Source organism: Scophthalmus maximus, chromosome 6 (genome assembly GCF_022379125.1).
Source record: "Scophthalmus maximus strain ysfricsl-2021 chromosome 6, ASM2237912v1, whole genome shotgun sequence".
Taxonomy (NCBI): domain Eukaryota; kingdom Metazoa; phylum Chordata; class Actinopteri; order Pleuronectiformes; family Scophthalmidae; genus Scophthalmus; species Scophthalmus maximus.
Window position 1 is genome coordinate 6,942,898 of NC_061520.1, and position 118,594 is coordinate 7,061,491.

General features: G+C 44.4%; 1 protein-coding gene across 1 annotated transcript; it reads right to left on the reverse strand.

Annotated features, from left to right (window-relative positions):
- Positions 1–24,716: 24,716 nt before the first annotated feature.
- On the reverse strand, positions 24,717–112,028 carry tafa3a (TAFA chemokine like family member 3a). The gene is made up of 5 exons (XM_035632897.2): positions 111,502–112,028; positions 61,154–61,266; positions 35,566–35,715; positions 34,652–34,776; positions 24,717–25,529 (listed from the first exon to the last, which is right to left on the reverse strand). The coding sequence occupies exons 2-5, from the start codon at positions 61,263–61,265 to the stop codon at positions 25,518–25,520; spliced, it is 399 nt and encodes a 132-aa protein (XP_035488790.1). The 5' UTR covers position 61,266; positions 111,502–112,028; the 3' UTR covers positions 24,717–25,517.
- Positions 112,029–118,594: the final 6,566 nt, after the last annotated feature.

Consider the following 118,594-nt stretch of genomic DNA (forward strand, 5'->3'; position numbering starts at 1 on the left):
CATTATGTCACTGTATCATTATATATGGGGTATGGGATATTCTTTTCACTATAAAAAAAAATATCTGTTGTAATGAATGAACATGTACAGCTCTGAATTATAACAGAGCCCCCAATTTCTTAAACCTAAGCTTGAGAAAAAAACATTGTCTTATTTTAGGGATAGAACAGAATCCCTTTTTCTCCAGAGCGGTAGAAAATTCTCTAGAATTTTCTAGAATTCTTCAGAAAAGCCCTGCAGAAATGAGGCAGAGAGACGCTATAATGTACTGTGGTGGTCGTTTTCGAGGAACATGGCACATCCTTAGATGCAACTTATAGTGAAGCAATCTACCTTTGGGGTGTTTTGTTAATTATGCTACATTGAGATTAATGAGAAAGGACACATGCACCGCATGCACATGCTGCCTTGCCTTGGCAATGACACTAAACACAAACACAAACCACCAGAGCACCTGCACACACACACACGCACACACACATACACACACACACACACACACAAATACTCTCTCTGATGTCCTTGCTCCGAGCCATGTGTTTGCCTGTGCTGTGGGTCGCAGAGGTGGGAGCAACAAGCCATGACGTGGGGATTTCCATCTCAACAGTTCCTCTGGCCCCTGACATTCTCCCTCCGGTCCAGACAATAAACCACGGGGCACTTGGACCAACGTATAAGTCTTGCAACAAAAAATCGGCCAAATTAAATTCCTGAACTGAGTCACACCGAGCGATGCCAAGATACAGACCAACCGCTGTGTTACTTGGAGAGGGTTTGTGTGCACATCAGGGACATTAATGTGAAAAGAATAAGCAATAAAAAGATGATATCGACCCCAGCTCTCCTCTGCAATACAGCAGGAGATCTGAAGGGATGTTGGTTAACGTTTGGCCTGACTTCATATTCCCCCTCAGTACTTTTCTCCGGCCCCTGCTTGAAAAATTTCATACAAAATTTGATTGCAGCTACAGTTTAGTTCTGTTGCCGGACATAAAAATGCTTCTGATATTTCCCAAAGACCAGTTTTTCTTCCCTTTTAATGAAATGAAATCAAAAACAATATGGTATGGTTTGCAATAGTGCTGGATGTTATGTTATGTTTTTCAGTTAGCCATCGCATTTGACAATGACAGTGATGCAACGTGACATGATTGAAATGTGACAGACTGATGTGTCTGTGATAAGAGACGAAACCCAGCTGACAGTTGTGTGCGGGGGGGAAATGACTCATGTTCCTTATATCTGCTCCCGCGGAAACCTGCGCAGAATAAGGTGGAGTGTCATGTCCACAGTGTCAGTAATCGGTTACTTTCCAGTCGTTCTTCTGCTCTAATTTGAATATGATCATCCCCCCCTTCCAAGCTCGTCCTTGACAGATCGCGTGGATATTGGCTGCCTGCTTAAGAAATAACACCTCCCAACGAGTTTATAAAGGAGCTCTGAGGACTCAGCTTTCCTCCCTCTCTCTCTCTCTCTCTTTCTCTCTCTCTCTCTCTCTCTCTGGGATGTTTACATCCAATCCTCCCGGTCGTCATCTCAGCGATGATCATGTATTCAGTGGGGATTTCGGGGGGGGTTGGAGGGGGACGGGGATGTAAGTGCTCCTACGGGAAATAAGGGTCACCTCTTTAATCTCCAGTGCGGGGGATCTCTACAGCCTGTGTACGGAGTGTGTTGCTATTCCGCAGGTTGTAAAGCCCCCCCGCCAGCCGCTCTTTGTATACATTACACATGTGTTGCCTGTAATCTCACAGTTGGTATTGGCTCTCTTGTTGATGGAATAATAAGGAAGGTCACAATCTGTCGGTGTGCATTGCGGGCGCCTGTTTCGGAAAAGAGGGTTTAACAAACTCTCGAACCCAACCCTGAACTTTGAGTGGACAAACCCTTCGAAAGGGGAAACACAGCTTTCAATTCCAGAATGGATGATCCGGATGAGTTATAGTTCAATCAACTGTCAACTAAAGTTAAACACGTGTGGTTAATCAGAAAGATTAATGTGCAAAAATGCAAAATTTATAATTACAATTCATCAACAAGTTTAAGAAAAACAGTCGTTAAGAAGCTCCGTTGCATTTTAATCAGTGTAGTCCGATAAAAATTACCACAATATTTAGCATACCGTCATTTTCTTGCAAACGTACGGAAATCTGTTGGTCTGTTTGACCATTTCAAAAAAATACACATTACATTGATTTTGCAGAAGCTTTTGTCCAAAGCGACTTACAATTAGTGCATTCAACCATGAAGATATTACCCCAAAAAGTGCAAGAATCAAGAGAGAACATATACAATTATCAAAAAGGCAAAAACAACTTTAAATGCTCCATTCTAGATTGATTTTTCATTGGCATTGAAGGGTTTTCTGCTCTCCTGATATCAATGGGGAGCTCGTTCCACCATCGAGGGAACCAGGATGGAAAACAGATGGGATTTAGTTGAGCGGTGGCTGCCCGCCCCTCGCAGTGAGGGAATTATAGTGTTTTACAGTGTTGCATTATGGGTAATTTGTAGCCTTGTCCGTCTACGGTGAGTCTTTCGGAGTCAATCAGACTTAAAAGTGCTTCGCTGGTCCAGTTTAATCAGACTCATTAGAGTAATTCAGTCAGAGGACTTGTGGCCACTGTGAGATTTATGTATACATCCACCTGAACAAAGATTTTCCTAAAGCAGTCAACCGCTGTTATATTGTCAGATGGCTATGGAAGGATGAGAAAATAACAGTCCATTTCCTCTAAAGTCTTGATTTACTCATGTTATTTCAAAGGTGCACAGTGTTTTGAGAAACATTCTTCTTAAGTTAATGGTCCAAGATATATATTAACAATGAACAATGGCAAAATGCCCCAAACAGACATCATCACCAACAACAACCACAACAACAAATGAACCCTGATTTACCTCTTACCTGTCCCGAGGCGATTTGAGACAGTTTGTGACGGCAAACACAAAGCACAAGAAGACAATATGAACTGCATTCATCTGAAGAATGGTGGCATTTCTCGAGATGTATAATTCATGGCACACACCTGTTTTCTCGACAGCACCCCCCCCCCCCCCACCCCCCACTCCCTCCATGCTTTGTATTCCACCATGTTCGTTCCCCATACTATAATTATTCATTACAAGGGGCCTTCAATCCGCTGTGACAGAGCAGCATAATGATCAAGTGGGCTTTGTTGAACCCGCGCAGCTGGACAATCCGAATGCGGAGTGAACTGTGCAGCAATTCTGCACCTTTTTCTTTTCTCGTGAATGTGGAGTGATGACCGGGATCAACCGTCGCTCTCCACTTCACTGTCGTATAATTTCCAATCAGACGATACTGTGCAGCACAAGGTGGAGCACATGCGCAGTACTATTACTTAATGAAAGGACAGATTGTCTTTGTCACAGTCTGTGTTTTAGATGCTTTGAAATCAGGTGAGAATGAATTTTAACCCAACGCGTCAAACACAACCCGTGTCTGTAACTATATTTTTGGCAAGACTGCGACCGTGTGGGAGAAAAACTAAATGTGACGCAGAACAGTAAAGTAAAGGTTTATCCTGCAGGGGTGTTTTGAGATTCTTTTTTTTTTTTTTTTTGCAGACCAACTTGATACATTTGTGGTAAATTCCAACTGACATGAATTCAAAGCTTAAAATAGTCAACTTTGATAATTACAGAAAAAAAGGAAAATGTTACAAAGTAGATTTCAGCAAATATTACTCAGCTAAGAAACCAAAAATTTGTTAAACCAGGTCTGTCTGGGTTAGGGCTCGTTAGGGTTAGTTTTCGCAAATCACGTTACGCTTCATCCACAATCTTTTATACAGGAATGAGGAATAAGGTGTGTAAGGAAAGAGACCTTTAATGACTTATGCTTGACATTATACGTAAAATACAAAAAAACCCAATATTACAATGAATTTGACTTTTCGGGGGGGGGGCGGGGGCTCCATTTGGAGGGGCGGGGCGGGGCGGGCGCCCCCCCAATTCAATGGTAGGGGGAACACTTGTTATAGTACATTTGGTGAGGAGCACATGCAGTAGTGACTTGTTTTGGACATGAATACCAAAGTTCGGGACTTCTCTTTGGACTACAGTGGAAAAACTTGCGACTTAACTTTGTAATTCCCAGAGCAATGATTTTGTTCCACCTGTTTTTATGGCGTAACTGATTACTACGTATCCATAAAACACATTTCGCAGCCCCGAGACAAAGGCAAAGTACAAAAGCACCGAACACGGGTCCTGAGAGCAAATAAACTGCTTTCATCATTATTTATTGGTATTCATTAATAGTTAACTTTGTGGAGGTATTGGATTTCAGTAGGGTGCTGCCAGACATTTCTTTTTTCGAGGTTGATGCACTGCGTCTCCTGAAAGTTAAAAATAAAACATCAGTTTGATTGACTATGGAATGAGTCATCCTGTGGGCAATTACAGCAGCTGAGAGCTGTTTTATTAACCCTTACGCTGAAAGGCTACGACGGAGAAATTCTCCAGCCGCAAACAGCCCAATGAGCTGATGACAAGGGAACGACACAAACCCACACTGTTGCAAAACTGCATCCAATGTTGTGCATCGGCAACATTGCACATTCTCCTCCCGAGTCACCAGATGTGTCAAACGGGGGGTTGGTTCGGCATCAACGCCGCCCCCTGGTAAGTGAACGTGAGAGGTAATGAGCGCCGAGGGCAGGGTTCAGGACATGTAGGAGGTTGCTCTGTATTCTCCACAGGCCGCCCGGCCCCTGGACCCTTCTCTTGGGGTCACACGGATCAGAGGCGGCCCGCTGCTGCAGCTGCCGCTTTGCAGTCCGAGGCCGTGGCACGTCCATTAGGGGAGAATAGCAGCGGAGGGTGCAGAGGCGGGCTAATGTTGTGAAGGCTTCATATAAAAAAAAAGGTTTATTAACAGTTCGCCTGTTCATCGGTACCTAGAATTTCTCATCTGGGTAATTTGCTATTGGAGGAAATAGCAGGGGAGGGCAAAGGAGGCTGAGATCGCACCAGCTGGGTAAGCATAATGTTTCACTAAATGGGTCAAACGAGACATCGCTGATTACTGGAAGGAACTGAATCGAGTGTGGGTGGTTTGCCCCTAAAGCCACGGTGGGGCAACCTGAGAGTGTATTTATGAAAGCCTCTGCCTACACCCCGGTCTGAGGAGTCTGAATACTTCACCTAAAAGGGCCGTGGAGAATTCTCGCCCGGCTCATGCGTACTACACAAGATACTTAGCCACGTACTTTAGATGCATCAGATTATCATCGCACACAACAGAATACATTGAATGCATAGCTATGATATGCCATCCGCGTCGATTTTTTATGAGGCTGTTTTTAGCGTAAGTCACCTCACAGACCTGCTCTCCGTCCTGTCATGAAAACAGCCAGGATTTATGTTGTTCTGCCCCGTGACTCCCGACTAACTCACTCACTCTCTGTCTGTTTTCATGCTGTTTGTACTTTCATTTCCCTCCCGCTCCCCCTGCACCATGCCCAGCCCAGCCCAGCCCTGTCCCTGTCCGCGTCTCTGTTTTCTTTCTCCGTCAGCAAAAGACTCTCCGCTCCTTTCGACTTTGACCTCACGAGCCGATGAACCGCACCGGGTGCCACATTCAGTTACTTTAGGAAAACATAATCTGCTCAGGGGGAGACTATTTAATCAACGCGAACATGTTCTGCGGGACCTTTTATTCATCCAATAATTGATGCTTCACACACATGTACCCTTGATTAAAAAAAATATTAAAAGAATGCATCTGCATTCAAACTGCTGTGAGATAAAAGAAAATTGATTAAAAGGGGATAGCTGAAATTAAACGGAGAGGGAGGGACCCTCGGGGACATGGTTAGCATATAAATGGTATAGGAAGAAAGGGGAAACTTCAGCAAAAGTTATTGGTGCAATTATTTAACTCCCTTCCCCGGGGTTCAGTGGTTTCTATTTATTGAAGCAATCACACCTTTTATCACTGACACCAACAAGTCTGTCACGTCTTAAACAAGACGGCTCCAGTCATTAAGAGCTTGGAAACATATTCCTTTTATGTTCTTCAATGAAATAAGGATTCGCCTGCAAATAGGACGAGAGGGGGAAACTCTGAAGAGCTGGATCCACCGGCACATCCTGCTCAAATCCCCACAGCTAACACGGGACATTATGGCACTCTTAAAGGTCCACTGCCTACTTAAGTTAACTTCCCTCGAGGTTGTGCAGAATGTATATCCCGTTGAGAGATCACATCCTTAGCTCTTTATTTATTTCTTTATTCACTCGGTCCTTATAAATAAACACCATGCAACCACCCCAGAAGTCCTATTGTAAATTTACGACTCTTTCTACCATGTGTTTTATTCAGAACTTTTTATTTTTATTTTAATGCGGCGGAACACTTTCATCTGTGCTGTCATCTTTCTCGTCTCACGGCACAAAAGCAGCGCCCTTTCCGAGCTCACTCTTGACACAGTGCATCACGGCACTTCACGGTTTTTCTCACCTTACCCAGAGCACACTGTGAAGCCCGCGCACCACACTGGGGTGTGATGATGGCCCACTCAGGCACACGAGGGGCATCTCAGACGCCACTGGTTAAGCATACACAAAGAACATGCACTCTGCGTCACTGCACCCAAAAAAAAGAGACAATATGGTACTTAGAAAATACTGCCTCATGAACACCCTCCAGAAAACACAAAAAACAATATTCATCTTTGGGCACTAGTCAGAATTAATTGGTTTTTGGTGTTCAATACCTACTGTGAGCTGCTCAGGTGACCTGACTGAGCTGCGTTTAGTAATCCAAGCTGTCTAGGTGAAACGTTAATCTTTTCACGATTCAAGGCACATTTCAGGAACAATGAATGAGTCCGTCACTGTCGGCTCAAAGACAGAAAAGCACAATTTACCAGAGTAAGTTTGCCAGTAAGTTTGCAGCTCTGCCAGCACCTACAACGAAAACTTGTCCGTTACCTTACATTCATTATTGCCAATTGTACGTGTAGTTTATGTGCTGTTAAGTGTTATTCTGGTCTGTTATCTCCTACATGGAAGGCAATGAATCAGTAGATTTATAACATTAATAATTGGAATAATAAAAATGTGATCAAGGTCATAATGCTATTAAAGCTTTTCCATGGTGTGCAGTAACTGATGTCCTTGATACTTGATGTGATTCCTTTGACAGTTACCAGATATCACTTATCAAACAGTATTTAATAAGACTGAATACAGGTCCATGATGGAGATCTATGCACTCTCAAACTCAAATCTACAAATATCTGCCATAATTACCATTACTGATACTGATTTTGAAGTGTACAAGTTAAAATTTAACATGGCCCCATTTGTGTAAGTGAATGATGATTATTAGGTTTTCATCTCGACTGTGTTGACCCTGTTGATTTTCAGAGTTACCTGCAATGGATGGCTCATGTTGCCAACACTACAGTAGACACACAGTCAGCCATTCTAGTTGGAAGTAGTAATTCTTGACTCTTCCGTCACTGGCTCTGTCAATATTACAGTATTAAATTCTCTCTCCTCTTCTAAAAACTGGATCACGTTCAAACCAATGGCAGCAAAGCAAAAACGTATATTTAGCCCAATACCAAGGAGATGAGCAAGGCGAAATCTGTGTAAAGCTGCAGTGATTGTCAGTGAGTTCAGCACTGCGACTCTATGACGTTGACATTATACAAACCAATGCAGATTCAAATGGGTGAAGAAGTAAAAAATCAAGTGTGTCCAACCCAACCAGTTGTAATGTTGGAGGCAAACTGACAATCAAATAGTGACCAAAGTGCCCTCCCATACAATTACAGAGCAGCTTCTTCACCAGGTTTAATCAGGATTTGAGACTAAAGGGCAAACTGATGTTGTTCATTAACCCCTCTCTAAAGTTATAGAACTCACTTGTCCACTGGTTTTGTGCATTTCGATTGCTCCCTTTTCATCCCTCCACAAAAAGGCCGCTATCTTGAGTTCACAGCCCTTTTCAGACAGGATTGTGCGTGGTCCACCGTCCAGCCTTGGCTGCAGCTGTTTCTTCTTGCTTTTTGATGGGTGTGCAGCAGGACCGATGCTTTTATTGTTGTGTGTGACCGAATGGTCCTTGGGATCATCGAGATGTTGCAGACTCTTTGTGCTGCAATGTGAGCAACACGCAGTGGAATCGACTCCCCAAAGGGTGCCACACAAGGCTTTTGAATCAGACTTGATCTTTTATTCGTTTTTATTTCTGCATTTATTTTTCTGTTTGTTCCCTCATTTTTTGACAAGTATGTATTTTTTATTTGATCTAGATTGCATCAGATGTGAGAAACATGTCCCCGCAAGTGACAAAGGAGCATCAACATCAAATGATCAGCATCTATATGTACACATTTACATGATGTGCAGTCACATATACTGTATATCTGATTGCTTTACACTGAATATCATTTCTTCTCACTTTCACCTTGATGTCAGGTTGGAGGAGACTCGCTGCTCCACCCTTCACCAATCACTTTAAAGCTGCCATGTGTTATTGGGGACACACAAAGGACAAACATCCAAGTTGCGCCGTCCCAACTTGTCAGCCGTGGCTGCAGTGCACCAGGTACGTACTGTATCATTAAAGGCAAAAGGGCATAGTAGCAGGTACAGGAACATTAGGGCGTATACATGTTACTGCGAACACATATACAGTAAAAGTCGCTTCACCTCCAACTGACTGTGAGTATTTATTCTGGGTGGTCCTCATAGACCATTCAAGGATAAATGGGGATACGGTATAAAGAACAGCCAAAATTTGAATATAAGAAATAAGAATATTTAAGATGTCAGCAGGGCATTTGCTCCATATTCCATCTGTTACCTGTTCCGCTTATCCTTTGAGAGCCGCAGGGCGTGGTACAACCTAGGAAAGGGGCAATTTAGAGTTGCCAGTTTAACTTACCAACAGGTCTTTGGACCGTGGGAGGAAACACTAAAATAAGTTGATTGTCCATGCGGAGTAGAATGACACGTACTGTAGATCCTGAGCAGGACGATATTTGTCGGTGTCTTCTGAGACCATTGAAAATCACTTCAGCGACAACACCACGGCTAAGATTTGGTGTAGTTTTGGCGAATAAAGAGAAAAGTTACAACTATAATACATTTCTTTTTTTTAAATCAGTAAGTATATTCATTATGAATTTCCCCAATGTTTACAAATTGCTTGTTTTGTTGCGGCCGACAGTTGAAAACTAAAAGATACTCAGTTTACTATCATGTATGAAAAAAACAACATAATCGATAATCAAAATGAATCAAAGATGAACCAACCAACCTTTACTGTCACATATGCCAGTGTACGGAGAAACTGGAAATATCAATATCTCTTTAAAGACCAATGAAAAAAAGTATTCCCCCAATATTATTTCACCCTTTGATTCCGTCTCTCTGCTTAACTGTAATTCAGCTCCCCTATTTACAGTGACCGGGGCAGTGTCGAGCCAAACAACAACACCAACATCGACAACAACAACCACCGGCTGATGAACGACTGCCGAGATGGAGAAGGGGATCGAAGGGATTGATCCGCGCCCTGCTATCTCATCCCTGATTTTACCCTCTGTCAAACAGGTGCCGAGGGGAGATGGATTTTGTCTGCCGAAGGAGTGGATTAATGGCAGTGTGAGAGGAGGAGGAGGTGGTGGTGGGTGGTGGTGGTGGTGGTGGTGGGGGGGGGGGTCTGGCTGGGCCCCGGACCCAACTGAGTGGTGCTCTCCTCTGGGCAGAATGGAGGTGGCAGAGGTGTTATTGACGAGGCTCCAGGAGGGGAGGAGGTGCCAACGCCTCAGGTAGAGTGCAGAGAGGATTGAGAGAGGAGAAACTCTTGTCACCCTCACTCACATGCCAACGAATGCACACGCACACACGCACACACACACACACACACACACACACACACACGCGCACACACACGCACAGAGCACTGCAAGCGCCCTCCCTGCCGTACCTCTAGCAGGCATAATGATGGATGGTTGGAGGGGTTCAGCCTCTCACTCACCTTTGTTCAGACTTCCTGCTCTTGTGAATTGAGTGGCCTCGGTGATGAATATGCATGCGTGCGTTGATGTTCACACGCTCGACACAGAGCATATAAATTACCAATTGTAGTGAGTTAATGACACAAACATAACCTTTTGTTCAATTTCCATTGACTCATTGTGTGCTAAATTAATTGTCTGGCTTCCAATTACAATGGGTATTTTTTTGTATGTGTGTGTGTGCATGGAGATGTATAAACAGATTACACTACTCTAATTATGGGGGAAAAGAAAATATGTCTAAATGGTTGCCCGGATCACATCAGCGCTAAACGGCAACAAAAAAAAACGAGTGGAGTGAGCTCGTTCATCTTTGTCAACATAAACTCAGTTAACCGAAAAACAATATATCCAGCGTTGAAGTGGCCGCACTTGATTGGTGCTTGCCGCAAACTCCGGAGCTCACGGTCCAGAACTCTGGTCTGGCGTGCGGAGGAGTGTTACAGATTCACCTTCTGGCTCGGAGGCCTCGAGTGTTGTGAAGAGGGAGAGCGGAGACGCTCAGTACGCCACAGGCGTCCGTCCCTCGAAGCATCACTGACAACTTCTCGATGCCGGTAGAAAGTGCTATTGCTGTTTGTTTGGGGGTTTTTTTTATGAAAAAAGCAAGACAACAGGGTGTGCCCCGTCTCAGATTAATGAGCACGCAAATGCAAGTAGACAGCGGTGGAATTAACAACCTCATCTCCCTCCATTTCTTCCTCCCTTTCCTCTCCCTGGCCTTTTTTTTGGGGTTGTTTTTCTCAAGACTCTGGCGACTAATTAAAGAACCCGCGTCATGAAATGTGTGCTTCCTGCTGCCGAGTCTTTCATCACCGAGAAAAGCGGAATAGCAAATTGCCAATCTCCGTCTCACGTGCACCGCTTATCAGCGAGACGTACTTCTGCTGGTGTTTGCTGCACCTGGACTCTTCCAGGGGCTCGTTGCAAATGAAAATGAGGAAGTGCGGAAAAGACCATGATCATGGCTGGCGACAGAAGCCGAGATCGCGGCTAAATGTTACTTGGGTTTAATTTAGAGGGGCGACGCGTCACTTCTGCTTTTGCCGCGAGCTATAATCCACCAAGCTAAATGAAGCTTTACTCCACAAGTGTGCAGAGTGCAGGGAGCACAGAATCTTTGACTTCACCCTCAGGCTGCTGCGACTGCACGGTCTGTAGTGCGCAGATATGAAATACACGGAGGAAGACATAAAAGACTTAGGCTGCCGTTATTCTTTATTATTGTTACTTTCAACAAATCCGATGAAACAATTCATATTCTTGAAGAAAGGAAAAAGGGTCACAAATAAGGTTTGGAGTGAGTGTGCGTTAGTTGGTGCCAATAGTCTTTGGATAGCAATGGTAGACAGGCAAAGGAATTATATATATATATATATACACATTAAGTTTTAGAGTTTAAGTAATACTTTGTTATTAGAATCAATTCATTGTTGATTTAGGGAAACGGAAATGCAAAACTACTGACTTATTTCCTGGTTGTGGTTGTGGTTCTCTATCCAACTCCAGCTCAGGGGACATGGGGTATCGGCGAGCACGGGAATCGACAATCTGAGTCATAAATCACAATTTGGTTCAGAGGATTCCCAACGCGAGTTGTCAAACCACAGGTGTAGGGTCACCTTTTTGCCAAACTACAGGTAGCCTACCAGTTATAGCCTCGGCCTGTGTTCAATGCCCCTCCCGCGGACATATCACAGGACTGTGTGCCAGCGACGTGCCATTCAGCCGTGAGAGGATGCAGCAATAAAGTCAGGATGGATGTGCGGGTGGAATTGGGGTTTCGGATTTCAGCGATTTGCAGACAAGGCAGAGGAAGGGACGGAGGGGTCGGGCGCCTGATGGATCGCTCTCGGCGAACAGGCGAGAGGACTTTAGAGTACTTTTTCTACTGTCCCCAATTGTCCCATTTGTCTGTGTCAGAGCGGAAATACAGATGTGTGAGTGTAAGAGGGGGGGGGGGGGGTTCATTTTGAAGAGCATCTCGGAGGAAAGCAAAACCAAGTGATGATTACTTCGATCTGCTCCTCCGTCTTAGCCAGATATTCGCCTACAGGTCCGCGAGGAAAGCTCTATTTATATGCTAAGCATTTTTACCTTCAAATGAAGTGCTAAATGTAGCATTTTACTGTCAATAAATCAGTATTACATTCATTTTGAGACGCCGGCGCGGTGACGAGTGAAAGCCCTGTGGGAATATTTCCAACATCTATTATGTTACTCATTCTAGTGAGGGGGGGAAAGAGAGAAAGGAGAGACATGGAAGGATGCCAGGAGACACAACCTTATTCTGCATAACAGGGATCTTAACTTTGGGGGCATACTAACTACGATGTAAGACAGAAACTACCATTATAACGTGCTCTCCTCACAACCTCCGTATCCAGTCCCTCGTTTCCTATATTAGTTAATGTATTAGTTTATCACCCATATCACTTATTAAAAAATGAACACTCTGAACCCAGCAACGCTAGGATAAGACACATCAGCTATGTAGGAAATATTAGAGCCAATTAACATCAGAGTATGAACTCGTGGCTTGAAGCAGAGGAGACGTTGAGTGACTGCAGGAGATGACTATCAGCGCATGTAAATGAGCCTAAGCTCAAGTGTTGAACAGGAGCTCAACAGTGTTAAAGTGGAGCAGGCCGTCACTCGAATCCATCGTTTTGAAAAGAAACGTCTCTACTGTAGATGTTCAGCTGAGTGTGCAGTGTGTGAAGATGTGACCACCCCCTCCGATGTGTGACCAATGCCATGTTTCTTTTAAGTAGATCCGTGAAACAAAGGCAACATTAGCACAAACCTTGCCCCAAAAATCAATTCAGCGCCAAAACATGATGGCGTACTATTTTAAAAATGAGTATTTATATGTGGGGTGGAATACACAGTACATCCATTAATTATTTCACATCTGAAATATTTCACCACCGTGCAATTTCAACAGCGGGGGGAAAGAATATCACAGGGTATTCGCCAAACAACAGTGAAAAGATCAAAAAAAATAAATAGCCGAGCCGCGACAACAAGAAACTAATTCACATTTAATTCTGCTTGAAACGCACAGGTCGGTGGACACGGGGCGGAAATTAAGAGCCAGATGTCGAGACATTAACCGCAGACAGATCGGGGAGGTTGCAAAGAGCAGTATGATTTGCACACAAGCGCCTGGCGCCCCGGGCTAACAAGCACCGACTGCTGCCTCCAAAAAATGAAAACCCAATACTGCACAGTAATTGTGTGCAGCAGATGAACCGCTCTTAATATTACAGTGCCAGAAAACTGGCTCTGCATTTAATGAACAAGGAAGAACCTTTTTCCTGGTTTAAATACTAAAAGGAAATGATGTAATATGTGCACTGCTTCAAGTTCCAACTTCATAATGCCACTGGGCAATGCTGTATTGGTATTTCTTTTATGTATTTATTGTTGCCTGTTCTGTTTGCTGTATGATTTCAGTTTTTTCCTGCAGCTGTCTCTGCACCAGTCTCATTTTATTTGTCCATGTTGTGCAGCTTTAGGTACCGCCTCCATTTTCCTTTTCCATTTGTGCATTGCTATCTTTTTTTTTTCTCCATTGGAACCGTTCTGACATGTCGCGGCAGGAAGAGCACAGAGCTGTAACTAGTGAAATTAATGATGGCTGAATTCCATTAAGCTGCTGCGTCAGTTCCAGGTTCTGACATTGTTCGTGTTGTGATGATTTCACCGAGGAACGTGAATAAAACACAGGTATAACAGGAAGTGTGCGAAAGAAGAGTAACTCAAATCAAATTCTTCAATTCCTCAAAATTAATTTTTTCAAAACTCAATGTAATATTATACATTTTGGTGCTTTGGGGTAAAGTTTTGGCTGCACCGATAAACAGTGTGTTTAAAGTAGAGCTGCAACAGTTAATCGATTAGTAGTCGATTACGAAATTAATTGGCAACTATTTTGATAATCGATTAATCGGTTCAAGTAGTTTTTATAAGAAAAAAGTCAAAATTCTCTGATTTCAGCTTCCTAAAAGGGAATATCTTCTGGTTTCTTTGCTCGTCTATGACAGTAAACTGAATATCTTTGGTGTGTGGACAAAACAAAACATTGTTTTGTGAAACACGATCGCCATTTTTCACCTTTTTATGACATTTTATGGACCAAACAACTAATCGATTAATCGAGAAAATTATCGACAGATTAATCGATTATGAAAAGTCACAGTTCCTCCTGTGAGAGGAAGGACTTCAACACCGCTCACCTTATTGCCGTCCAGCGCGACTCATCTGCAAACTACAAATTCCCAAATTTGGAAAAAACTTTAAACCGGCCGTTGTCTGTTTTGCTCATCTAATGTGTGAAAATGGGCCACAATCGTCTTCCAGTCGGCTCATTCGTCCCACATTCGTTCGGTCCAGTCGTTTGTGCAGACATGTTGTTTTTCCTGCTGACGTCTCGGACCCTGCCGTTCCCACCCACCCGCTCCTCCTCCCCACTCCCCTGCTCACTCGTTCCCCGCTCCATCATTAGCTCCCCAGTACACCGGCCACTTTCCACTCGCCCTCCGCTAGACTGCCGTTGGGCCACAGCTTTCCAACACTCTTTTTTTTTCTTCTTTTTTGTTATGCCTCATCATGTTTTTGACCTTGCCTGATTTTTTCAGGATTTCGCCTCGGCCCCCGACCCCACGCACATTGTTGACTGTGATTTTGTGTATCCTTCCTCATAAGTAAAGACTCTTCTTTCCTCCGCAGTCGCGCTCTTGCGTCCCTTTTCTGAAAACCGTGACAGAGAGATGATTTGTGAAGATCATCAGTGTGCATAATGAAAAAAAACCCCAAGACATTTAGAATGTGGAATGTATATTTCGGGGTCACATCCAAAAGTAACGCCCCTCCTCTCTGATTCCAGCCCTCTCCTCTCTCCCTGATCTCTGGCACACATCAGCTCCGTTTGTCCCTTGCAAGCCTCCTGTCACACAAAATAAATTGCCTTTACTGTGAATGGGTCAAAACAACACAGAGATGTCATTATTTCACTGCAATTGATCATACCTCAGGAAACACAAGTCAATAGTTTCTATAATTGCAGTGTCTCCAGCCCCTCAGAGGTTTTTCCCCACGAGGGCTCCTCTGCTTCTTTTCATCTTCCCACTGATTACTGTTTTCACGTCTCACCCTTTTTCTTTTTTTTTTCGCCATCGCAGAGAAAAGGCTGCGCATTAGTTAAATATATGTTTCGATACTTTGTTGCGGGTGTTTATGGGATAGATTTAAACCTAATGCCTCACTTTGGTTCAGGATTTTTTTTATCAACAGCTTGAAATTTGGAAAATACATTCACCACCAATGCCCAACAACTTCTTTCCTTGACTCAGTTATTCTGTATTAACTTTTTTCAGACAAAGGCTATAATTTTTAGACTATCAAAAGGAAACTGAATATCATTACACAGACTAGCCAAAGAACGCACGATTTAGCGTTAGACGAGTATAATAGAATGAGGCTTTAAAAATTAGCCACTTCCATATAGTGGTAATAATTTTTATTTATTTGATTTTCAATTTGGCAGTCTACAGAGAAGACATTGACCTGACTTGATTTCAATTTGACATGTTGGCTTTCTTATCACCAACATCACTAATAATAATCGTCCACACAAGGGTAAATGACAGTCAGTCAATGAATCAACCATCAGCTGCTAATCTGTCTTTTTGTCTACTGATCTATCTCGCTGTATTGATTCATTGGGGGGGAAAAAATTCTTATTCAAAGACATAACTGTCAGCCAATATGTTGTGTAGTATTGTGTTATCGTTGGCAGGTTCATTTAAAAAAATATTGACAGCTGCCCTCAAGGGCCCGGTGTCAATCAAACCCGCAGCATGCCGCATGACTCGGGAGGGAGAGCGGCCGTCTCATAATCAAAAAGTTCCCGGTTTGATCGCAGGCTGTGCGACACAAAGTGTCCATGAGCAAGACACGAACTGAATCCCTAACTGCTCCTGAAGCATCCTCGTCTTCAGTGAGCGAGACGCGCATTGTAAAGCACCTTGAGTGGTCCACAGTCCATTTACAATGAATCTGCATCAGTGCAGTAGCCGAAACAACAACTCCGTTAAGTGATTGGTCATTTCATAAGCAATCAATCATTTAAATATATTGTTTTTATCAAAGATGCTACAAAAAAGTGACGCCTGCAGCCTCTCAAATGTGAAAAATTGCTCATTTTCTTTGCTTTGTATCACTGTAAATGGATTATCTTTGTGTTTTAGACTTAGGAAGACATCACCTGCAGCTGCACTATACGTAAACATTTTTTTCTGTACATTTCCACCAATTTATTGGCCTACTGATTGAGATTAATCAATAACAAACACTACTATTACTTGTAGCCCTTAATCCGGTTTAGTTCAGATTTACATCACATGAGCTAAATGGTTCGTTCCATCTGTTCCCCTTTTTTTGATATCGCAGAGCGAAATCCACCGCAAGGGCCAACTTAGCTTACAGTGCGTCCATGAAACGGAGTTATGCAGCGGTACTCCAAGTGTGTGAAGCAGAGTGAAAGATGGCGGCGCTGTGCAGAGAACATGTGGGACACGCGGGCAAGTGTGCCGAGACGTACGTGGGGTTTAATGAAAGTGAAGTCCTGCAGTGCCGGGCCGACCGGGCCTTCTGTCGGGCCGCGCGTGTCCTCGCACTGTTCTCTTTGGTCCGAATGCAAACCAGGTCTTGTTGTTTCATCCTCTTCAGCCATACGAACCGGAGGGATAGTCATGGACTGTCAGCAGCGTATACTCATGAACATGAAGCGAAATGACTACGCAGCGCACACACGTACACGGACGGATACAGCAAAGCGAATATGGGATCCACACACATTATCACTCCCTAATATCCTAATACGATGCAGGCGGAGAAGTTGTAATTTATTCACACCCGTACAAAAACACGCCGCATCGTGTCAGTACCGTCAGCCCCTAATGTAGCCATCTGCTCCACTTTGTATTTCTTTCATGAATAAAACGCTAACCAACCCTTGGCAAGGAGCCCTCACTCACCATCTCATATGCATCACCGCAAATTAATGAGTTACCTGGGAGAGAACATGAAAGGGGGCTTTTTTGTGGGTCTAATGGGAAATTAAAAATGGCTAACAACCCCTGAATCAGCCAAACTAATGGGGAGTGCTGCCGAGGCCTCTCGCCAGGACTGGACCTCAACTGCCAACGTGCTGAGAAATGAACCAAAAAAAAAAAGAGACCTGCATGACTGTTCCATAACTGGCAGACCTGATGAGTTATAAAGGGAAACAGACAAACAAACTGGAATGAACCAGTGATGAGCAAGAAACATTCGAGACCCTTCCCCTTCCTGCAATACAACACGCTGCTGCATCATCTAGGTCTGGATACGAAATGTGAGCTGTTTCAAAAAACGGATTCTGGTTTTTTTTCTGAATTCACAGGGATCTTTGAGCTTTAGTATTTTCTAATAACAATGTCAGTTATGATTGAATAATGTTTTATTTTTTATTCTTTTTAGACAAGCCTCCCCGAGGGACAGCAGCGCTTGTCAAAGGAGAGAGAAATACATCACAGGATAAAATAATAGAAGATTTGCTTAAAGGCGGCCATATTTTTTTTTTCTCATTGTCAACAAATTCTATGAAAAGAACCAACTATAAAATGTTCCTCTTTTTGTCCAAAAATATTAGAGACATACAACAGTGGTCCTCCGTTACCCAAAAAATTATGTTAATATAAATCTGTCGCTGAAAATAGTCCCAAACAAACACTATTTTGAATCCTACTTGAATAATGTTTGCTTAAAATCTGCAGAGCCCAACTACAGTATATCAGAAAAATACGTTGCTTGTTTTTTTATACTTGTGACCTATTTTTTTTTAAAAATTAAAAAGATTAAAAGATACATTATACTCAGAAAACAAATGGGTCTGAGGGTGATATTGAAACACAAGCTTCAAAACCAAACCACGACAGTGATACAATGACATGAATATTGAGAAATATGCGTTATGGTACAGTTGTTATGTGTTCCATGGGAATTCCTGATTTCCCCCAGTAATGGCTCCTATTGTGTTTTTAAAGAAACTAATCATGTACAATATAGAATCAACAGCACGGTACAAGTTTTGTTGATTGATTACACGAGTTATAAATAGCACAACACGTCCCGTCGCATATGACACCGTGGGTCCAGGGGTGTGAGATCGGCAGGAAATTTAACAATCTCTCGTCAGGCACCTTCCGCAAATTCTTCACGGTTCAAACTTGCTCAGAGGGGAGAGAACACTGCAAATTTAGAGGTGGCGACATCAACGCCCTTCAAGTCCGCCCCTCTCACACCTCCTTTGACTTCACCTCTTCTCCCTCAGCCAACATGGATTAATCTGAAACACAAGCCTCGGGTTGCAGAAGTCACCCTCCATCTTGTCAGGGGCAATATTTCCACTGCCTCCTTTTCCCAGCAGCGGTGACCTTCCCCGCGTCTCTGTGATCCGCGCGGCGCACACACCCAGCCCACATTGACAGGACTGCAAAAGGCAGCCGAGCGTCTCTTAATCCATTCTCGCCCCGCTCCGCTCCGCTCCGGCCGGGGCTGCGTTGAGGGAGCTGCAGGAGTTCTCCCTGTGTACAAGAAGCGTTTTCTCCTCCGACAGCTTGTCCATTAGTCCGAGTGGAAGATGCCCCGGTAAAGAGCTTGGGAGTTTTTTAGACAGCTGACAGACGCGGAGGTATTCTGTCGTCCCATGTCATGTAGCTAAAGCCGCCATTCCCCCCCCGCCCCCGACCTGGCCTGCTGAAATATTTAGGCCGTGTTTGTAAGTGTGTTTCAATTTTCTCCCCGTGTAAAACGCCGCGTTGTGAAATTATTCATGTGGATTAAATGTGCCAGCGCGCTCATCGCAGAGAACGGTGTTCGGAGGCAGAAAAAAAAATCATTTTTCATCTCCGATGCTAAACTCTTCTGAAGCGGGATTCACAAGGCATTAATTCTGCACACTACATTGAAAGAGTGCGTTCGGATCAAGTCAAAGCCGCTCACATGGCTCATGAATGATAGAATTTCGTCCTCGGTTTCATGCTTTTTCACTTTTAACTCTACGTATTGGATTGGATTTATAGGTTCTGGTCAGAATTTGCTGTAAAGTGCTAACAAGCAAATAATGTCCAAAGGTCTGTTTTCACCACGGCGTCGCGACTGTTTTTCTTGCAAAAGTAAACCCACATTTGAAACATAACAGCTGTCGCCTGTTGCACCTTATATAACGCCTCTCCCGTTGAGCTTAAACAACGGGGTAGAAGTGGCGTTTGCACTTGAAACTGACAGCTAAAGGTGTGTGTGGGTGTGTGTACGTGTGTGTGTGTGTGGGTGCGTGCGGCGCTGTACGTTGCTGGTGGGCTAAGTCCGTGTGTCTCTCCAGATCCCCTCACAGATGGAGAGGAGTGCCCCAGGTAAGTGGATACCAAGCCAAGGATACGAAGCAGGGGGACGAGCAGGCTCCCACCGGAAGACAACAGAGGATTTGAGGGATTGTGGGATCTGTGCTACAATAGATAATTAGTCAGGAACATCTGTCGGAGGAAGTCCCCCCCCCCACCCCCGCGCACCTCGTGGGCCACGGATCTTAAATCACTCTCTGGCTCGGAGTGAGCAGCCCGAGCGATTTATTCGGATGAACCAATTGTACTAATCACCGAGGTCCACCTGTACACTTCCACAGGGCCGTGATGTGATGGTCCTGCAACAATGCACCGATTGGACGGTACAAACTGTCAATCATGGCGTGTCCACGCCCGGATGTGTGCAGTGATTTATGGTCAATTTCACTCTAAATGGACTTGGAATAAAATGAACATCATGCTTTCTTGAAGAAGACTTGAAACTAGAGATTGAGGCCATAAAGTCATTTCCTCATAGACTTCTATAAAAAAGAGACTTCTTTTAACAACCTGTGCAGTCGCCCTCTGCTGGTGATTGCCGAGAACACAGGCTTCAGGCACCTCTGGTCCTGGTGACTACGTCCATTTTCCATATTCAGTCTACGGTTTTATGGTGGCAATGCAGCAAAAGTCATCCGATTTAGCATGTGGCAAAAACCACCAGCCATCCGGCATCATTCAAAGCGGAGAAGGACATTTCCGTACCTCAAAAAACATAACAGAGGGATCTCTTTCAACAGACCGTACCCCACAGACTGTTCCCTATACCGACACCTCCGTGAGACGAAAATAAAAAGACGACTGGCTCCACATCGCTTGCTCACCGCACTGGGACCGGCCCCCGCTCCACGGTGGTTCTGTCACCTGACCATTAAAGAATAAATGGAATGCGTTTTACGCCGTCAAGAAAAATGCGGCAAAACAAATGAAATGAAATGCGTAGCAACGTAAGCTCACAATGGGGCCAAGGAGGAAAAAGGCGGTTAGGAGAATTCATCAGAATGTTATTTTAGTGTGCGTCTGCCTCGCGCTCGCGGTCCGTCCAGACAGACACGAGCTCATCGCGAACCTGACTCCCATTAACCTGCCGAGAGAGGACGTTGTATTTTTCGCCTTCATATCCCCCCCCCCCCTATGGACACCCGCCCCAACCCCGCCTTCATCTTCTTTCCCTACTTTCGGTCCGTTTGAGTCGGTTCCACAAAAGATCATTTCCTCCTCGGAATTGCAGCGGGACTTTTTCGCTGACCCGGGGGGGGGGGGACGGAATTTGCGATAATGCCGGCTGGTGTGAGCAGAGAGTTGCTCTGATGAGCTGTGAGAGCAAACGCGCTGGCCGGCACTAATGTCTTGTCAACACCGCTCTCGGACACCGGCGCCTCTAAGGTGCTGCACGGCTTCAGACTTGCCGCGGCAGGGACGAGCGGATCGCAGCGGCTCGGTCGGATTCCTCTAGAGAACCCTCTGTATGATCGGATGACCCCCCCCCGGACCACACAGAACTCGTTGTTTGGAGCGTGTGCAATGTACAGTAAGCGTTGCCTTAAATAGACGAGAAGGGACAACCTTCGGATAAGGGGCCTCGACGGGATGTGTGAATGACTTGCTCGAGCAGCTTGCGGGCTGTCGCGGTTCATCGGCTAATGGCCTCGCGGCCCAGTCAAGCATGGGGAACACGGAGAGGAGGAGGAGGCGGTGTCAGGTGCGGAGAGGAAATACTTTGATATTAGAATTCAAGGCGTCTACATCTCGCCTTGAGCAGGATAATCCCATTACGCCCCGGGTCACGGCGGTGCGCGCAGACAGTGAGCGCCGCAGCTCACTTCGAACCTCGCCTGCTTACGGTTGACGGGGAACGACACGAGCAGCCGTCAGGAAACGACGGCGAGCTGCGACCCAAACTGGAGTGTGAGGAGACACTCCCGATATTGAAAGGCGAGAATAACACAATTAGATTACAAAAATAAAGAGCGGGAACGGACTTGTACAGTTCATCCTGGGTGTTTTCAGGCTTTTCATTACAGGCTGTCAGCTTTCATTTGGAAATGGGGAAAATCTAATTTTGCGTGGTGCATCTGACAGTTTTTCAGACTAACTCATCCTGTCAAGATGAAACCCTGGAAAAACCGACCACATGGTGTTCGTGAAAACTGGGGCCTTTGTTTCCGTTGGGCATAATTCGTACAGCAAGAGACCCTCCTCGATTTATATCGGAATGTGCTTTGTGTTTTCTTTCTCTTTAACTCCGGGAGATGGATATGAATATTTTTCTTGATTTTGATAACACGATCAAAACAAACTGGTTATCGGTGCTATTCCATTTATATTCACTTAGTTTTTCCTCAAGAAATAAATAGAAAAACAGGATTGGAGAATCGCAGTACGATACTGGATTTCAATTCAAAAATAGAATTGTTGACCAACCAAAGCTAGAAAATGCTCCTATTATTCTTCTTTATTTATTTTAATCAACAGCTTCAGAGGCATCAGTCTGTAAAAACCTGTAATGAAATCAGCTGTAAAATAATAACCAGAATTTTGTCTTCTTAGTCAACTGAAATTTTTTTTTTCAAATCGAATTACTTGCAAATTTACGGAAGAGGTTCAAACTTTAAACTCATAATTCTGATAATAAAGTCATAATTCTTAGTTTAAAAGTCAGAACTCCCCCCCAAAAAACGTTCACGTGTGGCCCTAATCCTCTTCCGTACAAATTCCACCAATTAATTGGTCGCGGTATTCTCATCTAATTCAACAAGAGAGCAAATAAGCACATTTCCCAAAATGTTACACCTTTAAACCTCCGTATCAGCGTCAGACGACAAACGTGGAGTGAGGACCGCAGTGGTCAAAGGTTGGTCCGCCCGAACAACAGGTGACTTGTCCGCAGCACGTGACCACTGCCAACCTCGCGCCATGTGCGTCCTGGCCAGCTCATCATTTTTTTTTTTTTTTTGCCGCAGCGAATGAAACAGCCAAAGTCAAAAGCAGACAGCCAACCCCTCAGATCCCCACTGCGGTTCCCCAAACACGGAGAATACATTTCCATTCAACTTTTGTCAATGACTTTTCATGGCAGAGCGACAAAACCCAGAGGGGGCGATGGTATGAAAAGACCTTTCATTATTAATAGAATATTAGCCGACATGTTGGTGATTGACTGAAGGATTGTGCTCCAACACTGCAGGGGCTGTAAAGTGCACCGAGGTTAATTCTCTGATCCAAGGGTAGATTTGTATCATTGTTTGTAGATAGAAAGAGCTTTTCCAGGGGATTGGATTCACGTCCGCGCCCCCCCCCCCCTGTTCCTCCCTGCACTGTGGTGGATTGCCTGGTCTGATTAATCTTAATGAATTATGCAAATGGCCTTTATCTCAAATGATTTAGCAATGTTTCTGTATTGTTTTATTAATGCACCTTTGAATTACTCGGTATAATCACGTAGCCTCTCCTCAGCCGTGCGCTGTTTGTAATTCATCGCCAGGTCTTTATTAAATCCGCGGTGGTCTCCGGCGAATTGCGCGCAGGAATGAGAAATTAGTCATTACTGTAATTTAATGATTTCCAACCAAACAAGAGGCAACCTGGATCGCTAACCACGGCAGCGCCCGCTCACCCCTCCCCCCTGCCCCCCTCGGCGCCGCTCCCCAGGGTCTGATCTTTGGGAGAAAGCCTCGTACATTTTTGCTTAATTAATTATGTTTGGTATAAGGAGCATTCTGCGGTTTCAATTACAGGCACAAATTGACTTGCAAAATATGAAATTCCCCCACAAAGCGGCGGTTTGTTTGGAGTCTAGACGTTGACTAAATTGACTTGACGCTCTCTGTGCCTCACTTTAATATCAAATTGCCTTTTTTCATCGAAAAAACCCACATTCGGCAAGATCTTTCTTTCTATTGTCATTTCTCGCACAGGTGGTGATGCTGATGTTTGTCCGAGAGCCCTAACATTGACAGCTAGAGTGGAAATTTACATTTCAGTTGTGTCGCTTATTATCACATCAAAGGAGCCCCCACCCCCAAAAGTATGGTACTGTACAAGCTTCCTTGTCCCAAAGGTGTAAATGTCACATGCAGGTAAAATATAAATACATCTCCCGCAGTTTTCCTCCTCCTCACACATTCCTGCCTCCGACCTGCTTGGCCTCCACAGACGGGAGAATGAAGCTGCATGTTGATATCAGTAATAATAGTGTGTGTGTGTGTGTGTGTGTGTGTGTGTGTGTGTGTGTGTGTGTGTACACTTTTGTTTGCCCTTGGACCCCACAGACTGGGAAAGCTAACATGATCATCGGGGTTAAATAATCCGTCTCTCTGCTGCGCTTTGGATTCGGTCTTTGTCGGCTGCTCCACACCACCAGGCCCGAATCCCTCTGGTTTATTTCCCGTAAGCAGCTTTTCACTGACGTACACCAACAGTGCTCTAGGGGATTCCTATCAGGTTGAGCCTTAAATGCAAAAAAAACAAGAAAGTAACTACAAAAAGGGCATAAAAATATAATGGCTTTGTTGTGATTTACAGAGACTTGGAAAACAACATCTAGGTCTGGAGATGAATCAAAGAGGATGAGAGTTGTTCTAGAGTGTGAGCTAATCATCTGTCTCTTCCTGGACCAGATTTCAGAGGAAGATTATTATTATTTTGTTTAATTCACTGGTTATTAGTTATTATGTTTTGTGCTGTTTTGCTTCCACAACGGATATAGAACACTACAAAGAAGAGGGATCATAAATCATATCTGGCTTCATCTAATGTAGAGATTTCTGTTCCGGACATGTTTGCTAATGAGGGTGTGTTTAATGTCTCATTTGCATAATCTAAACATACACTTTCCTATAACTTGTAATACAAAAAATATCTCCCAATTAAGGTACACAACTGGTAAAGTTTCGCGATCTCAAACCTTTATGCTATTGATTCACCTCACCGTGTTCACTCGTCATTCACTCGTCACGTCATCTGTCACGCTCTCAGAAGGCTGTTTGTGGAGTTTGTTCGTTTGAAAGTGAGATTTTTCTTTTTGTATTTTGGAGCAATGCCCATTTTTGAGCAATGTTTGCATTTCAGTTCCATCACGAACACACATTCAAAGACTTGTGAGCTTTTTTTCCTCAAGCTGAAATAAAAATGTTGAGTCCCAACATCATCAGCATTGATATCAATTATAAAGACATCAATTTCCCCCCCCATACAGTGATTTCCATTGATTTAGATTTATTGAGATAATACTGACATTTGTAATCAATGGTTTGTCACCAGGCTTTTAAAACAACAGATAGCGTTAAAACATTTTGGCAGAAATCGGATGTGTTGACCCTCGGTGACTCGTGTGGTCAAACGTAATTACATTTTTCTTTTGTTTCAGGATTTTGCAGTTTGTCGTCTTTTGTCTTTGAAAAGAAGACTTTGACGTCTCGACAAACACTTGATGGTTTCAAATGAAAAGAAAAAAAAAGAAGAAGAAGAAGAAAAAAGAAACAGAAGAGATATCTGCTCCATAAGGCTAAAAGGAATGAAAATGCCCTCACTAGATCGTCAACACAGATATGCGTCAAGAGCCCTCGGGTCCTTTGTGGCAAGAAAAAAAACAAACACAAAAGTTTCACGTCACATGATTTTGTTTTAACGGTGATATATATATTTTTTTCTCTTGTGTAACCGACAGTCTTCTAGTCAATAACTATCGTCATGGTAGAGTCTTCGAGTCCATGGGAATAAAACTATAATACAAAGAGAGATTTGGTGGGCAGTAGAGTTCAGAGACAGCGACAGACGATGCTGAATATAAAGTCAGTACATCTTTTTGGATAACGCAGTCTCGCGTGAAGCTTCCTGGTCCTTTTCCCTCCATTCGTTCCAGTTGAATGTCCGTGGTCATTGTCCTCGTTGGTCCCCGGTTTCCACCAAATCCTCAAAAGACATGAAATCCAAATGTCCTACGGTGTTGGTTAAAGATGTGCCGCCTTGTTCCAAACTACGTTGTCGTGGAAACAGACGACTATCGTGTGACCTAGACAGAAAGGAAAAGAAAAGGTTAAGATGCTAAAAACATGGAAAAGGTTGTGGATAAAAGGAACAACGTTGCCAGTCTCACACAGGAAACAAACAGCGACCTCCTCCTGCGTGGAAGTCCTGCGTATTGTCGACCCATCAGCCACACCGCAGCTGGACTCAGACTACAAGAATGTCGGGCTGATTTAACCCCGATTCGGCCCCAAAAGAATGGAAGGAGAAACCCGGTCTGGAACTTTGTACCTCTGTACCGATGTTCGGCCCAGATGATCCGATAGTGTCAAAGGGTTTAAAGCCCCGGAGTGTAATTTTTTGAAATTGTCTGGCGGCATCTGGTGGTAAAGTTGCAAACCGCGACCAACTGAGCACCAGACGGGGGACACTTTATGGTGGCGCACCGCTGATTCCATTTCCGGCAGCTCCAAAATTTCAATGCGGATGCGACATGTTCTGGACCCTTTTGTGCAACAACCGTATTCAACCCTACGTAGCAAACTTGACTCACACGGAGGTCGGGTCCACCTCATGTAACCCTATTTAACTATATTCATTTATAAAAAACATTGGTTCTTTGCTGCAGGCGATTATACATATATGAACACATAGTTATGGACAATACATTCAATTTCTGTGATTGAGTTCTTCTAAATATTACACACTGTAGCTTTAAAGAGTCATACTTAAACCTCTGCCGGCAGAATCCTCGTGACGGCCCCCGGTAATTATCAAACATGTTTGATATTCAAACATTTAAATCGGTAGGATTATGTCAGTACTGAACCAATGGGAGGGACGAGTCGAGCTGCTCAACATTGTAGACCTTTTGAAACGGCGAGCGCAAAACAACCTACTCTGCACGGTTTACAGCTGAGTTGAAGGAAAGGCTTGACAGTGTGCATGCCTCCCTGACCTTTTTCCTCTCTTTCAGTCTCGTGTCTTCTGCTTTCGTTTTTTGTCTCCGCAAAGCATTGGTATTGATAAAGCGAGGTTGTCGCACCACGCAATGTCTCCATCGTGCTTGTTTTGTTTGCTCCTTCAACCTAGTGACATCACGCCAGTGGTCGCTCCCTCTGCAGCGGTAATCTTAATATCCTGCGGTGTGTGTGCGATGTGCCATTGTTATCAAATCTTGTAGCGTGTGCATGTTTGAGATTAGACTGAATTATATCTGTGAAGAGTGTGGTTGACACTCATGGACTATGCCTTATACTATGTCACTAGACCTCCTCTCTCGCCGCCGTCGTACTGACTATGGCTGCTAAAGGTCACCTACCAATGAAATGCACACATGGGTCATAAGAAGCAGCTTGAACAGACACCAAACTGCCTGTTTCTCTTCTTGTTAAGAGCTAATTAGCAGTCGTAACAGGCGATACCACGCAAAGCTGAGATGACGGACAATGTAAACAACGCTGGCTTCAACATCAGCGGGTTAGTTTTTTTCCGCCGCACGTCTTGTTGTAGGCCTCTCTGAGAACATGACAGCTCCAAGGTGTGTGTATATTCCCAGCTGGCACGTTCGGAGTTCACACATCTGCGGTGGTCCACGGCAACGGCGGGAGGACAGCGAGCGGCTCGAAGTCAGACACAAGCAATGCACGTCATGCCCGGTGATATCCACGCGAACGCTCGGATCATTATTGTGCACGACGGCGCACCGCTGGCATAGGTCTCCGCCGTTCATTTCCATGAATAATAATCGGAAAGGATTGAAAGATGCGTTTTGTGCTACTTTCACTTGAAGCACGACTCTAAAAATACTCCGGGAGGTGAGTGTTGTTCTTTGGTTGGCTTGCCCTTTCAAAAGTGGAACATGTGGAAGACACACACGCACACGCACACCGACACCGACAGACACACACACACACACACACACACACACACTATCAATCAATTAGCAGCTGGCAGGGTCTCAGCAGTCGAAACCGACGGGGGGTTTTCACCACACAGTCAGTCCGTCAGTCTAACGAGCGACGATGCCGTTCTAACATCTTGTGGAAAAGTGTGATTTTTTTTCTTCTTCACACCGCTGAAGACACAGCGCACAACGTTCGGGGAGCCACAATCTAATTTACACTTCCATGTGACAACCCTCTGTAATCACGGGGTGTGATTGAGCAGATTAAAAATATGTCTTCATCTGGCTACTGTAGCAGCAGCAGAGTGTGCACATATACTCATAACCTGATTTAAGACACGTTGTTGGGTCACAACATGAGCAGGGGCAAATGTTTTCAAGTGACGGCCTTCAGCATGTTTCTAGTGGCGGCAAACATAATGGATCCACTGCACTGGCGCAACAATCGACCCACGAGTGCCGTCACAATCACAGCGATGCAGATTACGGCTGTATTGATTATCATATAATATGTATTTTTTCATAAAGAGATGAGACTCACAATCAATGCAGTATAAACCAAACAAAACTACCATCACCGCCTCGCGGCTGTTTTGCCCCCGCCGCTCGATCAAGATGCAAGAAATGTGCGAACGCGGTGAAATCTTATCAAAGCGATTATCATGCGCTGGTGTCACGGGTGTCACCGTGAGGGTTATCGGCGGGTAAACACACAAAGGGGAATCGGGAGAACACGGAGAAAGCTCCTCGCCAGGGTTTGATGCTTTAAGCCGCTTCAGGATGAAAGACCACACTTGACTGGTCGGCTGTCCGTTCAAAGCCCTACTGACAAACAAAGTGAGAGCCTGTCTTTGATGGAGAGCTAGTGACGTGTGTGTGTGTGTGTGTGTGTGTGTGTGTGTGTATCCCAGAGCGTTTATTATCTAGATAAATCAATAATCCTTCAGACAAATAATATATAAACATATAGAATAGAGGACGGTTCACACATAGTGTATACGCGCACTAACAGGCCCAACAACAATGAACATTTTTGAAACAAAAAAAAGAAATGCACACCTTCGATTGCATGGATCTCCTGATTGTTTTTGACATTCACTGAAGTATGATTAATATTACTCAGGCCTTCAACGCTGCATTGAAACCACATACATGGTCAATGTCAGCCCTCAAGCAAAGTCTTCATTGGGCAATAAAAAAACAAAACAAATGACAAACAGAATGATTTAGCTCGTCTTTCCGGAAAATTCCATCAACTAAACGTCCTTCAAATGTTGTAATCATACAGCGTTTCTGATCGACACAACAGCAGCAGCTCGGTTCAAATCATTTGCGAATGACGTGCGACTTTACTTTACTCAACCTCCAGAACAATTTGAAGTATTGACTATGTGGCAAACACACACACACACACACACACACACACACACACACACACACACACACACACACACACACACACACACACACACACACACACACACACACACACACACACACACACACACACACACACACACACACACACACACACACACACACACACACACACACACCAGACGACATGCGCCCACCGGTAACAGTCTTTTATTGTGGACACTTCACTCAAAACACAACCTAACTTAGACTTTGTGACAACTTGCCCGGCTTCTGTCACATATAATTCAGTCCACACACTTCTTTGGTGGCAGCTTCCTCTTTCTCTGTCCCTCAGCTTCTTTCACAAAGGGCTTTTTTTAACCAGCGGAGTGCAGAGACGACTGGGGTTAGCCCGTGTTAATCGCTCCCCGGGTGCAGCCGGAGGGATGCTCTCCTGAGCCGCCTCCACCCTCACAATTTAGTTTGAACCTAACCCCAATCTGCGTATCTTTGGGCTGTGGGAGGAAGCCGGAGAGAACCCACGCATACACAGGGAGAACCAGGCAAGCTCCACACAAAGAGGTCCTGGTTGGTTGGAACCGGGGTTCGACCCCAGAACCTTCTTGCTGTGAGGCGACAGCGCTAAGACGGGGAATGACAAAACAAAAATGTAATTAAATGTGATCTTACTTCGTTATATCTTCTATTTTAGTACTGTTGATATTGTGTTTAGTGTACGGGCTAGGAATGTGTACATAGTACTGTACATACTGTAGTAAAAAGCAGCAGAAGATGGTGGTTACAGTTGACCAGACAAGGGCCTATTTTTTCTTCTTTTTTAAAAAAAAAATCTTACCATGGACCAGCACCTTGTTTTTCTGTTCTTTTTCAAATGAGTAAAACCTCTTTTTCTTTTCAGAGCGTCTCACATTGATCCGTCCCGTCTCCGCTCTCTCGCCATCTCACACCGACACACACAAACACGCTGACAACGGACGCATCTGTACAGTCAGACTGGCTGAAAAACAATATGTATGTTAGCAATATATATAACAATCAGGTCTTTGGTGAACGGAAATGCCGTGTTCACCAACGAGAGTGACACCCGTTCTAACGCCAGGTGTGAACTGGTGCACTTGGAGCCGTCCAGTTGTGATCGGGTCTCTCAGGACCGATGTTGATCCCAGGTCTGAGCAGGTCTGTTTGAACGTCTTCGATTTCATTGAACTGGGCGAAAATCGATCCGTGGGTCAAAAACGCCAGATCAGCTTCTTCATCGACCATGAGGTGAGATAGTTTTTCTAAACAGCTGTTTCCAAGGTCACAGATAAACAGAGAACCTCAGCAATAAGCAGATAGTGCGGGATCACTTGCACATGCAATTTCATACTCGTGGGCTGCGGCACGACTGCTTCTACAACTGCAAAAATACAAGGACTGATTTTTATTTTAATTTTAACTTTCTCTCAATTTATTCACACAGACCTCGAAGGATCCTTTTCAGAAGATAGATAGAAAGACATTCTTTGATTAAGCTATTTATCTAAATATAAACATTCAAAGATTATGTATATACAATTAGTTTTTTTTTTACACCCTATGTAAATTTACTGTATACAACATGCAGCGGTGAACAACAACACACATCCCATCTGTAGAGAGGTTATAGTTGTGTATCTCATGTCATAATCTTTTCCAAACCTTAATTGCTGCTATGAGCGCCTACAAATAGACCTAAAAATAAAAAAACATAAAAACATAATAATGCCTAAGTCCCTATAAATGGATATTCTAACGCAGGACCAGATAATGTGGCAGAAAACAAATATATTTTCAGCGGACATATGACTAATAAGTTCATCATCAAAACATTTGTCACTTAAAAAAAAAAAGATTCATTATTATGTCCAATCAGGTGCTATTACGTTAACTTCAAAACATATTTGCTGCCACTAGCTGTGTAAAAAAAATTAATTTTTGGCAGACAGTGTGTCTTTATTGGGTTTTTGATTTACAAGGATTATATTTATGTCAATGTGTTCTATTGTGAGGAATTAACCACGCCAAACTGGGGACACAAAGGAACAAAAACACACATCACTGCATTCAAAACTACAGCAATAAGTATATCAAATACATGAATACACATGTCCTGCAGTAAATTTCCACTTTCATCATGTCTTCAAAAACAACTCTACCTCAGACGGCGATCCATCACCGACCTTCAACACCTCCTCGATAATGTCGTAAAGCTGTCAAGTGTAAAGGCTCCGTGGTTCTTTCGCCGACTGCCCCCCTGACTGATAGAAAGTGAAAAGCCGGAGCTGCCGGGGTTATAATTCGTGACATTACCAGCAGGACTATAAAACCGGCTGCTCCTGGACATGCAGAGAAGGGGGGAACAAGTGCAGTCGCAGGGGCCTGCAGGGTGTTCGGACGTCTGATTTATTGATGTGACTCCGTCGTGAGGTGAAACGACACCATCATTTTTTATCAACAATGCCACCGGGTGGACATCGAAGAAGAGAGGATTTATAGCACGGTGCTGCACGAGGCATGCGGTGCAGTTAAATAGTTTGTTTACACCTTATAAAACATTGTATATACATTATGACTAGTGTTTTGGCAGAGCTATAGACTTGTTATAAGTCAGACACGTCAAACATCTTACCCTTACTTTTGCTACTTTGCTGCATATTGGCTGCATAAATGTATTGTGGCGGCCATGTTAGCTGATCGGACATCTTTAAAATCAAGTTACAAAGTGCTTGATAAACCAACCAAAGCGTGAGGTGAAATATGCTGAAATTCTCCTTAGAGTGCTTCTTAGAGTGCTCATCACTTCTTGTATTAGATCTGGGGGTTTTTTCAATTTGGAAATGATTGATTAGTTCAGCTCTAGGTCAGACAAATACTAGAGGGACTAAAGATTGGACTTGGATTCGACTGCTGTAACATCCTGACTTGCTAGATTGGAGTTAAAATAATGAATCATTTCTGAACAGCATTTCTGAACAGCCCTACTGAAAACAAGTCAAACTTCTTAAATTCATTCAAATTGTCCTGTATCAAGTAGTGTATTAGCTAATGAGAGAGCTCAATGGGCCTTGAAACTTGACAAAAAAACGCTAAAAACATTTCGCAAGTTGTGCTAAAACAGTCCACGCAATGAAAAGTCACTTATTTGAAGTCACAGTGTGTAATTTTTGCACTTTTCTGGCGGCCTCTAGTGGTAAAGTTGCAAACCGCGACCAACTGAGCATCCGACAGGGGACACTTTATGGTGCCGCCGCTAATTCAGTTTTCCCGCAGCGCCGGAAATTCAACGCGAATGCGACGAATTCTCGACCGTTTTCTGCACCTGCATTTAATGCTGCGTTCCATTGTACCTCGGGAAACGGCTCGCAACTCAGAGCCCCACCGTTCGCTCCTCGGAATGACATTAACTATCCAGGAAGTTTTGGGTACAGACCCCTCCAGCATACACGAGCTGTCCTGTACGCCGGCTCTCCGCGGGAGGCAGCGAGGCCATGGGCACGGAGCGACCCCCGCTGACTCGCAAATCAAAAAATGGAGTCGAGGTTCTGACGGGTTCTACCAGCCACCTGGACCCCTGCTTGTCTCTGCCTCTGTTGCTGCTTTCCCGTGGCTGTGTGAGAGGGCATGAATTATTAACCCGGCTAAAAGAAAAAGCTCTGCTTTGTCCAGGCCTCCTGTAGCCATGAATAATGGAAGAGCCCGTTCGACTACAGGCGTTTCGGTGAGTCAAACACTGGGCTGTGACGGATGGCTGAGGGCCCACAGTGCCCCGCCCACCAACCACCTACCATCCACCCCAGCTCCACCCCGCCCTGACACCTAAAACACTCGAGCAGATTACCTATAGTATATAAATCTCAAGTACTCTGGAGTGTTCAGGGCTTCCTTCCCAACCTCAGCACATCCCACTCGACGATTTGGCTTCCGGATGGAAATTTTTTTTGATTGACATTTGTTCGTTTCTCCTGCGTGTTTTGCTTCTCTTTGGCACTTGTGAAGCCACACCACGAGCCCGCGCAGACTTTTCAAAGGCAGAACCCGCTTCTCTCTCACCGTTAGAGCTAAAACCACGAGGATGAGGTGGACACGCGTGAGCTGGAGCTCTGCCCAGTCGCCAGCAACACGCTGTGTATTCCCCTTTGAGGCTCGAGTTTTCCAATTGGTACCAATGAAGTCACTGGTGTATAATCACACACTCTGGTTATCACAGATGTGATAATTGATTTTCCATTTGCAAAAATGTCATCCGTGAAGTGCATCCACATTTCATTTCTCACCTAGAAAATGGATTGTCATTGTGATAATGATGTTTCTATATTTATTTTTATCAATTTACATATTGTTTTGTATTCTCAACAGAAAGTTGACTGATGTTATCGTCTTATCTCTCCTCCTCTCTGTTCTCTCCCCCTCTTTCTGCCCACCTCTCCTCTCTCTCTCCCCTATTTCTCTCATCTCACCCCAACTGGACACGGCAGATGTTTCGCTCACAACTGAGTCCGGCTCGGCCAGAAATTTCTTCCTGTTATTCGGGATTTTATTTTCCTCCACGGTCTCTGTAATATTGTGACGTCTTGACCTTCCTATGTCAAGTGCCTTGAGATAATGTATGGTGTCATTTGGCGCTAAACAAATAAAATTGAACTGATTTGAAATCACCTTCAAGAGAATTACTCTAATATGAGGGTTTTTTACCATGTAAATCAGACATTTGTTAAATTGAACAGTAGGTCTATGAACCATATTCTTTACACCACAAAAACCCAAAACATTAGTTTTGTAGGTTCTGTTTTTAAGCACACCCTGATCTCAGCGTGTGATGGAAACTGTGTTAGCAATTCATGACTAGAGCACTGGTGTCATAGGAAAGTCATTAACCTAAAAAAAAATTCAATAATTACATATTTGCCTTAAAAATGTGTGTGTGAGTCTCTAACTACAAGTTTGACAAAAATATGTTACTATAAAAACACTGTAAATGTAACTGTAACTGTCCATAAAGTGACATGGCATGAACTGAAACAGGAACATATTTGTCTCAGGTCATCCCCAAAATCAAATCAAGTCTGACACACTTGACATTTATTCGTTTATTCTTCGTTTTTTTTTGTTTTTTTTAAACCTATACTTTGACTAAGCATGTCAATTTGATTTCCCTTGGCTGGGTATTATAAAAAAGTGAACTAAAATGCTGATTTATTCTCATTGTGTCAAAATCAATCGTACACAGATTTAACAATGCAGGCTTGAAAATGTCCAAAAGCACCTCAAACGTAAACTGAGACTTGTGTATTGAGTGAAGACTGATTATTACAGTAATGCACCGCTGCTGGATTCTATGTCCTAGTTTTGGTTCTGGGAGCCCGTTACCTCCAACACTTCACTCAATTACCTGATGGGATTTTAAACTGTTGACAACCTGCTCTACTCGGCTCCACCCAATTAGCAGCCGCGGTAAAACACGATAAATTGACTGTAGTCACTCCGTCACAACAAAATGCGAGATGTAGCTAAATAGATATCTGCACCTAACTCAGCCGATGTAAGTCAATTGCTTTCAGAAAAAAAAAGAACTGTCTCTCCCCTGTGAGTCATATTTTCCTCCTCTGGTGCCCCCCACCCTGCCTGTACTCTACTCCGGATCTGAAGTTGATCAAATTAAACCTTCTCCAGTGCTCTCTGCAGCTCTTGTTGCTTCAAACACTTGAATAGCACCCATTCATTAATCTAATGTCGTTTTCTTTCTCTTCTTTTTTTTGCAGTTCCTTCTTTTTGAAACTTGGCAATCTCTGAATTTAAGAATACCCACTGTCTGCCCACAAACACTGTTGTGAGTAAGTCAGTGGGTCGTAAGTTAAACCCACCTTGGTTGTCTTGACTTTGTTTCCTGTACTGCAGCTCCATCCTTTGAGATCTGGCAGCACTTTGCACTCTTCGCCGTCCATGCAGGGATGCATCTGGCACCACCATTTCTGTGCAACTATTGACGCTGTGAGGCAAATGAAAGGAGAGAGAGAAAAAAAGTTACCGGAGGCAAATTAACCTCATGCTGTTTGAAAGAGCATCACGGTTTTCTCCCCTGGTTGAAGCGCTTTCGGTTTCTATACACTTCTCCGTGATTGAGGGGAGTGTCTTTTGATCCATGGCTGACATCAGAGACCCGTCAGACCTATGCCGGTGTGTTTTCCAGGTCCGACTTACAGGACACGGGTCAATGTCAAGCTGGTGAGTGTTGTGAGCCAGAGGGATGGCGGTCAGCGCGAGATGGCTGGATGCTTGTATGTAGGAGGGGTAATAATAAAGCGTGCGGCAGGGGTTGGAGCATCAAGGTCTTAAGGTGCTCCGAGGAGGCCTACAGGGGGGGGACAGCTTCATCTCCAAAGCGCAAGAAGAATTGTGAAAATTGAGGAAGCCCCCGTCAGAACTCGGGATCGATTCACCTGTAACTAAGGCCACTTTTGACATGATATTAAATGACCCGGCCTTCTGTCTACTCCGCTGAGCACAAGGTCGGCTACAGCCTCAAAAGCAGATGAAGAATGAATGAACTGGGGGGCAGTTTGAGTTTAAAGATTTAAAGCCTTCCGGACACACAACAGACACTGTATTTTTTTCTCCCCTCTTCTTTCACATTGCAAACCTCTCATTCCTAAATTGCCACTGAAATGAGCACCGGAGGCTCGGTGGCAGGTGTGACAGTTTTGCAGCGCGCCGTGTTTCTACCTCAATCGGAAAAACATGGTCTGGAATCATTTGCACAACCGGATGCCTCGCATACCGTCTACACAAGACGGAGCCGCTCGCGTCGTCCCCGCCACCTGTCCAGGGAAGCAGGAGCACTTGACGGTCTGGGATCTCTCTTCGATCTTGTTCTTGTTGCAGCATCGGTGTGCAGCAATTACCTCACAGGTTCCCGCTTTCACATGAACTGCAAGCACAAAACACACATGCGGTGGTTAGGAGGCATGTGGACGGCACCTCCGCAGCAGTCACTCGACTGGAGACGACTATTTTTCTGCCACGGATACATTGTTTGTGAATATTTACGGCACCAGAATAGACCCAGATATAGTGTAAATGAACCACATGTTCATGGGAATAAGGGAACGTGCCACATGGTTCATCAGTGTGGGAGGGGGTGGTTATAGTTTTTGGATAATCGTGGCGTAATATATGGTACGGAGGAATAAGTTATGTCAGGCTTTGACTACACAGACAGTATTTGTTAGTCAGTTCAATTTATTGATGGTTTTAATTGTTTTCATGGGATTTATTGAAATGTTTACTGTACTAGACACACATTTTGAACACAATTCCTTGGGGAAGCATTTTGTACACAATCATGACCTTAAAGGAAATGTTACAGATTTAGGGAAACACTCTTATTTGCTTTCTTGTTACAGTAACACTGTAAAATCGGTATGCTAAATATGATAACATAGCCGGCTGCCTGTTAGCCTAGCTTAGCACAAGGGCTGGAAACAGAGAAATTGTCTTCAATATGTGCAGGTTTGAGGAGCCGGTTGCCAGATTTTAAGACCTTTGCAATTTCCCCTAGTCTTGAGTCTAGTGCTAAGCTAACTGGATGCTATCTTCTCCAATGATGATATCATCTGAATCTCGGTTGGGGGAAAAACGGATAAGCATGTGTATGTGTTTCCCAAAATGTCAAATTATTCCTTCAAACAAACCATATCGACCATTCAGTAAATACACACCTATGATCATACTTTCTTAAAAAAAGGTTTTAATATACAGGAGTCTGTAGCTGTTCATTAGCATACATTGATGAGAAATGAGGTGACACTGATGAAGAAAGATTCTTGTTTTTGAGATGTTCTCGAGAGCAGGTGGTAAAAGCTTTGACGCGGCGCCTCAAAAGGTCGAACAAGGTTTGCTCAGCAGCGTGCCTCCGTGTCTCCTTTGTTGCAAAGAAAGTCCTAGGAGGCCGTTAGGAGTAATTTCTCAGCTCAGTCTTGCTTCCAACAACCGAACACATTTCCTACTTGAAATCCAGGTCATTTCCCCAGGTGGAGGACCGCGGCTTTGAACCCCAGCGTAGCCCCCACCTGTCCATGTATCCTTCAGCAACACAGTTAAATCCACCGACCCTGCACCCCGACCAGAGGACGAACGTCTCTGTTGGGATACAGCTGATGAACTTACATAACGTTAAAGAACACATACCTCACTACTGTACATCAAAAAACTGCTCATTCGCATTAACGGACATCACAATATCAATTACAAGGGCAGTTTACACGACTTTAACCGCAGGCGTTAAGTTGGACCAAACATCAATACTGCTCTCCATCTTGTATTCATTACTTTCTGCATAGAAGCGTCACCATTCTGAGCACGTTTGTGTATTTACACACCTACCAATCAGGATCGGAGGGGGTGGTGAGAATGTATAATTTTTTTATTTTTTTAAAAGCAGTGGGTAAAGTTTTGACATTCCTTTCAGATAAGCCTTAATTATGCCTGCAAAGATTTTCAATTTGGAACTTGACTTGAAAATAGATTGCAGCGGGCTTCTACCTCCCCATTAGCCGGCAATCCAGAAATCTCATCTACAACATTAAAAACATTTTGCCTCCAATCAATAAGGTGCTATTCACATTCCCACAAAAGGCCAAGACAACAATTGCCGATCAGAGAAACCTACTGATGCAAAAACAGGTCAGGCTCCGTGCCCTTGATGTGATTATCTTTAAGCCACCAGCACGCCCCCCCCCCCCCCCCCCCGGGTCAAAGTTAATTTCAAAAGTTGGAACAGCTTTGATAGAATATTCAAAGTTTGTTCAAGAGATAGATGTGCGTGGACAATAGGTAATCACAAGAGGTGAGACGGGCAAAGTCAATCATTCTAGATCACCTGATTATAATGGAAAACAAATCACATGGGTCAGGGACTAGAAAGTGCTCACTAATTATAACAGGCCACCATTAAAAAACCAAGATTGTCTGCAGGACAATGATATAAAATTGTGTCTAGAACTCCTATTACTATATTTGAATGAGCTGTCGAAAGTGTCAAGGGACAGATGTCACACACAAAGGCTTTAAAACCTTCCTCTGTCCACTTGTCCTGCACAATGATGTGCGCCATCGGTTGTAGTTCAGCCGCGTGCACGCGCTTCTCTGCCGCGGTGTGAAAGCGAGGGAAGGGAGCCTCGGCGCGACAATGCGGCTGGGACCCTCGACTCATTAAGGTGCAGGAAGCGGCTGGTCGAGGCCGAACCGCGTGGAGAGAAGTGCTGATTAAAACGGGAGCCGCTGGCCAAGGTCGCTGACTCTGAGGCCGGACCCAGAACCAACGCGCGGCGTGGACGGGACGAGAGGTCAGAGACCGGGGCGCGGCGGTCGGCCTGAGCGGGTAACGATCCATGTGAGAAGAAACAACCGTGAACTGTCTGACTGTTACAATACACTGGCTGAAAGAGAGAATAATAAAAAAAGTTATAACAATAAAAATAACTCTTTTGCCTTCCTTAAGGCTTGAGAGGAAAACAACGCACGCATGTAATCCAGCACAATTCTGTTTGACTGATATCAGCCTCACTGCTGCATGTTCTCTCACCTGTCAAAACTCAGGGTGACTTTTATCATCTCATATCAGTTAGCGAGGATCGTGATCAGTTACCCAAAATATGTCTTCAAAATAAGAGGCGCAACTTAGTTGATGTAAATGTGAATAGTTCCTAATATGTATTAGATGATACTAAATGTAACTCTTCTTCTCTGCTGTTGTTTCTATAATCAACTATGAAGTTTGACCCTAAACATTTTAGAGGTCATGAACAGGTATCAAAAGGGTTGATTCATGCATGTAGGCATCTACAACAACTGGGCCCACGACACCCGCGGGTGAAGAACATGTGGTATGACTGAAAGCTACAGAATAGCAGCTAAATGGCCCTTGTGGTGAAATTCCTCAGGTTCCAAAACAGTTTCTCCTCCCTCTTTAATATGTAAGATTAACTACTATAAATTTTGTTTCCTTTCCTTTTTTCTTGATGACGCTGTGTTTGGAAAGAGGTCATGTTAAAAAAAATAAGCTAGGACAAGTCAAATTAAAGATACTGAATAACTATGTGTTTGTAGGACCTTTTTTTGACGAACAGATAACATTTTTGATGATTCAATATTCACATCAGCACGGCAGCTCTGGGCAGGTAACGGGTCAAGGTGTTGCACAAGGACACTTCATCATCACACTGCCCCCTTGTGCTCGTAAAATGGTCTCTCTAACCACCGGGGCCACCCTGTCACCCTGTCCCCTAGACAGAGCTGTGCTTTATATGGTGCCAATGGGAGCAAATAGGTGTAAGGGCTGTGAAGTGTAGCACACACGTGTAGGAGGCACACACAGGTGAGTGTGTGTGTGTGTGTGTGTGTGTGTGTGTGTGCGTGTGTGCGTGTGTGCGGGCGTGTGCGTGGCTCACATCACCTGTGATCAATACATTTCCATTAAAGCACTTAAGGACTGCGATCAGTTAGGAGGGAGGCCGATGTGAGAGACAAAGAAAGGTGAAAGGACAGAGACCACTAACGAGAACTGGCGCGAGGCCCGAAACCTTCGGCCGATCGATACCACTCTGACGCGGAGCACTCACAATCTTATTCATTGATAAATGCCAATGTGAAGCCAGAACATGCACAGGTCTGAATAGAAATAAGGCGGGTAACTACCGTGTTCTACCCTTCTCTGAATGCGCCGGGACATGACATACTTATATCATTTTTCATTTTGTCATTACAGCATTTGTGAAATGTTTTTTTGCGATCAGAAAGGTTGTCAGGTTGTCTTCTGGCATTAAGTTACTGGGTGATAAAACTGTGACATGTTTCCATTTTTATTTAGTGTACCAATTGCATATTCTCTTTGTGTAATGACCATCTATTGGCATTAGCTTCAGCTACTGTATATTGTATTAGCAAACAGGAGCATGGACAAATCATAATTCCCATGTTTTATGACAAATTTGAGGGGGAAAAAAGTTTCTTCAACAATTTTAGTTAACTTCCCATGTGAAGCCCCGACACTTGTAAAGTTGTTCGAGACAAAAAGCAAACAGGCGAGTGTCACTGACCAAATACAGAATTTTGCTGGATAAGAAAAAAAAGACATTTTTTTACTTGAACTTGCACAACTGGATTTTCAGTTTTGTTCCAGATTCATAGCAATTCAGGATTTTCTATCCTTGCCCTGTACACCATGACACTGTTCATATTAGTTGGTATTGGCTTTTACCAAGTTATATTCATTACAAATTATTTTAATGTGCTGCTTTTAAAAAAAAGTGAAACTTGCACATAAATACAAACTAGAAAAAGGACACAAGGGAGCCAGAGTGCTTAAAACGATTAATAATCCGAGTACTACAACACTGTATGAATCACGATATAGTCAGATACATGGCCCTTGTATAGGAAGTGTGACACTTGATAAGACCAATCTAAACTCCGCATAAAATCATCTTTCTGACCGGCAGTCAGTTGGACCATTTATAGGACTGCTGTGTGTATCCAGCACTGTAAATTACACTGCGCAGTGGCTGCTGGTGAATGGTGTGGAACGTCTACAAGCAGCAAAAATATAAACCTGTCATTACTTTTACGGGTGTAGAGGGGCATTTTATAAATAAGAGTGTGCAATGTGTGAGTCTTCTGACACGCACGCACACACAAAGAGAAAGAGTTGACGGATGCTCTCTCCTTCCTTTCAGTTGGTTTATTTTTACCTGTCACGTTGCCCACCGCGCTCTCTTTGACTCCACACCAGCTTTGTCACGCAGGACGTTTGCTAATGTGGTGACAAAAAGGCAGGCAGGCAGGCGGGGAAAAGAAAGAGAAACAATTTCCCTTGAGTTCATTTATGAAATGTCTTCATGTGGTGGTGACATTACATCACAGATGCACACATTACACCTGGAGAGACCGAGAGACAATTTACCGTGGCTACTAACGTTATATTTAATGTGCTTTACAATTTTATTTGTTTAGCCAAATTTACATTTATTTCCGTTTGTGGCACCCACATTTTATTATGTTCTAAAACTGTTACATAACGATGCAAGGAATGTCCCGATTGCTGATTTTGTTAGAAAGTGAGATATTGTTTTGTATTTCAGAAGCAAATCTGCTTCTGAAATACAAAACAATATAGACTGACTATAGATCCGAGGTCAGTCGGACGCTGAATGTTATTCGTCAATGTACATAGAGGGTTGTGAAGGACACAACCCGCCAGATTCATTTAGATAGGACACATTTGCATTACAAGTAAGGCGTGATTTATTCGCTCACTCCAAAACTCAGGTCCTCGCTCAAAGAGCCCTTTTCGGAAAAAAAAAAATCCCACTGGAGACTAAACCTCATGGGGCTGCTCCCTTACACTCTACTCTGTACTTCAACGTGTTGCCAGTCTGTAGGTCAAGTGCTCTCTTGTTCTCCTCATCACAGAACCAATCATATACAGGTTCAGAAACGAAGCCACTCGTCGGTTTCAGCCTCTGCGGCAGTCGAGCGATTGATCTAATATTCAGGGAACAACACGCCGTTCCGACTGTCAGCCGCATGACTGACTGTACACGAGCCTCGCCTGGCCAGTCGAGCGCGAGGTACAGTAATAGAAGCACAACAGGGGTTCGGGATTAGAAATATGCCGTGTGTCAAGTTTGATTCACAGGATGTTTCTGTTGTGCTGGAAAAATAAGAGGCAATACTGTCAAACGCAAACATCCCATTTTTGCAGTTATTATCTATAGCACGAGCCCAACTTGCTCACGTCCATATACGTCATTAATGACCTGCCTCATTTCATGCAAGATGGTTTAAGTGCAGTGGTGAATGTCACTGGACAGGTATAGCTTTCTCTTTGTTCTCTGTCCATGTAAGGATCCGGTTATACCTTATACGTTGCAAGTTATATCTGTGTGAACCCACGGAGTGCTATATAAACTCTGCCCTTTCTTGTCTGTGTCGATTTGTTCTCGAATGCACGCTGAGAACAAAGATTGACTCAACGGCGCTGTATTAAAGTGGCACCAACTGGGAATCATCGCCACTGGTGTCCGAGATCTGTCATCGAGGTAAAATTGTGAGGGAATCCCTGCGATGGAGTAGTTTTTCTTTTGGTAAGCCTCTCCCACACCACTGACAGAGTTCCTTTCTTGTTATGAAAAAATGACTGATGGCTCAAAAGGAGACTAAATGTTTGGTGCCATGAAGACAATGGCGAACTGAAAAACTGTTAGCTGAAAGCACAAGATAGACCAAACTGAAAAAATACATACATAACACACGTTGAAGTTGACATCCATAACTTCACAAATGCCAGAGCGATTAGTGTTGTATTTTTAGCAAACCTTTGTTGCTGGTAATGCGGCGACATCTTAATGAGATATTGCAAATCATTACTGTGCATGGGTGATAAAGTTAGATGGCAGCAGGTACGACCTTTAAAAACCCAATTTTGAAAGTTGGAGTGTGCGTCTCCAACAAGTCAAATGTGCTGTTTCACCACACAGGTGATATTAGAGCCTGGGAGATATATTTGAAGCTTGAAAATAGCTCATCACTTACCTATCTATCTATCTATCCATATCTATACATCTATCCATTTATCTATCTACTGTATCTATCTATCTATCTATCCATCTATCTATATCTATCCATCTATCTATCCATCTATCTATCTACTGTATCTACCTATCTACTGCATCTATGTACTGTATCTATCTATCTATCTATCTATCTATCTATCTATATCTATCCATCTATCTATCCATGTATCTATCTACTGCATATATGTACTGTATCTATCTATCTATCCATCTATCTATCTACTGTATATATCTATCAATCCATCTATCTACTGTATCCATCTATCTATCTATCTATATATCCATCCATCCGTCTATCTATCTGTCTATCTACTTTATCTATCTATCTCTCTCTCTCTCTCTCTCTCTCTCTATATATATATATCCATCCATCCATCCATCCATCTATCTATCAAATCAAATCCATCTACTGTATCTATCTATCTATCTATCTATCTATCTATATATTTACTTTATCTATCTATCTATCTATCTATTTGCTGTATATATCTATCTATCTATCTAGCTATCTATCTATCTGTCTGTATGTCATCTAATAACTAACAATTGATAGTCGATTCAAGGAATTTTTATGGAGAGAAAAGGTCAAAATTTTCAGATTTTAGTTTCTTAAATGTGATTATTTTCTGTGACAGTAAACCCGATTGACATTATTCACCATTTCATGACATTTTTATGGACCAAACGACTAATGGATTAATCGATAAAATAATCAACAGATTAATCGATTACCAATATTATTGTTAGTTGAAGGCGTGGAGTGTAAAACTGAAGTGTGAAAACGAAAGGTTGACTTGGCTGGAAGCACTTGGCTGGAGTCTTACCATCAGCGTGAGGCGAAGATTAAACAAACAAGACACGGCCTGTCAATTAGTGAGGTGCCGAGGCGATTCAAGAGGAGCTGACGGGCACATTCTGTCACATTTGGACAGAGCCGGGTGGTTTCCCTTCCCTGTTTCCAGTCTGTTTGCTAAACTCAGCAAAACTGGCAGCTGGCTGCGTCTTTACGTTCGACTTCTAGATACCAGAGTGGCATTTATCGTTTTTACCATTGAAACTATTTGCAAAAAATGATACAAATACACAGCATGTTAGCCAAAGTGTTTATATTATTTGTATTAGGAAAAATACACCTAAAAAAAAAAAGGTGACCTAATGGACCACGTGTCGCTGAACAGGCCTTGCACAACACCAGGAGGACCCCGAGACCGAGGCAGCTTAATGGAACTCAGCTGTCATTTATTACATTGTCTACGCCTGCGCTTATCCGACCGTGGCGTGTCAGAATATCTGCTGTGAAAAAGGTTTATATATTTCTTTTTTCGTTTTTGTTTTTGAAAGGCCCAGGTCTCCTGATTCTATCTGTGCAACACATTTTTTGCTTCCTCCATATCACTGAAACAGCTGTTGACACGGAATCAGTTCAGACTGGAGGCGAGAGCTCCAAAGGTTTTTTTCCACTCTGAAGGTCCAAGAACAGGCCTCTCATTCCCTTTCCTTTTCGCCGAACACATAAATAAATAAATAAATAAATAAGTACATGAGACAAAAAAAACAACAACCTTACATTTCCACAATGTTTGTGCCTCTGTAGCTTTGGTTCAGTGTCTCGTATGCCCGTTTCTTACCACTCCTTCCAAAAGCAGACCTGGGCAAATGAATGTATTATTATTTTGGGGCACTGGTACATCATCTGGCAGCAGGTTTATAACGCACTGTTGTGTGGAGGCTGGCGGTCTAGCGGTTAAGATGCAAACATTATATTCACTCTGTCGGCTGTTCGAAACGTTTGTGGCATGTCATAACCCTTTATCTCTCGCCATCGCTCTCTTCCCATTGCCTGTGTGTATCTCTGCTGTCGCTATCGAATAAAGACGTGCTCCATCCGTTAGCTATGACTGCACACCCTATGAGGGTCATGGGTCAAATCAAATAAGAAAGTTTCTAAATTAAAAGTAAAATAAAATTGGACAATGTCATTAATCGAGTCTCAATTATTATAATCATTGTCAAATATCACAATATCAGTAATTAGAGCTGCAAAAGTTAATCGATTAATCGATTAGTAATCGACAACTAAATTAATTGTCAACTATTTTGATAATCGACTAATCGCTTCAAGTAGTTTTTGTGAAAGAAAAAGTCAAAATTCTCTGATTTCAGCTTCTTAAATGCAAATATTTTCTGGTTTCTTTGCTCCTCTATGACAGTGAACGGAATTTCTTCGGTGTCTGGACAAATCAAAACATCGTTTTGGGGTTTGAGGAAACATGATCGATACTTTTTAACCATTTTATGACTTTTTTGGACCAAAGAATTAATTGATTAATCAAGAAAATTATTGATAGATTAATCGATTTTGAAAATAATCATTAGTTGCAGCCCTATCAGTAATGCTCTGGATAATATCACAGCAAAACGTTGTCAATATTCTGAATTATTTTGTCCTCAGCTGGCCCACAATTCTGAAAATGTCCTTGCCAGAATAGTTACGATGTGCTGTGATGTCACTTGCCAACAGTATAACAGCTTACAGTACCATGCTCATTACACATTATTACAGTACAATAGGACACATCTACATAAGCATAAAAACGTCTTTACAGCTTTAGTGTATAGCCAGAAGAAACAAATCAATAGTGAGTGCTCCATAATATCTCAGGTAATAGTAGTAGAGTATAACAAGAGGTAAGAAGGAGATTAAGATATAGATAAAAAAGTTTTCCCCAAGGTGCTTAAAAAGACCAGACAAAGTCTTAAAAGTCAATGACCTGTTACATAACTTCAGCCACGGAAATATCCGGACATGGCGGCTCCATGGTCGACATGATGCTGAAGAACAGAGGGATCAATGAGTCACAGATTACGGTTATACAACGATGCAGCTGTGGACGTGCACGTCCTCGCTCCCGCTCCGGGAGCCTTGATTGAACATAATTATAGAAGCACATTACAGCTCAAATGTTTTAATAACCCGGACGCTGACGACTACCAGTCACTTACAGGAGGAGGGCGGGGAGTGCAGAGATCAAACAAGCAGAAACACTCGACGCGCGGGCCGATCACGCCGGGGTTCGAATTGAGTTGCCTAAAGATGTTCAGTCGAATTAACGTCAAATCAAATGTTACTTCTCCACCGCTTTGTTTGACGGGAGCAGGCGCGTCGGCCCGACGGGAAACCAACTTCTTTATCCACTGAGGCATGAAGCAACAAGTCGGGCCTCTGTCGGCTCTCACAGAGACAGAGAGCAAACTACACAGTGTGTGTGTGTGTGTGTGTGTGTGTGTGTGTGTGTGTGCGTGCGTGCGTGCGTGTTGCCCTTTTTCCCCGTTTCAGTCTGAGCTCGTGCACCAGTCGTGCTGCCAGTCGGCCTTTTTCAGTCATGAAATGCAGATGCAGATCAAAACAGTGGAAACAGAGTCCCGTCCTGGCCACAGGCCCAGACTGCAGGAAGAGCAACATCCATAAAAACAGAGGTTTTTCAGGCCCTTCAATGGAGACACCCGATGAATTAGTAACGATTCCAATTTCTCCGGATACCGAAAAACCCATTTTGACGACTCGGAAAGCCTCCGCAAAAACCAACTGCAGCACACTTTTTTTTTCCAGGTGGAACATGAGCACGTGACTTTAAAGATCACAGCAGCCAACTTTCACGCAGACACAACACTCATTCAAAGGAAATGTGAGTGGGGTATTCAAAAGAGATTCTGGTGCAAAACAATTCAAATGGCCACATAAAAGAAGATAAAAACATCTTTTAATGTGGCAGCACACACACACACACACACACACACACACACACACACACACACACCGGAGACACAGGGAGCTATTGGTTTATGAAACATTCATTACTTTTCCTGGTGAGAAACATGAAGAGAAGTCTCACGGGAGCGGCGTTTAATTGGATTACCGTATTCAGAAAAGCCTGACTCATTTCAACTCCAGCTGTAAACCTGCTGAGCTGACAATCAGGACGCAGCAAGACCCCAGAAATAATCCTTTGTCTGAGAGAGACAGAAGCAGACAGAAGTTAACTCTAAAGGGGAATTTGTATTCATCAACCTGGGTGTTGCCCTAAAATCCTGCAATCTCAATCATTACTCTCGAATCTTGCAAAAAAAAAGAATTGACACTAACAAAAGAAAGCTCTGATAATCAATATTTACACACAACAACAATGAGGGAAGTTACAGTGTGTGATGTGACAGGAGACGCTGGTATTCTGACGAGCCCTCGGAGGATTCTCATCCTGCTCTACGGAGTGAGTAACTTTTCATGTTTACATTTTGGGATTCACCCGTGCATCTTTAATCAGTGTTGATTCCAGGTGCAGCAGGCAGCTTAGCCTGGGACAAGTTTAGCGACTAGGGAGTCACGTATTTCCCTCAGGAGTTGGCGGAGACCAAAACAGAACTAAAAAGAGTCCAACTGCATCTACGTTAGAGCTGCAACAGTTAATCCATTAATCGCCTTGTCATCGATTATTAAATTAATTGCCAACCATTTTGATAATCGATTAATGGGTTCAAGTAGTTTTTAAGGAAATTCTCTGATTTCAGCTTCTTCAATGTAAATATTTTCTGATTTCTTTGCTCCTCTATGACAATAAACTGAATATCTTTGGTTTGTGGACAAAACACAACATCATCTTGGGGTTTTGGGAAACACGATCAACATATTTCACAATTTTTTAGGTTAATCGATTATGAAAATAATCGTTAGCTGACGCCGGAATCTACTTTTGTCAATTGGACAGTATGAAACTTAAACCTCAACCATACATGCGGCGGAGAGACTAATCATTTTTGATCATTTGCATTATTTGTAACAGCATATACAAAAATATAACAAAAATAATGCTGCCCTGCCAGATCAGAAGGATCATTTTGGAATGACAAAGAGTATATTCACCGTGGATTTGTTGTTTGGACAGCTGAAGGAGACTTGTGATTTATATCAGTATTGTTCTTTACCTGGTCCCTGTTTACTCAAATGTATACGAGAGTCGCTTGGAGCAAAAGACGTGTTGGGTAAAACATATGATAATGGAATTTGCCGCTAAGGGAGTTTTTGCAGTTTTACATTCAGTGGTTTCAGTACTGAGCAAGAATCCAAGCCAACCAGAACCATTGAGATTATACAACATCGGAGCAGCACCGGGGAGACTATGAATCACCGAACTGCTATCTCATCGGTCTTTACCCTCTTAGGCGCGGGTCCAAGGAGAAAGAGTAGAATTTTCCTTCCTTGTTTTTAATCTCTCACTCACTGCGTACGGGCTTCACGGACAGGGAATACAGAAACAGACGAGCGGGCTCTCGCGGTCCCAGAGTGTACACTCAAGTGGTTTAGATGAAGTTCCAGTCAGCGCCATTCATCTGGCTGCCAGCACGTTAGAGCCCACCACTGACTGACCAATTGGAGTCCCTCAAGGAATCATACAGCCTTATTAAATCCAGGGACAGCGGCAGCAGCGGCGGCGGCGGCGGCAGAGGGGCAGAACAAGACATGCACCGACCCAAAGCCCCCCTGCAAAGGAAAGTGATGTCCTTGACACGATTACTCATTCTGAAGACAGTCGCCAAAAAATGTAATAAGATACTGTGTGTTCAGACACATCGTACAACCATTATAGTCCTTTTTCTCATTTTGTCACGTCATGTCAGTCTGACTTTAAGAGTGTACATGTATATTTAATCAGCTCAAGATCCAACTCATTTTCATTTTCTACCCTTTGTTCGTCTCAAGATCTATGTGGCGATATCCCAGGGTTTTTATATCTATCGCTATGTTGACATTCAGACCTGATACCCACCATGAAGGAAAAAAGGGCAGCAACTTAAGGCTGCAAACATTCATTTACCATCAAATTCGTGGACCGCCATCCACATCAGCTCGGCTTGTTTGTTCGTTTGTGGGTGTGACGTGATTTGCCAAACAAACTGTCAAATTCTGGTTCACCACTCAGATTTGACTCTTGCACTTTTCTCTCATTTGTGCAATATGCTTGTCATCTCATTGAGAGTTATATGTTTTATCCAGTCATGTCATGACTATTTTAATAATAACAATAAACCATATATGTATTTATTGCCGTGGCACATATGAGGACAATTCATTTAGAGTTGCTGTATTATACAGCATGAGTCTTTTCTGTGTGTACCTAAAGAATTGGGGAATTTTCTATTTTTTATAAAGTGAGGGAAGATTCATTTAATCTCTGAGTGTCCTAGCAACCATTTTCCTTTGAACTTTTTCTTTTTACTGAGATCAACTAAAAACTGTGTATGACATGGATTTAATTTAATGACTGGAGTAATATGTGGTTAATAAAATCCCTGGCAAATGTAAATGAATATTTGAAACAATTTAAAGACTGTAACAACAGCTAAGCCATTCTGTCATTTTTACATAGCCATTTAAAAAACTAAAACATACATCTACCAAAAAACAACAACGTTAAATGACTCATGGTGTACCGTTGCCCTAACAGCACCGGTGCATACACGACTTGTTCCACCTGCTAGGAATCATATGTCATGCTTGGGTGGGGATAAACAATAGCACCGTGGAGTGCTGTTTGAGGAAGCAGGTCACGGGGTTTTGTTTCTGTCTTGCTCGTATCTCTCGTCACGCTCGCAAGAACATACACGAGCAAAACAAATTCCTGACAGTGGTTTGTTACACCTCTCAGAGAAACACAACGTGCATTTTGTGGAAGAAAGAAAGTATTCTACACATGAAGTGTTAGGAAAAGGTCATGATTTTGGGAAAAAAAATAAAATCAATGGGTTCCATCTCCTGCTTCCAGATACAATATTTAACTGAAGTCAAAGTCTTTCCAAAGCCTCATCCCAGCGCTTTGAGTTGCCATGACGTAACTGGGGAAAAAAACTGGAGCCAATCCCAGCTAACATTGGGCGAAAGGCGGGGTACACCCTGGACAGGTCACCAGCCTATCGCAGGGCCACATACAGAGACGGACACACCTACGGTCAATTTAGAGTCTTCAATTTACCTAATCCCATTCTGCACGTCTTTGGACTGTGGGAGGAAGCCGGAGAAGACGTAGAGAACCCACGCATACGCGGGGAGAACATGCAAACTCCACACAGAAAGGCCCTGGTTGGTTTGACCCGGGACTCGAACGCAGAACCTTCTCGCTGTGAGGCGAAAGTGCTAACCACTACGCCAGCGTGCAGCCCCTCAACCGTACTCTCCGAGGTTGTGTATCAACTGTACGTGGGGGCTGCAAAAAACTCAAACGAAGCTCAGAGGTTCTCACATCTATGAATTAGACTTGTCGTCTTTGAAGTAAGTTTTGGTGTTTCACTTGTTTAACAATAATGTATATAACATTAGAGCATGCCTGAGAGTGGAATAACTCTGCATGTCCTGCTCCACAGAGGCAGGCAAAAGAGGAACCCGAGATCCCCCCTGCTCCCGTCTCTGGTTTCTCATCTGGCATGCACACATGGGGGTTATCTGTCAAGCGGTTGTCATGTCTGCTCTAAAAGGCTGACATCTCTGCACACCAACTGGGTTCCCCGTGTTTTTCATCTTGGGCCGATTCCACAGACGCCCTTCAGAGCTGACTGACAGGCACGGTGTCGCGAAACAAGAGGATTGGTTCAACTAAAAGTGGATGGGGGGGGGGGGGGGTCCCCCAGCTAAACTGCACGCTGCCGCAACGGCGACAGAGCCACAATGTTCTGAGCCGCGGACGGATCCATCTTCATTGGGGGGGCAGACTGTGTTAAAAGTAGAGCAAGAAGCAAGAGAGTCTGAAAAATATGAAGGACGCCTCCATTAAAGTTAATCATAGCTGAGGATCAGAGACCCTTCTCCACTAAATCAAACTGTCATGTAATTACATTAACAATGCTGCTAACTGAGAGGTGTATTTAACCAGTTGCTCCAAATCAAACCTCGCCCGAGAAAACAATATTATCTCATTAGTGGCGAGGCAGCCGCCGGCACTGATCCCCCATTGAATCGCGGGCCGCCTGAGGACGCCATTACAGGAGCATCTGACCTGTCCACCCACTGACAGCTCAATATATGTTCCTCTTTTTAATAGACCATCCGGCTGAAAAATATGTCGACAAACCTTTTAAAAAAGCCATTTCGCTGGAACTCCAATGGTTCCACCCATTACATTTTATGCTCCAGTCCATTCACATAAAGTTGATGCTGAGCCCCGGCTGCTGTTTTTATGGTCCGATATGGACACTCGGCGCTGCACTTTATTCGCTGGGAAGATGTGAGCCAGAAGGCGAAAGAAGTCATGGAGCGCAGCCGGAAGACGGAGGCAAGCAATTGATAGACTGCATTTCAGAAGCTTATATTTCACTTGATTCAGTCAGTATCGAGCCTCTAGTGAATAACTATCAGGCCAGAGTGTAGCATTACTTTAAAAGAAAAGAGGAAGCCATACCCAAGGCTGAGCGGCAGACGAGTTCCCCCCCCCCCCCCCCCCCCCCCCCCGCCTCCCTCCCCAACATCGCCCGACTACAGATGAGCACTCATAAATGTCTGTTAGGATTTAAATTATCAAACCGCATGGAAAAAGGGGTTCCAGGGGACAGCTGCTAAGGCAAATGTGTTCAATTTACGATCGGGGGCCACAAATCTGTAACAGTAAGTGCAGGGAATTAGCGTTTAGAGAGGACACTGAACTTTACTGACACGTTCGGAGACATCTTGAAATGATAATATCCGCCAGTTTGGAGACAGTTGTCGAGCTGTCGGAAAGCCCTCAGCGGCGTTAACGGCAGCAGAGCTGCGACAACCGTCTCCCAGAAGTAGAAAAGAGAGAAGAGAGGAATTTGACTCGATCACGACTCACTGACAAATATGGCACAGGTCTCGGAGCAAGCTGCGGAATATTGTTCTTTTCATTCGAATTTATATACCCTAAAAGATAAAATACATATGAAGAAGAAGCTGACAGACGGCCGCGCCTTTGTGTTTGGAGTTTCGCATGTTCCCCCCCCCGGGTACCTCGGCCTGTACAACAGGTTAATTGGTGACTCTCAATTGCCCGTAGGTGTGAATGTGAGTGCGAGTGGTTGTTTGATGTCGCCCAATGTCAGATTGGATTGGCTTCAGCGACCCTCGAAAGATAATCGGTATAGATGATGGATGGACGGATGGATGGATGAGGGGGCTATGATTGGCGTTTTTGTAATAACAGTGGATCAAAGGAATTCGTGCAATGTCAAAGAGGTTGCCAGTAGCGACAAAGAACGACGGAACACTACAGCATCATGTAGATCATTGTTTTGGGTTTTTGGGTCTGCAGCTCGCGGCTTTGGTTCACCGACGCTGATCTGCAGGAAGCTATTTCCAGCAAAGAATCTCTAAAAACCCCCCCTTGTGCACGGCTCAGCACCAAAGAGCAAAAATAATCTAGCAGCCAAAGGGCCCGATGTTTCCCTCAGGAGTTAGTGGAGAACAGAAAATAGATAAAAGTACAGTGAATGTAGGACTTGTTTTCAAAGGGCATGATTCCTAATTATCACTAATATTTCTCCATATCTGTTGGATGTTTTAATAGCTGTGTTTGCGTAATCGAATGAGAGGGTGATAATGATGTGAGTGTCACAGCACTGTCCCGAGATGACCCCAAAAAATTAATTATCGCGTGGGATTTCAGAAAAATATGAACTCATATATTTGTGTGCTTTATCGACTCAACCTGACTTGACTACAGGCACCATAAGAAACTTTGTGAGTTTATCCACACTCTTCACGTTCTGAGGACTGATTTGTGATTGATCGACCACAGGTTCACCTTTTGGAGCTAAGAGCTGACGGAAGAAAATTTTTTCTGTGCATTTCAAGGTTTTATGTATGCTCACAAACTTTATGCTGTGGGTTTTTTTTGTTGTTGCTTGAATTCACTATGAACTGAGTAGGAGGTCATTGCTCCTTGAAGTCTACAATCCGCCCACAGAACATGAACCGTCCGGACATCAGGTTGTAAATATCAAATGTGTTTTTGATAAGACAGGAGCAGTACAGATCACGTCTGTGAGTTAAGACCGAATCAATCTAACAGACTAACTGCTAAGGCGACCAGTTTACATCCAATTCCTCTTTGAGGACATGATGGTTATAACTAAGAAAGCATGTCCATATTCTGAGACAAACAAAAAAAACGTTAATATTACAGAGTAGAGGAAAAATCTGGACGCTTGAATTCAAAATAAGCACGATGTCGGAAAGAGAATATACATTGATGTTACTGACGGTCGAGTCATTTAAGAGAGAGAGCATTAATTGCATGTATTTTTTAAGAAAATGTGTACATGTACAATATAAAAAAACAAATCAGAGCTATTTTTTTTAGCACCTGTCTTCTACAACGTCCTGTATAATACACATATGTCAGTTGTTTAAGTTTCTCCTGCAGAAGGCACCGTGTGCCAAACCATGAACTCGTGTGATTAAAAACTGTGCCAGAGTTATGAGTGCGAAGCTTCCCACCATCAAACGTTCGACATCACAGCAACGACGCCAGCGCGCGAGAAAAGATGTGTTTGAAAGCCGAACATCATACCTCTTTACGATACATTAACTACAATACGTTATTCATTTCAGAGCTAATGATCGTAACTCGAGCGGCTTCTCACACATCACAGTCTGCGGCGCAGCGGATCACCATTGAATGAATCACCTTTAAAATTCGACACATTAAAACTTTAACAGAGCGCAGGGAAAAAAACAAAACCCCTGTGATTAAAAAAAGTAACTGTACCTCCTCTTGCTGAGCTTCAACCAAGCATAGACCATTAACAGCAATACAATTGACTAACTTTAAAGGAGGTTGCACTAATTGCCGGGTAAGGGCAGGCTTTCAGTTTGTAAGACCCAATTACCGCCGTGCTGTTAGCACTTCTCCACTAATTGCGCTCATCAGCTCAAATCATTATCGCCAGGCTCTCCTCCGAATTCTATCAAAATCCGGGGGAAAAAAATTCCTCATTTCTTTGGGTTTCAGAATAGCTAGAGGTAAGTCATAATGCGGCGAGGGATAATGGGTTTACACGCGGCCAGTAATTGGAGAGGGAATGGAGATAGACGACGGCCGGCGTATCTGATTCCGACACAGTTCTGGGGCCTATCTGCCGCAACGCAACGCAGAGGAGCGAGGTCTTTTTTTACTCTGAGCTATTGTCCCAGTCGGTGTTTCCGCTGATCAGATGCGCACCGACCGTTGTGCGGTACAGACACAGAGGGAGTTGCGCCTTCTGTCATAGAAATGTGTTCACAAAGATAATCAGCAGGATCTTGGATTATGGCTTTTTTAACACACACACACACACACACACACACACACACACACACACACACACACACACACACACAGATGAGCTGCACACTTGTAATCAAGGGCAAATGAGGGGAGCATACAGTATGTACGTTAGCTCAAAGTTAAACCTTTATCTATTTCACATAACTTTGACTTTGACCCGCTTAAACTCCTGCTGATGTTTCTCTTCTCTCCTTTGTCTTTTCTTTTAAAGCAATGTGGACACATTTTGCAATTTACTTCTCCATTGTTATCAGTAGTTAGAAATACCTTAACTGTGATTGTACAAGGGAGAAAAAACAAAGGCACAACCAATAAAGTAGAAGAGTGATGGAAAAAAAGTTTTTTCCAGAGTTAGAAAAAAAATAACTTGTATAAAACTGGAATTTACTCTATAAACTCTGTAAGGTACTAGATGTAGGAAGGTTATTTTTTATATCCCTCTGACAATAACCCATATGATAAATTTCTTCCCAGCATGTGAATACAGTGAACCTTGTTGATATTGCCTCGTCACGGACACACACACTATCCCTCTGCTCCCCCCTGTCGGCTACACCACCGCTTACACAGAGGACACAACCGAGGCCACACACAGCCACTCGCGGCTCGTCCACGCAGCTGCCATTCAGATGTGTATAGCAGAGGACATTTGATGGTTTTCTAATCTCAGTAGCTGCCACCGGGAGATGGGGGCGAGCTGACCCCTGTCATCCCCACGGTGCATCTCAAACAGTCCAACATCTCCATCTCAATCTCCCTCTCCACGTGCTCTCTCTCTCTCTCTCTCTCCCCTCCGCCAACGCGTCGTCCGCCTGCTCTCCAAATGTCAGCGCGAACGCTCCGCGCCAGCGTCCCTGCACATCCCCCGGGTGGGGGTTGACCTGCCCTGCCGCCGTTTTGGTATAATGTCATGCTATCCCTGGGCAAGGGTTCCTCGGTGTCCTGCTGTGCGGCGGATGTACGCTACCGCGCGACAACAGAGACCCGGATGCGACATTGTATTGCGTTCCATGGCTCCTTGTGGGCCACTTAAATGGAAGAACACATGCACTGAAGCTTCCCGATGAGAAATAACGAGGTAGAAAATGCTCAGAGTGGGGGTCCGATTCATTCAGATCAAATTCTTTCCAAAAGACGAATGCTTATTCATTTGACTTTATGCAGATAAATAGGCTATTGAGGCACTAACTGAATTTTGGAACAGAGCCTGTGGAATCAATGCCTTCTTGCTTTCCTAGTCCATCCATTGCTCACTTTGGGTCCCTTTCTTTTTGCTGATAAGTACTAATTAAAGTTTAGAAATAATAATTTCACTTTGTAGAAAAATGGGGAGCCGCAATAACTTTCTGTTTTTTTGCCACAAATCAAATGAAAGTTTAATTTCTGCTACTGTTCAATTATCTTTTCGACTCTGTATTTCCACCCACATAATAATTGATCTATTCCTCATTTTCACCACCCATCATTTCCCTTATGTAACCACATGACCAGTTTTTTTCAAAATATGGTCATTATTACTCTTCATGAATCTTTAAATCCTTAAATCTTTTATATTTGTTTTATTTATTTATTATTTCATCCCCAGTGGATGGAAAAGCATTTTTTTAATTTGCATTACAGTACATCATCACAATGCAAAGTTTATGGGCCGATTGGGAACACACACGCACGCACGCACGCACGCACGCACGCACGCACGCACGCGAGGAAAGTGGGCGAAACACTAATGCACATGCACAGGAAGCCAGAGTCTGTGAGTATGTATTTTTTTCTTTGACAGGTCTCAATCAAAACATACATACAGTGACGTAACAAACAGGACACATCACCCACGCCATGTTGGCAGTGAGTATACGTTGGAGAAATTAATAGCCAGGATATTTTGAATACTGCTGTCATAACATTATGTTCATCGTTAAGTGCACGTCTCTATTTGTCTCCGTCAAGTACCACGATGGAAGGAAGCCGTCTCTTCACTCTCCATTTCAATTATTCAACCCACAAAATGATTTATTGATGTCTTCGGTTGTATTTTTGACTTGTCTGGGATTCATTTACAACATTTTGTCAGTTCTGAGGCCCTGTAGGAAATGTGAATGAGGAGAAAAGTGGTATGAAATTCATAATATCCAGCAGACCTTCAAACCATCCCACCGAGAACCTCAAATGGCAAAACTTCAGCTCTACCTTGAAAAATGGGAAATTGACTCCGAGGCGAGGACAAGATTATTATCACTGGAAGATGCTGAAGACGAGCTGCTGCGCAAATTGTCGCAAATCTGCATCCCTGTTTTTCAGTTGTTTTTATTTAAATGGGTCTGAACTTGTCATCCTGAAACAACAGGGGTTCACGCCAAGATGGCTGCCGAGGGGTTTGATAGTAGAAACTGTTCATGGGCTCTAATTCTTGAGAACAAGCAAACGGGCTAACTCGCAAAACGCGATCGGCCAACTAATGGTGAACTCAACTCAATTCAACTCAAGTCAACTAAACTCACTCACTCCCACTCCTCGCATCCTCGCAGTCGTTTTATTTCCCTCCAGGTTGCTACAGGGAAAAACAATTCTAATTTATCTCGTGAGTATATTTTACTTTTGCAATTTTCACAGTACTGTTCCATATCCTAAAATATCTCTTCTAAAAATTAACCCGACTGTGACAGTAGGGAGAGAGGAAAAAAAGTTTCTTTTGGATTCTGCCATTAATTTGGGCTCCGGAGAATCCCTAATGTGAAACACTGGAGGGGGGAGAAATAAAAAAAAAAAGGTAAAGCCAATTTACATAGAATACAAAAAAAAAAAAAATCCCCTAAAGCATGAAAGTCATGCTTGAGAATGAGCCATTAGAGTGCATCACAGAGTTTTTAGAAAGTCTACCATAAGCAAATATGGAAATATTCCACTGAATTCAAATGAGAGCCACTGCACAGTTTCATCTTATTAATAAGGCAGCGTGGCCCCTTCTGTGTGTGTGAGTGTGTGTGTGTGTGTGTGTGTGTGTGTGTGAATATAGAACAGGACCTTGATTTAAACCCTGTGCGTACGAGTTACCCATGAGCCAAGTGGCTAATACCGTATATTTAAAAACCTAACAGAGATCACGACCTGTAAATGGCGCAGCTTAGAGCATCTTCACATGGAGGAGATGGGAGCCGCTGCCACGTTGCATCACACAGCCTCCGTGGGAAAAGTGTTTTTCATCTACCACACGTCAGCATTTGGCCTCACGGACACACTGACCAACAAACCGCAGAGAGCTTGATTACTGTGTGTTGTTTTTTTTCTTCTTTCCTTTAATAAGACCGGATAGCTGAGCAACGAGGCTCCAATTTGAGCCGGTCGCATCATCGGTCTAGATCCCATCAACGGTACCAAAACAAATTGCACAGCCAAACGGTTCCCGTGCTCGCGCTCGCTCGCCCCCTCTCCCGCCCCCTCTCCCCCTCCCTCTCCACTCTTTCATGACTAGCTAATGAATGTAGATGGTGCTCCAGGGGATGCAATGGTCTTATTACAGGGGTTATGTGCCACGCCGCGGGCCCAGCGCGCTCCGGTCGGGCTACGGTGAAAGGTTCAATTGCTCTGGCGAAGCCCCCACCTCAACAAACAGGGGGGCTAAAGAGGTTTGTTTATTGGGTCCACCTTGACTTGACCTCCGTAGCTCAGGGACCGGCTGCGTGATTACCTCAGTGTCAGTGGAGCCTGGGGAGAATGTGGCCAGGCTTGTTGTGCTGGCCCTCCCCTCCCCTCCCCTCCCCTCCCCTATCTCTCTCTGTGTGTGTCCTAATAAATCACAGGAATAAGCCCACGGGACCACAGGAGTGGGACAAATGCAAAACCAAATAGTGAAGTTGGCCTGAAGATGGTTTATCCAACATGTTTGCAGTCAAACAAGTGGGATTTGCTACTCTGCCGTCAGTCTACGGTACAATTGTCAAACATGTTCGGTAAATATTAAAGGCATTGATGAGAGGAGCAGTGGAATAGTATGCACCACACCATCCAAGAAGGATGTGGTGCTTGCATGGCCAAAGGAATTAACATCATACTCATGTGATTGCTGGATTGCTCTTTTTCAAAATCACTACATATGCCAGACAACAGCACCCACTCAAATGTGTTGTATGGGTTAAAGGCTACATGATCCACCCCGCTTTGCTTTCCTTTTAAGACCAAAGCGATTTTTGCTTCATAGTATAAGTTATCTCCACCCCGTACTAACACACCCCGAAAGCACATAAAAACATGACCATTCGCATTCACTGGGCACGAGCGTGTGTGTGACGATGTAAACAGGAGGCAGATTATCTACGCTGCAGTCGGTTGCTGGGTTACAGAAAATACTGATGACGAGAAACGCCGATTGGAACGCCGGTGAAGTGGAGCTGTAAGTCTTTACAGCACTTCGAATTCACCTCCGACAGTCAGATCGTGACCGGGCAAAAATATATGACCGTAGTCCATATTTTTGCCCGTCAACACAACGACACTCCCCCCGGAGTTTTTCGTGCCCAAACGGGGAGTACAGCGTTTGTGGAAACGTTTTAAAACTTAAACGTAGTTGTGTGGACTCAGCTCAAGGTCAGAGCACTGTGCAGGTGAGTCATTGAATGTACGGAGAGATGTAGAGGTAAATTTAATGCAACGATTTCTAAAACACCACAGCAGGCACTGGCCTTACCATCTGGAGCAATCTGGATTCAGAGTCTTGCGAAGAGAACGCCTCAACATGTGGAAATGTGCTGGGGCTGCACCTGCAATTAATGGACCAACCCGCTCTTTGTCATCAGATTTGCCGTGTGAAATACACACACACACACACACACAAACACACACACACACACACACACACACACACACACACACACACACACACACACACACACACACACACACACACACACACACACACACACACACACACACAGCCTCACATATCTATATTGTTGTTGAGACAAACACATTGCACAGCAGAGGTGTTTGCTGTGCCCCAATTATATAATATAATGTACACATTGTACAGTATAATTCACAAATCTTTATAAATAATGCAGCTCCTCGATTTCTTTGTACATTGTTATGTGGGACACAGTGTTCAACTGCAGCAAATTAGCAGGCATTTTATTCTGTATACCAACTGTTTTGAGAAATGTGTGTGATGTGTGTGTGTGTGTGTGTGTGTGTGTGTGTGTGTGTGTGTGTGTGTGTGTGGTGTCCCTAGGCTAATTAATTAGAAGAAATGTAACAATTAAACAATATAACATACAACATAATTCCTCACGGGTGGATTCAACCTTGGCTGCAAAAAAGTTAACTGCTCCCACAGCTTTGTCTTCTTCCGTCTCTGACTGACATTGAAAGTCACATGCAATAATCCATTTTGTTTCTCGTTATGTGTATCCTCTCCCCCGTGTAGTCTATCTAGCCATGACCATGGAGGTTTGATGCCCTATCAAATTTTTTTGGGGCTGGTCGTATTTTTTTTGTTGTTGTCAGCTAACCATTGTGTGCTGTTTGTCCTCCAGTGGAATAAGGCTCATTATTTCGATGTGTAGTCACAGTTTCTGCCGTTACGCCCAGGGATCGGGCCATCTCTCCATTAAGGGAAATCACTTTGAAAGTTCTTTTTCCCTGCCGCTCACTCTCTCACAAACACACACACACACGCACACGCACACACACGCGCACGCACGCGCACACACGCGCGCACACACGCACACACGAGGATGCTTGAACACACTTAATGTACTGGTATTACTTCTGCGATGCTCGACTTGCATGACTGCTGAATTGTTGAATTTCCATGTGCACAGAACAAAGCCTCACAGAGTATCTTTAGCTTGCTGGTGAGCAGAGAGAGCAAGAAAGCTCAGCTCAATTATATGAGTATCTTAAAAAAAGATAAGACTTAATGAAGTGTAGGGTTATGATGTTGACCTGTTGAAGTGTGTGTGTGTGTGTGTGTTTGTGAGGGTATAAACCCTCATTGGGGGGAATATGTAAGATCATGATGTTGACTTGCTGACTACAGGTCAACACGACCTATTGTGAAATGTTCCTGGTAATTACTCTGTGTCTGCATTACCAAATCTCAAGATGTTGTTGGCACCCACATGTTTATCAAGTATCAAGACATGCGTAATACTGGGACAGTATTACAGGACACGTAGACCAATGGATGAAAAAGGGCTCTAAAAACTGAGAAGGAACTGAGTGTATTCGGATCTGATCTATGGCACTGCTGAGATTTAAGACCCCGTTGTAACTGCATCTCAGACCTTTTCTGACTCTACTTCCGGCAACCACCTGCCACAACAAAAGCCAGTGGGGTGAATGTGGCCAGCACATGGGACTGGCCTGCGTTGTACAGATTCATTCATGTCATGGACCAGTCACTGTATGTCAGGATGCAGTCAGTGAAACTGTAATCCATCTACAACATCCCACGTGACAATAAAATTAGAGACCGATATGGATTTTTGGGGGTCGATGCCGATATCGATATTCGGCAAATATCAATGCATCGGCAAATATATGTGTATTTTTTCTTTTTGTAATTGGTCAATTATTCCTAAAATGTCATTATCAATCCTCTATGACAAAAGACATGTAATTGAGGCTTGACAATTTAGTTTAATCATGAACTTCATATAATCAATTTATAGTTATTTATATCAGAAATGACTATAAATTGAAAATACAAATATAACCAAATACATAGAACTTATAACACACATTTATTTTGCATTAAATGTAAACATAAATTCACATTTAAAGGCTCAAATCAGTTGGACGATAATATCACATATGTCTGTGAAAGGCTAATATCAGCTAACCGATATATCAGTCGGGCTCAAGATAAAACGTACTGATACAGTTTACCTTTAATCATATTTGTTATGATGCATCTTCATGTTGTGTTGTACTTATTTGTGGTTCAACAAATGTTAAATACTATTTTTCAGGAGCATCAAGTGCTGCATCCCACTTTATCTAAAAGGAGTTAGCAGGAGACAGAGTGCTTGACATGTGTGAGTGCCCGAGAGGTTGTTGGTTCAAATCCCTGGGAAATCAACAACAAGCGGAAAAATAGAAAGAGAAGGCAAATCAATGAGCAATGCGCCGTCTTCCTCAACAGTGTCGTCAACTCCATAGAGCAAGACACAGAGCGAAGACTGATGCCAGAATATGTGATGTTAAGTGCAGCCCATTCGTTTGCTTTTATACCAAATGGAATTGTTGTTCCGGGAAATTTCCATCCCGCTGGTGTGTTTGCCACTTGTCTGATCCTGATGCCTCTGCTTCTGTACTTTAGGAATGAAAAATCCCTTTGAGGATGAAAGCAACATGCTCAGCCATTGAACCCTGTGGGGGGAAAAGAAACAATGATGAACATGCAGTGTTGTACCTATGTGGCTTCTGTGTGACGATGCACTGGTCAGCTGTCCCCAGAGAGACACCATACAGACGGTCAGCAGCAGCGCCCTTCTGCACATGCTCTGTAGGTCCCTCTTCCGCATTCTGAAAAAGAGAAGAAGACGAAAAATCAGCCATTTTTGCATCACATGAACAGTCTCGATGTGGAGGCTGGCTCACGCCAACGAGCTCCCCCGCGCTTTGACCTGGCAATCACAAGTTGGTCAATTTCAGGAACAGCTGGAATCTGCAGAGCTGTAGCTGGACGCCGCGTCAGTGTTAAGGATAAGCCTGCGGAGGGCCACACACAACGGGATTCAACAGGGTGTGCAAAATGCCGCTGCAAAACGCCAGGAAATTTCAGAGCACCAATATAGCGCATAGCAACAAATTGCCTTCTACAAACGCATCAGCAGAGACTCAGCAGCATCAATCAGTCCTTTCAGTGGAATTGAAGCCGTCAGTGGGGGCAAAGTAAATCTGTGCTGTTCTTTGGTGGGGTGTGACACTTTGTTGAACTCTGATCTGCAAATATGTGAAGCTGAACAATTGCAAGCCGTCTCGACTATGCTGACCTTTGAGGAAACCGAGGCAGAGATAGGAAAAGCTATGGTGGCCTGTTAGCTTCACTCCGCCTAATCTCTGTCAGACTTTCACTGCTCAACAGAAGAGGAAAGTGAGGGTTGGTATGAGATTGGTAGCAATAGGGCGACTTGCATTTCGACTTAAAGGGGCAGTAAGCGATTTTGGAGAATGATTATTTCTATTAACTGCACTCGTCAGGGCTCGTGTTGGGGATCAGCTCACCGCAGTGTAGTTGCACTTCAAGCTATGTTTCTAAGCTTCAAGCACCAAATCATTTTGCCAATTTGACTATGTCACAGGGCTGCACGGTGGTGTACTGGTAAGCGGTTTCACCTCACAGCAAGAAGGTTCTGGGTTCGAGTCCCGGTTCAAACCAACCAGGGCCTTTCTGTGTGGCAGAAATGTGAAATGTGTTCTCCCCGTGTATGCGTGGGTTCTCTCCGGGTTCTCCGGCTTCCTCCCACAGTCCAAAGACATGCAGAATGGGGTTAGGTTCATTGGAGAATGTGAGAGTGAATGGGTGTCCGTCTCTGTATGTGGCCCTGCGATAGGCTGTGGAGGGTGTCCAGGGTGAACCCCGCCTCTCGCCCAATGTCAACTGGGATTGGCTCCAGCCCCCCCCCCCCGCGACCCTGAAGTGTGGATTAAGCGGTAGACGATGGATGGACTATGCCACATTAGTGTGATTTTACCATAATTGCACCATACTCTCAATACAATACTGTAGGTTTTCTTTAACAAGATAACTCAAACAAGTGATTTACTGCATGCGGATTCAACGGACCGCATTCAGGTGTAATTATCGCGGCATGCACTGTGTTTGTTGTGTAGGCATCCGGCTACATTGTTGCAGACACATTCGGTGATGATTTCACGAGCTATAAACATACTGCAATTTATAATACCAATTTAGATCTGGAGACAGAACAAATGAAGTCTGTTTAAGCTCCCTGTCTCGTCTCGCCCACTTGCTGTCATCCGGCTACCTGGGAGGTGAGTAATGCTGTGTGTGTGTGTGTGTGTGTGTGTGGTCTGTCTTAATGTGCTGTGCTCAGTAATCTTCTTGTACTTTCTGAGGCTTGTTGTTCAGTAATTCTCTCCATCGCCATCTGAGAGGCCCGTGGAGAGCGGAACAAGCACCGCAATCAGCGGCTCATCTTGCTGCCAACAGAACTGGCCTCCTCTCTCGTGAGAAAGCAGTCAGAAATCACAGCTCCGCTTTGAACTCCGTTCCAGCGCAGCCACTCAAATTTGTAAAATGCTTGGTTTCATGCATAAAGATCAACTCTTGCTTATCTGGCAGAGGCTTACATGCGAGGGAAATGTTTTGCTGCGACTGCCTTTGTACTGACAGCCAGAGCAGGGTGAGATCTTAACGGGAGGCTCTCGCTCGGCACAGTCTCAGACAGCTGACGCAATCAGAATGTTATAAGCGCTCAGACTGAAGACAAACATAGGCACAGTGTCTGTAACATCACCCCCAGATTTATGAAGGGACTTGCAGCCCGGGGGTTTACATTTACACCACAGACTGTAAATGAAGATGGATGATGCAGCTCCACTTCCTCCCGCTGTACAAAAAAAAAAAATGCAGCCAAAATATCTGCGATACGTCATTTGGAACCAAAGTCTGTGCAGTAGTTAGTAGAGGAGGGGAGGTGCGGTATCGAGGTCGGGCCAATCGCAAGTCAGTCTCAGCTGTCAATCACGAAGCTTCATCATGTTTTTGTACCATAAAATGGGGGATGCCCGTGCCTGGAAGATTTCTAACTAGGAATTATGGATGAAAACACTGCAGGTTTCAGATTATCATTATTAGGTTTTAAATTCATTGGGCTACAAGGATAAACACAATGCATTTGATAGTGAATGTAAATATAATTGTGTATGCCGCCAAAACATACCATAAGGCCCCTTTGACGTCTAGAGGCCCTGGACTCAAATTGGCTTCAACATTTGGTTAACCACAGGCATTTGTCTGAATATTATGTCACAAAAGACATAGGCCTGCATACTCCTGCATCCATAAAGTGGTTGATTTGATCTAGTTTGTTCATCAGGGACAGACCAGTTACATTTAACACCCACAGAGCTAGAGAACTCATTTTCACCCGCAGTCCCTGTAGTTTGGTTTAATAAACACAATCAAGGAACCAGATGCACTGGTTAGAGGATTTTAAAAGATGTCTCACTATGGCAGAGCAAACACAGAGCAGTGTTACAAATAAAGGACTAGAATGTGAATCATATCCCAACAGCTGCGCTTCACTTTGAGTTTATTATCTTTAGTTTCCTCCACTTCCATTTATCGTATAAAAGAAATATGAAATCCACATTAAACATTTCAGGCCCTTGTTCACTATCTCATCTTCACTTATTTGCAGTTGCTGATAAAAAGAGCGAGTGAAAACTAATAAATCTCTCTGACAGCTGAACTCCAGAAATAATTGGAATTTGAGTGCATGTTGAAAATGAAATGTCAAGCAGATAGTCGACGAGTGTTTATAGATGTTTGGTTTGGACAGCAGGATGCCTGGTTATATTCTAAAGTAGATTTAAATGAACTTAAGCATCCAATGCTACAATTTCCAGCATGTGTCCAGCAGTGTGCAGGTGGCTTGCGGGAGCTGGTTAACAGGAAATGATTCCGTCTGATGGATATGACACTGAGAGGAGGTGGCTCATCACAAAATGGCCTAATCAGGGTAAACCCACTAAGTCAGAGATAAAGTCTGATCTTTACATGCAAGAGGCACAAAAACACATCCGTTTGGATGAAGTTTGGTTATCTCTGAAACCTCTCATAGATTAACATCAATTTAATTTATTACTTAGCTACAATCTATTCAACTGTGTATGTCAGAGCATAGGTAAGACAACTGGAACTACAGTGTATACAAAAATGAAAAATACTTTACAAAGCTACTTTAATTATTTAGTTCCTCTTGAAGGCTACTTGAACTAAAGGCGTCAGGCTTGGCTGACGGCAACATGAACAACAGAAATGAAGTATGACCAGCAAAAATTGCTACAATGAGCTACTTCGCAAGAAACAGGTGCTGCTCAGATGTAGGTTTGGGCTGGTGTCAAAAAATGTTCTAACCCATTTCCAACTTGAGCATTCAGTATGTTCTATTTTACATTGAATGGGTCAGTGCACGAATATGTCAAAACATACTAATTTCTGTGTAGGACATCTAGCAAAACCAGGAGTGTGTGGACATTTAACAGTTTGACATAATTTTGGAGTGGTGGGAAACTACTAACCTTTCTATTGACAGAATTACAGGAGCGATCATGATTGCTAAAGAGAAACTGACAACATTGACATCGAGACTCGGTGATGACCTGCTGGCGACTGAACCTGAGGTATTATTTACAGGTGAAATGAATGCTGACAACTTTTTTTACTGTGATAATGATTAGTTATTCCTCCATCCTCTCCACTTGCGTTTTTTCCTGCAGTTTTTTCTGTCCCCATTCAATAGCTGCTGTCATCCAATTCAGCGACAGCACCCTTCAGAGAACTCTGTCTACTCGATCTAGGCCACACCTTCGTAGACCCAATAGACATTGAAGGCCAAACCGAAACGAGACGGTCTGGTCTGCCATTTGCGACACCCGGCCTGTCACCACCTGCTCTTACTGTTGCATTGTTGGCTATGCAGGCTAGCTGATGAATCCTGGGACGGCTTGGACCCAGAAGGATCCACCCCAGAAAGGATCCGTCATTGCTCAGGAATGGAAGGACGCATTTGTTGGCTGTGTTCGAAGACGCCTTCGAAATGGGAGAGCCTAGTTGTGCCACTTTGAGGCAATCGGTCTTCAAGTCTAGCCTCTGAAGGATGACCCCCGGTGAATTGGGACACAGCTGGTGTCTGCGCCGCACTGCATGTGCTCCCATGCACCTGAGCAGCATGTCCTAGTCAAGGCCACAAAGAGCCTGCACTATATGAGGAACGGTACAACCACTTTGCCGGATTGTCGTTCACCTTTGAGGTAGAAACACTGAGGTCTGTCGTCTTTTAACTGTCTTTCGATCACCTACCTACCTATTAGCCACAGCTTGCCATGCTCAGCATGCCTCCTCTGCCACACAGTCATGCTGCTGCACCTGCCTGCCTCTCTGCCAAGATACTCATTCAACATCTTCCCTGTCAGAGCCTTGGAACTCTCAGAACAATCTCTTTGTTGATTCATTCAATCTGTCAAATAACTATCCGCTAAATCTAAGTCTACTTGTCTCTCCACTCCTGTTTACCAGCCACACAAGTCAAATAATCCAAATAATCCAAGTCCTAGCAAAGGGACGGTGACCTGACGAACATTTCTGTTCCTTGTTTTAAAACACATCTCCACATAACACTGATGAAGGTGAATTGCAGAAGTGTCTTGGAGGCAGACGCACTGCCAATGAAAGATGCTGCTGGCGATGAATGTTTTACGAAAGGATTGTAATGACAGCATGAGAAGGGATGGATGCTACATAAATCCCCAGGTGAACGGATTGAGGCAGTGGCCATTACCATAAAGTGATGGAATTTCCCCCATGTGTGTTTTTCTACAAATGAGAGATCCTTCAGACAACTGGAAAAAAGAAGAAAAAAAAACAACATTTGTACATTTCACATCTGACTGCCATGGGAAAATCACACGAGTGACAGATGAGCGTTACACAGCCTGTCGCCGACAGCTTTAGCTCAGCATGACTGATTACCTGACAAAATTAAAACTTCTCAGGGATTTGTGCATCGCATGTAATCAAACGCACAATTAACACTGCAGCATATGGCTCAGTTGGCACTCAATTGCATGATGTCGTAAGGGTGTAAATATGACAGCAGCATTATACGAGGAAGGCTAAAGGTATATTATGTTTTTCTTTGCAAAAAAATTGAAACAAATTCAATGAAAATGTGTTCAGGTACGTTCAGATGGAAAGGTTATAGACGGTCATATTATGAATCCATTCTTTACTGCTAATCTGTTTATTATATTTGCATTAGCCCATAAAGTCAAATTGGAATATAATTCACCTTGTATATAATAAATCTAGCAAACAAGAATCCTATCATTTTCCAAGCCTGATTTACTGACCAAAACCTCTCTACTGTCAAATTACAATAATCCAGGGTTGACAAAATGTTTGTGCTCATCTGAATCACCTTTATTAATTCTAGTTTACTCACAGAAAGTTTGACAAATTTTGGTACAATGATAAACCTGTGGTTAAGGTTGGTAAGGAATGGTCATGGATACAACTATTGGTTTCACACGGGACACGACGACAGTCTCCCATGTGAAAATCCTGTATTCTGTCGACCCATCCTCCTCCTTTGTGGCTCTTTGTGCTGAGTCACCTGACTTCCTCCCCATCAATCATGGATAATACAGGAAAGAAGTGTGTGCTGTGCGGGTAAGGATGGAAATGCAACATCATTTGTCGGGTCTTTACTGAGAAATCTAAGCATGATTATGTGGACATGTGCACGAAAAATGAAGCACTTCAGCGTTCCTATTTATGGAAAGCAGAACAAACAATTTCATCATAATCTGCCGTGGATATGAATGTCTCTCAAGGGAGGAAATTGTATTATTTTGTTTGTTTTCTTCAGTCGAAGAGCTAAAAACCAGACCACCTTTGCGTACAGTACGTACAGTGTATAAAGGATGGAGACGAAGGGGTAGCATTTTAAAAGCAAGTGAGTTGAAATTGCATCGATTCAGGCAACATTATGTGGCAAGGAGTGTTTCGCCTGTGTTTTTCAACCACTCAATTAAAGCTCACCTCGCCGTGCTCCCAGGGACAACAGCCACAGTGTTCCAAGACCTATTAGTCTGCACTATTTAACAATGGCCGCTAGATATCTGGTGAACAAATTGCCTTCCATTTATGCAATTCTTCTGACCGTGAATGTGTCGCTATGAATGTGTCTGCGAAACGCAGCGAGACACACAGAGCAAGAGTATTTGATTTCAGCTATGTCAGGTTCAATAAGTCGGCACAATCAAACTCTGTCTGCGTCGCAGGTTCCTACAGCGACAAGTGTAGACGGAGAAAAAATTGCAGTTATGAAGGACAACAGTAAATTCAGTAGGTAGGGGTGGAGGACTGCGGCCGCACTCCGATGTCGGCTCCCCGCCGGGCTTGGCGTGGTGTTATTTAGGAAGCGGCGGACCAGAGGAGGCAGAGCACTTAGTTCCAGTAGCCAACATTAGGCTCAGACCTATTGGAAAACATCCCCCCCGGGTGCAGAGGCAGAGGTCATCCCAGTGTGGCGGGAGTCCTCTGACACACTTGGCTGGTTCCTCTATCTCGCTCTGTCCCTCTCTATCGCTCCATCTCCCCCCGCTATTGTGGTTCAGCGAGGTCTACTTGCTCCTGACTCATCCTGTGTCCTCACAGCGTGCTCTGTGCCACCGGACACACGGCGCAGCCCAGCAGGGGATCAGATGGCTGTCCTCCTGCATCATCACGCGGGCGCGGGCGCGGCGAGCGGAGGAAGGCTCGGCCACTTTGGGCTTTAAAGCGCGCTGGTGGCACAGGGACACACATCGCACATCCGTTCAGTCACTCTCTATGCAAATGACACACCGAATGGCGTTCGGGGCCCCCTCAGTGCATCTCCATCTCAGTGAGGGTTGGATGAAAAACTGAAAAATTAATTCTCGACTTGCTGTACAGTTTGTACAAATTTATTTAGGTTACCGTTCAGGACTTTTTAATATGCTACAGACGGATGAATGTGTCCTCCTTAAACCCCTGACGGAATTGAGATGCAGTTTTCCAAAAATAATGTTGATGAAAATGGTAAATTAGTAAAACTTTATTTTTAACTTGCACTGTTTGGAATTAATTTGCATAAGATTATATAAACTGCTGCTTGTATAAATAATCAATCAGGGAATTGTTTATATCACGCTATAATCTAGTTGTGAGCAGATTATTTTAACTGTTTAATGATGTATTGTTCAACAACTATGACACCTCCACTGAAGTAAATAGAATGACTGACAATATAATACAATGTCATCAAATATGCATCCTCTGGTGAAGGCTGTAGGATGCAGCTGAAAGCTAGAAAAAAGTCTAATTCATTTATTTTATTTATTTATTTCACAATAAACGTACTATTTCAAAAGGTCAAGGATGAACCTTCAAAAGAACATGCATTCATGACTTTAAAAAAAGAGTTTCAAACCAACCGGTGAATATATGAGTTAAACTACTGTCAAATCATAATTTACTGTTCATGCACAGCTATAGATGTTTCCTGGGGAAAGCTATAATTTTGGACAATTGATAATATGCTAATCTCTTTATATTTGCTAGAAAATATAGACAAAAAACACAATACATACTCTTCACAAAGACTACTAAATGTCTTTTGTACAAGTTGACATTCAGTCTGGTATCAACTCTCAGCTTCAGGTTATTAACTGGTACCGGGTTTGTTTGGATTTTTCAAGGTCTAAATCTCTCATTTGAAGATTTGAATGAGAGTAAAGATCTTTTTTTCACAAAACCTGGCGGAGCTGCCAAAGAACAGTAGCATGCAAAACCTAAAACACAATTCTGCTAAGCAAATTATGGTGATAAAATGCTGGTCGCATTAACATTTCACACGCGCAGAATTTTTGACGCTCCGAATACTATTGCGTTATCTGCATTTTTAAACAAGACAGGTGTTTCAATTACTCTGGGTTATCTATTTAAAAAAAATAACTTGCAATGTTGTCGCATGCGATAATAAGTCCGTCAACGTCCACGGACTGTGTGCGCTGCGGCTACCACCGCCTTTAAATGAATAATCGACATAAAAAAAAATACTTGAAAAGATATTTGGACATAAACTGAATGCATGAGCCCGGCATAAGCTCTAATAAGATCAAAGTAACGCTAAGTGGATCTTTCGAGCTTTGCTTCCGCATTTTCAACCCACAATGCGCCTGCTGGAGCAGAAAATGATGCCGCCGCTTTATATAGCAATATACGTCACTCCAGGATAAACACCGTTGCTCGTACAATTAAGCTGCGACGACTGACTGAGCAGATAAGAAGTGTCGGGGAATGAAGGCCAACTAAAACGGAGTGACGACAGCAATGGACCAAATCAGCTGATCCACCATCTCTGTGTGTGGAGTTTATGTCATTTTCTAACAATCGCACACACACAGTTGGGTACAATTGGAGCGATGATGAGGAAGGAGCTCTGAACATATAGGGGTAGATGAATGTATGGATTTCATGGATATGTCCACAACGGAACTATCCCAACAGTTGTGTAGTGGGCAGAGCCAGTTCACTCTGTCAACACGCTCAAGCAGCTTGTTTGTAGTTATAGTTTCGCACTGCGCAATTTCGGCCCAGTAAAAGTCTGCACCAGCATCCGACATGTCTGCATGAGAATGGGCCTCAGGTGAGACAGATGCTTGACAGATGCTCGCTTCATCCAGAGGAGTGTTGTAATAGACGATGGCAACTGAAGCCGGACAATATGAGAACAAAAAGATCCCGATCCTGTCAGATAGTTTTCCGTTTTCCTGTTAGTTGCCTTCCCCTCGCCTAAGTTGGAGCGAAGGCAACTTCTACGCCGCGTATCTTCTCGACGTCGACCCATATGAGTGCAGACTGCCTATAGCTTTGAACACGGGGGGGGGGGGGGGGGGGGGGGGCGAACTCGGGTCCAACTTATTATCGTAACCGTGGCAACGGAGGTCCTATCTCTAAGGAAGTACGCAAACCCTAATCTTTTCCTACTTTGTAGGACAAGTTGTTTTTTTGTGCCTCCTTCACAGCCGTAACCATGTGTTTATTATCGTTGCCAAGACAACAACTGCTGAGAACCATATATTATTACAAACGAGCCATTGACAGACAACAAACATATTTTGGTCTGTTTATTTCAAACACTTAAAGGAAGCAAATTGTATATATGATATTCCTTTTCACTAGATGTCCTATTAAGACCAGCGTCTTGGACTAAATCAAATGCTCAGTCAGCTACACCCCCGCTATAGATACATTGATTCATTTTGACTTGGCATCGATGCTGATCAGGGGCTCCTGAGTCATAGATTAGTGTGGCTGAACGTTCTCTTCGGGGAGCAGAGAACTTGTTTTGTTGTCCTCGGGGGCACGATTGGGCCGCGTTGTCATGTTCTCGCGTTGTCCGTGTTTCAATTGTGGCACAGCAGAGGATTTTCTGGGAAAATGAGCCACTTCTACCTGTCATGGTACCACTTAAGTAATGAGTCGCCTCACCGCTGCTGCTGCCGCTGCTGCCGCTGGACTCTCTGTTCTGCATCATAATAAGCATAGGGTCAAAAATAAATAACTGGGAGCCATTGTACTGCACCTCATTAGCCTCCCTTTGGAACAGAGGAGAAGGTGCCAGAGGCTCTAAAGGGCAACACTTTAGAACGTGGGGCCGGTATTCACAGGGCTCCAAGACAACACCGTGCCCCGTCACCTAAATGTTCACCAATACCTTTGAAAGACTGTGCGCTGGTGCCAAATGCATTATTTACTCTGGCGCAAGGAGGGGCCCCCGTTCCACTTGCCTCGGCAGACGTAGCTTTGCATGCATTCATAAATAATGGACGTGCAAGCACAACGCGTGGCAACAGGGATGAGCGAGCACGAAGCCCAGTTCGCACAGCATGAAAGCGAACAAGCCAGCTTAATCTGGGCAGGGTAGAAAACACTGTCCAACGCGAGTGAGTCACCCATGAAGAGCTGCGCACCAGATGACAAAATGCAGAAACAACAACAAGGGCGAGCAGGCCACAAAAGAAAAACCACGAAATTTGCATCTCTGGCAACATTTGGGCACATCGCCACTGTGCTAAACTGATCTAATCACCATCTGGCAGGAGGGAGACAGCAGAGGAGGGGTGGCTCCAGCTGAGAGGGGTATTTCATGTACTATAACGTACAGCGAGAGGCTTTCACTGACACTCACGCCAACCAGGCTGAAATGTACTGAGACACGGTCGACTGCATGTTTTTGTTCCACTGCCACATATCTAATTCTTCTCCTACGCTGCTGGTGGCAGGTGTACACAGGCCGTCACGACCGGAGCCAAAAAATTGACCTTTTGAATGGGATTTCACATCAACTGTCACCAGAATTTGCACAATGTTTGAATTCATTTTTAATAAGGGAGCTGTTAATAAAAGCTGCTCGAGCCTATGGGCCTGGGAGAGCAAGCGGCCGTGATTGAGTTGCCGAGTCCTCTGACATGTTTGGACAAGACAATTCTCCTGACGGTCATACACAAATAATAATCAGTGCCGGTATAGATTACTTCAGAAAAATATAGATATGTCATCAAGTTCGGATGTGATTCTTCAAGATATATGACTTTCTTACAGTATATGTGAACAGGAACAATACCAAATATATGGATCCCCTAAAGTCCAGACAAGTGATGCTTTTTTAATCTTGTGCGTACAAGACATTAACTTGCACACAATTAATATCTTGTGGGAACAAGTTCATATCTGCATAGTAAAGGCATAATTAGCTTTTGCTATGAAAACCACAGGGGTAAGTTGTATGTTATAGCTTTTAAGAGTTCATTCTTATCAACATATTTTTGAAAAATTGGGGCATCAATTGCTTAATTTGGACAATTTACCATGTTGTTGGTGGGTGAGCTCGAAGATTACGGAGCCCCTGAAGTCCCGACATGACTTCAGGGGCTCCGTAGGCTTCCACTAGTAGGGGAAGTAAAGACGGAGATGGAAAAAGCTTTAAATTAATCTTCCCCTTTCTCCTTTTGTCGGAGTATTAGCGCCACATTGACGAAATTTTGGGAATAAGGTCAGAACATACTGAGAACACAGTCAAAAAAAGAGTCACAAGAGTTCAAGAATTAAGTAATAATATTACGAGATAAAATCCATTGAATTTTGAGGAAAAAACATTACCAGCAACCAACATAGCGGGTGACAGGACAGTCGATGGGAGGCTGAGCCTGCCTCGGGCAACTGCAACTAAAACGTCTGATCAATAAAGGTTTATCTCGTTGAACAAACACACGTTTCCCAGCTTAGTTTGCCCACTATTTCATTTTCATATTTTCATTACTACTCTTAACTACATCAGCTTATTGCTCGGCCGAAATGATCCAAGCCATGGTTTCCGCAGTCCACGGTTTGTGGGTCAGTCTCGTTCTTCTCTGGACCAGCAGTTATTTGTCATTCTCGTACTAAAAGTCGGATAAACGTCTTCATCCGTGCGATATTTTTCCGCGGGCTGCAGTTGTCTACGCGCGGCCGATCAGCAGTGTACTGTTGTTCGTCTCTCTGTCTCCCTCCCTCCCTCCCTCAGGCCAGGGAACTTCAGAAGCAGATTCGACCAAGCAAACAGAGGACACTTGGAAAATAATGGACCAAGTGAGATCGATAAGAGTCCACGGAGCGGCATTGGGCTGTTTGCTCTCCAGCTGCAGCTTGTTAGTAAGGCACTTCGTTTTCAGCTTTCGTTTTGAGAACATGTATCCAAGTAGAAGATGCTTGTGCACAGGACAGTAGAATTATTACAAACTAATATCAGACTATCCAATCACATCTGTCCATCTCCTGTACCTGACTCCAGTGGTGGCAGTGAAAACTTTGAGCTACATCGCAACTGCTAAAAAGTGCGAAGAGAAGAAGAGTTGTAACTAGTGCTGTCAACATTAACGTGTTATTCTTTGCGTGAATTGTGTAATATTCAACGCGTTACCATCCTGGCTAAAGATGGATACGGACAAGGAAGGAGTTTAAGGAGTTTAAAGTACGCGTCCAGATATTTAGCTGATAGATATCTGGACACGTGTGCAAGGCCTCGGTGAGTCACTTTGGCCTTGATGCTTCTATTGAAAATCTGTAGGTCACAGGAGAGAATCTATATATATATATATACTATTAAACAATAGTATTAGAATACAAATACTTCCTTTGTGTTGATTCTACATGAATTCCATCATTTTACATTTAAGTATCCATTATTACAAACTTCAGTCTTAAGAGAAAAAAAATGCGATAAATCACAGCAAATTGTGGGATTAACTAGTGAATTTTTACGATTGACAGCACTAGTTGTAATGGTTATGCATTAAGTGACAAATAGTCATTTTGTATAGGGCACAAAACAAGAGGTGTGGAGCCTCTACAGCTTCTCGTAGTTACAAATCTGTGACAGACTATTGCCAGAGACTCGTTGTGATGACATGTGGGCAGGTTGGAAGCATCTGCCATATTTTCTAGATGATTTTATGAATTATAAAAAGTCAGAGAAGCACAATTTTGTATTCCAGACACAGCCGTCTGTACTGTCCTCCTGTGTTATCTGCTGCCCCAAAAACATATGGCGTTTCATAGAAAGACACAGCAATATTAAGAGCCTGCGCTGATCCCACGTATCTACTATAGTGTGTCACTATTTTTCTTCTTTATATATGTGACATATATAAGATAAACATACATAAGCCAACTTGAAAGACAAGCGAATGTTCCCCGTTTCACCTTCAAATATAGTCAAACAATAAAATGCTTTACTTTATATAGAAATGCAATTTGGATTTTTTTTCTGACAAAGACATTGTCTCCTCTTAGAGTTTTTATGATTGTGTTCTGTTCGATGTTGTTCTCACCTGCTACTCCTGGACTTAATCATTTTTAAAATGTCCTGCTGTTTATTCCACTGCAGGTCCGCGGTGGCGGGGAAAATTTGTCGGACGTTGCGACTTTGTTGGGCGGTCGAGGCGTCTCGGAAGAAACAATCAAATTGATTGAGGAGAAAATGGGCACTGCTCTGAATATGAGATGAACCAGTCACTCGGTCAGTTTCCATGTGCATCTTTTAAGTTTTCATTTTCTTGGGCATTATTCGTGACCAAGCTATATCCGTACAGTACATGGCGGCCATTCTTAACTCTAACACAGTGCATGTAAAATGTAAGACCCGAGTGGAAGTGCAATGTCGTAAATAAAACTAATATCTTAACTGTCATGCTGGAATATGTTTCATTGTTGACTGAACATCTCGGCTTATATGAGCAGCGCCAATAAGCATAACTGGCCTATTTAGGCAACCTTTACTTTAGTCATCTTGTTCATACTCACAGATTGACATCCTGCTAATGGGAGACGCTCAACGAGCAACATCTTCTTCCTCCATATGAAGACAGGATTTCTCTTTTCGTTTTTTTGCGAGCGTCACACACATTCATCAAAAGGCCTTTTGAAGAAACTGAAAGTCGGAGCAGGAAAAGCACAAGGAGGAGGAGGTGACAGAAGCATCCAAATGACACAAGAAGTAGAGCAATCACGTCCACAGTAAATATTGAAACAGGACGGATTAACACAGGCAGTGAAGAAACTAAATTAGCAAATCAAGGTAGGCGGAAAAAGAAAGTCCCAATTAACATTCAGGGAGGTTTTGATGAGATGCTAAAACAAGGGAAAAGGCGCAAGGAGAATCTAGCAAAAGGCAAGAATCTGATTTTGAATCCTCTTCCCAAGGATGTTTCCATGGGGGAAAAAAGAATATATATACAACACTGTCAACTTCCCTGTTTTGCACTTCGACAAAGCAACTCAACCAAAACTAGTGGAGGGTGAGGAATCTGATGATGACCTGGCTGTCATGGTTACGTCTAATTGAAAAGCTCAACAACGGAGTTCTCAGTGGACAGAAATAATCGGCTAGGCTTTCACAGATGGGCCTCACAACTATGGCGCTCATTGTGCAAAAGTGAGCGAGGGTAGATGCAAACGCACGCACGAATCGAATCTGCAAGCGTACACAACGTCACCCCGCGAGCAGAGAGGCAGACTCGCGAGCAAGCGCTGCTGCTGCTCCGCGTCGCCCGCGATGACGCGCTCACCCCTGCTCGACGCCGGCGGACTGTTGCGCGGCCGCTAAGTTGACTTTGGAGGCGGCGGCGGTGGCCGATGCTCCCCTCCCACGATTGGTCACTTTGAACACTCCGGTCCCCCACGTGCGAACTCTGAGACCGAATGAGCGGCCACGCGCTCCTCCCTTTAAGAGGCGCTAAAAAAGAGTTTTCAGGAACCAGAGAAAACCCTGCAATCCAGCAGTGTGGCATTTATCAACGCGATCAGTGGTCCGAGAGTAGACGACCACCCTCTCGGTGACTCTGTTTTCACCTGGCTTTAGCAAGTGTCCCGGGTGATCGGACCACAAGGGGACATGGTCGCACACATCACAAGTGTATACGACTAATATTTTGTAGCGCAAGTATCACCGGCCCCAGCTCTAGGGGTACCTGGACCAGTAATGGACGTTGCCGCGCAGTCCTGGAATGACTGCGGAGCAGTAAGGAACAGACACAGGGTTTAGCGCGTCACCAGCTCGACCGCCACGTCTATTCTGCCCCGATCGTGGTCGATGCGGCCTCGAGTTGGGAGTTCCCTACTACAACCCCGGTGACACCTGCTGCCACGAGAAGGTAACAACGTTCAAAGGAAACGTATTAAAGAAAGAGGGCTCGTTCATAAAGCAGCTGGCGATTTGCAAGTCTTTGGGTCTACAAAATAAAGTAAAATAAGGGGGGGGGTCAGGGGTTCATTTAACTTTCCACAGAGGCCAACGCGTCCTGATGCGTCGCCAGTGGACAACATGGAGGTCGTGGAAAAGCCTGGACGTGTGTATTAGTGCCTGAAACCTCTCCGTTTTCCTTAGCTACCCCCGCGTGAAACAAATCTGGTGGTTATCTGGCGTCAGACCGATGTGATAACGGCGAGCCGCGCAAAATCTCAGCGGTCAGCTGGACACGGGGCGACCGAGGCCGACGTGCCCCATGCTGTCTTTTGGTCTAGCCACGGCAACAGAGAGCTGGGAGACACAACATTATTTACGGGACGATTCCAGGGCCGACACTCGAACCAGAAGTCTGATGAGAGCGTGAGTCTGGCTGGAGCGCCGCGTCCCCGAACGACCCGCCGCAGACAGATCCGTCTGAACGAGTCGTGCGCTGGTTTGCCGCAAACTCCTCAGTGTTTGATTTCTGGATTAAAAAAAAGAGAAAACGCGGCTCAAGTGTTTTCCTCTGTGAGACAATGAGTGGTATTAGCAGGCTGTGTGAGGTGTTCTCCTCCGTGGCAGAGAGACTTGCAGCGGGCACTGCGTTGTCTTGGCAGGGGCCCCCATGTATTCTGGCAGAAGGAACGGCGCGGCTGAGGAGAGGAGCTAAAAGAAGCCCCCTTTCAAACCGGAGCCTGTTTAATTTTTTGACAGGCCTGCTTAATTCCCTTTCAGAGTGCCTTCAAAAGATTTTGTTCTGTGCTGCTCCTTTGCGCCTTTCCAGCAGGGATTCTTATGTTTGTGTTTTCCGGGCACACTCCGGCTTATTCATGCAAGCTAATTTAAAGCATAAATGAGGCTGCCTTTTGTGTGTGTGTGTGTGTGTGTGAGCGCGCAGACTATTTCGAAAGAGGGAACTGTTTTTCTGTTCATTTGTTTCACCTGTAGTGAGTTGAGCGAGGATGCCACGTCTTCTGTGACTTCCTGATAATGTGCTGCAGCATATCGTTACCGGATACAATCTACAACGTGGCATTTGCAGTAGCTGTGCCGCAGTTAACAATATGTTGTTTTTTTTTCCAAATTTTTGTTGCTTTCTTGTCACGGAACGGAAACACATTCCCACAACAAGCTGCTAAAGGGACATGTCACGTTAGACCTGTTCGACTGCACTGCTGACAACACACACACACACACACACACACACACAGTGGTCAGTTTACCCTTATAGCCGAGCGGCAGCTGTGACTGTGCAATCCAATCTCCTACAAATTATAATCATTCATTTGCTTCGCCAAATACATTTTGAAGGAATATTTAATTCGCCCCCAGTCCAGGTACACGGACATGGCAGATAGTCCGAGTATGCGCTTTGAGCTTTCCCACATCTCAGCAAAGTTAAGAAAAAGATGTTGATTCCTCAGGGTCCGTTCATCCCGCATGCTTCAAGTCATCGACAACCTTCAAGGATTAACTGGACTCCATCTTTTTCCTAATCATGACCAAGTGTTTTTCTGTCGCCTTAAAAATAACCAAAACAACATCATTCGTAGTTAAATTGCCAGAGGCATATATGCTTAATAGATGAAATACCGAAATACCTGGGACTGTAAACATTTTGCAGGTTCATTCAGTTAAAACATTCCCACGGTACCGAAAACATTACATGGTATTACGCAAACACAAGTTCGGATTGCATTTTTGCACGTGGTTGTGCAAATTATTTAAATATGAACCTTATTCTTTTGAGAGTGCAATGTCACAAATTGCAGCTGGCGTACATCCAAAGCGTATCGAAATGTGGAGAGGTGCAGACAACAGCGTCTGCGAACAAGACACATCGAAACTCAATTCCAACGTTCCTGAGCAAGCCTCGAACCCCTCCAGCCAATCAGAGGGGGCCATCGCCAGAGGTGTGGGCTGGCGACTGTCAGTCGGCGCTGCGGCTCCTCTCTCGCCGAGCTCCCGAGACGGCATTAGCTGTGGCAGACTCGCGGACGGTTCCCTGCACAAGCGCGCGCGACGAGGACGCACGGGTGTAGGGCCGGGTGAAATCGTGACAGAGCAGGGGGTGGGAGGGGTGGGAGGGGTGTCTTTTGAGCCTCCAGTGCCGGATGGATTTTTCCAGAACTCTCAGGGGTGGAAAAAAAAAAGAAGTTTCCAGTGGTTTAGAAATGAAAATGTCATTGATACATGTTACACACATGCTACTCGAACCTGATGAAACTGCCCATTTGTCAGAGCATCGCAACAGGGGTGATGTACTGCCATAAAACAACACCTTTTTGTAAAGTATCGTCACGCTTTGTTAAATATTCCTCGATCGCAGCTGAAGACCAATGGTGACGGGGCCACGGAACCATGAGGAAGAGTTTACCTGAGGAAGTCCGACTTGAAACGTCGCCGTCTGTCTTGAAGTCATCCCTCATCATATTGCTTAGCAATCCTTTTCTCTTGCCATTACTTTAAACTGTTTCAGGTTTAAATGATGTTGTATCATTGTATTCGTTGTCTTTTATGCTTAGTGTTGCATTACATTATTTGCCTTTTATTATAAATGATATTGAATTGAATTGAAATACTTTTTTTGGACATTTAATTAAACTGAAATAATGAATACATGTGAATATATATATGATATAAGAAATAAATAAATTAAAAAAAAAAAATATATATATATACATATATATATATATATTTGTTGTGTACATCACAGCCTTTCATAATATAATAAACTTTAAAAAAAATATAAATTATTATTATATTGTGCTATTTTGCTTGTCGTCCTTGAGGGTTTGTATCTTGTTTTTATTCCTCCTCTTTGTGAAGAACTTTGTTTCGGCTGTTTTCAAGAGGTGCTATAAGAAAAAATTCATTATTATTATTAATATTTCAGAGGTACAGTCAAATCCCCACAGACAGATGAGAGTTTGTCTCTCAGCAGATCTTCCTGGGTGAACCTGACGCTCACATGCCACCCGTCAATGGTACCTCCTCCGATTGCATGTCGGCATGTTATCACGCCAACGGTGCGGGCGAGCAGGAAGTGCCTAGAGCGGTTATCCGTGTGGTGCACGATCTGCACTGTGATGTGTACGTTTGGATCGGCGGTATAGCGGGAGACATAGAGGGATGCACTCTTTTGCCCCAGTGTTTTTTCCCTACTTTGCTTCGCCCTTGTTATTCCGCCGCGGTGCCACTAGAATCCCGGTCCCTGTCAATTTCCTCTCCAAAGTATCTAAATACCGCACGTACCTCCTGCTCCCTCCGGTGTGAGAGAAACTGCTCTCGGCTTATCTTACAATCCCACTCGGGGGAATTGATTAATTCATCATTGCGAGCCCTTTTTAATCACAGCGTCAAATGATCTGTTAATGGACAAAAGTGAAATCTATTACTATCATTCTATATATAAGTGAGCTTTGCCGCGTCTGAGCCAACAATCTCTCGTCTCCAGTGGCCGAGGTCGTACAGGATTACTGATATATGAAACTGTATTCGGAGGCTTAAGCAACACTTAATTAGCTCCTGTCTGCTCACTTATCACCATCTCAAGCTAATCCTGGGCCTGGACACCGTTTTTACACCACTTTACAAAAGGACGTTTGGTTAAATGCCTCGAGTGCCAATCAAACCGAGGCATAAGTGGACATAAAATTAGAACATCAAACATTAAAGTAATGTAAAAGGGCCGATATCAAATACAGTGTTGTTCAATTCCAGTGTCCTCATGAGCAGACATCGGCACGGGGAGGTGCTCAAAATTTGCGGAGAGCGCCGCCACCTTGACATTGTGGTGAAATACTTGGCGGTGCAGTCGCCAGCCTGCAAGGCGAGCTCAAGGCCCCCAGGTTGAAAACTGCTTTCATTGCATTTGGCCTGAAACGATAGCACAGCACATATTGTAATGGCATTCTACCTAACGTCAGGTGAATGTTGATATGTGCTGTGTTTTCAGTTTCACAGAGACTGTTTGAAGGCTTTTTTTCCCCCGGCTTTGTACTTTCTTCCGTAAATGAAAATGTAATCTCCAGATCAAGGACAATGCACCTCAATTAACCGTCTCCCCACAAAATGTGTCTAGACTATCTTTTCCTGTTTTTTCTTTTTTCACTTTGCTCTTCCAAAATGACGAAGTTGGGCTGTTTTTTCCCCGTGACAAATGACATTTTCAATCAAGAGAGATTTATGGATGCTACCCGACCCAGATATGTGAGGAATCCTATCTGCGCCTTGAACAATCCTCTCACAGGGCCGAGAAGCTCGGTGTCATAAACCGCCTCTTTGTGATCCCCAACATTGTCAAACAGCCTTGAAAAATGCAAAACCGCGAAACCCGCCCGAGTTGTTTGACGTGAATGAATGCTCTCCAACCATCGCGGGCACATGAGCGGCCGATCCAGACGCTGTTTTCGCGGTCCACAAACAACCCTGAAATATTGTTTCATCACGGCGCGCGAGCGCCGCGGGTCCCGTTGGCATCGAGGATCAGCAAAGACAAATGTTCCTCCCCCACACCAATACGAGACTGTGGACAAACTGCGCTGATATGATGACTGAACCAATCCCCTGAACCCCGAGGCCGAAACATTTATGAGCGTCAACACCGGAGTTGGTGAAATGGAAACGTGTCGTCTAAGGCAGTGGCTCTCCGTCCACTCGGTGACATCAGGTGGGTGTTTGTGAGCGTGGGACATTTGACTCACAGCGCCCTGATGTACACTGTCCGCACCTCCTTCGTCACGTACACTGGTCAATGCACTGTAGGTTTTTTTTTTGGGTGTCGAAACATTTGGGCGCGTGATCGCGCCGAGCCTCGCGGCCAAGCAAGTGGGCGTTTGTGCTGTGAAGTGGTGAAACGAGTACGGAGGGGTGCGGTGCGTGCGCAGGTCCGGTGCTGTCAGACAGTACACGTGACTCAGATCTCAGCCGGGACTCCGCTTTATTCCCCAAACGCAGCGATCCGCAGACAGAGACGGGGAAGTGAAGGGACTGTCGATGAGAGAGAGAGAGAGAGCAACAGACCTCAGAAAGTTGTTTTAATCCACATATTGAGTGATTTTTGTGAAGGCTGTGATGTAAATAGATACTAAAAAATTGCTTTATGATGACAGTTTTGTTTAGTCCAATGTGATCATGGACTGTAGATTTTCTTATTAAACATTCATTTAGCTGCAGTTTTGATCCCAAGCGCCTAGCGAGTAGCAGGAGAGTAGCATTAAGGGCCTTGTCAAAGGGCACTCTGGGATGCCTGGGGGTTGAACCCCCCAACCTTCTGTGTCAAAGACAGGGGTGTAACCCACTGAGCTATCCCAACCACAATATGTCTTAGAGATGTTACACGACTTTTCCTCTCCTGCCCTTAAAGGGATAGTTCAGTGATTTTGAAGCGGGCTTGTATGAGTTACTTATGCATAGTTAATATGTCACCTTATGGAGATGGTGATCAGCGATGTCATTTAACGAAGTTTGGAGGGGAAGTGGAATTAGCGTAAGTCTGAGTCCCACCGTAGGGGACCAACGAAAGATGTCTTTTTCACCACATTTTAAAACGTGACCTAAAAAATATATATACATATATGTATACGTCAATTGTACGCTAAAGGAAGTGTATTTTTTCTCCTCTTCGTTTTTCCGCCAGACAGCTGTTTAGGTTTCCTTTTTTTTTTCAAGCGTACTGAAGCAGTGAAAAAAAACATCCCTTAGCGTACAATTGAACGAATTCTTTTTTATTATGGGTCACGTTTTCAAATGTGGTGAAAAAGACGTCTTTCGGTGGTCCCCTCTTCTACGGTGGGACTCAGACTTGCGCTACTTCCACTTCTCGCTGATCACCATCTCCATAAGGTGACATATTAACTATGCATAAGTAACTCATACAAACCCCGCTTCAAAATCACTGAACTATCCCTTTAATACACACACACACACACACACACACACACACACACACACACACACACACACACACACACACACACACACACACACACACACACACACACACACACACACACACACACACACACACACACACACACACACACACACACACACACAGACAGACAGACAGACAGACAGACAGACAGACAGACAGACAGACAGACAGACAGACAGACAGACAGACAGACAGACAGACAGACAGACAGACACACACACACACACACACACACACACACACACACACACACACACACACACACACACACACAAACCTGCTCAATAAGATGTATTTGAAGGCAAACTATCACTCGTGGTGATGTAATGTGAACATCATTGCCCCAGTCTGACGTGTATTATACAATTTTGTTTAAATGTCATTTTAACATTTTTCTCCACAACCATCTGGCAACTCCCAGAAAGCTATATCTCACGGCACCCTCGGGGGTCGGGCCCCCCCCCGGGTAGAGAACCACGGATCTAAAGAAAAAGTGAAGAGTTTCTGACAAACAACATTCTCTCTGATCGGGAGCAGCGTCTCTGAGTGACGGCTCGGCGGCAGCGATTCCTGTCAAGCAACCCCCCCCCCCCTTGACCTGAGAGCAGAACTTGCTCTGTAGGGGTGACGATCTGCTAAACATCTCTCATTAACATGTTGCCATACACCGAGCGCCACCGCCGCGAACAACGCCGCCTGTGCCGCCGGAGCCGATTTCCACTTTATTCCTGTTTCCCTTCCCTGTCATCCCTTTTAACCACACTTAACACTCTTTTCCACTTAGCGTTGCCCACATTCAAGCGCGGGGGGGGGGGGGGGGCCCTGGGGACGAGCCACGCAAGTGTGGAGGGGAGAGGATGGAGAGAGCGCAGGCTATTAAACGCACAATCTGGAGTCCACTCCGCCTCAGATCGGTGATTCCTCTCCCCAGCGCTCTGAGCGTTAGGGGCCTGCATCCGGCCGTCGTTTTGCCGGATGCAGAGCGGCCCCGCTCTTCGCGTGCTCTTTTAGTGTAAGCTGCTGGATTAAACCCGGCTCCGGGACGCAGATTGGGTCGCGCTTCAGGAAAAGGCCTGATTGGCCGAACAGAGGGAAGGCTCAACCATGTCGAGTTTAAAGAGAGAATTAAAAAGCAGAGGGGAAGTCGGGGTGGTATCAAATGAATGTCCAGTGTCGTGTGTGCTTGTTAATCGATTTATTTGCTGCTGTTGTGTTCGGCTTTTCATTGACCATTTCAGGCCAAACACCAGTTGGCCTTTGTTGGAATTCTTCCTGTAGTGAAAAACGACAGCTGCTATAAAGTTATTATAAATACAAAGTAGCTTGCAGCAGGAGTAGATAGTATGGATGGCGGTATCCATAATGGACGCATGGTTTCAAGTGATGATGACATCTGTCATTTCGGCGGCGACATCAACCGCCGCCAACTCGGAATGAGAAGCCGCGGCTTTTGTCCGACTGGAAAAAAACGGGGGCCCGTCGTTGTTCGAGCAGCGAATCTTCTACGGTCGCCAGTTTGAAGGGAAGACTGTCTGAGAGGAAGCTTGGCGGGCGAAACGACAGTAACGACGTTACTGATACACACGGCGTAGCCTCTCGTCCGTTCGCTTTTTCAAACGGCATTATACTGTAAAAAAAACAAAACCACACGCTAAAACACCGTCATTCAACCGTCAGCGACCCCTGGTGTGATGAACTACACCGACAGAAACCAGCTGCTGCGAGGAATCACGCGGCGAGAACACAACAGAAGCTGCGTTGGGTTGTGCGAAAGTGACAGGACGCGCTGTCGGCTTCACAGCTGACCGGTGACAGCCGATCTGAGCAGGAGGGCGAGTCAGTGGAGCCCCACTTCTACGTGTGATTTTGAATTGTTCTTTTTTTAATTTAAATTGCCGTAATGATTGACATTTTTCTGACAGCGCGATTTGAGGCGGGAGTGTCGACGACAAACAGCAGACTCGGCGTGCGCGCGCGTCTTAATGAGAGACGTTTCAGGGGAAGAGATCCTTCTATTTATACTCGCAGAACCTGCACAGTGCTCCTGAGAGACACGGCATCTCAGGAACGACGCCGAGTGAAGCGACGCGAGGGGGAAACTTACTTCACTCGCCAAAAGTTTGAACCCCGCGATTGTTTGCGCCGTCGTTGTTTGAAGAACAACAGAAGCCGCGGCAATGTTTTGGGTTCCCGTCGGATCATGGAGCCGCTGTCTGACAGAAATAGTTGTAGTTCCACCGCTATACAGGATTTATTTGGCCTGTGAGTGTGCATGTTAATAGTTTATCACGCCATGTATGCTATAAGTGGATTGTTGAAGGTTGTCACAGAAACTCAGCGCCACAGCATAGTACAACACACACACACACACACACACACACACACACACACACACACACACACACACACACACACACACACACACACACACACACACACACACACACACACACACACACACACACACACACACACACACACACACACACAGGAGGGTACTTCGACATGTTGCCGACTGCAGCCTCCCAAGGCTCCTTCTTCTTTTTTTCCTCCTCACCTCATTTCATCACTGCCCCTCTGCTCTTATCTCCTTTTCCTTTCTCCTGTTGCCTCCCCTCCCTCTCTTTGTCCTCTCCTTCTGCTTCTCCCTCCTCCTCCTCGGCCTCTTTCCTCTCTGGCAGCTGCCTGTTTAGCTATACCTGCGAGAACGGCATCACGATTCCGACGGCGACGCGTACCGCGCCGCTCACGAGAAGATAAGCCTCTTTTCTCTTCTTGCTGTTTGTTGCGGCTGAGCTGCCGATAAGGAAGAGAGAGGTCTGCGGCGAGAGTGACCTTTTTTTCTTCATCTCCAGAAAAAGCAAAATCACGTCAAAGAGCATTTGCATGGATCAGGTGAATAATCTGCGAGCATGAACGGGGAATAGGCAAATATTTGTTTCCATAATATACCAACAGAATATGCACTCATTGAAAAAAACTGAAACATTCCTGAAATACCTGAAAATCACAGCGATTTCAAATGTTCCTGTTTTTGGATTGTGGGTTTTTGTTTCTATCTTCTCTTCTCTTTCATCAGATTTAACATTCAGTTCTTTTTTTTTGTGCATATGATCAAAGAATCCCCGCCCACCTGTTTGCCTCTGCATTCAACTCTCTTGTAGAACAACACGCAATCACTTTGTCTGCAGTGAGGTGAGCTGGGAAACAAAAGGCACTTCTGCTAACAAGGGAATTTGAATAATAACAATAAAAGGTGTGCGCTTCAAATGACCCACAACACAGTGAGGCAGATCAAAATTACACCATTTTTTAAATAGGAAGACAAAATTAAGAGGGAAATGGGAAGAATCTTTTTTTATGTGAAAATCAAATTTCGACTCGTATTTTTTGGGGGAATATTGATACAAAACATCCAGAAGTCATGTGTTGATCCGTATCTCCTACGCAGCATATAACCAGTTCTTATTTAATGTTTTAATATTTGATTTTGGCTGCCGAACTATACCTCAATAAGGACAGTCATAGATTACCTTGAAAAAAATTAGAAAATGAAATGAAATAAATAAATACTTCTACCAAAGCCTCCTCTGCACCACCGCGCGGGTCAGTCACAGATTCTGGGCACAGACAGATTCTGGGCACAGACTCTCAGAAGTGGAACTGAGTCGCGATCGGACGTTGACATCACCCGGCAGCCTGAGAGGCTCGCTGCGTTGGGCCATGCGCGGCTCTGCTGTGCAGCGTTGCAGAGGACAACTGGAAAAATGTGTCACCTGGCGGACGAGTACAAATGCGGTCCCGCACAGCAGGCAGAGGTCAGCAGGACACTGGCAGAAACACACATTCAGAGGGGAAGCTAAGATACCATATTCCTCTATTTGAACTACATTGACAGTTTTCTTTCAGACACCTCCACACTGCCCCTTGGCAGCCTTCGTCCAATCAGAAGTGAGTGGGCTTCTGAGGAGGCCTGAGCAGCGAGGAGAAGGGTATAGTGTCCTTTAAAAACTAATTTGTGCGTTTGCACGTGGAGCATCGTCTGCAAACACACACAAACAAGCTCATGACTCAGACGAGGCCGAATGGAAAGCTGCAGCTTCCGACACACGGGCATTCCGATGATGATGATCTCTCTCACACATGTACACCTGCTTCCTTCACACACACACACACACACACACACACACACACACACAGACAAACTGCAAATAGGGGGACTGCAAGGATTATCCGACTCGATGTGGGAGTTCAAAGACTCTGAAACATCTGTACAGTGTGCCGGACTGACCACCGAGACTGTTATCACATCAAGTAAGCCATCTTTTGACCAGGCAACCCGATTTGACATTGAAGACGGTGCACATTGATTTTCCCATTACCCTCTGCATCTTTCTTTTCCAATTCATGTCACAGTCTGCAATGACAAACCCTCTTCACCTTGTCAACGTGGCTGCAGCTTATGCATTTCGGCGAGGTGGGATCAATTTGTGTAACAGCGAGAGGGAGGGAGAGAGAGAGAGAGAGAGAGAGAGAGAGAGAGAGCAGAGGGTGGGAAATGTTGACGACGGTTCAAGATCAACTGTTTTGTGCAATTTTTACAACTTAATGAGCAGACAAGAAGAAGAGCGGAAATCCAAAAATACATTCAGTCGTGGGTTTCTCCTCTGTCTTTACGATGGATTTTTGCTTTACTGCGCTTTCTTAGCAACGATAGTCGACTTTTGCGAGTAAACTGATTCATTTCTGGTAAATTCATTCAGACAAATTACAATTGTGCATGGCATTTCTGCCCGTTGTCTGAAAACCCCACATGAGGCATCGGGCTAAAAGCTATGTTGCCCTGCGTTCTCGCCTCGTTGCCCCGTTTTATACAGCGATCCTCTTTCTGCATGTTCGGCGGACAAGTTTCCCTCAGCGTCGTTGGGAAAACAGAAATACGAGCCGCGCAAAAGAGAGCGAAAGTATTGCATCGCGCTTCACGGTTTCTCCGTCGCACCGAATCATTCCGTTGTCCCCTCTCCGGGACTCAGACCCGGGCACACAAGCGGCCCGCCGTCGCCCGAACAAGCTTGATGAGTGACCAGACAAGTAGGCAGTGTTTCGAGGGCTGCTGGAGACGGTGTGAAGCCTCCTCGCTAGACCGGCTGATGACTTGGCAAAAGCCCACAGCATCTTCTGCCAAACAGCAGAGTATCAACAATACGGCCCTGGCATCTGTTTCTCGGGCCAGGAGCGCCCATCCCTCCCTCCCTCCATCCCTTTTCTGTTATTTTTCTTTTTCTCTTTTTCTATGTATTCATCATCACTTTCTCAAGACCTTGTTTTTCTCCTGGAAGAGCGGCGTGTTTCTAATTACCTCAGGGCCATTCATTACAAATGACACCCTGCACATTGCACTGCAGAGTTATTCAGGGTGCAGGGGGGGGGGGGGGGGGGGGGGGGGGGGGGGGGGGATGGGGGGTGCCTTCACACTGTGTTCTTCTGCACTGATGAAAAGGGAGATAGAAGGGAGGGAAGCTTTTATCTTCTGACAAAACGCTACGCTGGGGCATGAATATCTGCTTTTCTTGTCAGACTATCTTCCGTGTGAGGAATCTGGGAGTCGGCCTTGCTTGAGAAAGCGCGGAGGGAAAAAAAGTTCGATCCGCGGCGGTGAATCACCTGGAGGAGGCGTTCGTGACGCGGGCGACGTGAGAAAGATTCATTAGGCTGCGGAAAAAGGATGAAACCCGCACAAAACGTTGGATCTGCACAGCCACAGAACAAAGGCAGTTCTATTTCTGCCGCGGCCTGATCAATCAGAGGACACAGCATCCAAACATCTCGACAGAAGAGAAACACTGCTTTGTGGTAGCAGTTGGGGTAATCAGCCATCCGACTGCCCGCCTTGCTCTTTGCACAGAAGGTACATAAACATATTCAATCAGCCCCCAATTGTGAACAATATTTACCTCCTGCTAGTTAAGACATAGCAAAGTACAGCTGTCGACAAAGCTACATGCAATAATGCAATCACACAATCAATGGTGTGACGTGATTGCTTTGTCCTTGCTGTTCTGCGTGAAGCAGAGCTGGACCAAAACGCATTTCAACACAGGCTTTACTTTATAACTATTCTCGAAGCCCCAGTGTGACATTGTTTGGTACTCTTCTGGCGGCACCTGGTGGTAAAGTTGCAAACCGCAACCAACTGGGCCGCCGACAGGGGACACTTTATGGTGGCGCACCGCTAATTCCATTGCCCGTTTCCCGCAGCGCCGGAAATTCTACGCAAATTGAATGCTGCGCTCCATTGTACCTCGGGACCGCTCGGAACTCGGACCCCGGACGTGGGGGGTGGGGATTTTTTTTCCCCGGCGCCCCGGGTCGCGGTGGAACCGGGACGCAGCACAACACGACGTAGCAAACATGGCTGCTTACACGGAGGTCGGGTCCAACGAATGTAACTATATTTAACTCATTCATAGTTGATGAAGAAACATTGGTTCGTTGCTGCAGGCGATTATGCATAGATGAACACACAAGTATGGATAACATATTAAATTTCTGTGAATACGTTCTTCTAAATATTGCAGCTTTAAGTCACACGGACACAAATGCTTGGAATTGCTGTAAAACGCAATGAAGCTGAACGCATCTTTCCTGCAGAGACGTTCAGCAGAGTCACCACCATCTGAAATTTGGTTTCAGTTTCACTTCTGACAGATTTACTGAAAACTCCTGAAACAGCTGGTACTCACAGCAGGTGAGGGATTATCATTGTTAAGCACGATTTTCCCAGATGTTTTTTTTCTAAGCCAATCCAGCCTGGGTTCGACAAATGTCCCCGGCCGATAATAGTGTTTTTCAACATGCAGGCTTTAGCTTTTTTTTTCTTTTTCTTTTTTTCTTCTCCCTCCACCGTTCACCTTCATTTTGGAGTAATCTGTAACAGTGGGAGTTCAATTCTAAAGCAAAACAGCACAGAGTGGATGAAGACATGCGGAAGACTATTTCCACTCTTATTAATTCATTATTTGCCAACCGGAGATGCACCAGATGGCGACTGGGTGACGGAATGGGAAACCTTAGAATCATATCACATCCAAGTGTTATTTCCTGTTTTGGTTTTTTTCTCATCTGCTCCGAGTAGAGAATCCGCACTCTTCAACAAATAGCAGTGACTGGGGGAAAAAAACCACAGTTAACACATCATTGCTGTGAAACATGTTCAACTACAAACAAGTTTGATGGCTGGAAAATCTAAATTTAAACAGACGCAGATACAACGCTCCCGTAGAGATGCTGTTCACGCGTCCCCTCGGGACCATGAGGCCACAGTGCAGTGCAAACACAAGACGCGGTGATCGGACTAAATACGGTGACTGTTACTATTCTCCACAGTGGAAGCACACTTGCTCCCTCGCCCTCATCGCTTTTGCTCTCTCCACCGACACATGCAACACGCTCACTTCAGCAGTGGAGGTGTGATCCCTGTATGCTCTGTTCTCTGCAAGGTGGGAAAATGTTGTGCGCGGTCACACCAGCAGCAATTGGGTATTTTCTCGAACACAACTTAACGCTGAAAGTTCTAAAGAATGGTCTTCGGTCGAAACATTTTACCACATGGACCTTTCAATTCCGTTAAATATTCAACTTGTTCACAACATGTTTAGAATATATGGTTAATTCTCATGAATTAGAAATTTCAGACCGTCTGTCTGAATAAAGGCTGAACATTTGCTGGAAGACTGGACGAGACTGGAGCTGGAACAATGAATCCATTCATTGTATTAGTCGATTGAGAGACGAATATTCAGTAAATTGATCAGTTCAATTTGTTTTTCAAACAAAAGTCCCAACCATCTCCTGGTTTCGGCCTCTGAACTGTGAGAAATCGATTCCTGTGAAAGTCAATGTTAGTTGTTGTTTTTCTAATATGTAATCTGGTGAGGCCTCTGTAGTAGTCTCATAAAACATTTAAATGTTTATTATTTCATGACATTTTACAGTCCAAATCATTAACATATTGATAAAAACAATTATTAATAATGGAAACCATCATTAGTTGCAGGTTTTCTGATGTTAGAATATATATTTGCTTCCATGCTTGTTCATTACTGTTAACTTATGTAGGTTACATGCCACTTTCTCTTTAATTGGGAGGAATTAGATTGATTATCTTACTCCAAAGGTTCAAAATGTAGCTTCCAGAAACTCTACAGCTCACTTATTAATATGTTGTATCCCATTTTTTTAATCTGTTCACGAATCGAAACTGGGAACTAAGCACTGAGTATATTTCTTGCCAACCAGCAATTGGGTGCAAGGATGCTGGTTGATGCTTCGAACCTTTGGACAGAGCCATGTTAGCTTTTTTACCATTGATCGATGTAGCTAAGCTAAGCTTTAGAAATAGCTTATCGATCTTTTACATACAAAACTCTAAATAGAGGAATGGGGTGGACTTAGGGCTACGAGTCCCCTTGTCGAAGAGGATCAGCCGCCTCTCAGAGGAGCATCAGCGAACAGTAAACACACTCAACATCTCAGCATCTCGGAGAAGCTGGAGGAGGGGCACTCAAGGGGGGGGGGGGGGGGGGGGGGAGTAAAGTGGGAGTGAAGAGTAAAGTGGGAGTGAAGAAGCACGGGAGGTGAGGCAGAAAATTAGGAAGTAAAACAGAGGAACAAAGATGGAGCCAGGGGGGACGGACGCAATCTGGGGATGCAAGGGATGAGGGCCTGAAGGGACCAGGGGCCGCTCGCTCACAAATTTCTAGCAAGGAGTCGTAGCTTAGGAGTGATTTAGAAAAACTTCTCAGGGCAACTGCGAACGAGGAGGGGACGCACACTTGTGAAACTTTAGCGAGGAGGTGCAAACATTATAGTGTTGAAACCAATTCTAGGAGACACCCAAAATAAAGTGAGTCGCCTGTATATGGCCAAAATGTGGGTCCCGTGAAGCCGCATCTCCTCTGGTTGCCTGCACCATGAGGAGTCCAAAAGGAAATGGAAGTTATTTGTTGCGATCTAACGGTGCGTTCAGAACAAACGCGCATCAGACTTCTGCGTTGAGTTGCATTACTTGCGCCAGTTTGGCAGCAGGATCGTTTGTGTCCGCTCTCGACAACCCGCGAAAAAACTCACCAGCTCTCTTTGGGACGCAGACATCAGTGACGGCGGAAGAATCCCAGAGCCGATCGTCTCCTGAGACATGTTTTGGGTGAAGTGAATGACGCACATTTCGCGTCTTCGCATCATCACGAGTGATGTGGAATTCACGCTTATTTGGGTCATTGTGCGTTGACTTTGGGAAAATTGGCTTCGCGGTTTGGCCTGGACGCACCTTAAAAGCGGGGGATTGCAGTGCTCAAACGGGATTCTTCATGCAACGTGCTGAACCCCGTTAAAGATAAACCTAATTTAATAACACTATTAAGTCCTTCATCCTACTCCTAACAGCTCCTCACCATAGGAGCTCTCTTTATAGCTGAGACGCTTTGCCAAGGACTTTTATCCTCACAAGGATCTAGTCCTTACAGTGAGGGGAAATTCTTAGAAAACCACATAAATCAAAAACTTTTCTTAGACTCTTTGTACTCGGGAACTTTATGGATACATCCCCTGGAGAGAACGGGGAAATCTGTGACTTGACGTGCTTCATACATTGACGTAGTTGAGGCCCAACAGAGGACACAAGAAGAGGGACAGAGATGCGGATGGGGGTACAGGAAGTGGAGGAGGGGAGGCAAGAGTGGAAAACATGCACCGACAGGAGCGTAAGAGGAAAAACAGAAATGTAAGGGGGACGTAAAGATCTATAGCGACGGATAGAACGAACAGTGGGAGCTCCATTATCCACATTTCCCGCTGCTTGGCTCTTCGCCTGTGATTGGACGGCGGGAATATATTGTCTCTCGCAGCAAACTAATTAGTGTTTTCGGGGCACATCATTTCAAACAAAGTTAAACTTTGCGTGTTTATGAAACGCAAAAATCCCATGCCGTAAACATTTTGCCGAAAAATGAATTGCGCAGCTGGGGAGCCCCGTCAGAACCACGGCGAAGTCCACCAAATCTGACGTTGTTGGGGAGACGGTGCTCAAGCTCTGTCCGCCATGCCTCGGAGAGATGATGCCACTATGGGCTAATAATAAAAGAAACGGCGCGCTCCCTCAGCCGCCTGCACTCGGCTCACAGCTTGATTTCTTTTTTTCGGAAAAGCCAGAGCAAACAAGACACTCCCGTGTACACACACACCGTCACACGCGTTGGATTGAAAACGGCAGTGGCGACGGGGGCCAGATCAATAAAGCTTTTGGATATTTTAAGGAAACGACTGAGGAGGCACGCGGACAGCCCGGAGGTGCGCCGCGGCTTCAGCGCTGTGTGTATTTGGAGAGCTAATCCTGAGGGGGAAGGCAAAGAGCAGCAGAGCTCAAACAGAGCCACCGAGTCATTATTTTTAGTCCTGTTTGCTGTGGGCTCGTTCGAGAACGCCCTCTCTCTCCTCCCCTGGACGAGCGTGAGCAGAGAAATGGAACAGGCCCCGAGGAGAGCGCACGCAGGCCCACACATCATTATAAAATCAGATACAACCACAATTATCATCACTTACTTTTATTTTATCAATTTTCTTCTTTTTTTTTTTTTTTTTACAGTTTACAGCAAAATCATTACGGCGCAAAACTGCATGGCCGGGGGAAAAAGACAAAAAACGACAACAAGGCTCTGAGCTGGAAGTCACGTGTCTCGGTGCAAACTATTAGTCTGACTGGAACGTTTTCCACATCAAACTCCATTATCCTTTGGCTCTTTGTGCTGGTGGACTTCCGCAGGTCATTAGGGAGGAGGAAAAGGTCTGACACTGGGGCGCTGTGGGATTTCACTTCTGAAAATGTTCCAAAGCTGGTCCGTTCCTCCCTGCAGGTGCGCACGTGTGTGTGCGCGCGTGCGTGTGTGTGTGAGTGCGTGTGTGTGTGTACACCCAGTTTGCGTCGGGAAACATTTTTCTGTGAGGATGCTGTGTGCGTGTGCGTGTACCTTATATATCTTTGTGAGGACCATTTTGAGTTCAGACCTTACGGAGTTAGGACATTTTGGGTAAGGGAGGACATTTTGTCCGGCGCTCACTTTCTGACACACCTTCAAAGGACTGTTTAAGGTTTCGGGTTAGAAAATATATTTAGGTTAGGGTCGTGGCTAGGCATTTAGTTGTGGTGTGTATGATGAAGTACTGTAAGTATAAAGGACTAGGGAATGCATGATGCCAATTAGTGTGCTCACTAAGACATCAGCACGTCGTATCACTGAAGCAGCGAGCACAGGAAACTCATTCTGCCCGTACTAACACAGAACAAAGCGGTGGCAGGGGCGACATCTATGATCTATCACACTGCTATCGAAACAACCACCTGCTTCCCCGAAAAAAGAAGGCCATTTAAATGCCACATCTGCTCCACGCTGCACCTCCATCCTCCCTCCGCTCCGAAGCACAAAGAACACCAGAACACGGGCGCTCGCGGAACACACTGACCATCTCCTAGATGAGCGAATGCACATCCACGTGTGCGCGCAACACAAGGGGGAGAAGTCGTACTGAAAACCATTTGGGGGAAAAGAAAAAAAAAGACACTTTTTGGGTTCACCGTAACCCACACGGAGCCGGCTGAGCCGTGTGCAGCTGTCGTGTGTTTTGGAAAAAAGGCCAGGGAGAACTTCAGAGGTCACCCAGGCTGCACACGCTGAGAACCGAAAGCCCGTTGGTCACAGAGCAAATGAGGTCCAGCGAAATCTGACCGACGGTCTGTGTTCGGCTGACTCACTGTGTGAGCTGAGCCGCACTGGTGTGCACCAGAGGAATGAATGCGCTGCGCCATAAACTGTGTACCGCCGAATGCAGTGATCCAAGGAAATCGGTTTGACTGACGACCACCGGTTTCCAGTTCTGGTAATCGTCCTACTGCCAGGAAGTTGCATTAGTTGGTATCTTTGGCTTTTTTACCTACCAGGACGCCAGATTTCGTATTTGATATTCAACCATTTATTCACAAACTGCTGCACATGTTTAATAAAGGCTAAATTTGGCAGGTACCCATGATGGTCTATTACAATGAACCGTAAACACGGTTGCAGGGATTCATTTTAATTTTCATTTCAGCATTTGACATATTTATCTTTTTTTTTGCGTTCAATAAGATGATCATATGATTGTTAAATATAAAACATGAGCCGTTTCCAGTCAAAATAACATCGACGGCTAATTTCCACAGCTTTTTATTTGTCATCCAGATATATATACGCACGAGTCAGCCTTTTCATATATAACTGTCAACGCTTATGCCCCAAAATGTCAACGTCGGATCTCTTTATTTAGCATAGATGTCGGTTCTTTTTAATGGAGGATTTAATCATCCAATAACTGAAAACCTGACATTCAACGCAGGTACAATTTCAGGTATTTTTATTCCAACAGTACAGTTAACGCATAGCTTTAAAAAATACAAGATCCCCGAGGAAAAAGTTTATTTCCAAAAATGTCAAACTATTGCTATTTAGTTGCTTTTCAATAACTCTATTTCATGGACTGTGCAGCCTTAGAAAAATATTCAATCTCTTCTTTCTATTACATCAATTTTTAGCATTTCGAATTTGTTTCTGTCAGATCTTTTCATTTTTTTTGTAATGGGAGTATATACATGATGCCCAAAACATTACCGTAGTCATGTCCATCACATTATAGCATAATATGCAATATGTATTTGGCTTAATGTATCCTTGACTATATGTAGATTGAGTAAGTACTGTGAGTCCATATGAACGTAAAGGAAAAAAAATATTAACGATATTCAATGTGTTGCATTCCTGAGGTCTTTCGCGACAAAGTGTATATTCACTTTCGCAGAGCACCCGCACTCCACACTTCCATTTCCCATCAGAACTATCATGGGGAGGTTCCCTGTGCCGTGTGGTGTGTGTGTGAGTGTGAGTGTGAGGACATTGAGAGTGGTAGTAATGTTTCCAGGCGACAAAGAAGAGAGGTTGAGCAGAGAACAACATCACGCTGTGCCGCACAGAAAAGTTCAAATTGTTAGATATTACACTCGCGACAAATCTACAAAGGCTACAGTGCATTATGATACTTGAGTAACACTCACTGGGGAAAAAAAATATGATACACCTCCGCGCCTTAGCAGCAAATCTATTGTTTTTGTCAATGCTAAAGATTCAAAGAGAAAACTATTTTCTCAAGTTCTCCTCCAGATTTACAATAAAACACAGGAACACAACAATAAAGTCTGAAAATATGAAAACACAGACAGTACATGAAGCTGTAGGTATATATGCAGTTGCTGTAACTGGGTACAGGGGTTAAAACCATAGACTGAATATAAAAACGGACAGAGTCACCCAGTCTGGAAAACGAAGTCAGTGCAGAACGGCCTGAAGCCTGCATTCTCTGGAATCACCAGCAGTGGGCGACACCACTGGTTGCAAAAAATAACTTCATAAGAAGCCTATGAGAAATTGACTCTACATCTCACTTGATTTATAATGTCAGTAAACATTTTCCTGAGGAGTTTATGGTCTGAATCGTTAGTTTAAAGTCACATGATTACAACTTTGTCATTCAATTTTCAGTATCTTTGCCAAAACAACATTTTTTTGGGAGGTTTGGTAAAAATGCGATAATACTCCGACTCTTTTTAAAACACCATGTATTTCTTGCATTTGTTTATGGATGTGTGTCCATGACGTGTATTTATTTACTTGTCACTCTTATTTAACTTGTACATTCTTGGCACATATTTGTTTTTTTATTTTGTTTTGTTTTTTATTCTGTTCATACAAATGTATCTATTTAATCTTAGTCATTTTTGTTTTTTGTTTTTGTCATTGTTTGTCTGCTCTACGTGCCTTACCTTAATTACCCCCTGGGGATAAATAAAGTTTTCTTGAATATCTTGAATTGAATAAATTACTAAATATTAGGAAACATAGTCTTTACATAAACAGCATGAATTTGAAAAAAAGCATTAAACATACAGGCAGCTTTTCTAGTTTTAATGATTATTATCATTATTGTTGTTGTTATTCTCTTCAGCATTTGTTGCTGCCTGTCTGATACGTATCAGCGTGTGGTGAGATCAGTTTTTTCGACCCTGTTTGTTTGGCGAGGAAGACCGGCTGCGGTTCAGGAGCTCGGGAGCGTCCGAGGCGGCTGTGTGGGCTATTTTAATGAACTCCCTGCTTCAGAATGATGAATAGGTGTGTCTGAGCTCCGTGTCCGCTCCACCCCTTCAGAGGGCTCATCCACCGGGGCACTCGTGAGCAGGGCCGTGCGCTTCCCACGCACACGTTACACACGAATATTCATGTATGGTCATAATGAACACACGCGGCGGACAAATAACAGACACACAATCGATGTGGCGAAAAGAAAAGAAAGAAAAATCAAAACCTTGGCGAGGTTCTTGGCAAAAAGATGAAAAGGCGTATGAACACTTCCCTGAACCATACCGCCATCGCCGAGTCACTTCAGAAGACCAGTGAAGAAAAGCAAACAGCAAATGTTTGTTGTCGCTCAAAATGAAACCAAAACGCAGAACACAAAGGTTTTGAAAGCATCTTTTGAGCGGAAGGACAAATTTGGGTTTATTTCATACGAGAGACATCGACGTCGGTTGTAAGTGGACGGGCTCGGTTGAAAACAAACAGATTTCTGTATTTCCATGCACCAATTCAATGAGGTTCAATTAAATTCGAGTGGATGGTGGAGATGGAAACCTCAGGGTGGGGGGAGAGAGGGGAGGTGAGCAGTCTAACAATACAATCTACTGATTATGGGGTGTGGTTTGGGACTGTTGCCACGGCAATGCCATGGCGATGCAACTTAATATTGTCACCCACACAAGTCCCTACCCACAAATGTGATGTTGCAGAGATGTACTTTTTGGAGAGGCAAAGTTTCCGCGTAGACAAGCTGGATTTTAAATTCCAACCGCAAAACAGATCTTTTGTTTTATTTCAAGCTTTGATATTCGTAGGAAAAGACAGTTGCGGTTCTGAGCACCAACCCATCTCAGTGTAGTTTTCACGTCTCGTCTCTCCCATGCTTCCTCCCGCTGGCGCTCTAGCAAGAACGGGATCGGTGTGCTTTTCTGAGTGACGCGCGTCCCGGGCCAAACCACGCGTAAACCTATCGCAGCCTGCTACTGTGGCGGTAGACGCAAATGGCGATGGTCAGTCAGCGTTGAAATGAGTCGAACAGATGGTCCACTTCAGAAAATGCTGCAGCTGGATGGGGCGTGGAGCTGACTGCCGGAGCTCTTTCCTTGGTTCCAGTGGAAAAACCCACAATCGGCGGGCAGCATTGGGGCGGGGCGGGGCGGCGGGCCGGGACAGTGCCAGCGTGCAGCGAGGGGCCGGCCAGCGGAGTGTCCGCAGCCAATATCCCAACGATTGTCAGCCATCAGTCAGACGCTCCGGATTAGTTCGCATATTTTTGGCGGAAAGAAAGTGAGCACATTCTAAATATCAACAACACACACCCACGGGAAAACTGACTCGGTTCTCAGAATGGAAACTTGCTTTAAAGCAGACCACTGTGTGATGTCAGTGCTGTCCAGTGATGTATAGCAGGAGGCTCTCTGACAGGAAAGAGCTGAATGAATTAACCTTTATCTACCCAGGGTATAGACTATTGATGAGCGGGTCATATTTTGTTCAGAGACGCACCAAAGTGCCAGGAAAAGGGAAGAATGAGCGGAAACCCTAAAAGACCCCCGTTTCTTTCCCCCTACCTTTTCTCTCTTTACAGCCGGAAGAGACGGCTTCTGCAACACACATCACATTAGCAGCGAGCCAGAACCCTTTCATTCTCGGTGAATATTTAGTCTTCCCTTCGCACAGCGGTCAGGACGGCGCTCTGTCAGATTCTTACAGGCGTGTCACAGAACATGCTCTTTTTGGGGAAAGGGACGCGCTCCGTCTGCGGCGCAGTCGCGGCCTTTTTTATCGACAGCCCCTCGACGTGACGCAAGTGTCCACGTCCACGTCCAAGGCTGCAGTCCCAGCGGCGCCCGGGGGCGCTCGCGGGGCGAGAGATATGCCACATCTGAACACAGAAACACTGTCCATCAGGTCTCATGCCATTAATTCTACGGAAGCTCCACAAACTGTTAACTGTCAAGCCATCAGCTCCCTCTCTTCACCCCTCTGCCTCTCTCTCTCTCTCTCTCTCTCTGTGTGTGCTTATAGACCTCATTTGCAGATAATAGGCCATACAGGGGGAATTTTAATTATCCCGAGGATTATGAGGTTTGAGTTGTTCCCAAATGCTAATACATAGCTCGCAGCTGTGCATCTTTGCATAAGGAGGGGTGTATTACCCCCCCCCTTCCATTTGGCCTCTGTCGCTGATGGCTTACAGCTGATCTCTGCACACCTCATTTGACAGGAAAATAAGAGGCTGGAAAAAGCTCCGCGTGAGAGACCGGTGAGCATAATGAACTTCTGAGATCCCGGTTAGGGAGTAAATGCCAGAACTCACACGGCAGTAACGGTAATGAAAGATGGGAATCAATCGGGGACTGATTCTGAATTATGAAAAGATACTGACGAGTCAGGTCGTCAGGTCTCAGGGTCATTACAAACCCTCAGCAAACCCAAAGAAGCTTGCAATTAAAGACACAATGACACAGGCTTTTACAAAAAATAGGATAACAAAAAAAGAAGTATTTTTCTACAATGTATACTATTTATGATTCATAAAACCCTGCAGACCAATTACAGAGCACTGACTCTATATAAGCCACACTGGTGTTAGACACAAAAAAACTACAGTTGATGCTTTACACTCTTGACTTCAAAACTGTTGCCCTGACTATGAAATCCGGGCTTTTCCGAGTCCATGTTCTTTTCCCGTGCACAGTACGATATCAGCGCAGGGTTCAGCCAATCGATAGCATTCACACTCCTCATTAATTACAGCTGCTTTGTAGCGGCATACAGGATTTCAAATCACACATATGTTCTGTGCGCAGACCCCCCCCCACCCAAAAAAACCCGCCACGGCAGAGACTTATTTATTTTTCTTCTCTATAATTCTGTATTTTCTTCTTGGCTCGGTTTCCTGGGATACTTTGTCAGCGAATGTGGGAGACAAAATAATTGCCTCTATATTTCCTAGAATTGATTTCTTGCACAGTTCTAATATAGTGGTCAGGCTGGCACTCGACAGGCCGCTGCAGTGCAAGCTTTGTATTTCAGTCGGCGGGAAGAAAATTTATTTATATTTATATATATATTATTTAATTTATACAGCTTATTATCAAGGTCTGGCATTAGCAATCGAAACAGAGCGAAATGACAAGCTGCAGTCGAAGCACTCTACTGTCGATGACAGTTAAGAGGACACTTAGCCTTATATTTGCACACAGAAAACGATTAAATATGAATACAAATGTAAATTTTAAACAGGCTGGGGGTCAGTCACAAGATGATTGACGAGACAGAAAATATGAAGAAAAAAATCTCAAATCTTTGCATTTTATATTGGATCTCTTTGGGCCAATAAACTCAAATGAAACAGGAACATTCCTCATTGGTCCCCTTCTCATAAAAATATGCAGCCTGTGAGGAAGGGTCTTACCAGGGAGGTGTGTTGCTGTGTGTGACAAGGAGCGTTTGAGATCGACTGTACTGGTTTATAGTGCTAACAAATGGAAATGGCAGTAGCGTCCGCTGTTGCAGAGGGGACCACCGAAAAACGTCTGTTTTAAATGACATCGCTGATCACCATCTCCATAAGGTCACATATTAACTATGCATAAGTAACTCATACAACCCCACTTCAAAATCACTGAACTATCCCTTTAAGGTCGAAGGCTTAAGGCCTAACATTCCCCTGAAATCTTAATCGGTTGCATCGGGTCTTAACAGGTGAGAGCAAGGTCAACTTCTCATCAAACCGAACCTGATGCAACAGCAAAGCTGCGTTCAGACATGCACTGAAGTACGGAGGATTCCCCCCCCCCAAAATGTTCCGGACGGGCGGTATGTGAGAACGCAAATGTCCTCAAACGTTGCTCCAGACATTTCCCGGACTTTCTCCTGCCATTTTTTGGAAAATGTCAGCGCGAGAATACAGCAGGAAAATCTCGCGCGTTGATGACTGAGAAGAAAAACCACCGCTTTCTGCTGCAGAATTATCGTATTGTCCTCTCTCTCTCTCTCTCTCTCTCTCTCTCTCTCTCTCTCCTGCATGTCCTCTCTACCCTGACACCACAGAAGGTTCCGGAGATGAAATGAAAACAAACAGTGCAAGGCCTAGCTGTGCAGCCAGTACCTGATGCAAGGTCGTATTACTTTTTCTTTGCACAAGTCGAAATGTCCAAAGAACTATAATATGCATTAATGGCTGACCGAAAATAACATATGCAGCAACGTGCATTTTCTGCAACTGAAACTGCAAAACCGGCGAGGAACGAGATGACGAAGAAGATGAAAAGTTCCTGTTCTGTCCAAGTTGAATTCCTCCTGTCGTCTGCACACTGAGAAGAGAAACAACAGAGACTCTTCTTTGTATGATTTTGCGGCTCCTAATGACTTAACTTTTCATCTTCTTTTATCCTTCACGTCGTGTTTCCCTGTGGTGAGTGTTCAGTTTAATGGATCCCTTAAAAACCCTTCCCCTTCTGGCAAAGACTGCTCCTCAAATTAGGCGACTGCATAGGAGGTGGCCCCCACCCACATGCGGAGGAGGGACGAAAAAAAGAAAAAGCGAGGACAGGGGAAAAAAAGGGGAAAGAAAAGAGAAACGTACGCCGTCCACTTCCACCCGGTCTCGACTCCTGTGGTCGGGCCGTGAACCGGCTCCTTCGTTCAGATCTAACCCCTTGTCTAACACGGGGCCGGTGGGGTGAAGACACCCTCTCAACCTTTTTAGCACAAATTCATGACATCGAGCCTTTTTTTTTTCTGTGAAAACCCCCTCATGCCCTCCGTGCTAAGAGAGGGAGGAGACGACGTGCCGGATCGGCGGGGAGGGGCCGACCAGAGAGTGCATTAGTCCTCTGGCGTCAACCGAGGCATCAATTAATGAGCAGCCTGGGAATGTGTCCATCCAGACACAGTCTGCGCCGCGGTGCGGCGGGAGGCCAGGCCGGGGCCACAGGCGGCTCGGGGACATCAATAATGGAGGTCCCGCTTTTTAAATGTTTCAATGAATTAGGGCCGAGGGAAAAGGTGTTAAGAGATGTGCAGGAGGGACAAAAAATATCTCCATCATGTCTCCGATCATGAGGCGGAGATGTGTCCTGTGTCGGCGGTCAAACAAGGTGCCGAGTCCCGTCGTTCACGGGGTGAAGTGTTTACGTACAAAGGCGAGCGTTGACAATCGCAGCGAGAGCGCTGGTCTTATTTTAAGGTGCATTAAGCAGATTTTGTAGTTTCATCATGAAACTAATATTCCATTAGCAGTCAGCGGACAGTTTTGTGCAGACACAGCGGCCTGATCGTGACATCCCAGCACAATGAGCCCAACGTTAGTAAATGAGTGGTGGAGTGGGTGAAGTGAAGTCCCAACAAATATGAGGATGAACGTCCTTCCCTTCTTTTCTTCCTTTCTTCCTTTCATTCCGCTGAGCATCATCACATTTTTCCATTCCATCACTGACTTCAGGATACCGCCGCAAATGTGAAGGGGGGTGTAATGATTCTGAAACTGTAGAAAACAAAACTGTGACACAAACATCCACAATCTTCTTTGAGATACAATAAGACGGAACCGCAGCGCCCCAGACCCGCTGCTTCCACTGAGCTGTGACTATACTTTGCTAATGTGACAACATTTTCATTTTATAATTTACACTATAGCTTATGTAAAGTTAGGGCAGGCTGTGTACTTTTGTATTTAATACTCATTAAACCTGCTTATTGTCTTCTAGGCAGATATAATAACGATGATAATAATAATAATGATGATTTTATTAGAAACAGGAAAAGGCAAAATAATGAAATATAGCCAATAGTGCTCTCTTAAATTTGAGCTTTCATTCATTCAATATGTTTAACTCTACATGAATGATTATTTTTATAATCGATTAATCTGTCGATTGCTTTCTCGATTAATCGATTAGTTGTTTGGTTCATGAAATGTCATAAAAATGTGAAAAATGTTGATGGTGTTTCCCAAATCCCAAGATAATGTTTGTTTTTTTCCTCACACCAAATATATTTAGTTTACTTCGTTTATTTAGTCATAGAGGAGCAAAGAAACCAGAAAATGTTCACATTTAAAAAGCTGAAATGAGAGAATTTTTATCTTTTTTCCCATAAAAACTACTTGAACCTATTAATCGGTTATTAGAATAGTTGGCGATTCATTTAGTAATCGATGAACTGTTGCAGCTCTCATGAAATGTGCTCATCACACAAGCTTTGGGTGGGATTTGGTAGATGATACTGTTGGAATATTTTACATGAAGTTGAAGACACTCATAATTAACCGGTAAACCATTAACCACCAAATGTTAGAAATAAAGATCACATATATCGTATGTGTGTATACTGCTTTCCTCTCTGTGAACAGATTTCAGCGGTTGAAAAAAAAAAATCTTGATTAGGATCATGATAACGAATTCGCAGTTGAAATCGGTTGTTTGAGTTGTAAACAACACTGTGTCTGAAGCACCTTGTTCTTACTGACGTATGTGTAGCACGTAACATGTCACAAGAGTCACGCAGCAGCTGTTCATTGTGCACAAGGCGCGGTGTGTGACACAACAGCTGATGTGCGTATGTACCAGCCAGTTGTCAGCAGGACACGGACGGTAAACAACGGTCCGACTGACAGGCAGCCGCTCCACCGCACAAGCATCCGGCCGCGGCGGCTTGAATTGGATGCATAAACGGACCGCTTAGATTTCGACGTCTCCTCGCGCTGCACGACGCTTGTGTTTCGCCTCCGGTACCCGAGACCCTGGGGAGTATAACGATTTTGACACTGACGCGACAGGGCGGCCTATTGAAATGGCAATTGGATGGTGCCTGACCACACCAAAGTACAGTTGTAAAAGACGCACTGAGGAGGGCCTGAGATCGGATCGGTCAAACCCCCCTCCAGGGACACATTGGAACCGCACTGGACACAAGCTGGAAGGCAATTGTGTGGACAAACCACGTACAGAACGACAAGGACATGATCTAAAGCTGCAACAGTTATTAGATTAATTGATTAGTAAGCGACTCATCAATTATTTAATTAATCGCCAACTACTTTGATAATGGATCAATCGGTTTCAAGTAGTTTTTAATCCGAAAAAAAGTCAAAATGATCTGATTCCAGCTCCTTAAATGTGATTCTTTTCTGGTTTATTTGCTCCTCTGCTACAGCAAACTGAATGTCTTTGGTTTGTGGACAAAACAAATCATCATGTCGGGGTTTTTGGAAACACAAACGACATTTTTCTGACCAAACAACCAATCGATTAATCTAGAAAAAGAATCGATAGTTGCAGCCCTATAATATTCACATGCTCCTGCAGAAAACCAGCGAGGCAGCAGCCATGGAGCATGTCAGTCCTCGCGTTATTCACGAGCGCCATGGAGACCAGACAAAAAGCAGGCCAACACATGAACACAGCTTCGAGGACAGCTTCCATTTCTATATTTTTGTTGCATGATGGGGTTTTTTCTGTGCCGTGTGCTCGACATAGCAATCGGCTCTCACGCCGGTCTTTCGATGTGGACACCGGGGACGAGTGCCAGGCGTAACTAAAAAAAATCATATCTGGATTTGCGTCGCATTTTGATGGCCAGCTGTAAATGGATTCAACCGTTTCACTGACACGGCCCCAAAGAGGGTTACGTGCAGGCCGGGGCGCTCTGGGCTCTGAGGCAGAACAGACACACGACGGGCAGCGAGCGGCGGAGTAGGAAAAAGAAAAAAGATGAGATGAGAGGTGATATCAGGCTCCGTCAATGTGGGCGGCTTCCTCTGAGCTGCCAGTGCACCACCGCTTCTCCTCTCTTTCATTTTCTCCTCTCACCCTCTCTCTCATGCCGAAGTCCAAAGCCCAGGAGAAATTAGTAACCTTGCACACTGTGGCGAGAGAGCGGCTGCGTGTGTGTGTGTGCGCGTGCGTGTGTGTGTGTGTGAGAGAGGGAGAGTGTGTTGAAGGAAGAGAGAATGCAGGGAAGACAAAAGAGAACACGGTGGCTGAGGGAACAAATTGTTTTCAATCCCAAGGCTTGTAATTCGGCTTTATATCTGAAAATTGGTGCTGGTCTAAAAAAAAAAAAAAGGCATCAATCTGAGGGTCAGATATGTGCTGCAGGAAAAAGGAAAAGACTCGCTGTGCCATACAGACACAGTAATCGTCACACTCGTTCTCACACAGGACGTAAGCGCGAGCACACTGTTGTGAAAATGACCTCTTTAAAACAACCAAATGTCCCTGTCACCACAAGCTTCCTCCGCCTAATTGTGCGGCATAAAAACAAGGGCCGCATATCAATGCTTCTGGCAGCTGTTTCCTTTTTTTTAGATCTTGAAAAGCTGTATCGACTGCATTTAGATGTTAAACTGGAGATGTGCCTCTCTGTGATGGCACACACAGAGAGGAGCGGTATGGGGTAACAGTCGGCGGCGTCGCAATCTCTGCGAGGAGGCGGCAATCATACCTCCCACACCTCAACCAAGTGGCAACCCACCGTGACGTCACCCACTGGTTTGTGAGCTGCCCTTCTCAAGCGTCAAGTTCTGCATTTTGGCCATAACCATATTCATATTCACGTCCGCCCACACCTGCGACCTGCACCCATTGGACGGCACAAGCGGTCATTCACATGCTATCCACGCACCTAATGCAGAATGTGCTTTATTGTCTATTTTACTCCAAATGAGACCATGAGTTACTAAACGAACATGAGGCTGTATATTTACGGAGATGTGAACCTGGAGATTGAGACCATAAAGTCCTCAGGAAAATGTTTACGGAAAGTCTTTTTCTAATAGACTTCTATAGAAACTTCTTTATGCAACCCATGGGGTCGCCCTCTGGTGGTCATTGGACAGAATACAGGCTTCAGCCACTGCTACATTGGCTTAAAGCTACAGTGTGTAATATTTAGAAGAATTTATTCACAGAAATTGAATGTATTGTCCATCAGCTGCAACAGAAAACCACGTTTTTTTCATCTACGTCGTGTTGAACACGGTTGTTGCACAAAACGGTCCAGAATACGTCGCATTCACGTTGAATTTTCAGGGCTGCCGGAAACCAGGAATGGAATCGGCGGCGCGCCACCATAAAGTGTCCCCTGTCGGTTGCTCAGTTGGTTGCGTTTTGCAACTTTACCACCAGTTGCCACCAGAAAATTACAAAAAATTACTTTAACTTTCCAGACCTGGAGTCCAAGTCCATTTTTATATACAGTCAATGATCTCAACCACGCGTGGTACGGACCAGCGCTTCAAGCCAGCTGATTGGTTGATCCATTGAATTGTAATGTGATCTACTAAAAGAGCATAGGAAAACAAACCAGGAAATCTACTAATATTCAAAATATATAACCGTACTTATATGCAGAAAAAGATGGGGGCCTGGTGGCAGTTTTCTCAGGATTTTGACTTAATACATTAAAAAACCTCTTGCTTTCTGTCGGCCCCTGATGATAAAGGTTTTAAAATAAAACCGTAAGCCTGGGAAAACTGTCACCTCACTCCTCTTGTGGAGTGACTTTACTCTGATATCGGAAAATAAATTGTTTTTCAAGGCTCTTAATATCATTGCCCATTGTCTCGTCCATTTATGTGGTTGTTTTGTTTTCACCGTCGCCGGGGTGAAATTGATTTCTGTTTTCCCGATTTCTTCTGCGTTTGCCTGCTGCACACTGTGATTTGTTGAACAAGCTATTCCTTCCGACAACACGTTCGCATCATACACCCGAACGACACGAGGGGTAAAAGAAACTTCAGGCGAAACTTCTCATTTCTTTTAAAAACTCTCAGTTCTCAAACTGGAAAAGAATGAAAAATGGCTGAGAATAATTAAAAGTGGAATATTCTGTATGTATTTTTAGTGCAAGTGCACTGTGCACAAAGCTGACTGACAGACACTGAGCTTGTTTGAACAGATGAAAGGGGAGCGTGCGCTGCAGCGACCCTCGAGCTAATTCTATCGCGGCGGCGAGATAACACAAGTACCCAGTTTCCTCATTCTCATCTTATACATTAGATCAAGGCCGAGACGCTGGTTTCTGCACAATACATTTAACGACGTGGGCACATCAGAGGTCTCGGGAGCGGGCACTTCTGGCTGGAGATGCTTTGAATGTTGATGGTGAATGTTGCCTCTCATTATAAATTGGGCGGCAGCATGTGTTTCGTGTGCTGCTTCCCGTCTTGGCCGGGACACAATTGAAAAAGAGATCTTTCTTTATATCTCGCTGAGTCCGTCCTTACTGCTGGTTAAATGAAGGCTATGACATCTCATTTTGAAGACGTGGGGCCTGCTTTAGGGAGTCCTCAGCGATCCCATTGTTAGGTCTTCGTGATGAAGACTCCTGAGCGGTCCCTGCGTTGGGTCACAAAATCCTCGCCACACTCCGTTGTTTGCATGACGTGGGGCAGAAGGGCAGAAGGCGGGGCCGCCATAAACCATGTTGCCAAGCAGAGGAGAAATATTGTCCAACTCTGGAGCCTGATCAGCCGCCCTCCTCTATGAAGCGACCTTTGACATTAATTGCCAATTTTATTGAGTCCGATTCGATTCATTATGAACCACAACAGGGAAGCTACGCTATTCTCCTGCACTGTCAACAAAGGAATAGCGAGTGCATTAAAATTGCAGGCTCGTTTTTTTTTAACCCTGTAATTGTCTAATGATTACAGGCACGAGGCGGAGCTTGACGACAACACCAGAAGAGAGCGGCACAAAAACATATTGCTATGGACCCTCAGGCACCACAAGTGAGGGAAACAGAGACAGAGAGAGAGAGAGAGAGAAAAATCTGCCAAGAAAAAATTGAGAGCTCCCTTACTCCCATAGGAACTGGGGGTTTTAGAAGTGGGGCTTCTCAAAATCTGCAATTCCCCAAACCTTTTCAGTGGGCCGATGGTGCAGGGCTTGGAGAACATTTAGTTTCCTGCTGCTGTGCTGGAGTAGGAGTTGATGGGAATTCGGCCCAATGGCGCAAAACTGAGAGAGAGAGAGAGAGAGAGAGAGAGAGAGAGAGTGAACAGGCAAAAACTGACTAACTCAAGGAAAGAGAAAGGGAGCAGAGAGAGAGAGAGAGGGAAACTGAAGGGGGCAGAGAGGAAGGGAAGGCTCGGCGGAAAAAAGCTGGGCGCCCGACAAAGCTGAAAACCATCTCCACGGAACAGTGGCTTCCTAAGCTCTGCTAAGGCTCTCCTCCACTCATACCTCCCTGTCCTCCGCGTCCGGAGCAGTGGAATTCCGAGGAAGATCCACAAGATTCCTCCACTGTATTCACACTACGTTCAGTGTGGCCAAGACTATTTGGAAAGGGTAAGTCTACTTGCGTACGTCACCCCCTACACACAAAGTAATCTGGGAATCCATCCGTTGCGTCCGTTGGTCATACCCGCCTCTCCTTAGGGCTCATGTGAGGGGCTGAAGCTGACACACGAGCTGCTTTCAGACATGAACCGGAGTCCGGATATTTCCCTCATGCTGTATGTTAGAAAGCAAAATGTCCACAACGGTTGCCCTTGACATTTTCGTGACAACACAAGTGCTCCGACTGTCAGTCACCTCTCCCGGCCTCTAAGGAAAACTGAACAGCACTTATAAGTCCGGAACCCAGGGGGTCCTGGAATACCTCGACTGACTTTCAATATGACGTGCAAAGAAATATCTGTCGGAAAAAGCGGGAACCACAACGAGAAGTTGAATCCCCTTTTGGAACGTTGCCTCTCAGTGCTCGGCATGAGAGCAGAGTCGTATGAACTTGAGTACGATGAGTGAGGCCAGCAGGATCGCAGCCTGTTCTCCGCTCATGTACGACGAGTGAACGACAGAGGGGACTGATCTAATACAATGACATCACAGCGCGCGCACTAACACACTAACACACTAACACACACACGACATAAGATCGAGAGGCCTGTTCACGCATGCATGATGATGTGCACACATACAGTACATCTATATCATTGACATTAACACCCGGGAAAACACCAACTTACAAATACTTCAGCTGCGCGCACACACGCGCACACACACACACACACACACACACACACACACACACACACACACACACACACACACACACACACACACACACACACACACACACACACACACACACACACACACACACACACACACACACACACACACACACACACACACACACACACACACACACACACACACACACACACACACACACACAGCAAATCAGCATGAATAAATAAGAGATGGAGTTGTGCTCCACAGCCTGATCTCCGGGGGCCAGAAACAGCTTGCCGCATCGGCGAGGATCAGCCCGGGCGAGTGAGTGGGACACTGCCGGCTTCCAGGAAAAAACAATTTCTTTGTTTATTGTCTTGGTCTTTTGTCGGCGGTTACAGTTCACCGCAGCCAGCCCATCTTGGCCATGCTCCTTTAAGTAGCATCCATAAAACACGGGACGGGCTCTGGCCGCATCATCGTCCTCCACCTCCCTCCGTACACACGCCGGAGCCGCACACGAGTGTCACCGTGCTGCATTCCGCTCACTACGGTCGGGGCTTTTTGGAATTTTCCCTTTAAACGCCCGGCGGATTCACCCGAGCAGCTCGAGCCGGCGCTCTGAGAGGTGGAACAAACCGTGCTCTCTAAACACATTAGCCCGCGGAACGCGGCTGAGCAGCGAATGCTGAAATCGGGTGTAATCATGTAGATACAGTAGATGGCTGACTTTTTTATTGTTCCGCTAAGCCAAAATTTGCGGGGGCTGGTGGGGAACACAGAATCTCTGGAATGATGCAATTCCCGGGATTTTCCGGTCAACTCGCATGCTGCAGTGCTATGTTCTCTGTGACGGGACGCAGAGAATATCACGTGTGCGCGATCTGACACGCACAGCGTTGCCCACACTTCAGCAAATGCAACAAAAAAAAAGATACCAGTCTCACATGGAGACATTTGAAAAGGACTGCGGTCTCAACAGGCAATTCCAATAGTGCAACTACCACCGCATGGTGCATTCATGCACAGAATATTAAAACACCCTGTTTTGTATTGCTCAGTATTGTGCCTGCAAACACAAGACAGACCCTCATATCATGGCCTATTGATCTGACAGAATGAGCAGGAAGCCCAGGAAATCCCAAGTTTGCAGTGTTACTGTCAAACTACAGTGGGCCTGTCACAGGGTTCCCACATCTCCAGTAATCCCAGGGTGGCCTTTGCTCCGCCTGTCAGCAATACCGACCAATAACGGCGCACGATTAAAAACCCCTCCAGAACAACAGTGGGCCGCAGGCGGCTTCGAGGGCTACTGACGGCGATCTATAAAACAATATAATGGCTCGCCTGTCGGTGAGTGTGAAAGGCGAGATTTACGCCCTCCTCTGACTCTCTGAGGGGACTTCAATTAATCACCGCTGAATTGTATCACCCCCTGCAATGGGAGTGTACGGCTATTACCGTCCCTGTATTCCACGGGATGAAGTGCGATGATAGCACTAATTGAGGGGAAGGGGGAAGAGAGACAGCGAGAAAAGAAAAACCGCTGACCGCACAACGCTTGTCGAGGGGATGAAGGGCAGACAAAAGAACGGGGGGAACAAGGAGATGGTCTGAGCCGGAGAGGTAGAAAAAAGAGGAAGAGAGGAAGTGGGATAGGGGGGGTTCGAGGCAGGGAGGGGCTGAGGAGGGAGAAATATCCACAGTGGTGTGTAGGCATACTCCGAACGTCTAATATCTGAGTGCAAAGCAACCGACAGCAACTTGAAGTTTCCATAAGGGTCTTCTCAACTAAAGGTGACACGACACTGTACTTTCCCAAAACAAGCTGCTTATAGCCGCCGCTGGTCTCTTTCTTAATTTCAGAGTTGGGAGTCGGAATCACACCATGCCGCCCATATGGTGAATACAGGTCCAGGTCCCATTTGTATGATGTAGACATTCACTGTGGGGAAACATGGTTATGTTTATGAAAGGGGGGGGGGGGGGGGGGGGGGGGGGGGGGGGGGGGTGATGGACCACTGACAAAATATCATCCTTTTTAGGAAGAAGGGTGGATGGGGGGCGTCTAAATTTGGCATAATCTACTGCATCATAGACAGACAGGCAGACGGATAGTTAGATAGATAGACATATAGATAGAAAGATAGATAGACATATAGATAGAAAGATAGATAGACAGATAGACAGATAGATAGAAAGATAGATAGACATATAGACAGATAGACATATAGACAGATAGACAGATAGACATATAGACAGATCGATAGACATATAGACAGATAGATAGACATATAGATAGATAGATAGACATATAGATAGATAGACAGATAGATAGATAGACATATACATAGATAGATAGACAGATAGATAGATAGACAGATAGATAGAAAGATAGATAGAGAGACATATATATAGATAGACATATAGATAGATAGACAGATAGATAGATAGACATATACATAGATAGATAGACAGATAGATAGATAGACAGATAGATAGAAAGATAGATAGAGAGACATATACATAGATAGATAGACAGATAGATAGACAGATACACAGATACATAGATAGATAGACAGATTGATACGATCTCATGGTCACATAATCATTTCTCTGGATAACAGATGGGCCCAGATTGAAACATCACTCATCAGCCTCATACATGAATGTGGGGTTTTTTTTTGTTTGTTTTATTCATAAAGAGAAGTTTCTTTTTGTATTTCCGCACAGTGGGGGAAGTTATTCCAGCCCAAACGAGTGTGGGCACAGACAGGGGAAACTTGATCAGTGTCTAAATGAAGCTGTCGGAGCCGAGTCCACGTCGCTGCATCCGTCTGATATTCTGCAGCTGCGCCTGTTCGCCTCCTCCACCCATGTGTAGCCCCCCACTGGCGACTGACACGTCCCCGACCACTTGTCATCGAGAATCTATGAGCTTCGCCTGTTCATATGTTCGTCTGATTCCTATATCGTCAGCTGGAGTGTATAATATGAAACCGTTGGAATGTAATCATTTCTTCATATATTTAACGCTGCACACGCCACATATTCATATGCAAAAACACAATGTGCAGGTTGAAGAGCCTTACCTGTCGCCGTGCAGTCAATTAATCCCGGGAAAACGTCCCTTTCATTTATTCTCCATAGTCAAGCACAAAAACACCACAGAGCTCTTTCTTCAGAGAAATGCCTCTTCTTTTTTTTTTCCTCTTGGCTTCAACGCGCATCCATCATCTGAGGAACGCACTGGTCTGTGGAGTCAGAGCCCCCCCGTCCCCGTCAGACCTCACGAGTCCCAGGGTCAAAGGAGTCTTAAACTCGGGCTTGCTGGCTGGAGGATTCCCAAAAAAAGTCTATAAAAGTTTCCGGTCCTCCGGCTCTGACTCGCAACTTCCCATCCGGCAGCGGAGCGACGCGGCAGCAGGACGCGGCGCCGGAGCGTCACTCCTCATAGTTTTCTCCAGATTCCAGCTGTGCCGTGATTTATTTCTTGCGAATCCTCCCCCTCCGCACAACTCGTTGCAATTAGGGGCTGTTGTGGCGGTGTGTTTCTGGGGTTGTTTTTTTTGTTGCAAAACGTCTCCGCGCAGTTTGGAGAAATGGATCTGAGGAATCAGCGGGATGAGCGCGGGGGGGGGGGGGGGTGAGAGGGGGAGGGAGAGAGAGAGAGAGAGAGAGAGGGAGAGAGAGAATGAGAGGGGGAGGGAGAGAGAGAGAGAGAGAGAGAGAGAGAGAGCGCGCGCGCGGCCGGATCCATCGCAGTGTGCGTAAGAGCGCGGCGGCGGCGCTGCGCCGGTGCTACAGCGCCACCCAGTGGATGTTCTCTGATCCTGGTCAGTGGTGGTGACCAGAGGGAGGAGAGCACTTCGTCTCAGCCGACGTGTTCAGATGATGACGACTGGATGATTGTGTCCTCTTGCAGAGACTAATGTGTGGCGGCAAAATAAAAAAAAAAAGTGTCATAACTCTCATTCTTGGCACTGTTTGTGGTGTTTTAGATTTGTTGTTTGATTGATATGATTAGGATTTATTTATTTTTTTAGAAATGTTCAAGCTCCTATTGAGTAAATGTGTTACCATCAAACCAAAGTGGCCAGTGGATGGTGTGGGATAGTTTGTTTAAAAAATAGTCCCTTTAAGTTATTTTTGGCCCAATGGGTTAACATGACAAATTAGGGACTGTATGAAAATGATTTGGGTGAGGAGGGGGCTATATATAGATATATAGATATATATATATATAACAAAACACAACTCTGTGGCACACGTGAAAACCTTCTTTGATTAATCAGTTCATTCTTTTTTTCTATTATAGCTCTAGAGACCCGCCCCCCTCCATTCCCATCCCATCAGCGACTTGTCCACAGTCGCCCTTCCCAGAAAAACGTGCATGTTCTGACCGGTTCTGACATGCATTACACTCCTGACGACTCGCCGTGGTTATGATAATACATCCGTTCGCCTGTGACATTCAACTTCCGCTCTCCTCTCTCTGTCTACAAAGTCTCCCCCCCCCCAAGTAATTGGATTATCACCTCTCAATTTCTCAAGCAGTCTCTCTTTTTACGTCTGCTGCCCAGGAAAGGCAGGAATGGGTGGAATAATCAATACCAACCTTTAAAATAGCCTGTGGAGGTATTGGGGGGGGGGGGGGGGGGGGGGGCAGCTATTTGGATTTGAATTTGATGGATTTTGGACACCCTCAGAGAGTGTTATCATCATAAAAGGCAAAGCCATCTACTACCTCACACACATGCCCTGTGAGCGCACGCACACACACACACACACACACACACACACGCACACACAACACACAACACACACAACACACAACACACAACACACACAACATACACACACACAAATCCCAGGGGACTCAATTCACAAAAATGTCAGGCCATTATTACTGACCGGGCTGGGCTATAATATTCAAACTGATATGTAGACCAGAGCCGCGCTTCACATCACTTCATAATTGCAAATGAATCGAGAAGCTGTTATTTTGATCCCCCCCCCCCTCTCTCTCTCTCACACACACTCACTCACTCACAACACTCACTCACACACTCACTCACACACACACACACATGCGCACACGCGCGCGCAGAGGGAGAAGAGATGACCTCATTAATCTTTAGTGCATTGTATAGACCTGCCCTGTCCTACTCCTGACACCGTGGTTTGTGACACAGCTCCGCTCATTAAATCATATGACAGGATGAGGTCAGCCGCGAGGTAAGGTTTTTCTCAAGCTGTGCGGGAGCAGATAAAGCCAGCAGTGTGTGTGCGTGCGCGCCTCAGTTAGGAGAGCTCGCCAACAAATGCACCGGAGGTGGCAGCCGACGTGAGTCATGACGTAATCCCGGTTAGTGAGCATTTGGCATCGAAAATCAAATAAAAGTCCCTGGTCCGGTCTCCTCGGGGGTCACAGGACGCACACATCCGCTGGGTTTGGAGGTGTGGCGCCATTCGGCACTTCGCAGAGCAAAGCTCGCCGCCTTCGTTGTGGGACTCGCCACCGTCGCTGGCACCTTGCATTTCACTTATCATCCCTCCTTGTCAGCCTGTGATTACTCTCACTTGGCGGGTTGCGGGTGCCGCGCGGCCCAACATTGATTGCAAACGGTTCGGCATTAAAGCAAAAATAATGGCACCCCGCAGAGAGCGGTGCGAGCCCCCCGCCTGAACCCTCGCTCGCCCCCTCACCGCCGAAGTGTGTGTGTGTGAAGACAGTGGGATGTCTACCAGAAAATTGCAAGTGGAAAAATAGGAGGGCATAATGGCCTCAGGAATGGAGCTGGCCATCAATAATGCAGAGGAAGCAGCAGTTAATGCCCCCTTTAATTCAACAGGTCTTCAGACACCGGGCCAGTTTTTCTTTCCGCGGCTGCAGATGCTCGATGAGAGGCAGCTACATCAGGCTTTATGGCTTTGTTTGCGGTTGCACTGCCAGGTCTTTTCCCCCAACCTCAATCCCGACGGGGGAGCCATTAATGGGTTTTCATCAGGGGCCCGCCTTAATGGAGTTTCCAACTTCACAAACTCTTTCGGATACCAGCGGGGAGCTGTAACCACAGAGGAAGAGGTAATGTCCACACAAAGACCCTTGAATATGAGCTGAGTTTACTCTGAACAGTGAGAGTGAGCTGACAGTTCTGATGAATAAAACAGCCAACAGTCCATGTCTGACAAACAAAACAAATGATATAGAACTTATTTTGTTTTACGGGTCTTATCACTTTATCACAAGTGAAGACATCTTCCATCCAGGTGAGAAATTCAGCATATGATATTTTATTTTATTTACATTATGTCATATGCTAGAACCATAGTCATGAGACAATTGCACTGAAGTAAAATTAACAATTTGAATTATATATATAAACTAGATCCAGAACGACAATGACATTTGGGAGCTGATGCCGATATTAGGGAGTAAAAAAACAAAAACAATTCATGTGCCAATATATGTTTATTTCAAAAATAATTAGCAATGATTCCTAAGATGTTTTTATCAAACCCTGATGACAAAAAGATTTTATTGAGGCTTGATATTTTAGATGATTAACCATAAAATGACCAAAAAAATCTTGTTGGAGAAACCATATAAACCATTTTTTTCCTTCACTTGGATCTGACACATAATGAAATATGAACTCCAAACATGTTTTTTTTCTGACTTTCTCTCCCAACAGTCTGAGTATGAGATGAACACACGCGCACACACGCGCGCACACACACACACACACACACACACACACACACACACACACACACACACACACACACACACACACACACACACACACACACACACACACACACACACACACACACACACACACACACACACACACACACACACACACACACACACACCAGTTTCCCTTGGCTTCAGAGCAGACTGACTCAGCGGCCTCTGACAGAGAAGTGGTGGTTCATTCATCAGGTGGGAGATTAAATCTTCATCCACTGCTACTAGATACTGAGAGTTGCCTTCTTCATCTCCGGGTGAGGAATTACATTTTTTTTATCGCCTCTTTTTTTTTTTTTTAAGGCAAAGGAAATCATTTAATTTCCTGCAGCATGTGATGTTGTAGACAACGATCAAACAAACAGCTGTATAGCTACTAAAGTAAATGGTCACAAATAGTGGATGAACAGACAATATGGTAACACATAGATAGCTGTTTTTCTATCATGTGGTTCAGCTACAACATGTAAGACAGACACAACCTCCATCCATGAACCAACACACTTGGTCATACCAGCCTTTCAAATGGCTTCTAATGGTTCTTTGGCTCCATCTGCTGGATAATAAACACAGGTGCAGACATTTTGTCTGTCATGAAACTACTGTTCACGTTGCATTACAAACTTTCTGAGGCTCGTTTCCTAAAGTGACTGTAAAAGGGATCCAGAGAAGAGCAAGTCTATGAAAGGATGTTAAAAAGCAGCAAAAGTGGGAGGTGTCTTGTGAAAAGGCATTGCCATTTCACTAAAATGTATGTCTGTTGGATAATTTCCTCTTTAACAATGCCCCATATTTTTAGATATAAGTAAGTATTGTATGCAGGTGTTGCTAAACAAATGTACTTAGTACTTTAGTAAATACAGTTAATCTAATCAACAAATGTATTGAATCCATCAAAAATAAAAGTATCTACAGTATAATGGTGTTCCTCAAGAGTATCATATTATTTGACCATAGATTTTTGGATTATCAATACAGATGCATTAATATGCAAGCGTCATTTCATTGTTGTAGTTTGTTAACTGTTTTATACACTGTAAATTAATCTATCCCCAAGCAGAATTATGTATGTAAAATCTTAATCTATAATGTAAGAAGTTAAGTAATGTCAAGTAATGTGGTGAAATAAAAAGTTCAATATTTCACTGTGACGTATTTGTACTTTATTACGTAGACGAGTAAATGTTCTTAGTTATATTCCAGTACTGTAGCTGTCAAACACATGTCGGTCAGTAAAGAGCACACCGTTTGCCACTGAAATGCAATAGAGGGAAAATATGTAGTAGACTAAAATGAAAATATCAGAGTAAAATCCAAATCCTCTTAAACAATAGACACCCAGAAACTGTCTTAGATTGAAAAAAGTAATGTCTTATTTTAATTTTTAACAAAAAAAAATCAAAACCACCAAAATGAAAACTTGGATCTAAAAGGATGTTCTCTACTTAGTAGAAGTTCAATTCACATCATAGTGAAAAAAGCCATACAGCGGTCCTTTAACTTCTCACTTAATCAAAGTAAAGGCCTCGCTTTGCCCCTTCAACTCAATTTAAATTAGTGACCAAACACACACACACACACACACACACACACACACACACACACACACACACACACACACACACACACACACCAATATGCCCACTATAACAAGCTGGCAAAATAATATGACAAAATAGAGAATTGTTGCAGGCCCGATGTGATGCTTGAAATCGTAGGACCGACAACTTAGTGGACAATTCACTCGCATTAGACCAAAAAACTAAAACAAAACAAGGCCGTACCTTCTTTTGTGATGTGTTGTTCTCCTGGGAGGGACGACCAGTCCAACACTCGGTGTCCACGAGCACGGGGCAGCAGCAGGTGGGCATATTCAAGGAGTTGGGTGGTGGTCCAGCGTTGCCATGAGGAACTCCCGGGAGGCTCGGAGTGCTACCTGCCTGGTCGTTGTCCAGGTGAGCCGGGTCAGCCAGCAGCAGCACAAGGTCCGTTTCTCAGGCTAATTGCCAACCGCATGGCTTCAGTTGCAGCAAACATCGGGCAGAAGTTCTCTTTTACTCACACAACATATCCGTCTGACAATCTAAATACTGTCCAAACATTTGCTGCCCAAACTCGGAAAATCCGCCAAAAACTACCGTGTCTCTCCCGACTCTCCCGACTCACTCGGCTTCTTCTTCTTCTTCTCTTGATTACTGGCGGATTGCAAACAACTTCTAGGTGCATACCGCCACCTAGTGTTCTCCCGTCTCTCTCTCTCTCTCTCTCTCTCTCTCTCTCTCTCTCTCTCAGCCCATTAACAAGTGCAAACCTGGAATAACGTACTTTTCTCAAAAGACAGACAATGAATAAACTGTTTTTCATCAAAATAAATAAAATAAAACACATATATGCATTTTTTAAATAACAATCTTAACATTATTTTTTTTTACCATGAACTCCATATGTCACCACACAATGAAATATATGTATTTTATCCATAGGCTCTTAAAGAATGTTATTTATTTATTTATTTATTTATTTGTTTGTTTGTTTGTTTGTTTGTTTATCTATTTGTTTGTTTATCTATTTATTTATTTATCTATCTATCTATCTATCTATTTATCTATTTATCTATTTAGTACAAACAACTCTGTGTGTATGAATATTTTCAACCTGGCTACATTTAAAAAATAAATACCAATAATTTACATCACTTATCAGGCTCAGTCCTTGAGCACAATGAGGTGATAAAGGAGCTGTGACCTGAAAATTAAAAAAAAAAGATGATTGTGTAACACTGGCTGCTCATCATGAATCATCACTGCTGCTTCTCCTTGAAAACTGGATCAAGTAACAAGGACTCTTGTCTAAAAACCCAACTGCAGCTCCTTTGTGCCCCGATCGACTGACTGAAAAGAGTTGCAGTGTTCTGGCGACGGAAACATATAGTCGCTACCAAATCACTATGTGAGCTGCACATACGGTTGCTATGTGTAAATGGGATTTTAAAAACTTATGAAATCATGAGCCAGCCTCTACTTTCAAACATAAAAATATCTGTTTCAGATAAGTTATTATTGTTGTAACCTTTTTAAAAGTTTCTAATTTGTTCCTGAATTATTTAGCGATGCTCTAAAGATCAGTTTTACATATTCTGTATATCTTTAATTCTTCGGTCACACCCCTCCAGAGAACCTTTTGACCTCTGACCTTGTTGAACAGTGTTTAATAATAATAATTTTTTTTAAATGGTGAGGGGCTTGTTATCAACTCAACTTAATTCACCAATTAATTACAAATGGCTCGCAAATTTTGGGGGTTTTCAGTCGGCGAGTTGGACAATATATGATTCAAAAACAGAGAAACAGACAGAAAGTCTCCAACACGCTAGTTGTAAGAAAAGAGAATGATTAGTAACTAAATTGATAAAATGCATTTGGATTTAG

Excerpts from the sequence above, each read along its gene's own strand:
- tafa3a (XM_035632897.2), bottom strand. The coding sequence starts at position 61,265 with ATGCGGAAGAGGGACCTACAGAGCATGTGCAGAAGGGCGCTGCTGCTG. Across the intron at positions 35,716-61,153 it reads GTCACACAGAAGCCACATAG|TTCATGTGAAAGCGGGAACC; the intron begins GTACAACACTGC and ends TTGTGCTTGCAG. Across the intron at positions 34,777-35,565 it reads GGCTCCGTCTTGTGTAGACG|CGTCAATAGTTGCACAGAAA; the intron begins GTATGCGAGGCA and ends TTTGCCTCACAG.